The 124,633-nt window shown below is 50.0% G+C and overlaps 2 protein-coding genes and 1 non-coding gene across 6 annotated transcripts; 1 reads left to right on the top strand and 2 right to left on the bottom strand.

Moving 5' to 3' along the window:
* Positions 1 to 60,830: 60,830 nt before the first annotated feature.
* On the bottom strand, positions 60,831 to 60,903 carry TRNAF-GAA (transfer RNA phenylalanine (anticodon GAA)). The gene has a single exon. It is a non-coding gene; the product is annotated as a tRNA-Phe (tRNA).
* Positions 60,904 to 61,739: 836 nt separating this feature from the next.
* On the bottom strand, positions 61,740 to 96,593 carry LOC140904228 (uncharacterized). Of its 4 annotated transcripts, none has more exons than XM_073326661.2 (5): positions 96,395 to 96,593; positions 84,503 to 84,585; positions 81,789 to 81,915; positions 71,807 to 71,920; positions 61,740 to 71,399 (listed from the first exon to the last, which is right to left on the bottom strand). In XM_073326661.2, exons 1-5 carry the CDS (start codon positions 96,528 to 96,530, stop codon positions 70,147 to 70,149), a joined length of 1,713 nt encoding a protein of 570 aa, XP_073182762.1. In that variant the 5' UTR covers positions 96,531 to 96,593; the 3' UTR covers positions 61,740 to 70,146. The 4 variants fall into 4 exon arrangements, with proteins under 4 accessions (XP_073182762.1, XP_073182761.1, XP_073182763.2 ...); XM_073326660.2 differs by having other exon boundaries at positions 61,740 to 71,438; positions 96,395 to 96,586; XM_073326662.2 differs by lacking the exon at positions 84,503 to 84,585 and having other exon boundaries at positions 61,740 to 71,438; positions 96,395 to 96,473.
* On the top strand, positions 96,581 to 119,859 carry LOC140904222 (uncharacterized). Its single transcript, XM_073326651.2, has 6 exons — positions 96,581 to 96,930; positions 98,419 to 98,590; positions 99,234 to 99,360; positions 112,254 to 112,367; positions 112,739 to 118,362; positions 119,283 to 119,859. The coding sequence occupies exons 2-5, from the start codon at positions 98,510 to 98,512 to the stop codon at positions 114,193 to 114,195; spliced, it is 1,779 nt and encodes a 592-aa protein (XP_073182752.1). The 5' UTR covers positions 96,581 to 96,930; positions 98,419 to 98,509; the 3' UTR covers positions 114,196 to 118,362; positions 119,283 to 119,859.
* Positions 119,860 to 124,633: the final 4,774 nt, after the last annotated feature.

The following is a 124,633-nucleotide window of genomic DNA, read 5'->3' on the forward strand; positions in this document are numbered from 1 at the left end:
TTGAGGACTGAGAGAGAATTCAGGGTCTCGTATGTGAGCGCGAGGTGGAGCCTCTCTGGAGTTTTCTCCTTTCCCACTGCTCATTGAGCGAGAAGACAGACGTCCCTGTGGAGAAGGGAAGAGCCCCAGAGAAGTTTGGTACCGAGGCAGCCTGATCCGCCCGGTGCTGGCCAAATTCTCGGCATGGAAAACAGGAGGTTAAGGTGCGACAATTTTCCCCCAGCTAGGCCTTTGTCCCTTCGAGTCCTTGGGGTTTGTCTTTTTTGGTTTCCCTTTTCCTGCTGCCCTCCCTCCACTGGTGAGGAGGGGGCTGCTCTGTCGCCCTCATGGTGGGAGGCCTCCCAAAGAGATGGGACAGGAAGCGTGCTCTGAGAGTGATCCTCACCGGTGACCTGAGCCATCCCTGGGCCATCTGGGGAACCCTCAGCCCACCGCCAGAGTCTCCACGCTGATTGGCTGAGCAGGGGGTGTCGTGGCAGGGAGGAGACTCAGTACTTTGTTGTTCTCTTTTAAGTCCCAGGAAATAAGCCAGAACCAATCATCTGCTTGGTGAATTGTTCTCCCTCTCGCTGCTGATTGTCTCTGAGCCGTTCCTGGTTCTCGCTGGTGTTCTCGTGCTTCTGAAACACTTGCTGAAGAATCAGTGTGAATGGTTGTTAGTCTGTAGCTCATTGCAGGTCCCTTTATTCTGATCATTCAGTGTGGGAAACTCCAGACTGATGGTTCGTTTGAAAGTCAGGACACCCAGGTCCTGTTCCCAACTCTATCCCGACAGGTTGTGTGAGGGAAGAGAAGGCCCTTCACCTTTCTCAGCCTTTGTTTCTCCTTCTGTCAGTTGGGGAGAACAATCCTTTCGCACCTGCCTCCCGGTGTGGGGAGGCTGGGGAGCTGTGGGGACCTATTTGAGAGTGTCACTCGGAGCAGTGTATCGCAGGAGGTGTCCCATCGGGTTGAGTCATTCCAGAGGATGATGTCGTGCAGCAGAAGCCCGTTTTCCCAACCTGGCGTGACACAGCTTTGCATGGGAACCGAATCAAGGGCGCACACAGGTCCAGAAGCCGGCGATTTCTCCTTTGGCCGCTAGATGGCGCTGCAGACTCCCACTTCCCCCTTCTCCTGGTCAGCGCAATGGGGGTTAGTCTCCCCAAAAAGAACGCCCGTCTTGCTTTGAACGTTCCTTGATGTGCACCCTGTGGACTGTCGGGATACGTGTCCAAAAGTTGCAGGGGTGGTTTCATGGTCTCCACAACGACAATCTTTCTTCCTTTTTAGACGTGACGACCTTTTTGGTCAAGATCCTTGATTATTCAGGGACTTATCCCGGAAGACCCAAAGTATTTGGGACACAAGACTTGTCTTGAAGGGTGCACAGTGCAAAGTGTTTTTGGCCATAGCAGGTGACTTGTCGCAAGAATAACATCCATCCCCCTTCCAAACAAGCTCCAAATGAGCTGTTACCAGAATTGCACTTTACCTTGGGGCACGCCCATTTGTTAGGGTTACTCTTCTGGTGGGGGGAGATTCTGCAATTCTGTCAATGTGCTGCTTTTGTCACTTGTGTTTTCCTATGGATCGCTATTCCTTCCTTCTGCAAGTTCCCTCCCAATGGAGCTACCCTGCAGGACCTCGGTTCCCCAGGGCTGGGGTCTTCCAGCCCCCAAATGTGATGAACGTGAACAGACACACAGGCACACACATGAACATAGCATGTCAGAGAGGACTGGGTCATCAGCACTCGCAAGCTGACCCCTGGTGTGTCCCGGGACTCAGTGGGCTGGATCGAACAGCAATTTAAAGCTGGTCTCCTCATACGTCCTTGGACTCAGCGGGCTGGGCTGAGTGACACCTTAATCTGCCACCCTCCTTTGTCCCCAGGTTCAGCACCTCCCTATCCCCGCCTTCACCCCACAACCATTCTGCTAGTAACCCACTTGCTGAGCAAACCCCCGAGGATTTTTGGGGCTGCAGGGATCTTTAGCTTGGGTACAAGGAGCGTTGCTGCAGAGTGAATGGAGAAGCCAAAAACACCCATGGAGGTGGGGTGGGGGCTAGCAAACTATAACTGATCACAGGAGGCAGGGTCAGGAGGCTATTCCTAGAGAGAGACAGAGGCACAGAAAGAGACAGATGGATCTCAGCACTCCTTGAAGCTGGATTCGATCAGGGATCCCAGGTGGCCTTGGTAGCTGAGGGACCGGAGCGCTGGAGCCAGGCAGAGCCCCCAGCACAATCAGTCGGGAAAAGCGAATGAGGACTTGTAGCACCTTAGAGACTAACCAATTTATCTCAGCATAAGCTTTCATGGGCTAAAGCCCAGTTTATCAGATGCATGCAGGGGAAAATACAGCAGGAAGATATAGATATACATGCTATTTTATATAAATGTTTGTTTAATAAGTTTGCTCTTGTGACTTCGCAGGAGTTACTAACTCCGCATACGTGAGTAAAGTAGTTGAAGCCTTCGGCCGAGGTCGAGCTGACCTGCGAGGAAGGCTGGAGAAGCAGCTGCCAAACCAGGCGGGGCCGCCCGTTATCCCTGGAGCTAAGGGAGAAAGGCAAAAAGAAGAACTCATCGTCCTCAGGAGGCGTCTGGCACCCGCAACGGCCTGTCCACTCAGCAGTAGAACTGCCCGGTCGGGAAGAGCAGAGACCCCGACTCAGATGAGGGGGTCGGACTTTGGAGGCGGGCGAGGGCGGTGTTACCAACCGTCGAGGGTACACACGCTTGCAGTGTCTGAGGGGCGGGGTCCCTCTCCGGAGGCACCCAGCTCGGGCTGTATTTCGGTGGCCTAATACAGGACGCTGGTAGAAACTGGACTCAGAGTTGAGAAGTTCGTGGGATCCTAGAGTCGAATCTAACACCGAAATTGGTGAGAGACCGGCTAACTCATTTTTCCTTTGACAGTCGTGTTGTCTGTGTTTGTATGTGTGAGCTGTTTTGTGTCTCGTCTTGTGTGCATCGTGATATGTGTGTGTGTGACGGGTTGTGTGTGTGTGTGACGTCTTGTGTGTCGTGTTGTGTGTGTGTTGTGTGTCGTCTAGAGTGTTGTGTGGATTGCGTGTGTGGTGGTATGTTTGTGGTGACATATGAAGTGGTGTGTGTGTGTGTGACGTGTTTTGTGTAGTGTTGTGTGTGTGACGTGTTGTGTGTCGTGTTTCTTTGTGTCTATCTGTGTGTCATGTTGTGTGATGTGTTGAGTGTGTGTGTGGTGTTGTGGTTTTGGTGTTGTGTGTGACATTGTGTGTGTGTGTGTGTGTGTGTGTGTGAGATGTGATGTGTGTCATGTTGTGCGTGTTTGTGTCTGTCTGTGTGACATGTGTGTTTTATTGTGTGTGTGACATGGGTGTAGTGTTTTGTGTCTGTGCGACGTGCGGTGTGCTGTGTGTGTGACATGTTGTGTGTGTGTCTTTGTGGTCTGGTGTGAGTGTGATGTGTTGTGTGTGTGTAATGTAGGCCATTTTGTGTGTCATATTCAGTGTGTGTGTGGTGTTGTGCGTGTGCTGTCATGTTACATGTTTTCTGTGACATGGTGTGTGCAGTGTGTGTGTGTTGTGTTGTGTATCGTCTTGTGTTTGTTTGTGTGTGTGATGTATGTGTGTGTGACGCATTGTGTGATGTGTTGTATGTGTTGGGTGTCATCTAGAATGTTGTGTTGAGTGTATGTGATGTTTTGTGTGTCGTGTTGTGTGTGTGTCTGTATGGGTGTCTGTGATGTGTTGTTTATAAGGTTGTGTGCCTGTGTTGTGTTGTGTGCCGTTTTGTGTGTTGTGCTGTCTGTGTGACGTGGTGTGTGTCGTATCGTGCGTGTGTGAGACGTGTTTGTGAGTGTGACGTGCGACGTGCTGTGCGTGCGTGCGACGCGCAACGTGTTGTATGTCTGAAGTGCGATGTGCTGTGTGTATAACGTTCGATGCGACGTGTTGTGAGTGTCCATGCAATTATGTGATGTGCATCGTGCGACAGCTAACGTGTTGTGTGTGTGCGCGTGAGGTGTGATGTTTTGTGTGTGATGTGCACGTGTGTCATGTTGCGTATGTGACATGCAATGTGTTGTGTCTGTGCGTGCGACACACACGTCACACACAACACGTCTCATGACACCACAACCACACAACACACACTCAACATGACACACAACACGGCACACAAGTCAACACACACACACACAACACGACACACAACACATCACAGACACACAACAGGTCACACAACACTCTAGATGTCACACAACACACAACACGAAACACAACACATCACACACACACTGAACACAAGACTGCACGACACACAGCACACACACAAGACATCACACACACACAAACGTGTCTCACACACACACGTGGGCAAACGTGGCTGGTTGCTGTCAGGGTCTGCGTCTCCCTGCGGGTCCAGGGGCCTGGCTGCAGCTCCCGCCCCAGCCCTCCCCCCGGGGGCGTTGGCTGCTGCCCCTTCCCGTGTCCCGGCCCCTCCGGCCTGGGTGTGTGGCTGGTGGCTGGTCTGTGGAAACGCCTGTGGGATGCGGCTTCCTTCGAGTTCCCAGAGGGTTGGTTGGACTCAGGCACGAGTCTCCTTTCCCGTGCGAGAGATCCCGGCGTCACCTTTCCACCACGTCCTTGCCAAGGCTCCCTGCGCAGCTGAGCCGGGAGGGTTTTTTCACCTGTGTTTTTCTCCACCATCCTGCCTGCAGAGGGAGAGCTGCATTCGGGTCTCACTGTGGTGTGTTGGTCAAGGGGTCAGATTCTCACTCGGGGCGGGAGAGAGTGCGGAGAAGACCTTGGAAAGGTGAAGTCGGGGGCAGGACATTTTCAGGTGCCTGTTTTTGTGGGGGTTTGTTGAATGTTGCTTTTGCTGAAATGGAGAGAAAGGTTGTTGGCTTTTCGGCCTGAAGGCTTGTTCTGTCCAGCAGCCCAAACTGCCAGCCTTGTTTCACCTCTTTAATGTTGGACAGGGACAGGGTCACGTGAGCACCTTTGACTCTTTTGGAGCCCCTTGACTCGACTGAAATGACCACAAAAGTTCCCACCCCCTGTGTGAGTAGCATGTGGGAGTGAGCCTCTTTTTTCCTTTCTCCCCTCTCGGATGTCAGAAGCCCCCTAGACAGGTGCATGGCTCCTTCCCCTTCACATGGCATGATAGTGGGCACAGGCTGAGAGAAAACAACTATCCCAGGGCCAAGTGCAAAGTGGGGAAGGTGACTGGTGGGGTCGGACTCTCCTTTGCATTATTACAAACCCAGGGTTCCTGCATTTCCTCCAAAACAAAACCTGTTTTCTAAGTCGCTTCTCTGCTAAGGCTGCATCTACACTCCCCGTTGTGTCAGTAGAACGTATGTCGCTCAGGGGTGTGAAGAAGCCACCCCCCGAGTGAGACAAGTTACACCGACCTAAGTGCTGGTGTGGACAGTGCTCTGTCATTGATTTCCCTGCAGTAATAGGCTTCATCTCTCGCTCTGCAGAGCCAAGCCTCTCAAAGCCTTTCAAGGAATCCTCGGGTGCTTCAGGGGTGTCTGTGCTGAGGACAGCTGAATTAATGTGAACTGGCTGAGGCTTGGTTTTTCTCAGCTCAGGGCCCTGATTTATCTGGTGCTCTGGGTAGTTCCCCTGATCACACTTCCTCAGGCTCTTCCTTGAGAGGAGATTTATCATAGGAATTACGCAGAGAGGAATGATCATGGGGAAGTCAGTGATGAGCCTCCCAAATCTGCACCTTTGTCTTTCTTTAATGAGCAGATGGAAGATCAAAGCATTGTATTCAATCCTTGAAGTGTCCATCCCATTTCTGTGCACACTGGACTTGAAAAGTTGTCCTTCTTTGTCTGTACACCATATGTGTCCATTTTAAATCAAAAGATGCATAATGAGCCATGGGCTACTTCCCTATGACACAGAGGGTCACAAAAATGGTAGTGAAGAGGACAGATTACTAAGTAATCACAGTGGGTTTCAGCCCCGTAGGATCACCTGGAAGGATTTTTCCTTCCTTTAAAAATGGCAGAACTCAAACCCTATTCACAAGCTGCAGGGAACCTTACAATACATTCTTCCCACATGGTCCTCTTTGTAAAGCCAGTCCATCAGAGAATGCCTTAGCACAAGAAAATAACGCCAGGCAGTGGTAAGCACACAAACAAGACTTTATTTACGAGAGGGAAAAGGACTAGGCTAGGCTAGAGAAGGGGTGGATTAACAAAACTTGAATACTGGAAGTGCTCCAGTCTCCCAAACAATTACACCCAGGAGATCATGCTGATGTTCTCTCTCCCTTCTCTTGCAGGGACAGCGATGGATGGCTGCTGCTCTCTTGACATTGGACGTCAGGGAGGGACTCCATGATGGACACAGGAATAGGTGAGTAGACCTCACTAAAAACCCTCCCTATCCCTCTTTGTGTCGTCTCTGCCTGGATGTTAGACCCTATCTACGCGGATTCAATCCGCGCGTGGGAGTGTGCTTCCCAACCCAAACTAATATAGGAAATGGCTAAAGGTCACCAGCTTCTTTTCCCAAGTCCAAGATGGCCACCTGACAGATAACCCAAAAGGTACATGCCTTTCTTCCCTTCTTTTAGGAAAATTTGGCAGGGGCAAGCAGCATTTTACACACCCGGAGACTGGATTTGACCAATCAGGGGACGTTGCGGGGCAGGATGACCCATGCAGAAGGGGGTTGTATATCCCCTCTGAGAACTCCTCCCTGTGTCCTCTATCAATTGAAGTGGGCGTCAGCCCTGTAGGACCACCCCGAGAGGGGATTTGACCAAAGAAGGGAAATGCTGCAGTGGAGTGACCTGCCCGCAACAGGATCCCGTGGTCCCTCTAAAACGTCCCCACACCACCCTTTAGCAGTTGGCGAGGGTTTCACTCCCACCTTAGGCCCAACAGCACTTCAATGGTCACTGAATGAGGGTACTGTGGAAAAAAATAGTACAATTGTGCAATTAAAGACTGTGTCAAAATGCACATGCACAGTACTCAGACTCCCTGAATCCTGGCGTTTCCGAACTTTCCATTACTCAGTTTTGCAAACTTACTAATTGTTATTTTAATGCAGATTTTTATATATTTGTTGGGCGTCTAAAGATATAAAAATACAGACATCGATTCATATCATTGTCGTGCAAACATCCCCATTTCATTGTTTGTTTTTAAAGAAAAAAGTACAGGACTAGGTTCTGGCAATTTCTGTATTGAGCTGTAAAGAAAGATATTTTTAAGGGTTTTGAACTGTTGAAACAGAGGCCCAGAGATTGTCTCACACAGGGAGGAGTGGGTGATGCAGTGCACACTTTCCCAAGCCAGCAGAATTGCTGGACCCCAAGAGATTCCCCCTCTATTCCTGAGTCAACCTTTGCCAGAAGCAAGCAGACAGAAGGACAAAAGTAGCTCTCCATTTTAATAAAGGCTCTTGTAACTTCCTGGGTAAATTGTCCCTTCCATTCTTTAGCTGACTATTACTCAGGCTCTTTTCTTACTGGCGAACTTGAATTTTGATTTTTCTATGTCATGGCCAGTCTTTATCGTCTCTCTTGTAAACTTGAATGTGCCAATTCCTGAGAGGACATACTTTCTTGTTTTTTCCTGGTTCAGCAATCATAGCTCTGGGGATTGAGCTCCCATTTAAGGTACTTTTAATGATGATCCCCTGTCCTTTATTTCATCAGGATGTTCAAAGAGAGCAGCTCCCCTTCACTGAACGCCACTGCTCTGACTTTGGATTCCCTTGTAGAATGTGTGGGGCTGGGGTAGTTGTCTCAGCTGGATTCTTAATTCAGAGGAAAGACGCTCTCTCCTGTTCAATCAAGATCAGGAATGGCACATAGATTTGGGAGAAAAAGTACATTTTACTTTTACTTTATTTTCTTATTTCTCAAAAAGAACAGTACAACAAAGATAAAAACCCCATTGTGAATAATCAATATCGGTATTGGTGTATCTTGTCTGAAATGGGACAGCTGCTCTTCTACTCTCGGGATGGATGCCATATCAATAGATAAGATAAAAAGACAGGCCTAACTGAGAGACTGAACCCATATGAGGGCCAAATTCTGCTCCTCGGTTACATGAGTACGTCGCTCCCCGACTAGGGCCCAAATCTGTGTAAAGAAGAGTAAATTTGGTCCTGAGGGAGTATTGAACAACTTCCAAACTGTTTAAGAAGGGTGTTTGAGTCTAAACTATAAAGACATTTCCAAATATGGACCGCAGTTCAGGAAAGCAGCCTTATTCATCCGAGCATATGAATGATGTAAGAAAATTCTGAAAATGTGGATCTTAGATCATGGTCATAATTTAAAAAATTAATTGACACAGCTGGACACCATTCACATTTGAAACATAAAGTAGCTTAAAACTGTCCTAGCTTGAAGTGGTTTGAAACTGCTTCAGGAAATGTGGTCCTCTTACAAGTGTAGATGTGAGGTTGCATATATGGTAAAGCCATGTATACAGAATACATGCTGATTTTAATCCTACAAATTTCCTAAACACTATACAGAATATCTAATTGCTTATTTTTAAATCCTAATCAGAGAAAAATTAAAATGATTTGTGCAAATAATTGAATTCTAAGGATTGTGTAACAACAAACACTCTTATTTTCTAGATCTACTGAGAGCTAGCTCTGAGAGAACAAAACAGTATTTTCAGTGTTTATGGTTCTTTACTGAAGCAGGTCTATTCTTTATCTAAGAACAGGAAAACAAAAGAATTCACAATATTGTTATCCCTTTTGACCTGAGCAATTAGTGACTATTTTGGGTCTTGTGAGTTGTTTCCATTAGGGAGAGAAATGGATGATGGAGTCAGGTATTTTTTTGACACAATCCTGCTTATTTACAAAGAATGTACCCAAAGTTCTATTTCCCTAACGACAGCAGGAATAGTTTCTTGGCTCACAATTCCAAGCCTCTTTCTATCCAGCAGTCTACCCTAAAGCTCTCTCTCTCTCTCTCAACTTTTTCTGAGATCACACTACAAATACTTCTCTGGGGCTCCTTTGTGCTTCTGCGGTGTCACACTCCCTCTCTTCCTCCCCCCAACCCCGAACCCCATCCCCCTGCATTTGCATTCAGACCCAAGTGAAAGCCCCTTCCACTGTATGGCTCAACTCCTATTCCAGCTTTACTTGATGGTGACTTCTATTAAGTCAGCCATCTATTCCACAAAAGAGCTTGATTGTTTTACATTGATCCTGAACAAAGGACAGCTGGTATGCCCACCAGCTTCAATAAGGCTTCCCCTTTCCCCAGCATAACTACCTGTTTTCATGTTGTTTTTATAAATCTGTGTCTTGTACACGTCCGCAAAACCCACAGCATTCTTTTATTTTTACTAACCTGAAACAGGATATTGAATGCATAATTTCCGTTACACCAATGTAAATCTGTGGTAATTCATTAGAATTATTCCATCTTTATCCTGGTGGCAAAATATGTTAGCACGTCACTAGAGAAAACATGACACTTTTTGATAATTGTTATTGTTGCCAGCACCCAGTGGCGACAGGCAAAAGAACAGTAGGGGTTGGTTTGCTATCCGGTGTGCTACACCCAATAATCACAACAGGGTGGAGAAGCAGAAAAGTTTATTTGCAGCTGTAAAAAGGACCAGGGAGAATAGAATCTCAAATCCTGCACACAGAGCAGGAAGTTACACAGGCTTTTATACATAGAATCACAGAAACATAGAATATCAGGGTTGGAAGGGACCTCAGGAGGTCATCTAGTCCAAACCCCTGCTCAAAAGCAGGACCCATCCCCAATTAAATCATCACAGCCAGGGCTTTGTCAAGCCTGACCTTAAAAACTTCTAAGGAAGGAGATTCCACCACCTCCCTAGGCAACGCATTCCAGTGTTTCACCACCCTCCTAGTGAAAAAGTTTTTCCTAATATTCAACCTAAACCCCCACTGCAACTTGAGACCATTACTCCTTGTCCTGTCCTCTTCCACCACTGAGAATAGTCTAGAACCATCCTCTCTGGAACCACCTCTCAGGTAGTTGAAAGCATTTATCAAATCCCCCCTCATTCTTCTCTTCCGCAGACTAAACAATCCCAGTTCCCTCATCCTCTCCTCATAACTCATGTGTTCCAGAACCCTAATCATTTTTGTTGCCCTTCGCTGGACTCTTTCCAATTTATCCACATCCTTCTTGTAGTGTGGGGCCCAAAACTGGACACAGTACTCCAGATGAGGCCTCACCAATGTCGAATAGAGGGGGATGATCACATCCCTCGATCTGCTCGCTATGCCCCTACTTATACATCCCAAAATGCCATTGGCCTTCTTGGCAACAAGGGCACACTGCTGACTCATATCCAGCTTCTCGTCCACTGTCACCCCTAGGTCCTTTTCCGCAGAACTGCTGCCTAGCCATTTGGTCCATAGTCTGTAGCTGTGCATTGGGTTCTTCCGTCCTAAGTGCAGGACCCTGCACTTATCCTTATTGAACCTCATCAGATTTCTTTTGGCCCAATCCTCCAATTTCTCTAGGTCCCTCTGTATCCTATCCCTGCCCTCCAGTGTATCTACCACTCCTCCCAGTTTAGTATCATCCTTTCTTCAGCATACTTATCCAATAGCAAGCTGCCCTAAGTATCCATCTAGCCAGCCAATCCAGTTACCAGCTAGTTCCCTTGTTCTCTGTATCATTTGTTAAACTATACATAAAGCTGCTTTATTCAGCATTGTTCTTCCATATCTGCCCTGTTCGGCCTTGCTTAGTTTCAGGCAGTCTGACTCTGCAACATATTGTTGCAGATCCTCAGCATAACTGCTGCGAGTGCCTCCAGGCGGGAGGGGGGCCAAGGACACTTGGACCTAGTGCGAGGGGGCTTCATGGACACTCGTGGTCTTCCATCCCCTCGAGTTACCTAGTGGCCATGCCCCAGGGTCCCCAACACTAGTGAAACAAAACAGCAGGAACTGAGGGGTGGGGTGTGTATTTAGTGGCTTGGCAGCCCTGAGCCAATCCCCTGAGCCCCGAGGGTCGGCAGCGCTGGCAGGGCAAGGGCAGGGCTATCCTACCCTCGAGCCTCTATCTTCATCCAGTGCCCTGCCGGGGCAGCCCCGGAGAGGGGAGCTCAGTCTCAGGGGCACATTCACCCCTTTGCTGTGGGACCCTGTCGGTGCCGCTCATCGTGCTGGCTTCTGGGACACAAGTGCCCACCCTGCAGGGCTGAGCCCCCCCAGCAGCTGATTTCACAGAAAGACCCTAGCACCCCTCATCGCAAGCAGCTCTTCAGAGATCCCGCTCCCAGTCCAAACCCTGCCAGGGCTGAACCAGCAGAGCGGGTACCTCCGGGGGCAGGTCTCATCCCCAACCCAGGGTGAAGTGCCGGGGGCAATGGCAGATTAGCCACTGAGCCTGTGCCCAGGGGTTGCCAGGCAGGCAGGGCGAGGAAAGCCCCCACACTCTGATCCCACTCCCTGGCAGAAGCCGTGGGGGGAGGGCCGGAGAAGCCCCGAGTGCCCCCTTAGTCCGCCCCATGCTGCAGCCCCGGGACTGGAAAACCTCTTGCTGCCTGCCCCGGCCTCAGCTTCTCCAATATGGGGGAAGCGGGGGTGGGGGGAGGCCGTCTGGAACAGGGGCAGGGCCTGGGGAAGGGGCAGAAAGGGGTGGGGCCATGGGCAGGGAGGCAGAATGGGGGCAGGACCACAGTTGGAAGGGGTGGGGAAGTGCCCCGCACTTGTTCTGGCCCAGGGCCCCAGGAAACCTTAATCGGCCTCTGGCTGTGGGGTGGCCCATACAGGGCACTCAGTGCCCCCCTTCCCCGTTAAGGCAGGGCCCAGAGCAGACCCCAACGCTTTCAGCTCCCCTTAAAATCATAATGAGCTGCCTCTTTTGAGGCCCCAGGTTTGATCGTTGAGGCCATTGGGCCTGTTGTGGGGACCAGGCCCTGGAGGCTAACACTGACATTTAAAGCACTCACATCCTCATCCCCTATGGGATTTGGCCGACCCCCACCGTGCCTCAGTGTTCTGTTAAATGGGCGCAGAGAAGGCAGAGGCCACCTCCCCGCTCCATCAGAGAGCGGCTGCTCTGCACAGGCCCTGGCACCAGCCACTGGTCTCTGCTACTCCTGCAGCACATGGCTGGGGGAGGCACCCAAAGCCCTAGAGGGGGCCCCACAAAATCACCTCCTTATCCCAAAATTCTCTCACCAGGGCAGCAGGGTGCATTTACAAAGTAACTGTGATGCCCTTGGGGCCAGCACCTCAGACCAGGGGAGTCCAGGACATGGCCAGCCCCACTCTGCAGACTGGGGGCAGCTGGCCCCAAGCTCTCCTGGCTGGCTCCTGGTCCCAGCTAGACTCAGGAGCTGTCACTGGAGTTTCCAGAGCTTGGGTATCTCCAAGGCCAGGCTGACGGTGCCCCTGGGGGGCCGAGGAACCAGCAGCAGCTAGCCCAGCCAGGAGCAGTTGTGGGGAGGGCAGGGTGGCAGGGGGCAGAGATGCTGGCTTGGCCCAGCAATGGGATAAGGACATAGACCATCTGGCCGCGGAGGCCCCATAACCAACTCCTCTGGGACCAGGTCCTTCCCGTGCAGAGCCTGGGGCTGGGACATGTGTGGGGAGGGGGGAAAGGGGGAGAGAGAGGGCCTCTCAGCAAGGCAAGATTTGCCCTGCAGTTCTGGGGTTTGTCACCATACAGGGACATCCCTCGGTGGGTCCCTTGGCGACAGCCCCTGGTGGCTGCTCTTTGCCAGGCTCTCCTAGTGCTGCAGTCATTGCTCTATTGCCCTCGCCTCCCATTGGGTCTGGCTGGGGTTTCCTGCTGGTCCTGAGGGAGCAGAGAGGAGAGGAGGGACGGGCCAGGCCTCTCCTCCCCAAGGGTAGTGTGGGCAGAACAGCTGGTCATGGCCCCTACACCATGGCATGGCTAGCTGTGCCTCAAGCAACCAAGCCCCTTAGGCCTGTCAACACCACAGTTCGGCTGGCATACGTTGCCTTGCATTCACCTCGCTGTGCCCAGCTCTGCACTCAAATTTCTCTTTGGCCAATGTAATTGCTCCCTTACGGTGATGCCGTAAAACCACCTCTCCAGATGGCATTGGCCTACATCTACCCGAACCATCCTCCAGCAGCTGTCCCGCAATACCCCATTCCCTGCAACAGTGACGACAGTGCCCATGTTGTAAACTCCACGCAGCACCCCTCGCCCCATGAAGTGATTCCTGAACTGCAGGAAGCCTGGTCTGCTCCCCAGGGTTCCCTAAACCCAAAGCTCATGGTAACTTTACTCTCTGTGAGGCCGTTGTGACGTTGCACTCATATGCTTTATGAAAATATGCTTATGAACAGGAACATAACATGCCTGGAATATGCTTTATGCTAAATGCCCCATGTAACATATCATTAGAAAGCTTGTAATCTACTAAGTGTGTACTACTAGGGGCAGATCGGGGGCATCCCAGGTGCTGGGGGAGGAGGCCCGGGACCCCACTGGTGCTGGGGGAGGGGGCTGCAGTGCACAGCCTGGGAGTGGGACCCCTGCTGGTCCTGGGGGGTGGGCACAGTTCCCATTGGCCAGGAACCTCAGCCAATGGGAGCTGCGGGGGGCAGGGCCTGCAGGCACGGGCAGAGTGGTGTGGAGACCCCCCCCCTCCAACCCCTCTGCCACCTAGGAGCTGCAGGGCTATGCCGGTGGGAGCTGGGGAGCCCCCCATCCCGAATTAAGCCGCCCCGCATCCCTCAACCCCCTCCTGCATGAAAACCTCCTAAGCTTATTTTTACCAGCTTAGGTTAAAACTTCCCCAAGGTACAAACTATTTTACCCTTTTGCCCCTGAACTTCCACTGCCACCACCAACTTTATCTGGGTTCCTGAGAAAACGTAGTTTGGACACGTCTTTCCCCACCAAATCCTCCCAACGCTTGCACCCCACTTCCTGGGGAAGGTTTGGTAAAAATCCTCACCAATTTGCATAGGTGACCACAGACCCAAACCCTTGGATCTGAGAACAATGAAAAAGCATTCCGTTTTCTTACAAGAAGACTTTTAATAGAAGTAAAAAGGAATCACCTCTGTAAAATCAGGATGGTAGATATCTTACAGGGTAATTAGATTCAAACATAGAGAATCCCTCTACGCAAAACCTTAAGTCACAAAAAAGACACACAGACAGGAATAGTCCTTCTATTCAGCACAGCTATTTTCTCAGCCATTTAAAGAAATCATAATCTAACACCTACCTAGCTAGATTACTTACTAAGTTCTAAGACTCCATTCCTCTTCTGTCTCCGGCAAAAGCATCACACAGACAGACCCAGACCCTTTGTTTTTCTCCCTCCTCGCAGCTTTTGAAAGTATCTTGTCTCCTCATTGGTCATTTTCGTCAGGTGCCAGTGAGGTTACCTTTAGCTTCTTAACCCTTTACAGGTGAGAGGATTTTTTCTCTGGCCAGGAGGGATTTTAAAGGGGTTTACCCTTCCCTTTATATTTATGACAACTCGCGACTGCGCCATGCAGGAGGCCTGTGATGTGTAGGGGGCCAGATGAGATGATCTAAGAGTCTCTTCTGGCCTTCAAGTCTCCAAATCTCCGCAAAAGCGAGTGCGGCACATTGAGCATCCTCTGATGGTTCCACGTGTGGCCTGCGTGAACCCTTGCATGACCACTGAGTGTGTGGGGGTGACCCAGGGGGAGCAGCTCAAACACGCACAGGAGCCGGCTCGGGGCAGGACATGAGCCCTGCAGGGCAGGGGTGGGGGTGGCAGTGACATCACAAGGGCCTTTTGCAGCACTCAGCTGATTGGTGAAAGGCGGTTGGGAGGCGGTGACCTCACAGAGAGTCCACGACAACGGCCAGGGAGGACAGGCTGCAGGGCAGGGGGATCTCAGAGACCCCCGGGGCTTTGCTGCAGGGAGTCTCCTTCTTGAGGTGTCTCCTTGAGGACTGAGAGAGAATTCAGGGTCTCGTATGTGAGCGCGAGGTGGAGCCTCTCTGGAGTTTTCTCCTTTCCCACTGCTCACTGAGCGAGAAGACAGACGTCCCTGTGGAGAAGGGAAGAGCCCCAGAGAGGTTTGGTACCGAGGCAGCCTGATCCGCCCGGTGCTGGCCAAATTCTCGGCACGGAAAACAGGAGGTTAAGGTGGGACAATTTTTCCCCAGCTTGGCCTTTGTGCCTTCGAATCCTTGTGGTTTGTCTTTTTTGGTTTCCCTTTTCCTGCTTCCCTCCCTCCACTGGCGAGGAGGGGGCTGCTCTGTAGCCCTCATGGTGGGAGGCCTCCCAAAGAGATGGGACAGGAAGCGTGCTCTGAGAGTGATCCTCACCGGTGACCTGAGCCATCCCTGGGCCATCTGGGGAACCCTCAGCCCACCGCCAGAGTCTCCACGCTGATTGGCTGAGCAGGGGGTGTCGTGGCAGGGAGGAGACTCAGGACTTTGTTGTTCTCGTTTAAGGCCCAGCAAATAAGCCAGAACCAATCATCTGCTTGGTGAATTGTTCTCCTTCTCGCTGCTGATTGTCTCTGAGCCGTTCCTGGTTCTCGCTGGTGTTCTCCTGCTTCTAAAACACTTGCTGAAGAATCAGTGTGAATGGTTGTTGGTCTGTAGCTCATTGCAGGTCCCTTTATTCTGATCCTTCAGTGTGTGAAACTCCAGACTGATGGTTCATTTGAAAGTCAGGACACCCGGGTCCTGTTCCCAACTCTATCCCGACACGTTGTGTGATGGAAGACAAGGCCCTTCGCCTTTCTCAGCCTTTGTTTCTCCCTCTGTCAGTTGGGGAGAACAATCCTCTCACACCTGCCTCCTGTGGGAGGAGGTTGGGGAGCTGTGGGGACCTGTTTGAGAGCGTCACTCGGAGCAGTGTATCGCAGGAGGTGTCTCATCGGGTTGAGTCATTCCAGAGGATGATGTCGGGCAGCAGAACCCCGTTTTCCCAACCTGGCGTGACACAGCTTTGCATGTGAACCGAACCAAGGGCGCACACAGGTCCAGAAGCCGGCGATTTCTCCTTTGGCCGCTAGATGGTGCTGCAGGCTCCCACTTCCCCCTTCTCCTGGTCAGCGCAATGCGGGTTAGTCTCCCCAAAAAGAACGCCCGTCTCGCTTTGAACGTTCCTCGATGTGCACCCTGTGGGCTGTCGGGATACGTGTCCAGAAGTTGCAGGGCTTGTTTCATGGTCTACACAACGACAACCTTTCTTCCTTTTTGGACGTGACGACCTTTTTGGTCAAGATCCTTGATTATTCAGGGACTTATCCCGGAAGACCCAAAGTATTTGGGACATAAGACTTGTCTGGAAGGGCGCACAGGGCTAAAGTGTTTTTGGCCATAGCAGGTGCCTTGTCGCAAGAATGACGTCCATCCCCCTTCAAAACGTGTTGTGTGTGTGATGTGTTGTGTGTCATGTTATGTGTGTTTGTCTGTGTGACGTGTTGTGTGTCATGTTGTGTGTGTGTGTGAGACGTGTTGTGTGTCTTGTTGTGCAACGTGTTGAGTGTGTGTGTGTGTGTGTGTGTGTGGTGAGGTGTTTGTGGTGTCATGTGATGTGGTGTGTGTGACGTGGTGTTTGGGGGGGTGTGTGTGACATATTGTGTGTCATGTTGTGTGTGTCGTGTTGTGTGTGTGATGTGTTGTGTCGTGTTGTGTGTGTGCTTGTCCGATGTGCGACGTATTTTGTGTTTGATTCGCGATGTGCGATGCGCTGTGTGTGCGTGTGACGTGCGACATGTTGTGTGTCCGACATTCGACGTGTTGTGTGTGTGACATGCGACACGCGATGTGTTGTGTGTGCAGGTGTGACGTGCAACGTGCGATGTGCCATGTGCGAAGTGTTTGTGCAGCTTGAGGCATGCGATGTGTTGTTTGTGTCCATGCAACGTGTGACATGCGATGTGTTGTATGTGTAACGTGTTGTATGTCATGTTGTGTGTGTTGTGTTTCATGTTATGTTTGTCGTATTGTATGTGTTCTGTGTCATGTTGTGTGTGAGAGAAACGTTTTTGTATATGTGTGACATGTTGTGTGTGTTTGATGTGATTTGTATCTTGTTGTGTGTCTCGTTGTGTGTTTTTGTGTGTGTGATGTGTTTCTGTGTGTGTGTCGTGCAATGTGTTGTATGTATCCGTGCAACATGCGACGTATTGTGTGGGACATTAAGTATGTTTCTGTGTGTGTCATGGTGTGTGTCGTGTTCTGTTTGTCATGTTATGTTTGTGTGTGAGACGGGTTGTGTGTCGTGTTTTGTGTGTGTGTGTCATTTTGTGTGTGTGTGACATGTGTGTCATTTTGTGTGTCATCTAGAGTTGTGTAGATTGTGTGTGTGGTATTGTGTTTGTAGTGTGATATGACATGGTGTGTGTTTGTGAGATGTGTTTTGTGTAGTGTTCTGTGTGCGTGACAAGTTCTGTGTCGTGTGTGTTTGTGTCTGTCTGTGTGTCGTGTTGTCTGTCGTGTTGTGTGTATTTGTGTGTGTGTGACGTGTTGTGTGTGTCGTGTTATGTGTGTGTATGTGTGAGACGGGTTGTGTGTCTTGTGTGTGTGTGCATGAGACATTGTGTGTGTGATGTGTTGTGTGTGTGTTTGTGTTTGTGACAGGTTTTTGTGTGTGTCGTGCGGCGTGCAATGTGCGACATGTGTACATGAGTGTGTGTGACAATGTGCAACATGTTTTGTGGGACGTGTGATGTGTTTCTGTGTGTGTCGTGTTGTGTGTGTTTCTGTGTGAGTCGTTTTCTGTGTCATGTTGTGTGTGCCGTTATATGTGTGTGTGTGACGGGTTGTGTGTGTGTGTGTGATGTCTTGTGTGTGATGGTGTGTGTCGTCTAGAGTGTTGTGTGGATTGTGTGTGTGGTATTGTGTTTGTGGTGACATGTGACGTGGTGTGTGTGTGAGACGTGTTTTGTGTAGCGTGCGTGTGACATTGTGTGTCATGTTTGTGTCTGTCTGTGTGATGTGTTTTGTCATGTTGTGTGCCATGTTGAGTGTGTGTGTGGTGTTGTGTTTTTGGTGTCATGTGATGTGTTGTGCGTGACGTGGTGTGTGTCATGTGTGTGTTTGTGTCTGTCTGTGTGACATATTCTGTGTTGTTTGTGTGACATGTGTGTAGTGTTTTGTGTCTGTGTGACATGGCATGTGTCATGTTGTGTGCTGTGAGATGTGTTTTTGAGTGTGACGTGCGACGTGCTGTGCGTGCGTGCAACGGGCAGCGTGTTGTGTGTGTCCGTGCTATGTGCAATGTGCATCATGCGACATGCGACGTGTTGTGTATGTGCCTGTGACATGCGATGGTTTGTGTGTGATGTGCAACACGTGACATCTTGTGTGTGTTACGTGCGACGTGTTGTGTGTCCGTGCTACACGCAACGTGTTGTGCATGACATACGACGTGCTGTGTGTGCACGTGTGACACGCGTGGGACATGTGTGAAGTGCGACTTGCTGGGAGTGACGTGACATGCGACGTGTTGTGTGTGCCACGTTCGACGTTTTGTGTGTATGTGTGCAACGTGCAACGTGTTGTGTGTGTGAGACGTGTGACGTGAGCTGTGTGGTGTGCGTGACTGTGACGTGCGACATGCGACATGCTGTGTGTGCATGCGAATTGTGATGTGCAGTGTACGACATACGTCGTGCGGCGTGTTGTGTGCAACATGTGACCTTTGTGTGTGAGGTGCGACGTGTGACATGTTCTGTGTGTGTGTCTGTGTGGTGTGTTGTGTGATCTGTTGCCTGTCATCTTGTGTGTGTTGTGTGCCATTTTGTGTGTCGTATTAAGTGTGTGTGTGGTGTTGTGTCTGTGGTGTCATGTGACGTGTTTTGTGTGATGTGGTGTGTGTAGTGTTTTCTGTCTGTGAGACGGGTTGTGTGTCATGTTTTGTGTGTGTGTGAGACGTGTTTGTGTGTCTGACGTGCGACGTGCTGTGTGCGCGACGTGCAATATGTTCTGTGGGTGTGACGTGCGAGGAGTTGTGGGTGCGAGATTCGACATTTTGTGTGTGACGTACGACGTGCTGTGTGCCCAGGCCCGTCCCCTCAGTTGCAGTCTCAAGTCTTCAGTGTCCTTCTTGCTGGCAGTGTCGGTTGGGGGAGGAGAAAGGCCAAGCGTGGGCCCCGGGTTTGGGTTTGGTTTTTGCCCCCACAGCCCGTGTGCTTGGGAAGCCCCAGTCCAGGCATGTCTGCGGTGGGAATGGGGGCATTGCTCAATCTCCCAGCACGGTGCAGCAATTCCCTTGCTGTGGCCTCAGGCAGGGGAATCACTGAATGGGAGCTTCCTTGCTGGGCAACGGCTGTGGATGGGCTGTTTCACACCCCACCCGGGGGTTCCTGACTTTCCTTGCTGATATCTCCTAACCTTTCCCCGGATACATGGAAACCATGCCATGCAAGGTAACATCACAATTCAATTCAAGATGAGGAATATGGGGGTTACAGGGCACCTAGAGGAGTAGGATTTGATGTTTGCATTTTGCATAATGAAAGACAAGGGATAACCATGTATTAAATGGATTGATGTAGGATAGGATTTGACCATGTCTGCCCGCCACCCTTTCTGAGAGCAGGAAGGAACGGCCTCGTGGGCCATTGGTAAAGGAGCATCAGCCAGATTCTGAGGTCTGTGAAAAGGCCTCACAAATGTCCAGATGGTCAAGAAGACGTGAGAGACTTGGAAACAGCAGAAGACAATCAGAAAACATCCACCGTATCCGACGCTAAACATGTTAGCAGCATTGATGACCTCAGAGGCGAGGCAGGCACCCTGAATGCAAGACAAAGAAGATCTAAGGATGGGAAGCCAACAAAACCACCAAACAATAACAGCGGAAAACCCGGAGATTAATCCCACTTGAGGACTAACGATTACAGAATGACATTGCAAAATCCATAGACGAAAGTGGGAATTTACAAGTCTAAAGCTGGGGTGTTTTGCCATCAGACTCTGGGTTCAGTCCTGCAAAGCCTCAGAGCATGGGTTTGCGACCGACGGAGCTCAGCTCCTCGCTTGTGTTCAGTCTAACTGGCCGTTAGATTGACAAGAGCTACAGCAAACTGGTAACTGTAAGACCATCTGCAGGACGTGTGTGTGTGTGTGTGTGTGATTAAATGCGTATGCTAAGAGTTGTATTTTCAAGAAATGCAGCGTATTGCCTTTTCCCCTGAAAAGATCCCGTGTGCTTCTTCTAAGCATAAGACGCTCCCCCAAGGTGTAGAGTGTCACAAACACATCTCATGACTCTGCCCACAACAACTGGAACTAGGACATGAATGTGGAAGAAACAAGAAGAATTGTGTTAATGGTTTATTTACAGTAACTGGAAAGCAGGAAAGTAAAAGGAGCTGAGAAGGAGCTTTCATAACCACAGCGTAGGGCAAGGGGACCCAGAGATTTTGAGAACAGTTTTCATAATGGCACTAAAGTCACAGAAATGGCCAGGAAGTAACCCAGGGAATTAAGGAATTACCATCTCACTTGAAGAAAAGGAGTACTTGTGGCACTTTAGAGACTAGCAAATTTCTTTGAGCATAAGCTTTCGTGAGCTACAGCTCACTTCATTGGATGCATTCAGTGGAAAATACAGTGGGGAGATTTATATACAGAGAGATCACGAAACAATGGGTGTTACCATACACACAGTAACGAGAGTGATCACTTAAGGTGAGCTATTACCAGCAGGAGAATGGGGGGGGGGAGCCTTTTGTAGTAATAATCAAGGTGGGCCATTTCCAGCAGTTGACAAGAAAGTCTGAGGAACAGTGGGGGGTGGGGGTGGGGGGGAATAAACATGGGGAAATAGTTTTACTTTGTGAAATGACCCATCCACTCCCAGCCTCTATTCAAGCCTTATTTAATTGTATCCAGTTTGCAAATTAATTCCAATTCAGCAGTCTCTGGTTGGAGTCTGTTTTTGAAGTTTTTTAGTTAAAGAATTGCAACTTTTAGGTCTTTAATCGAGTTACCAAAGAGATGGAAGTGTTCTCCAACTGGTTTTTGACTGTTATAATTCTTGACAACTGATTTGCGTCCATTGATTCTTTTATGTAGAGACTGTCTGGTTTGGCCAATGTACCTGGCAGAGGGGCATTGCTGGCACATGATGGCATATATCACATTGGTGGATGTGCAGGTGAATGAGCCTCTGATAGTGTGGCTGATGTGATTAGGCCCTATGATGGTGTCCCCTGAATAGATCTGTGGACACAGTTGGCAACGGGCTTTGTTGGAAGGATAGGTTCCTGGGTTAGTGTTTTTGTTGTGTGGTGCGTGGTTGCTGGTGAGTATTTGCTTCAGGTTGGAGGGCTGTCTGTAAGCAAGGGCTGGCCTGCCTCCCAAGATCTGTGAGAGTGATGGGTCGTCATTCAGGATAGGTTGTAGATCCTTGATGATGCGTTGGAGAGGTTTTAGTTGGGGGCTGAAGGTGATGGTTAGTGGCGTTCTGTTCCTTTCCTTGTTGGGCCTGTCCTGGAGTAGGTGACTTCTGGGTACTCTTCTGGCTCTGTCAATCTGTTTCTTCACTTCAGCAGGTGGGTAGTGTAGTTGTCAGAACGCTTGATAGAGATCCTGTAGGTGTTTGTCTCTGTCTGAGGGGTTGGAGCAAATGCGGTTGTATCGCAGAGCTCGGCTATAGACGATGGATCGTGTGGTGAGCCTCCAGCTTTCATCCAGAGCACTCCACACGATCCGTTGTCTACAGCCGAGGTCTATGGTACAACCACATTTGCTCCAACCCCTCGGACAGAGACAAACACCTACAGAATCTCTATCAAGCGATCTTAAAACTACCTGCTGAAGGGAAGAATACCCAGAAGTCACCTACTCCAGCACAGGCCCAACAAAGAAAGGAACAGAACGCCACCAGCCATCAGCTTCAGCCCCCAACTAAAAGATCTCCAGGGAAGGATCAAGGATCTACAATCTATTCTGAAGGACGATCCCTCACTCTCACAGATCTTGGGAGACAGGCCAGTCCTCGCTGACAGATAGCCCCCCAACCTGAAGCAAATACTCACCAGCAACCACACAACAAAAACACTAACCCAGGAACCGATCCTTCCAACAAACCCATTGCCAACTCTGTCCACATATCTATTATGGAGATCTGGAGTGCTGTGTCCAGTTTTGGGCCCACACTACAAGAAGGAGGTGGAAAAATTGGAAAGAGTCTAGTGGAGGGCAACAAAAATGATGAGGGGACTGGAACACATGACTTATGAGAAGAGGCTGAGGGAACTGGGATTGTTTCGTCTGCAGAAGAGAAGAATGAGGGGGGATTTGATCGCTGCTTTCAACTACCTGAAAGGTGGATCCAAAGAGGATGGATCTAGACTGTTCTCAGTGGTAGCTGATGACAGAACAAGGAGTAATGGTCTCAAGTTGCAGTGGGGGAGATTTAGGTTGGATATTAGGAAAAACTTTTTCACTAGGAGGGTGGTGAAACACTGGAATGCGTTACCTAGGAGGTGGTGGAATCTCCTTCCTTAGAAGTTTTTAAGGTCTGGCTTGACAAAGCCCTGGCGGGGATGATTTAGTTGAGGATTGGTCCTGCTTTGAGCAGGGGAGTTGTTGGGGACACTGGGGCATGGCCAGTAGGTAAGTCGAGGGATGGAAGACCACGAGTGTCGATGAACGATGAAGCCCCCTCGCACTAGGCCTAGGTGTCCTTGCCCCCGCCCCCCTGCCTGGAGGCACTCGCAGCAGCTCTGCATACTAGGCCGAAGTGTCCTTGGCCCCCCCCGCCTGGAGGCACTCGCAGCAGTTATGCTGAGGATCTGCAACAATATGTTGCAGAGTCAGACTGCCTGAAACTAAACAAGGCCGAACAGGGCAGATATGGAAGAACAATGCTGAATAAAGCAGCTTTCTGTATAGGTTAACAAATGATACAGAGAACAAGGGAACTAGCTGGGAACTGGATTGGCTGGCTAGATGGATACTTAGGGCAGCTTGCTATTGGGTAAGTATGCTGAAGAAAGGATGTATAAAAGCCTGTGTAACTTCCTGCTCTGGGTGCAGGATTGGAGATTCTATTCTCCCTGGACCTTTCTGAAGCTTCAAATAAACTTTTCTGCTTCTCCATCCCGTTGTGATTATTGGGTGACGCACACCGGGTAATGAACCCCTCCCCCCTGCTGTTGTTTTGCCTCTCGGCACTGGGTGCTGGCAACACTGTCCAACATTAAAGAGGTGAAACAAGGCTGGCAGTTTGGGCTGCTGGACAGAACAAGCCTTCAGGCCGAAAAGCCAACAACCTTTCTCTCCATTTCAGCAAAAGCAACATTCAACAAACCCCCACAAAAACAGGCACCTGAAAAAGTCCTGCCCCCGACTTCACCTTTCCAAGGTCTTCTCCGCACTCTCTCCCGCCCCGAGTGAGAATCCGACCCCTTGACCAACACACCACAGTGAGACCCGAATGCAGCTCTCCCTCTGCAGGCAGGATGGTGGATTAAAACACAGGTGAGAAAACCCTCCCGGCTCAGCTGCGCATGGAGCCTTGGCAAGGACGTGGTGGAAAGGTGACGCCGGGATCTCTCGCACGGGAAAGGAGACTCGTGCCCGACCCCAACCAACCCTTTGGGAACTCGAAGGAAGCCGCATCCCACAGGCGTTTCCACAGACCAGCCACCAGCCACACACCCAGGCCGGAGGGGCCGGGACACGGGAAGGGGCAGCAGCCAACGCCCCCGGGGGGAGGGCTGGGGCGGGAGCTGCAGCCAGGCCCCTGGACCCGCAGGGAGACACAGACCCTGACAGCAACCAGCCACGTTTGCCCACGTGTGTGTGTGAGACACGTCTGTGTGTGTGTGATGTCTTGTGTGTGTGCTGTGTGTCGTGCAGAGTCTTGTGTTCAGTGTGTAGTGTGTGTGTAGTGTTGTGTGTTGTGTGGGGGTGGGGTGTGTGTGTGTGTGTGTGTGTGTGTCATGTTGTGTGTGTGTTGAGTTGTGTGCCGTTTTGTGTGTCATGTTGAGTGTGTGTTGTGTGGTTGTGGTGTCATGAGACGTGTTGTGTGTGATGTGGTGTGTGTCGCACACACAGACACAACACATTGTACGCCGCACACACAACACGTCACGTGTAGCACGTCTCACACACACGTCGCACGTCACACGCACAGCATGCTGCCTGTAGCACGCACACACACAAAGCATTGCACGTCGCACCCACACACACACAACGCGTCGCCTGTCGCACGATGCACATGGCACATAGCACGGACACACACAACACGTTGCGTGTCGCTCGCACAGCACCTTACACTCACAAACACAAAACACGACACACACCACATCACACAGACAGAAAAAACTACACACATGTCACACATACACAAACACACAACACGACACACAACACGTCACATACACAGCACAACACACAAAACGGCACACAACATAACACAGGCACACACCCTGACAGACAACACATCACAGACATTCACACAGACACACACACAACACAACACTAGACAACACACAACACACACAGAATGTGACACACAACACGTCACATACACACAACACGTCACACAACTCGTCTCACACACACAAACACACACAAGACGACACACACTTCACACAAAACATGACACCACACACACAACACCATACACACACTGAACACAATACAGAAAATGGCCACACACCACACCACAAAGACACACACACAGTATGTCACACACACACAACACTACACAAAACATGTCTCACACACCCACACCCACATACCACGTCACATGTCATCACAAACACACACAATCCATACAACACTCTAGATAACACACAACTCACAACCCATCACACAAACACACATAACATGACACACACAACATGACACAAACACACATGAAAACATTTCACACACACAACACGACACACAACCCATCTCACACACACACATAACACAACATGACACACACACAACACGACACACAGAAACAAATTGCATGTCCCTCACAACCTGTTGTACGTTGCATGGATACACACAACACATCGCATGCACACATGCATGCAAGTCGCACGACACACACACAGAAAGACGTCACACACAAACACACGTGACACACAACATGACACACACAAACACCTCTCTCACACACACACAAGAAGACACAAAACCCATCTCACACAGACACGCACAATATGACACACACAGCACAACATGTAACACACAAGTCACACATACAACAGATCGCACATTGCACATCGTACGGACACACACAACACATTTCACCCCGCACTCGCACAAACACTTTGCACATCACACGTCACATGTTGCACATCACACCTGCACACACAACGCATCGCGCATCGCACGTCACACACACAACGCGTCGAATGTCAGACACACAACACGTCGCACGCACACTCATCACGGCACACGTCGCACATTGCACGCCACACTTCGAACACACAACACGTCGCGTTTCGCACGTCACACACAAAAACGTTGCATGTCGCACACACAACATATTGCACGTCGCACATCGTACACACAACACGTCGCACATCGCACAAACACACAATGTGTCACAAACACAAAACATCACACACACAAACAGGTCTCACACATGCACAACATGAAACACAACACCTCACACATACACAACACAACACACAACACGTCACACAAACACAAACACACACAACATGACATACAGCATGTCACACACACATCCCCACACGCCACATGACACCACAAACACACCACACGTCACACACACACAAACACACAACACGACACATGACACATCACACAGATAGGCACAAACACATACAACATGACACACAACACGACACACCCAAGACTATGCAAAACACATCTTATACATACACACACACACACCCCATGTCACATGACACCTCAAACACACCACACGTCACACACACAAACACACAACATGACACACAACACGACACACCCAACACACATCTCACACACACACACACCATGTCACATGACACCAGAAACACAACATCACACACACACTCAACACGGCAAACAAGAAGACGCACATGTGAAGTGTGGGGTGCGATGTCTTCTGTTTGCGTGTGCGACATGCAACATGCAATGTGCAACGTGAGGCGTGTTGTGTGTGTGTGATGTGCAATGTTTTGTGTGTGTGATGTGCGACGCAGGACGTGTTGTGTGTGTGACGTGCGATGTGCTCCGGGTGGGGTCTGTGTGTGTTTCTGCACAAGCTGATTGCGATGTCCCGGAGGCCAACAGCAAAGAGGGTTCGGCGTCCGCTTTCTTGCCCTGCCGTCAGTCTTCCACCGGGCTGGGGGGACAGCGGCTGGGGACCCCAGGAGCTGCTGAGAGACGCGGAGGATCCCTCGGGAGGGAGAAGACGACGGGAGAATCAGACTCTTCCAGCAACGAGCCACATTTGCCCAGTGCTGACGCTGTCAGGCCTCCGCATTTTGGGCCAGAAACCAACAGCCAAATCGAGCTGGAAAATTGAACCACTTGCAAATGGCCCTTCTAGCGTCTCACCAGACCGTCGGCGACCCTCTGGGGGTGAGCTGTGGGCTCCCGAGAGGTAGAATCCAGGGCCTGCCTCTTCGCTTCCCATGGCCAGGTATTTTCAGCCCCCAACAATGAGGGGAAGAACAGGGAGATGAAAAGCCAAAGAAAGTTTCAAGAGTTCTCCTTCCTGGCTGAGCTGGGGGCGCTGTCCAGGTCACGGATGGTCACTCTGGGGAGGGATGTGGGTCTGGTCCACTTTGCAGGCGTTTGATCTGGGGAAGGATGTGGGTCTCAGATATCTGGAGGATTGGCCCAGAGCCCAGTCTTGTGGGGGCACAGCTGGTGGTCCTCATCCGCGTCTGTCTGCCTCTCTTCTGCCAGAGAAGGCAAGCCAGGCCAGTACGAACAATGATGCTGTCAATAAAATGGAATCAAGTTGTGGATGTTTTTTCTCTGAAAAAATATTTTCAGACTTTTCAGTCGGCCCCTGGTAGTTCCGATGAGAAATGTGAAGGATGAGATCTTGGAACAGTTCCCTCTTCGTGGGAGCAACAGCTGGCTGGGTTTTGGCTGCTCAGGCTTTTGTTCCCTGGTTTTACCCACTGTGGTTCCTTTGCATGGATTTCATGTACCTGTGTGTAAGTTTTTGCCCCAAGGCACACAGCTGTACAGGTTTTATCTACAATCTTTACAAGTTGAAGTTGCAGATGGAGGGGGCTCCCAGCAATGGCAGCCTTAAGGGGGTGGGTGGCTAGAAGCTGGGGGACTGGATCGGGACCCCCCAACACTGACTGGTCTCTCTGCCCTGCAGTTTTAGTCCCCCCAGATTAGCCTGATGATTACAGCAAAAGTTTTGTTTCTCCTGCTGTTAACAGCCCACCTTCATCGATTGGTCTCGTTAAGAGTTGCTATGGCAACCCCCATTTTCTCGTCTTCTCTGTATCGCTATATCTATATCTTCTTGCTGTATTTTCCCCTGCATGCATCTGATGAAGTGGGCTTTAGCCCATGAAAGCTTATGCTTAGATAAATTGGTTCGTCTCTAAGGTGCCACAAGTCCTCCTCATTCGCTTTTCCTGACTGATTGTGCTGGGGGCTCTGCCTGGCTCCAGCGCTCCGGTCCCTCAGCGACCAAGGCCACCTGGGAACCCTGATCGATTCCGGCTTCAAGGAGTGCTGAGATCCATCTGTCTCTTTCTGTGCCTCTGTCTCTCTCTAGGAATAGCCTCCTGACCCTGCCTCCTGTGATCAGTTATAGTTTGCTAGCCCCCCACCCCACCTCCATGGGTGTTTTTGGCTTCTCCATTCACTCTGCAGCAACGCTCCTTGTACCCAAGCTAAAGATCCCTGCAGCCCCAAAAATCCTCGGGGGGTTGCTCAGCAAGTGGGTTACTAGCAGAGTGGTTGTGGGGTGAAGGCGGGGATAGGGATGTGCTGAACCTGGGGGCAGAGGAGGGTGGCAGATGAAGGTGTTGCTCAGCCCAGCCCGCTGAGTCCAAGGACATATGAGGGGACCAGCTTTAAATTGCTGTTCAATCCAGCCCACTGAGTCCCGGGACACACTAGGGGTCAGCTTGCGAGTGCTGATGACCCAGTCCTCTCTGACATGCTAACTTCATGTGTGTGTGCCTGTGTGTCTGTTCATGTTCATCACATTTGGGGGCTGGAAGACCCCAGCCCTGGGGAACCGAGGTCCTGCACGGTAGCTCCATTGGGAGGGAACTTGCAGAAGGAAGGAGTAGCGCTACATGGGGAAACACAAGTGACAAAAGCAGCACATTGACAGAATTGCAGAATCTCCCCCCACCAGAAGAGGAATCCTAACAAATGGGCGTACCCCAAGGTAAAGGGCAATTCTGGTAACAGCTCATTTGGGGCTTGTTTGGAAGGGGGATGGACGTCATTCTTGCGACAAGGCACCTGCTATGGCCAAAAACAATTTAGCCCTGTGTGCCCTTCCAGACAAGTCTTATGTCCCATATACTTTGGGTCTTCCGGGATAGGTCCCCGAATAATCAAGGATCTTGACCAAAAAGGTTGTCACGTCCAAAAAGGAAGATACACTGCTCTGAGTGACACTCTCAAACAGGTCCCCACAGCTCCCCAGCCTCCGGGAGGCAGGTGTGAGAAGATTGTTCTCCCCAACTGACAGAGGGAGAAACAAAGGCTGAGAAAGGCGAAGGGCCTTGTCTTCCATCACATAATCTGTCGGGATAGAGTTGGGAACAGGACCCGGGTGTCCTGACTTTCAAACGAACCATCAGTCTGGAGTTTCACACACTGAATGATCAAAATAAAGAGACCTGCAATGAGCTACAGACCAACAACCATTCACACTGATTCTTCAGCAAGTGTTTTAGAAGCAGGAGAACACCAGCGAGAACCAGGAACGGCTCAGAGACAATCAGCAGCGAGAAGGAGAACAATTCACCAAGCAGATGATTGGTTCTGGCTTATTTGCTGGGCCTTAAAGGAGAACAACAAAGTCCTGAGTCTCCTCCCTGCCACGAGACCCCCTGCTCAGTCAATCAGCGTGGAGACTCTGGCGGTGGCCTGAGGGTTCCCCAGATGGCCCAGGGATGGCTCAGGTCACCGGTGAGGATCACTCTCAGAGCACGCTTCCTGTCCCATCTCTTTGGGAGGCCTCCCACCATGAGGGCTACAGAGCAGCCCCCTCCTTGCCAGTGGAGGGAGGGAAGCAGGAAAAGGGAAACCAAAAAAGACAAACCCCAAGGACTCGAAGGGACAAAGGCCTAGCTGGGGGAAAATTGTCCCACCTTAACCTCCTGTTTTCCGTGCCCAGAATTTGGCCAGCACCGGGCGGATCAGGCTGCCTCGGTACCAGACTTCTCTGGGGCTCTTCCCTTCTCCACAGGGACGTCTGTCTTCTCGCTCAATGAGCAGTGGGAAAGGAGAAAACTCCAGAGAGGCTCCACCTCGCGCTCACATACGAGACCCTGAATTCTCTCTCAGTCCTCAAGGAGACACCTCAAGAAGGAGACTCCCTGCAGCAAAGCCCCGGGGGTCTCTGAGATCCCCCTGCCCTGCAGCCTGTCCTCCCTGGCCGTTGTCGTGGACTCTCTGTGAGGTCACCGCCTCCCAACCTCCTTTCACCAATCAGCTGAGTGCTGCAAAAGGCCCTTGTGATGTCACTGCCACCCCCACCCCTGCCCTGCAGGGCTCATGTCCTGCCCCGAGCCGGCTCCTGTGCGTGTTTGAGCTGCTCCCCCTGGGTCACCCCCACACACTCAGTGGTTGTGCAAGGGTTCACGCAGGCCACACGTGGAACCATCAGAGGATGCTCAATGTGCCGCACTCGGTTTTGCAGAGGTTTGGAGACTTGAAGGCCAGAAGAGACTCTTAGATCATCTCATCTGGCCCGCTACACATCACAGGCCTCCTGCATGGCGCAGTAGCGAGTTTTGGACCAAAGCAGACTCCAGAAAGCATCTCATCAAGGGATGGAAGAAGCACCACTTCCCTTGGGAGTCTGGAGGAAATTCATGCTGTGGGGGGCAGGGAATTGACCCCAAGGCCACACTTGTGAGTCTGTATCATAACACACATGAATAACAGCACTGCGCGAAGTATGTACACGTCACCTTAACTCTGATGTTTCCTAACGTTTAAAGGCCTGGTCTCCAGGGTTTTCTTTGTGCTTACAGATCGATTTTGGGGAGAGATGCAATCATTTAGCTCAGAGTGGGAGCCATGTTAGTCTGTATCAGCAAAAAAAACCCAACCAAACAAACAAAAAAACAAAACAAGGAGTAGTTCTGGCACCTTAGAGACTAACAAATGTATTTGGGCACATTTGATGGTGTGGCTGATGTGATTAGGTCCGAGGATGGTGTCCCTAGACTAGATATGTGCAGTGGGTTTGTTGCAAGGATAGGTTCCTGGGTTAGTGTTTTTGTTGTCTGGTTGCTGGTGAGTATTTGCTTCAGGTTGGGGGGCTGTCTGTAAGTGGGGACTGGCCTGTGAGATTGAGGGATCGTCCTTAAGAATAGATTGTAGATCCTCGATTCTGCCCTGGAGATCTTTTAGCTGGGGGCTGAAGCTGATGGCTGGTGGCGTTCTGTTCCTTTCTTTGTTGGGCCTGTCCTGGAGTAGGTGACTTCTGAGTATTCTTCCTTTCAGCAGGTGGGGATTGTAGTTTGAAGAATGCTGTCATAAATATAAAGGGAAGGGTAAACCCCTTTAAAATCCCTCCTGGCCAGAGGAAAAATCCTCTCACCTGTAAAGGGTTAAGAAGCTAAAGGTAACCTCGCTGGCACCTGACCAAAATGACCAATGAGGAGACAAGATACTTTCAAAAGCTGGGGGGAGGGAGAAAAACAAAGGGTCTGTGTCTGTCTGTATGCTGCTTTTGCCGGGGATAGAACAGGAATGGAGTCTTAGAACTTTTAGTAAGTAATCTCGCTAGGTATGTGTTAGATTATGATTTCTTTAAATGGCTGAGAAAGGAACTGTGCTGAATGGAATGACTATTCCTGTCTGTGTGTCCTTTTTGTAACTTAAGGTTTTGCCTAGAGGGATTCTCTATGTTTTGAATCTAATTACCCTGTAAGGTATCTACCATCCTGATTTTACAGAGGGGATTTCTTTACTTCTATTAAAAGTCTTCTTGTAAGAAAACTGAATGCTTTTTCATCATTCTCAGATCCAAGGGTTTGGGTCTGTGGTCACCTATGCAAATTGGTGAGGATTTTTACCAAACCTTTCCCAGGAAGTGGGGTGCAAGGGTTGGCAGGATTTTGGGGGGAAAGACGTGTCCAAACTACGTTTCCCAGTAAACCCAGTTAGAGTTTGGTGGTGGCAGTGGAGATCCAGGGACAAAGGATAAAATGTATTTGTACCTTGGGGAAGTTTTAACCTAAGTTGGTGAAAGTAAGCTTAGGAGGTTTTCATGCAGGTCCCCACATCTGTACCCTAGAGTTCAGAGTGGGGGAGGAACCTTGACAAATGCTTGATAGAGATCCTGTCGGTGTTTGTCTCTGTCTGAGGGATTGGAGCAAATGCGGTTGTATCTTAGAATTTGGCTGTAGACAACGGATCGTGTGATGTGGTCTGTATGAAAGCTGGAGGCATGTAGGTAAGTATAGCGGTCCAGGATAGGGTGGTGTTTATGTGACCATTGCTTATTAGCACTGTAGTGTCTAGGAAGTGGGTGTCCTGGGTGGCCTCTCCTTCTGCCCCTCCACCCCCACCAACATGATACAGTTCTGCGGTGACCTGGAATGCGACTTTCCACGTCTCCGACGGAAGCAATATTTCCAACACACCTCTGAACAACACACTAATCCACAGAGACCTTCCGACCAACATGACAAAAAGAAGGATTCTGCCTGAAGGTCGAAACAGCAGACTGGACTTAAACTTGAGTGCTTCAGCCGACAAGCACGGGCTGAAGTGGTCGAAAAGCAGCATCACTTGGCCCATAACCTCAGCTGTGCAGAACACAACACCGTCCACAGCCTCAGGAACAACTCTGACATCAGAATCAAAAAGGCTGACAAAGGAGGTGCTGTCGTCATCCTGAATAGGTTGGAATATGAACAAGAGGCTGCTCGGCAGCTCTCCAACTCCACATTCTCCAGCCCATTCCCCTCTGATCCCACTCAGGGTGACCAAGAGAAACTGCATCATCTGCTCAAGAAACTCCCTGAAAAAGCACAAGAACAAATCTGCACAGACCCACCCCTAGAACCCCGACCAGGGGTCTTCTATCTGCTACCCAAGATCCATAAACCTGGAAATCCTGGACGCCCCGTCATCTCAGGTATATCTGGCTAGGGATGCTGGTCGCGCAGGGCCTGAGGAGAGAGTCGACACAGCCAGATACTCCTGCTGTCTGGATGCCCATACCTGAAAGGATTTCATCGCAGTCTCTCACGAGGGGGTTCAGGCTCCAGTGCTCTGCTCTGTTTTCCCAGCCCTGTGCAGGGGGTTGTTTCCAGTTTCAGAAATGGGGCAATGTTCACACACTCCCAATGGGTCTTTGCATGAATCAGGCCCTAAGCCAGGGGCAGGCAAACTTTGGCCTGATGCCGGATCGGGTTTCAGAAATTGTACAGAGGGACAGTTAGGGGAGGCTGGGCCTCCTCAAAGAGCAAGACATGGCCCGGCCCCCGCCCCCATCTGACCCCCGCTTCTCGCCTCCGGATGGCCGCCCCGGGCCTCCGGCCCCATCCAACCCTTCTGTTCTCTGAGGGGCTCCAGATCCCCCTCCCCTAACAGCCCCCCACCACTCCATCCAACCCCCCCTCCTTCCTGTCTGCCACCCGGACCTTTGCCCCATCCAACCAGCCCTTCTCCCTGACCGCCCCGGGACCTCCTGCTGCCATTCAACCCCCTGTTCCCCGCCCTCTCACCACCCCGACCCCATCCACCCCCCAGCCCCTGACCCCCCCCGAACTCCCCTGCCCTCTACCCCACCCCTCCCTTGCTCCCTGCCCCCTGACCGCGCAGCCTGGAGCCCCAGGACCAGCTGCCGGGCCGCACTGCAGAGAGCCCCGGGGTCGGCCAGGCTCGTTGCCCCGCTGCCCAGAGCATGGGCCGGCGGCGCTGGGAGCGGAGGCTGCGGGGGGGGAACGGCAGGGACGCGGCCGGGGGCTCTCCAGAACGGCTCAGAGCCCCCGGCCCCTCTTCTGCCCCCCCCCCGCTCCCCACATGTCACAGCGACCCCACCCAGCTGAGACACCCCACCCCACAGACCCCTCCCCTCCCTACAGCCCCCCATAGCCATGCTGTGTCCCCCTGGGAGCTGCCATGGTGCTGCCCCTCCCAACCCAACCCAACAGCCGCAGCCATGCCATTGACCCAAGTCCCCAATCCAGGTCCCCTATAGCCTCTCCCTCCCCCACATCCCTCCCAGACCCAGTCCCCATCCCTACAACCCAATTGCCACCTGTCCACAAGCCCCCTTTCCTCCTCCCACAGCACCAATCCATCCCCTACCCTCCCACAGCTCCCACCACACAGACCCCTCCACCTCCCAGCTGGGCCCCCTCCCCGCCCCCCTCCACCCCACCCACCCCGTCAGACACCCGCCCCCGCTGGTGCACCAGGGTTTCCCCAAGACCCACCAACAGCTGTGAATGGTGTGGGGGAGAAGGTGTTGGCGTTTGGTTGTGTATTGGGATTATGTGTACGTGTCGAGGCTTGTGGGGGCTTTGTGCTGGGGGAGAAACTGAGCCCTGATTCGGGGCCAGGGCTTCTCTGACTCGGGGTCCTATGAAGGGAGCCAGCCTGTCAGGCCGTGGCACAGGAGCCAGCAAACAGGGCTGTAAACAGGGGAGTCTGAGGGGGAGTTTGTCTTGTGGTGCTTGTTTGGGGTTTGTTGTTCCTGTGGGGGGTGGGATTTGGGTGTTTCCCAGGTGAACAGGATTTAGGTGGGAAGGCGATGACAGACACAGAGGCAGCGGTGGGAGTGACTCATGTCGTGGAAGACACAATGGAGATGACTGGCTGTGGAAGCTGCCGCATGTCCATGATCCTGGAGGGGGGACCTGGTAAGAGTTTTGTCTGCATGAAATGCCGTCTGCTCGAGCTGATGGAGGAGAAGATCTGAGGTTTGGAGATGCAGGTGGAAAGTCTGGTTGAGTTTAGAAAGGGGTTTGAGCAGATGATGGAGCAAAGACATGAGGTATCTGAAGGGAAAAGCTCTGACTTGCAGATGGAAGCAGGACTGAGGAATTCTGAGGGGAGACTGCTGGGTGAGGAAAGTGGTCAGTGAAAGCATGTGACTAAAAAAAAACCAGGCAGAGGAAAAGACGGGCTAGTGAAGGAGAAATAGAGTTCAGGAATAGTTTTTGAGAGTTGGAAAATGAAGAAGGGGCTCAACAGGTAGTCACTGAAGGTGGAGGGGCAAGGAGGAAGAGAAGAGTGGCTAGTCCTATAGGAAAAGGGGAAGAGTCAATGGAGACTACACCAAATATGAGCCGCAGGAGGATACAGGATGGGTTGAAGAGGATTACAAGGGAGAATAGGAATGGAAAGAACTTGCAGCCAGAGGGAACAGGGGATAGACTGGAGAATAGCATTGTCACCAGGGAAAGGCAGGGCTACGTGATCGGGGACTCTTTACTGAGAAGACTAGACAGGCCTGTAACCAGAGCTGATCCAGAGAATAGAAGGGTGTGCTGTCTTCCAGGTGCTAAGATACGGGATGTAGATCTGAGGTTGAAAAGGATCCTAAAGGGAACGGGAAAGAATCCCCTAATTATCCTTCATGTGGGAACAAATGATACAGCTAGATTCTCGCTGGAAAGGATTAAGGGAGACTGTGCTTGGCTGGGGAAGACGCTAAAGAAAATTGAGGCTCAGGTGATCTGTGGTGGGATTTTGCCTATTCCTGGAGAAGGTCAACAAAGGCGTGACAAGATTATGACTATCAACAGATGGCTCAGGCAGTGGTGCTAGAAGGACAGCTTTGGGATGAATGGCCACTGGGAGGCATTCCTGGACAGAGGACAGTTCTCTCGGGATGGACTTCATCTGAGTAGGGAAGGAAACAGACTTCTAGGATGGAGGCTGGCACAACTGATTAAGGGAGCTTTAATCTAGGAATCTGGGGGAGATGATTGGTTGGGGAATGTCCAGGTAATCTCCATGCCGGATTTTAGCCTTGAGAGGGAAGAAAAGAAAGTAAGAAAGGATACAGCCGTGGGTAGGGGAATGGCTATAAGGAGGAAGGGCAGTGTGGACACCAGTCTAGTAGGTTCTGCTGGCTGTGGAATGACCGTGCCTCATTGGGTAAAGAACGTGAGCGAGGCCAAACAGCAAAAATGAAGATGTTTGTACACCAATGCGAGGAGCCTTGGTAACAAAATGGAGGAATTAGAGGTACTGGTGCAGGAAGTGAAACCAGATATTCTCGGGATAACAGAAACAGGGGGGAATAGTCGTCATGACTGGACTACGGGTGTTGAAGGGTATGTGCTGTTTAGGAAAGACCGAAATAAAGGTCAAGGTGGTGGAGTAGGATTGTCTATCAATGAGGAGGTCGAATGTAAAGAAATCAGCGATGGAATGGAGAAGACAGAGTCCGTCTGGGCAAAAATGACATTGGGGAAGCAAACGACTCGAGCCTGCCCTGGGATAGTGCTTGGAGTCTGCTAGAGACCGCCGGGATCTCATGTGGATATGGATCGAGCCCTCTTTAATGTTTTTAATGAAGTAAATACTCATGGAAACTGCGTGATCATGGGAGACGTCGCACGCGCGCACAACACGACACACAACCCGTCACACACACACAAATCACACACAACACATCACACACTGAACAAAACACTCAAGACAACACACACACAACCACGTCTCACACACACACGACACACAACGTCTCACACACAGAGACACGTCTCTCACACACGCCGACACACACACGCAAGGCACACGACGGCTCTCACACACGTCCACACACAAACACACGACACATAATGTCGCACACATGCCGACACACACACACACGCCGACACACAATACTGACACACATGAAACCGACAAACACACGACACAGACAACGACTGACACACACACACAAGACACACGACGTCTCACACACACACACACATGACGTCTCACACACACACACAACTTCTCTCACATAGGCCCACACATGACACGCCCACACAACACACACCCACACACGCCCACACAACGCACGCAGAACACACGCCCACACACACGACACATGCACAACACACAACACACCACACAACACGCCCCCCACACACAAAACACAACACAACATACGCCCACGCCGAAAGACACACACCACACACAACTCACACCCACGCCCACACACCCACACACCCACACCCACCCGCCGACTCACGACGACTCACACACAGCGAGACGGCAAACACACTGACACACATGACGTCTCACACGCCCACGACACTGACACGTCACACGACACACAAGACGGCAGAGGACACGACACCGAAATCACACCCCGGAGACGACCCCCCGCGGGGGCGAGAGCGGAGCGGGGACAGTCGGGGGAACTCGGTCTATGGGCGGCGCGTGGGGCCGGTGTGGGTGGGAGGGAAGAGGGCGGCAGGGCCGAGGGCGAGATTCCCAGCCCCCATCGAGCGCTGTGGAGCGAGGGCTCCGGCTCGGCTCTCGCAGCGGCTCTGGCGAGGAATGGTGCCGGAGCTCTCGCCGGAGGGGAACGCGGCAGGAGGGGCCTGAGCCGCTTGGGCCTCTTTCCAAGGAGGCAGAACCAGGCCTCCGCTCTCTGCCCGCTGCAGACCCGGCTGCCAGGTCGGCGCTTCCAGTTCCTCGTCCGCACTCGCCGTCTTCTCGTGTGTTCGCCAACTCGCTCTCTCCCCTCTGCTCTCCTGGTGCCGTCTCCCTTGGTAGGACACAGGTAGGTGTGCATTCCCACAGGTGAGGTCTCGGGAGCCATGGAGAAGTCGGAGCGGAGGAAAATCATGCAGGGCAGTAGAAAGGCTGCTGAAAGTACCTGAAGAGACAAAGGGAATGAGAAGGGGGGAGTCCAGACTAAGACAGGAGTCTAGTCTGTAAAGAGAAACAACGGGAAGTCTAAGCTACAGAAACTCTTCAAGTTGCCAAAAGACCTTTAGGATGGGAAATGACTTCTTGAATCCAGTCTCTTTAAGATCTTAGGCTTAGTATGTGTGTGTATTTGTATTTGCTTAGCAATCTGCCTTCTTCTGTTTGCTATTCCTTATAATCACTGAAAATCTGCCTTTTCTAGTGAAACTATTTGTTGTTTATTATTATTATTATTAAACTCAGTTTGTGCAACGGGTGCTCCGGGAGGAAATGATTTGTGTGTTACTCCAAGGGGCCGCCCGGTGTCACTGTTGCTCCATAAGGGAAATGCTTTGTGCAATACCTGGTTTAGCCACCCACTGTCACTGTTGGTCCAGCAGGGAAATGATTTGTGCAATACCTGAATTGGCCACGCAGTGTCCCCATTGCTCCGTGAGGAAATGCTTTCTGCATTACTCCAAGTGGCCACTCGGTGTCCCTGTTGGTCCAGGAGGGAAATGATTTGTGCAATACCTGAATTGGCCACGCAGTGTCCCCATTGCTCCGTGAGGAAATGCTTTCTGCATTACTCCAAGTGGCCACCGAGTGTCACTGTTGGTCCAGGAGGGAAATGATTTGTGCATTACACTGACTGGCCACCCGGTGTCACTGTTGCTCCGTTAAGGAAATTAGTTGTGCATTACCCAGAGTGGCCACCGAGTGTCACTGTTGCTCCATTAGGGAAATGCTTTGTGCAATACCTGGATTAGCCACCCGGTGTCACTGTTGCTCTGTGAGGGAAATGGTTTGTACATTATCTGGATTGGCCACCTGGTGTCACTGTTTCTCCACGATGGAAATGGTTTGTGCAGTACCCTGAGGGGCCACCCAAGACAACACACAGAAAACACGACAGACAACACTGACACACACACACACAACACAACACCGACACACACAGAGAGAACACTCTCACACACACACAACACAGGACACCGAAAGACACAAACAACATGACACACAAATAAACTGACACACAAAACAGCACACAACAAGACACACAAAAATCACACACGACACCGACACATACACACACACACACACTTGATGACGCACAAAACAGCAGACAACGTGACAAAGAAATCACACACGACACCGACACACACAAACAATATGACACACAACACCTCACATGACACACAAAACGGCACACGTGACACACACACAACACGATGCACAAAACTTCGCACACAAAATATCACACACCAACACACAACACGACACACGATACCGACACACGACACACAAAACGGCACACAACACGAGACACAAAAATCTCACACAACACATGACACCGACACACACAACATGCACACAAAACGGCACACACCGTCACATGCACACAACACGGTATACAACATGGCACACACACACACTCAACACGGACCACAACACGCACACATAAACACATCTCACACACACAAAACAACACACAAGTCACACACACAACACGTCACACGACACACGCAACATGACACACACAACACGTCACACGGCAGAAGGTTTCATCGAGGAGGAGGATGTCCCGGGGTCCCCAGGCGATGCTCTGGGACTGCTCCCCAGGAAGCCAGGCAGGACTCTGGGGGAGTCTCCTCTCGGGGAGCAGCCTGTCTGCAGGACACACAGCTCCCCCGGCTCCACCTTCCTGGCTCTGACCTCGGAGCCTTCAGCCTCCTCTGCCCCTCCCTGCGCTTCCCACAGCCAGTCCGCCCAGGCGGGGTCCTGGGGGGGGCACAGGGTCCTGCCCCCCAACTCCGCAGTCAGACGGGACTCTCAGCCAGCCAGGAAAACAGAGGTTTATTAGACCACACGGACATGGTCTAACACAGAGCTTGTAGGTGCAGAGAACAGGACCCCTCAGCCGGGTCCATTTTGGGGGGCAGTGAGCCAGACAACCCCGTCTGCCCTTCACTCCATGTCTCCAGCCAGCCCCCAACTGAAACTCCCCCCAGCCCCTCCTCCTCTGGGCTTTGTCCCTGTCCCCGGCCAGGAGGGCACCCGATTCCTTTGTTCTCCAACCCTTTAGCTCTCACCTTGCAGGGGGGAAGGGCCCAGGGCATCAGGTGCCAGGAAAGAGGGTGTCGGCCATTCTCTGTGTCCAGACCCCTGCACACACCTGCCCTCCAGAGCTCTGCAATGATCATACACCCTTACCCCACCCCCTAGATCCTTAAGAACTGCATAGGGGAAACTGAGGCACCCCCACACAATTCAGAGGAAACATGAAGTCCTGCTTCATCACAGATTACTCCAGGAGGTGAGTTGCTTGCTATCCTACCATGTTTTTCTGTCTCTCTCCTCTAGTATGTTGGCCAACACACACATTCTGTCTCTGTCTCTCTCTCCTCGTGCCAACGATGACCAGGCCCCGGGTGCCTGGGCCCCAGTGCCCCGCCTGTGCTCCATCTCTTCCTGTATCTGCCTCACCCCTTCTCCCAGCCCACACTGCCCACCGCTGCCTGGATGATTTCCCCCTCTCCTCCACTGCACCCCCCTCTGTGGGGTCCCTGCCACTCACCGTCTGCCTCCTCTCCTCCACCCCCTCCCCCGCTTCCCCACGGGTCACTCTGGGGCCGGTTTTCTTCACCATCTTCGTGCATGATCTGGAGGACGGGATGGATTGCACCCTCAGCAAGTTCGCAGATGACACTAAGCTGGGGGGAGAGGGAGATACGCTGGAGGGTCGGGATAGGGTTCAGAGTGACCCAGACAAATTAGAGGATTGGGCCAAAAGAAATCTGATGAGGTTCAGCAAGGACAAGTGCTGAGCCCTGCACTGAGGAGAGAAGAATCCCATGCACTGCCCCAAGTGTGCCATGTCCCCGCCCCGAACCGACCCTCCCGGAGCATCCTCAATTCCATGAAACAGCTGTTCTGTGGTGGGCAGGAAGTGCTGGGAAGGAGCGTGGGGAGTTGCTCAGTGGGGGTGTGTCTCTCTGGGTGGGGTCTGTGTGTGTTTACGCACAAGCTGATTGTAATGTCACGGAGGCCAACAGCAAAGAGTGTTGGGCGTCAGCATTCTTGCCCTGCCGTCAGTCTGCCAACTGGCTTGGTTGTCAATGGCTGGTGACCCAAGGAGCTGCTGAGAGACGCGGACCATCCCTCTGTCCACAACTTCTTGAATCAGCTATTTTCCACAGGTGTTTGAGGAACAAAAGGATGAGTTTTTACAGAAGGTAATTCCCAGATTCTTTCCCTGCTCATTAGATCGCACACGACAGGTCGGTGCCTCCTTCTCCTGGGGACGGGTGGGGGCGGGTGTGGCAACAGGCAGGTCTCAGCGTTCCCTTTTGATTTGAAAGTGGCCATCTCTCAGGTCTCCTCCTGCTTCAGCCAGTCAGGTTCTTTGGAGGCAGATTTAGATGATTTTATCTTTCAGCAGACTAGTCGGGGGGAATTTCCAGGGATAGAACCAAAAGGGAAGATAACAAAACTCGTGTAGAATTTAGATTGAGATCTCCATCAATAGTCTTTCCCTTGGAGTGGCCCCTAATGCACTCCTTGCCTTCAAGTTGGGAATAGAAACCCTTTGTCTCCTGTCATGACTGCCAAAGAAATGTGTATTGAGAGAATATCGATCTCAGAATTTACACGATTGAAATGCACATGAATGAGCTCAAATAATGCAGAAGAAATGAATCTTAAGATATATTGAAAGTGATACAGCTCCACTCCCATCCCCTGGCTGTCATCTTGGTAGTTCTCTCAGAAAGAATCTCATGGCGATAGATCTCAAAACTCTCTACAAATTCTACTCTACCCGCTTGGGCTAGAGAAAAGAGATGTGTCGATCCCCCCCCTGCCCCACAATTCCTTTCCAGGAAAGGGGTTTCAATCAACTGTCGCCTACATTTGTCATGGGTCTCGCTGTGATTTCTTTGTCCTTGTTTTGGAGGCCTAACTTCTGACTGGATGTTGGAAATAATATGGGTCATTCTTCATTTCAAGTTGACTGATTCTTTCCCCCATGCTAATACATTCCAGATTTTCAAATAGTTGAGAAGAAGTCAACATATTTGCAGCTGCTAATTCATCCTTCCAGACCCTCAAACCCTCGAGATGACAATCTTTTCTTCCTTTTCCTGGCTTCTCTGGGAACAGAGCTTTCTTGGTTTGCAGCTTGGCCCGATCTGTTCCCAGAGTCCCAACATTGTGTGCACAAAGGAGTGGGGTTAAGAAGGAAACATTTTTGCAACTAGGCCCAGGCAAAGAACATAGAAACTGACCTTTTGCTCTTTCTATCCCTAGCCTCTGTTTGCCAGGTGCCAGGAATGAGCAACAGGAATGGATCGCTTGATGATTCCCTATTCATTCCTTCTGGGGCACTCAGCACTGGCTACTGTCAGAAGACAGCGTACTGGGCTCAATGGACCTTTGGTTTGACCCAGTCTGGGCGGTCTTGTGTTGCTTACCTTCTTGGTTGCAGCAACCAGTCCTGGCTATTAGAGGAGCAGATGGCTTCAAAAGACCACTCTCGTGGATCTGGGAATCCTGGGCAAACTAATTCCCTTCCTTTCGAGAAGGACAGAAAAACCCATTTCCTCCTTCTTTCTATTCCAGGCTTCGTTCCTTTTTCGAAAGACTCACCTCTCGGGAGCACAGAGAGATCCACGTGCACAAAGTGCTCGTCCAACCTGCAGCCATTGAGGCATGCTCTGGTCTCAGCCCCCAAGAACAGGCCTTGCCAGAGAAGCCCCAAGGAAGAAAATGCTCATGGACCATCATGAAAAGACTCTGTGTCTGTTGCCGATCCCACAACTCGATGGCAGAGAGCAGTGAGGAGAGAACAGCTTCCTCTCCAAGAAGGTGGACGCACTTGTCCCTGCAGAAGAAAGCAGCGGAGACCCAGGTGGAGGCAGAGGAGGTGAAGCTGCAGGAGATGACAGACAAAGTCAAAGCGGATCTTACAGGTGAGATGGTTCAATCCACATGGTTCGCGAGGAGCATGTGAGGAACACTCACACCAGTCACTCGACAAGCCTCGACATCAGGGCCATCTCATGGGACAGTGATGGGTACCTCCGGCTCTGGAATCCATATAGAGGGTGGCAGAGGTCCATGGCTGAGGTGGGGAGAGCTGACAATGTCAGGTCACCCCCCTCTGGGGGTCTGGCACGGTGGGGTGGGGACTACGAACATTGTTCCAGGCTGGAAGGAGAAGAGAGAGGCTGGATGTTGGAGGAAATCCTTTCTTTTCTCCTGGATTGGGTCCCTTTCCTCAAGAAAATGCTCCAGAGGTCTCAGCAGGTCACAGCTGGAAACCGTACCAGAGCTGAGTCATTCCTTCTTGGGGGGTTCAATGCAAAAGGAGGCCAGGTGCCCATCACTGACAGGAAAGGGGTGCAAGGGGAGCGGAAGAGTAGAGGACACCATTGAAAAGAAACTGGCCCCGAGGGAAGAGGAAGCCTCGTGTGGTTAAAGCCTCCAGCTAGGAGTCAGGAGAGCAGAGTTCTCTGCTGAGCTCTGCCAACAACCTTCAGTCTGACCCTGGGCAATTCGCTTCAGGGCTCTGGGCCCAACTTCCATCCTCTGTAAACCGGGGGGAAGACATGGAGAAGCAAAATGTTAAGAATGTTTCTTTCTGCTGCAGGGACGAAGAAGGAGCCGTCTGACACGAAGGGGAAGTGGGAAAAAGGAAGCCCAGAAGAGCAGGAAGAAGAGCGCACTCCCAGCCCCTCATTAACAAGCAGCTCCCATATGACGATGGTAATGGTGCTGTGTGGCCGTGCTCATGGAAAGCATCCCTTGCTGTGTGTAGGAATATCTCCCAGGGGCTGAAAAGAAACACTCGTCAAGGGTGATCAACTCCAGCCAGTCTTTATCTGGGTCGCTTGAACGAGGCCCGCTTTGACAAAGGGGTTTAGACACCTAAAGAAGTCCAGAGGTGCTTTGTGGGATTGGCAGAAGTGCCTGACTCAGGTGCCCAATTCTGATGCACTTTCCATGGCATACAGGCACGGCTGAAAATCAGACCAGGCCCATCCCTGCCCTGGTCGGGGGAACCCACATATCTCCTGGCTGTGGGGTTCTGGCCCATCTCGTGGTACCAGGACCGCTTCGAGACACAGAGAAAAGGAGTCTGCTCTAGAGCCTTAGCTAAGAGCCTCTTGGCTTTTCGCTCCTGTGGTCGAGGCTCCTGCACTAAGCTCCAGAGGTCCCAGGTTCCCTCCCGCCTGCCAACATCTGGGCTCTGTCCGAGTTACAAAAGCCTCTAGACACCTTTGTAACTCTTCCTCTTCAGGACAGAGCACCCTGCAGCGCATACAAAAGGCTGCAATTCTGGGAGCTTCTGACCCGCCGGGGGTCTGGAGTATGGAGGCGAGTGTGCCACTCCGCCGTGCTCGACTGCATCCTAGGATATCAGGGTTGGAAGGGACCTCAAGAGGTCATCTAGTCCACCCCGTTGCTCTAAGCAGGACCAAACCCCAATTTTTACCCTAGATCTCGAAATGGTCCCCTCAAGGATTGAACTCACAACCCCGGGTTTAGCGAATGCTCAAACCACTGAGCTACCCCTCAGCTGCTGGCAACCAGGACAGACGGTGCTAATCCAGCGCCATGCAGGCCAACTGCAGTAATCCCCAGGGGGTGTCCTGAGACCCCAGGGCAAAGGCCTCCAGCACCCCAGGCCCTGGGTTGAGGTGACCCTGGAACCAGGCCCCCTGGAGTAACATTGTGCCCAGTGAGTTCTCACCCCCAGGGCTCTGGCCCCAGAGGCCCAGGCTTTGGGCTTCTCTTCAGCCAGGCAAACTTGCTTCTTCAGTCTCAGTTACTTTCTGTCCTGACGGTGATTCCTGCCTGTTTTCTGGCAGCCCCACAGGCTGCTAGGTGGGGAAGGAAGAGGGTGTTTCCGTTTGGGCCCTATTCTCAGTCCCTTCCTCGCAGACACTGTGGGCTGTCAGAATTGCTGAGCCAATCTCCTCAGGCGCTCGGGGTGGGATGGGACATGGGGCAGGTTCTCCAGTGACCCCTCGGCGACACTCAAGGAGCAACTTGAATGGGCTTTGCAGGACATTGAGGCTTTCTCAGCAAAAGCGGGGTTTCCTGCGAGGAGGGGCTAGCGAGGGAGGAAACGGGGTGGCCCTTGGGGTCCTAGCACTGCCCGAGAGGCTCCCATCTCTTCTCAGGGGAGGGGGCCAGAGAGGGGACAAAAGGCTAAGGAAACCTTAGCACCTGGGGAGGCTTTTGAAGAAAAGGGCTCAGCCGGAGTCTCCAAGCTCCCTCGGCACTGCCAGCCTCCCCCGGGGACAGACTGTTCCAGGGCAGCTGCCCGAGGGAAATACTCAATCCCAACAGGCTTTGTCCCTGTTCTTTGCAGACCCCCAGGGAGCACCCTTCCTCAGCCCCGCTCCATGCCCTGCTGATGGCAGCCGTGAAGGGTCTGACAACACCCACCCTGCAGAGATTTAGAGCCGCAGAGGAAGAGCTGAGGGCCATCGTATCTCTCCACGGAGACAAGATGGAGAGAGTAAGAGACTCCTGCAATGGGGCAGGGGGATGCTGCGCAGAGAGGGGGATGGGAGAAGTTCCTCTCCTTGGAAACCATTCCTGGGACACTGGCATGGGATTGGAAGGTTGGCTCAGCCCCTTGCCATTCATCGCTTGGCCACGGGGATAGGCGACATTCAAGCCCTTCTCCAAAGACCGCCTGCACGTGGCGCGGAAGTGCAGACTTATTCCCTTCCCGGGCTTTGGCTTTCCTGGAAATTCTGAGACTAATCAATGAACAGAATCCTCAGCCTGAACTTCCTCCCCAACCTGCCTGTTCCTAGGGTTTCCTGCAGGTCATCCCTGTCTCTGCCCGAGTTCCTTCTTTCCAACAGGTCCCAGTGGGAAGATAACAAATGGCCCCTCAATCAGCAGATTGATTTCTGCAGGGCTCTAACTCCTGCTAGCAGAACAGGTCAACAGAATCCAGCCACCCGCCTTGGAGCTCCTGCTCCTTGTTTGAGAGAGGAAAGAGCAATGACCAATTCCTCACGGAAGAGTCCTAGGGGGTGGCTTGTCCCTTTAGGGTCTGTCTCCCTGTGTTGCAAACTCTGCAGCAGGAGCCTGAAAGCCTGGCCCTATGGACTTGGGCTCCCAGGGCTGGCACTGAGGGGCCAAAACAGCAATGCAGACTCTTCTGGGCTGGGGCTGGAACTTGATCTCTGAAGCCTGGGGAGGAGGGTGGCTTCAGAGCCTGGGCTCCAGCCCAAGTCACCTTGTCTGCACTGCTCTTCTAAGTGCCATAGCATGAACCCGAGGTTAGAGACCCGGCTTCAAGATTCGTCGCGGAAGATTTTAAAATCCCACAGTATGGAGATTCTCCTTAGGGCTGGGGCCGGGAGCTGGCTAGCCCCACCCAACTAGCCCTGCCTCCCATCTCTGCCATGGGCTCTGGGATACATCGGTAGAACCAGCTGGGTCTGGAGCAGTGCTTCTCAACCTGTGGCCCGGTCAGCACAGAGCTGCACCCCTTTGGGACATCCTCAGGGACAAACAGGTCGGATTGGATGTGCCCCACAATGGAACCTAGGTTGAGAACCACTGGTCTGAAGGAACGGATTGTGCAAGAAAGAGCTAAAAGGAAGTTGCAGAGATGGAGGAAAGGCTCCTGGAGGGAAGCCCTTGAGAGCGGGGCAGAGAGCCGTTTGCTACGGCAGGGAAGGCCCTGGGACATCAGGGGAGTTAGGACTGTGCCCACTCTAAGGTTTTGTGCGTGTTTTTGAGCTTGAAGGTGCTAACCCAGACCTCAGGAAGACTGGGGTTCCTGGACTTGTCAAAGCCTCTTAGGGAGCAGCCAAGATGGGCAACCGAGGTCAGAGGAGGCTTGCAGGGCTGCCAGGAGGGCTTCCCTGGGAGGAGGCCACTTATTGAGAAATCCATCCCTCAACTTTCTGGCATTCTTCCAGGTTGAAGATGTCGTGGGAGGGATCTTAATCTGGCTTGACAACAGCTGTGATCCCAGAGCCAGAAGAGCAGTGCTCAGGGCCATGGCCTTGCTGGCTCGCTCCCACCCCCAGGACGTGGTTCTAACCTGTGTGGCTCACACGCTCTCATCGCACAGGTAGGGAGCTGCTTTGTTATCTCCTCAGTCCAGTAGTTCTCTTCCTGCTCCTACTGACAGGCCACAGGCCGGGAGGGATCTGTGGGGCTCACACAGTTGGAGGGAGTTTCCTGCTGTGCAGAGAGCTGTCCACGCTTTCGAAGAGGAGATGGCCAGGCCCAGCCACTGAGGAGCCAACCCCTCCTCCTACACTCCCCGGGATGGAGACATGCCACTTTTCTGGAGAATTCCAGCATTGTCCTGATTTCTATGGGTCACCCCACTTCCTCTCAGATCCAGTACAGGGCCAATCGATGATTTGGGGGCTCATTCAACATCCCTGGCTCATGAGGTCTGGCTGCTCCTTACTGCAGGGGAGAAGGCAGAGACAGAAAAGACCCATGAGGCCCATCTGTCTATCCCCTGGAGACCAGTGCAGGATTCTAACCTGTCATCAGACCCCCCAGTTATTCCATGGCTGAGGAATTGGTGACAAAATGCACTCATCCTTATGGAGCTGTGGGGCAGAGGTCAATCTCTTAAGACAGACATTTCCAGCCCGTATTGATGCAAAAGAAAATCAAATCAAATCAACAAAAAAATCATCCCCACATGACCAGAGCCTAAATGCAGTGCAGCGAGCAGACAGCTAGCATTAATAGCTCTGAGAGGGGGGAGTGCCTCTTTCCACCTCAATAGATTGTTAACTTTCAGTCCTGCTGGTTATTGCTGATCACTTGGAAGGGTCAGCCTGCTGAGGGGTTTGTAACACAACCCCCATGTGCCTCGGGGCCATGAAACCCAACTGAACCCTAGCCAGAGGTCAAAAGTCCAGCTTTCCTTGGCATCTTCTGCAATGCAGTTCTGCACTGACCTGAGCGAAATTTGTGTCACACTGCAGAGCAAATTGAAGAGCAGCAGGAAAGAAATGGAACTTCTTACCCAATTCAGTTATCAGAGGAATACAGTGTTGGTTTTCAGATTTCTTTGAGTGTTTGATTTGTAAACCTTTCTGAATTTCAGAATCAGGTCTGAATTTCTTGGAACAGCCACAGTGCTTTCCAGGGGCTGTGCTCAGAAGTTACAGAAACTCGGCAGCATTGGCACAGAAGTTCAGTCAAGCTTCCGGAAGACCTTGCTTCCAGGCCATTTGCTCTTGAGTTGTCCAACCTAGTTCTCAGTGTCCTGGGGCTTGACCACCATGTCCGACCTTCCTCACCAAACTTGGAAGTCAAATGACTGGAAGTCTTTTGGATCCATCTGCAGTCTTCCTCTGCAGATGCCTGCGGGGACCAGCAGGACTTAGATCCGCAAGAGTGGAGGAGGGGGATTTCAGTCCTACTTTCCTTCCATCTCTGTCACATTGGGCTTTACAATCTCCTCTTCCAAGCTCTTGAATCTTCTCAGATCAGGGCATGTGCTGACTCACTCTCTGACCCTGTCCACCACACTGCAGTAGAATTGAGCTGCTAAGAGACACTTGGCCAAACGCTGGGTCTCCGTTATAGCCCCAAACAGCCAGAGGAACTCCAATGATGTCAGGAAAGTTTCTCAGGACTGACCCAAGTGTAACAGAGCAGAATTTTGCACAGTCTGCGGGTCACAGTTTGGTGGTCATTCTGTGGTCAGTACATGGTCACTGTCTTGGAAAGAGTGGGTTAGCTTTAGAAAGAAGAACCCATTAGGGGAAAGGAATAAATACAACTTTCTCTGAAGGGACTTGCCCTGCCTTAGCCTCCCTGCACCAGTGGCTGTCTCCTCTGGTATTCCAAGCCTCTCCTGGGGAGGGCAAGAGATGGCCAAGCAGGAAAGCTCTGACGTGTGTTTCTGAATTTGCAGATGTGCCATTGAGTTGTGGAAGGCCTTGGGTGAAGAACCACAGCTCACCAGGGAGGTGCTGCAGCAGCTGCTGGACAAGCTCCAGCAGAGACGCCGGGAGGAAAAGAGCAGCCATGTGTCTCTGGCTGTAAGTGAGATTTGAGATGTCACCTTGCGAACCCGCCACCACAGGGAAGATGGTGCATCTGTGTGTGTGTGCGAGTTTCACCTCTTCTTACCTTCAGGCCATGGCTCCACCACACATTGAAGCCGACCTAACTTGAATGGGCAGATAGCCGCCACAGCGATTCCATCCCTGGTGTGTGTCCGCACTTTGCTGCTCGTGTCGGCAGTGCCCGTCCTCACCAGAAGGGCTTGTCTTGATTGTAGGGTCAGGGTGGGGCATTGTGGGAAGGCTCCTGAAAGCCAGTTGAGGAAAGCGATGCGGTGTCTGCACAGACGCGGCATCGACCTGACTGCATCGACCTGGACTCTCTGCCACGTGTGGAGGTGGAGTGACGAATTTGGCACCGAGGGGCAGTTCTGATGATGGGAAGGAAATTCCATCCTTAGGGGGATGCAGAGTGAGTGGCCTTGCGTTGACCTCACTCTGGAGTGTAGACCAGGCCTTAGTGTGTCCTCGCCACTTCCAATCAAACCAAAGAGGGGTCAGTAAAGTTTCCCCCAGGTCAAAGTTACACATCTGAGGTGGTTTATCTGCTGGTACCCTGGCTCAGTTGTCTTCTGCTCCAGATGGCCCTTTAGTGAACAGGTGCAGTTCAGGTGTCTCTTGGAAGTCTCCAGGTTTCTGGCTCTGTCAACTGTGGCTAGAAATCTTCCCAACATGGCATCCTGAGAAGTCCAGTACTTTTGAGTGGGCCAGAAACACTGGGCCTAGGAGAACGGATCTCCTCAGGATGGTTTCAGCCCTTCCAGTCATGGCTGGAAAGCCAAAGCACACGCTCTGCACCAGAAAGAGAAATAATGGGGAATAACGTCATCCAGACTCTTCTCATCTTTCCATCCTGCTTCCGTTCCAGGAATGAGGGAAGGTTCAGGAGCCTCCAAATGTCCCCACCCCTCTCAGAAGCCAATACTCTTTTGTAATACGCTGGAGAGGAAAGGAGACATGACAAAGGGACAATAGCAAATGGCAATGGGGGCAGGTGGCAGATTGGGAGAGCTGGGTGAAATTCTTTCCCCCCTCCAGGCAATGAAGACCATTTATGAGCTCCTTTTCCTATGGGGATACCGAGAAGCCATCCTGCAAATGTATCCCCAGCTGCTCATTCTCTGCGTCAGGCAAGTGCAGTACGTGATGGATCTGCACTTGCCAGGGACCTACATGGCCAGGCAGACATCCAGCCCCGAGGAGGGATGCAGCTGCCTCAGTCTCCTAAGGTAATGACTGAAAGGAAAAGGAAGAACAGATTTGTTGGGCTAAACACATGGGGGCTGTTCACGGCCATCAGTTGTTCGGGTGTTGTCATTAGCCCAGGCTCAGATGGGAGCAGGTCTCTCTTGAGGGAAAAGGGTTGAGAGCCGTGCATTCTTGTGAGTCACACTCGCTCATCTGATGCCGTCCACAGCCCAGCTGCTTTCCTACACACTCAGGCAGCAGCCATGTTTGTGCATCCATCCATGTCTGCCACCCGCCAAAAGGTCAGTGCGTTCATCAGTGCCTGCTGAGCAAATCCGTGGGCCTCTCTCCCCGAACGCGGACAGAGCCACACCGGCAGCACATGGGGACAGGCACCGCAGGACGTCAGCCTCACAGGCAGACAGGAGGAAGAGGGACCAGTTCATCTGGTTCTGTGGGTACAGTTAGGGGCTTCCATCTGCACGGGAAAGAGAGAGCGCCAGAAGACACCTCAGGTGGCGTAAACTGATGGAGCTTTGCTCGATTCCACCAACAAAGGATCTGGACCCACATGCCCGCTTGAGTCCTGTTACCTGTCACAGTAAAGAATCAAGTATTCAACCATTGTGAGTGATGACACCAACCATCTGAAGAAGCTACAGTGTCCCTAACTGGTTCCAAAGTCAGTGAAACTGCAGTGTAGACAGGGTATCACACTGGATCGATCCTTGGGGAGGCTAGCTACTGCTGAGCATGCTGGGTGTCTCAGGACTTGTGCAGATTTGCCATGCTCGGGGCTGATCTCATTGCTTGACACTCTGTTTGTTTGTTTGTTTTTGTCTTTAGCACCTCAGTGGAGGCTGTGAAGACGCTTTTCTCCATGCCCGGCTACTGGAAGGAATTTGCCAGCATCCAGTTTCATCGGGGTTGGGACATGATAGCCTCCCGATATCACTACTCGCAGGGGGTTGGCCTGATTGCAAGGTAGGAGCTCAACGTTTCCTCTTCTTTGGGTCTCTCTTGGGAATGGGATTTCCGTGTGAAATAGTCCTCAGTTCCAGGCTGCCAGCTCAGCCCAGCAACTGGAGCTGAACGCTCTCTCCCCCTTGAGAATCAAAAGGGACTTTCTGTTCCATGTTCCAGAGCCATGATCGAGTTTGAGAACCCTCAGCTCCCTGCAGTTTTCAGAGAGGCAATCACCATCGTCCAGAGTGGAAAGGAGGAGGAGCAGAGAACTATCGCCCTGGCTTTCTGCACTGAGGTGAGATTCATGAGTTGACAGGCAGAAGCGGGCTTTCTGGAGAGCAGCTCAGGACAGTAAGCTCTAGGCTACATTGTCAGCAGCTTAGCAGCCCTACCGCCAGCTAGCTCCTCTCCGCACATGGATGGATGCGGGGCATGGCAAAGAGAGGGAGGGAGAGACAGGGTGAGATTGCTCCTGGCTGGATGTGCCCAGATGGGGTTATGGGACAAGAAGCCATGTTTCTCCAGTGCCCCAAGGCCATGCTTCTCTCCTCACCTTTTCCTGGGGTTCTGCATTTCTTCTGCCCCACGGCTCTCTCCATGGCACTCAATGAGGTCTGGAGATTCCCCTTTCCCTGGGGGCTTATTTGTGACTTGTGCATTAGTCTAAATTTGGGGAAGGAACCAACTGAAACAGCAGCAATTGGCTCCCTCCTCACCAGAGACTTTGCATAGGAGGAAGTGGCCTTTTGGGAAAGACGACTGTCCAGGGAACAGACCCCACAATAAGACCTCTGCTCCTCAACCCGATCTTCATTTGGCTCTTGCCAGTTTCTCCAGAGTCCTTCCATTGACACCATCCTGACAAGATCAGCCCTCCAGGCACAGCTCATGGACTGGACCAAAGATGCAAATTCCATCATACGGAGGCTCAGTCTGCGAGGCCTTGGCAGTATTGTGTTCCAGCCAGAAAAGGTGAGAGCCGGGGATTGCCCAGGGGACCCAGGAAGCCAATGTCCATCAAATAGCTCAGAAATGAGAGGGAGAGCCACACACAAGCCTTGTTGTTTAAAACACAGCCCTCAAATGGTGGAGGTGCTTTCGGAACAAATCAAGGCATGCCATGCTCCCTGCTCCCGTGAGCTGAGCCCTGATTGCAGATGGGATGCAATGGGGGAGGCGGGGTGAGCAAAGACAAAGGTGACAGTGAGCAACTGGCACAGAGTGACAGGAGAATGACTTTCTGCCCCGTTGGGGGGCTGTGCCCTCCGTGGTTTATCATCGGTGGCAGTGGTACATCATGTGCTCCAGGTTGTCACCTGGCATAGTAATGAGCTGCCTTCTTCATTCCGGCAGGTGCAATTCTTACGGGCCCAGCTGCCAGCAATCCTGGCCATGTTTTGTGACAGGGATGGAAGGCGTGTCATGGAGGCCATGCATAAAGCTGCAGACATCATCCACCTCCTCAACAGGGAGGGACTTGGCTCCATCTCCCAGGACATTGCTGTCAGCCTTCGCCCCTTCATTGATGACGTAAGGCTTGGAACCCGCAGAAGAAGCCCATTCCCCCGCTCCAGCTGTCTGTGATGCCCTTGTCTCTCTCTCCCCATCCCCTTCCTCCCGCCCCTCAGGCCTGCCATGGAGCCTCCAAGGAGTGCCCCCGCCATGGGTGGGGAATCTCCTGCTGAGCCACCTCCCTGTCAGAGCTCTTCTCTCCAAAGCTCAGCCTCAGTGCCATGCTCCCAGCCCCTGCTGCAGCCTGGCCTGGGGGAGAGGGGGCCTGGCACTGGGCAGATGACCAGCTGTCTGGAGAACACAGGCCCCCAAAGAGGTGGAGATTCTCAGCAGGAAAGAGGTGGGTCAGGAATGGCCCGGCTCTCAGGGACACCCAAGAGCAAAAGAAATGCTGTCTTTTGGAGCAGCCAGTCCCTGCCAGGCTCCAGCAGCTGCTTCTCCCCTTCCCCACACCAGTCTCCAGCAGCCTGCCTGCCCTCTCCCCTCATCTTCTCGGGTTCTAGGATTCTGTGCTCTCCAGACAGAAACTGCCTCTGGGACACCCTGGGCTGCACTGTCCCGCACAGGGTCTCAGGACCTGCACAAGATGTCCATGGCGCTGGCCTGGTGGCCTCCCTGCTCCCGCCAGCCCAGGTAGTTCACACAGGGGAACCGGAGCAGCGTGGGCATCACCACTCAGTGGCGTTCTGCTCTGATGCTGCCTGTCTTTAACCGGGGGTCCCCACCCCCTGTGTGTCATTGCCAGAAGAAGGGCAGTGTGCGCTCAGCTGCCATTGTACTGCTTGGCAACATGGTGAGCAGGGTGCAGGACCCCGACAAACCCTTCGTGCAGCAGGAAATCATCCACTGCTTGCTCCCCCTGCTGCTGCATCTTGAAGACCAGGAGGAGAGTGTGAAACTGGTAAGTGCCACGGTCATTATTGCCTGAAGAGCAAAGAGTCAGTATCTCCTGGGGCCCCCACTCCAGTCATCGCCAGAGCCCCTTGCCCAAGCAGAGTCTTCTCCTCCCTGCTTCACTCCATGCTGGAGCCAAGTGCCTCATCCATCCTCACAGCACACAGCACAATTGGGAAGAAAAGCCTTCTTCTGGGAAAGAGGTGGGGCATAGCATAGCGGGGCCAGGAGTACTGCTGCTGGCCCCGGCACGGCCCAGGGCCTGCGTCCCCCTGAAGTGCAGGGCCCCCCAAAGCACGGGGCCCTGGGCAACCACCCCAAACCATCCAAAGGACAGGACGGCTCTGGCTCTCTCCAGCCAACTCTCCCTTTCCTCTCCTCAGCACACTCCTGTGGAGAACAAATGACAGGAATCTCCACTGGCAGGAAAAGCAGGAGAACAAGGGACGGGGAAGGTTCCATGTCCCCCAGACTATCCCTCTCTCAGGGAGAACCCACTTGGTCTCCTCTTCTATTGCAGTCATGTAAACTGACCCTCTTCCGCTGCGCAGTGTTCCTCAGGTGGGCTCATTTGAAGACCCTCTCCCGCAGCTTGGCCTGGGATGGCTCCTCACAGCTCTTGAAGTGTGTCTGGATCTGCTTGGTAGGTGAATTCCTTGTGCCTTGAGAGTGGTGAATGGGGACTTGAGGAAGACCTTTCTAACTCCACACCCTGAGTACCCATCCGCTTCGGTCGGGCTGCAGGACTCCGTTCCAGGCTCTCTGCTGGCTCATTTCAGCAGGACTTACAATCCGTTCACATTGTTGACATTTTTCTCCACAATTCTCCGACCTTCAAACTTTTGTCTTTTCAAATGAAAGCTGAGGTTCTGGAGAACACAATAGGAACTTCAAAGGGGTGCTGCTCTGGTGTATGGGTTCATATTGGCAGTTGCCATGGCCTGGCTATATGCTTTGGCTTTCCTGGACTATTCACTGTGGGAAGAACATGTCATTTGTATATTGTGCATTTCTTCCTTCTTTCTTCCTAGATGCAGAACAACGAGAGCCACATCCCCAAATTCCTGTTCCAGGCCTTACAGTACCTGGAAAGCTCACAGACAACAATAAGACATTCAGCAGCCCGATTCATTGGTAAGCAGAGCAAATCCACTTGATCTTTTCTCAATGCTTCCTTCAGAGCCCTTTTCTGGACGGCTGCTCTGTTCCCTCCAACAGCACCAGAATCCTAAAATGGGGTGTGTGTGTGAGTGTGTGTGTGTGTGTATGTGTGTGTGAATTAACATGTATTCCAAGACGAAGGGAGCAACTTAGCTGAATCGACTGCACCAACTTCCCCCGCCCGCAACAATTCTTTGGCTGCGCCTAGGGGAAACCAGCAGGATGTGAATTCAGTCTCCTTTGGAAATCAGCCTCTCAGTAACTTCTGGGCATCTGATGCTTTCTCGAATATGCTTTGTGAACAGATGTAAGGAATGTCTGGAATTTCCCAAAGGTGTCTTGGGAGAATGGCTGCATCATGAGCAGTTTTCAGGAAAGGATCTGAAAAGCCATGAGAGCCATTGTATTCATTGTTTGTCTAGGAAATACTATCCACCATTACTGCGATTTGTTGTCTGAAACAGTGAATGAAGATGGCATCTCCCACCTGTATGAAGGTAAGGAAATACCTCTGTGTGTTTGGGCCTCTGTGGGAAGCACAGGGGTGCAGCACAGGGCCTGAACACAGCTTTGAATGTGTCCCTCTCAGTCTAAGGACAGCGTTGAAGGAAGAAGGATGGTCACGTGAGCTTTCATCGTGGTCCCACAATCTGTGCATGGGAGCAGGGGAATTCCATCCCGAGCTCCTAGTGTAGACGTAGCCTTAGAGCTGTGTGGGGAGACTGTCTTCATGAAGGTCAGAAAGTCTCTAAAGGAAGGCCTGACCGAATTGAAAAGGGCTGTTGGTATTAAGGATGATGATGATGATGACGATTCCCCTCTGTAGGGAAAGATTCATCACCTGCCCTCCCTGGAATGGAGTGATTGCAGGGCAGGGACCTTCACTCCGAGATTGGTTATCAGCTCCTAGGAAATCCCATGAGGGCACATGGGTAACACTTTTCCCTGTGAGCTCTTCAGGAATGAAGGCACAGGGCCACAAAGGATTTCAGGAGACGTTAGGAGCCTAAATCCCTTTGTGGATCTCGGCCTAAATGTTGTATGGTTTAATGTGGCTGCCGCTGTCACTTTCCTGTTCAATCCAAAGAAGAAGTGCCCCCAATCGTCTGTGTGTACGGGTGTGTGGAGGAGTGTCTGCCTGCAGAGGGGGAAGTTAGGCAAGAATGGGGTCTCCTCTCTGTCCAGGGCTATTTTGGGAGGAGCGGAGTTGTTGTTCTTGTGCCCTTAGACTCTTGGGGAGCTAACAGCAGGGGGCAATGGCCATCGGAAGTGGAGGTTTCCTAGGTACCAGTCACATCAGCATCACGGGGTTTTCAACCCATTTCCTCTTGGTTTCAGCTTTTCAGGAAGTGCCTTTGAAATCAGACAGGACCACATGGTACATCCTCAACAGATATTATAAATGGTTGCAGAAGCTTGGAAATCTCGTGTCGGGTTCTGCATTTGACTAGGGAACCGGGACCGACACAGACGAGCTCTTTGTCCTGCTATGGTAAATACAACAGATGCTTCTCAACTTTTTGGTGTCCCTGGCCTCTGTTTGCCAGAAGCTGGGAATGGGGGACAGGGTTCTGATCACTAGATGATTGCCTGTCCCTTCATTCCCTCTGGGGCACCTGGCATTGGGCACTGTCGGAAGAGAGGATACTGGGCTAGATGGACCTTTGCTGTGGCCTGAAGAGAAACTTATCTCGAGTTCTCACTCTTTTAAAAACTGGAGCCGAGAGGAGTGGGTCTGTGGATTAGCACTGTGATGGGAATCATTGGTGGGGGAAGGGGCTTTCTATCCTGGTCAGAAATTGGAGACCCCCAAACTTCTGCATCTCGGGCACACTTGTTGGGGTCCATGGCTGCACCTGAGAAATGGGCTGATCAATGGTGGGCATGCTGATCCATACCTAACTCAGGGTACAAACTGGTCTGTGCAAACAAAAAGGATGGAGAGGCCTCAGACTGCAATAATTCAGTGCGGATAAATCAGGCTTATCCACCCTGTATCCTGGCACAGCAGTGAAGGTGAGATTTGGAAAACTGTCAGAATCATAAACAAACCCCTTTTCATGCTGACAAACCAAAACAAAGTTGGGACACGCCCAGAGGGGGAACGGCACTCAGGGCATACATGTCGGATGCTCCTTGAGAACTGCTGCCTACCGCAAATGTCCCCTTTTTCTGTCTCCAAGCGGGTCCCCTTGGCTTCAAAGTGTTGACCTAGTGGACAGGCGACCATGGGGGCAGCACCACAAAACCCCATGTCCGAGCAGCAATGCCAAGGTCACAGGCTTAATCCTCCAGTCCAAGGCCAAAATCTTCAGCCGGGCCCTTGTCGTTCCCCTCCTGCCTCTGCCTGAGTTGCGAGGGAGAAACCCACGAGACGCGCAGGCTCCACCTTCCTTCCCTCCTGCTACTATGTAGACTGTGCCCAGCTCTTTGCCTATGGCATCCCCTGCCAGGGAAGCCTGGCCATGCGGCCCGAGCCTGAGCTGCAGCCACAGTCCCTCCTCCCGTGGCTGGCCGAGGGCAGAGCAATGCGGGCCAATGCCAGACTGAGCTGGAAGGCCCCTGCCAGCCAGACCGAGCTGACCGATATCCTGAGAGCCTCACTCGTGTGTCCTCAAAGCAGCTGCCTGCCTCTCTGGGCAGGAGAGGGGGACAAAGAAGCACCGATGCCTCAGGCCAGGGGATGAGGCACTTCCCTCCCATGGCAGCGCCCTTTGACTTCAGCCCAGCCAGCGAGGAGTGCTGGGGACCTTCCTAGCAGGATGGAGCCTCAGCAGGTCCCTGACCTCAGGGGCCAGGCTCTTGTTACTGTGCAGGCCCCTGCCAGGCTTGAAGATCCAGGAGAAAAACAAGGGGGGCGGTTGCTAGCAGAGAATGGTGTCACTCCCTCGACCGCTGACTTCCCGGCCCAGCGTGTTACGGCTGCAGAGCTGTGCGCGGATCCGTTACCTTGGAGAAACAGGCAGTAGCCGTTGCCAATTAGCTTCCCTTCAGCAGCTGAGATCGGGGTCCCCAGGGCGGTGCCCGCGGGCACAATGGTGCCTGCCGGGGCAGATGTGTGCACCCGCAGGACACCGCGCCGCCGAAATGCCGACAGCGAGCGCGGCCGCCAGAGAACCACCTGCCAAAATGCGCTGCCATTTCTCGGCGGCATTTCGGCGGCGGGGTGTCTGGTGCCCGCCTGGTATTCTGGGAATAGGAATATGCTGTTCCCACAGAAAGGTTGGGGACCACTGGTTTAGATGGTGGAGTGGAGGCCTGTAGCAGGCCAGGAGCGGATTTACCATGAAACACTCAGGTGCAGAATACCACTTTCTCCTCTGGCTGAGGAGCTGGAAACCAGGCACAGACGACTGGTGTCTGCCGAAATAGGTGGGGGGGGCACAATTTCAAGGTTCAGCCCCACCCCCTTACGATCAACAGCCGCTCCCAGGTGTGAACAATGCAGGGAGGGGAAGCAGCAAAGGCAGCCCCCCTCTACTTCCCCCTCCAGCAGCTGCTGTGCAGGGAGGGAGCCTGGCCGCACCGCATGATGTAGCAGGGATGCTAACCCAGGGGGGGCTCATGACCCCACATAGCGCCCTCTGCAAGTGTTGCCGCTGAAATTAGGGGAACTCGTGAGTTCAAGGCACAGCTGCACAGCCAGAAAAAAGCCCAGCACTACACGCCCAGGGTGAAGGGGTGTGCTAAAGCCTGGCATCGAGCCAGAAACCTTCAGATCATCCATCTCATGCACTCTCAGCTGAGCTACTTTGGAAACGACTGATCCAACCAGGAAGCCTTAATACACGTGCTGCAGCTCACGCTAGGAAGATGTAAATCTGGATGTCACAACACAGGAGACCAGCAGTGGACTTGGTCTGGAGGGGCAGGCTGGGGTTTCCTACATCACGTTCACTCAAGCCAACACCTGGCCCCTCCCAAGCTGTGACTGGCGCCCCCAGGTCAGCCAGAAAGAAGCAGCTGTTCTCACTGGAACAAGTCCACCCACGGCTCGCAGACAACTCCCAAGCCCACCACAGCACACCATCTTGGCCAGAAAGGAGCCCACTCAGACTAACCATTGCTTATTTTCCTTCCACCCAGAACCCTGCTTCTTCTCCTGGGCTCCAAGTAGCCATCCCTGGGAAGCCAAGAGCCAACTGCCCCTCCGTCCCAGGCTTTGGCAGAATGAATGGTGGCACTCTACTAACATCACCTAGACACACTAAGGTGCTTAGCTTCTGCCCTGCCTTCCTCAGCATGACTCTCCTCTTTTGCCCCATTCCTGCCTCACTTCCTCCTTTGGCAAGTCATGCAAAGGAGGCCAGCTGGAAGAGCCGGCCTCCATAGGTCAGCCTCCAAGGGCAGAGGAGGCCAAGCCACAAGGCTCCAAAAGGTGAGTGGCCTAGATGCTCTAGCTTTCCCCGACTGACGCCAAGGTGCTTTCTCAGCTCATTTCACCACCCTCTGTCCTGCAGGGGTCGGGGTTATCCCAGGGACAGGCCAGTGGCAGAAGGAGGAGTGCCTCACTGGACAGCTAGGGGAGTTGGGAAATGTAAACCATCATGTTTTGTCTGGTTTTGAATGGGGGGCCTTTTACATGTTAGGCAAACATGATGACCACTACACTACAGAAACTCTGACACTGAGCTCTGCCCCTCCCTTCAAATTCCATCCACTTGGCTGGCTCTCACCCTGGCACACTCCAATGGGGCGACCTGGAGAAAGTGGTGGCAGCCCTTTGGTAGGTCAGCTGGTAGAGCAAAGGACTGAAGCCAGAGCTCAGGAAGTCGTCTTTATGTCTCCCTTGTGACTCCAGCTTGAAGGAGAGCTTCTTTTTCTTCCCCTTGCTGGGAAAGAACAAGAGAAGAAAGAAAGCTCAGGTGGGCCAACTTGTGCACAAGCCCACACTGTCTTTTCCTACTGGGGAGCTTGAAATGAGGGACTCGTGGCCAGTAAAGGCACCGCTGCGCTTCCAGAAAACAGACCCCACCCCTGCACACCAAAGAGCATGCCAAAGCCTGGGATTGAATCAGGGAACTTCTAAATCTTCATTCTAACACTCTCCCCACTGAGCTTCTTCGGCACCAGCAGAGCACCTTTTTGGCCTCTTGCTTCTCTGTCCAGGACGTTTTTGTCAGCCACGGCACACAAAAAGGATGTCATTGTGAGCGACCCACAAAGTCAAGATGAATTTTTGCCTGCCTTGCTCAGCTTGACTTGCTTCCTCACCCCATTCCTGCCTTAGTTCATAGAATCATAGAATGTCAGGGTTGGAAGGGATCTCAGGAGGTCATCTAGTCCAACCCCCTGCTCAAAGCAGGACCAATCCCCAACTAAATCATCCCAGCCAGGGCTTTGTCAAGCCTGACCTTAAAAACCTCAAGGGAAGGAGATTAAACCACCTCCCTAGGTAATGCATTCCAGTGCTTCACCACCCTCCTAGTGAAAAAGTTTTTCCTAATATCCAACCTAAATCTCCCCCACTGCAACTTGAGACCATTACTCCTTGTTCTGTCATCTGCTACCACTGAGAACAGTCTAGATCCATCCTCTTTGGAACCCCCTTTCAGGTAGTTGAAAGCAGCTATCAAATCCCCCCCTCATTCTTCTCTTCTGCAGGCTAAACAATCCCAGTTCCCTCAGCCTCTCCTCATAAGTCATGTGTTCCAGTCCCCTCATCATTTTTGTTGCCAAAGTTCCTGGGTTACCTGGTGGCTGAAGGTGACTGGGGTGCAGCGGCATGGGGAGGAAGTTGGGCAGCTGAACCCCGGCAGCAAGAGTCCTGCTGTCACTTGCCGTCCCACCCTGTTGTCCCAGCTTCACCTACTGGCTGCCAGGGACTTGGTGCCCAGCAGCACAGCAGGAGGTGGACAGAGACACCTCTTTGCCTCCTCTCTCTGGGCTCCTAGCTCGTCTTGCTGGCTGACAGGGATTCTGGGGTGCAGGAGTGCAGGGAGCAGGAAGGGCGAACATCAGCAGCTGCCTCCCCTACATGCGGGAAAATCGGCTTGACCTGCTGGACCCACATACCAAGTCACCAGGCCTCCAGCTCGCCGCATTCGACTTAATGGATTGACCTGGTGGCCTGGCTGGGATTTCCCCCCCTAAAGTACCCTACATGGGTTCAGGGTCCTCTACAGTACAGACCACACAGGAAGGCTTAATGCTCGAGCTGCAGCACGTACTGGGCAGCCTTAAGGCTGGGCTCCCCGAGTCAGGAGAGAAGCAGAAGACTTGGCCCCTGGAAGAGCAGGCTGGGGCTTCCTATATCCCATTCACGCACAGCCAGCCCCCCGCCCCCACTCCCAAGCAATCAATGGTGGCCCCAAGTTGACCAGAAAGGAGCAGTGGTTCTCACTGGAACAAGTCCACTGATGTCTCGCAGGCAACTCCCAAGACTGCTATAGCACACCCTCTTGGCCAGAAAGGAGCCCACTCAGACTCACTATTGCTTCTTTTCCTTCCATCCACAAACCTGCTTCTTCTCCAAGAGGCAGGCACAAGGTTCTACCTCCCAGCAGCCAAGCACACCTCCATGGGTTCGGCCCTTGGAAGGGCAGGCGAGGGCTTCCTGGATCCCAGTTGCTCACAGCCAGCCCAACCCCCACCTCCAAAGCCATCAGTCACACCCCCGGTTAGGCCACTAAGGAGAAGTGGTTTTCACTGCCCCATGGGTGGCAGGGAGCCTCTCAAGCCCATCATCACACACACAGATTGGACAGAAAAGAGTGCTGGCCCAGGCTCACTCAGACTCAGCTTTGCTTGTCTCCCTTCCACCCAGAACCCCCCTTCTTCTCCTGGGCTGCAAGTAGCCATCCCTGGGAAGGCAAGAGGCAGGCACAGGATTCTACCTCCCAGCAGCCAACCGCACCGCCCCAGGCTTTGGCAGAACGAATCAAAGTCATCCTTACATCACCCTTGCGACTCCAGCTTGAAGGAGAGCTTCTTTTCTTCCCCTTCCCGAGAAAGAGCAAGAGAAGAAAGAAAGCTCAGGTGGGCCAACTGGGTGCAGAAGTCAATGCTGTCTTTTCCTGCGGCGGAGCCCAAAATGAGGGATTCGTGTTGGGGGAAGGCACCACTGTTTCCAGAAAACAGCCCACCCCTGCACAAAGAGGGATGAAAGAGCATGCCGAAGCCTGGGATTGAACCAGGGACCTCTAGATCTTCACTCTAACACTCTCCCAACTGAGCTACTTCAGCAACTGTGGGGGTTGCTTTTGGCCTGCCGCTTCTCACCTTGAAGCTTATTCTCAATAAAACATAGCTCCAACCAACAGTGGCCAATGCAAACGTGTCATCGCTTGCTATTTTAGCACTTGAAAATGTCACTGGCCAGTGTTTGGCTCTCTCTAACGCTGCACTTCAGTTCATGAGGGGAAAGGCGAGAAAAGTGATCTTTGAACTAAAGGCCTATGATTAACAGTCTAACGCTGTCTCTTACTCGAACACTATTTAAGACTGGTCCACCCTGTGGTGATGCCAGTTTGGTTTCTAGATGTTAGTACATTTCAGTTACTGCTAAAATTAAAAAGTTTCTATATGCTTAAAGGAAACTAATTTTTTATTTGTTTCTATATGGGATGAATAAATACAGATTTACAGATCCTAGCCTGCAAATGTATTGTCTTATATGATACAGAAAATCATGCATACAAATTGTGCATCAAAACCATGAAATGAGCTACAAATGCAATAAAAAACAAAGTATTCAATGGTTTAACATATCGAGTGGGTGTGGCGGGGGGCACCGAAGATGCTTCTCGCCTGGGGTGCCATTTGGTCTAGGGGAAGCCCTGTCAGGGAGAGCAGGAGTTAAGTTTCCCATGCCTATTTTCAGGCTGTAATCTGTGGGCACTCTGCTCTGTGGGAGGGATCCTGGTAGCCCAGACTCAGGGCTGGAACAGGCCCTTTATTTAGATGGTGGCTGCATGGTTTACAGCACTCTGATGTCTCAGACAATCTGTCTCTCCCAAAGCCTCAGATCTGCGTCCCCAGAAGGCTCCTGCACCGCCTCCTCTCCCTTCACATTCTGTAGAAAGGAGCAGCATCAAGGGTTAGGGATGAATCATAGGGCACTACGTGGGCAGCAGATGCTTCAGGAGTAAACCCAGCACCCAAAACAGAGGGGGGCAATATACTGCTTTTTCTCATTACTTAGCCACATGCTATAGCTCAGAGAGCTCTTTTAAATGTCTCCTCTCACACAACCTGGGAAAGGGGAAGGATTCTTAGGTTCTGGCTTGATTTGAATGAGGATCACTGGACCCTAGAACCATTCACTGCCCTTTCCTAGAGAATGGGGAACAGAGAGAAACAGAATGGGGCTGAGATAAATGCTTACTGGAATCAAGAATTGTTCCCCTAGAATACCAGCAGCATTGGGCAGCTGGAAATCTCACAAAAGGAGCTGAAGCCTTGGTGGTTCAGTAATAGATGTCCTAGGTACTGCATGGGAGGTTTAGGTTTGTTTTCTGGACAATAGCAGTCTGAGTTTTATTGCCTCCAAATTTCAGTAGAAAAATTCAGACCCAAACTGTGTGTGGTGCGGAGGTTGATTGCAATTTCTTTGGGTTTGATTTGGTTTGTTCTCTTATTCTCATTTTAAAAGCCCTTGAGCATTTTGATGGAAAAAATGTTTGTACAAGACCAAGGAAAAGTAAGAAAAGTTAAAAATCTGCATTGAAGGGAGGGGGTGCCTGTGTACCAGGGCAGGGGTGGAGATTTTTATGGGGAGGGGGTTAAGGGATAAATGAGAGGCTTCTGCTGGAACACAGGGGGATGTTTTGCAGTTTAATTTTCTAAAGGGAAATCTCTCCACTTTCCCTCTGCTGATGCCCAGCTCAGACCCCACTGACACCCCTGTGATGAATGAGAATTTTCTGAACATTTTGTATGCATATTGTGTATACCTGTTGCACGATTATCTAGGTCAGATGTCCAAAATTGTGGGGTGCATCCTGCCGGGGGAATGGAGTAACATTCAGGGGGATGCAACTGGGGCCCGGGTTTTTGAATGTTATAATTCTTGATTTCTGATTTGTGTCCATTTATTCTTTTAGGTACAGACTGTCCGGTTTGGCAGTCGGAGAACACTTCAATCTCCCTGGTCACTCAATTACAGGCATAAAAGTCGCAATGCTACAACAAAAAGCTTCAGAAACAGACTCCAATGAGAAACTGTTGAACTGGAATTAATTTGCAAACTGGACACCATTAACTTAGGCTTGAATAAAGACTGGGAGTGGATGGGTCATTACATTAAGTAAAACTATTTCCCCATGCTTATTCCCCTCTCCCCCACTGTTACTCACACCTTCTTGTCAACTGTTGGAAATGGCCCATCCTGACTATCACTACAAAAGGTTTTTTTTCTCCTGCTGATAATAGCTCACCTTACCTGATCACTCTTGTTAAAGTGGGTATGGCAACACCCATTTTTTCATGTTCTCTGTGTGTATATACATCTCTTCCTACTGTATTTTCCACTGCATGCATCCGATGAAGTGGGTTTTAGACCACGAAAGCTTATGCTCAAATAAATTTGTTAGTCTCTAAGGTGCCACAAGTCCTCCTCATTCTTTTTGCCGATACAGACTAACACAGCGACCACTCTGAATCCTGCCTAGCTGGATTTCCTGAGAACCACAGTTGTCCATGTTCTTCCCCTAGGTCCCTGTACAGGGGCAGTTGTCATTTCTGGCCTCATGAGTATAGCGGTGACTATGCCTACCTGCCACATGGGGGACTACGGTTTGATTTCCTGATGAGAAAGCTGTGATTTTGACATCAAGTGTATGCCTACAGTACAATTAAAAACCCACAGCAGGCCCAGGCCAACTGGCTCAGCTTGCCCGGCTTGGGGTCCAGGGGTCTCTTCAGGCTGGAGCCCGACCACTGGGATCCTCCCCATCACTAGGTTCAGTGGGCTATATGCTGAAGATGAGTTTATAATTGGGGAGTGTACACTGGGTGTTGCCACGGGACAGACACTTCCTAGCAGGAGATCCACCCAGTTAATGTGATATACTCTAAAAATACTGGATGACAGAAAGGCAGCCTGGGGCTCTGTATGTATCGTCTCGCAATGACTCCAGATTCAACATGCTCAGGTTAATAAAAAAGATTATTTTTTATTGCGAGCCTGGAAATAGCCTCCGGTGTGCAAGTCAGAGCTGGATTATTTCCAGCTCATGCACCCTTATCACTAATGAAGGAGTAAAGGAATGTACAAACCAATGAAGCCATAACATGTCATTTGCATCCCCAGCCCTTTTCCCTGTGACAGGATCTCAAGGACAGGCAGAAATGTTACTCAGGGTCAGGAGGAGAGAGGAAAGCACTTTCCCCCACGTATTTCCCCAGCCTGCTGTGCAAGGCAGCACAGGGGCTTTCGGGCATTTTCTGTCACTGATATTTTTCAGCTTGGTGTGGGAGGAAAGACTAAGGGTATGTCTACACTACAAAATTAGATCAATTTTATAAAGTCAATTTTTAGAATTCGGTTTTATACAGTCGATTGCGTATGTCCACACTAAGCGCATTAAGTCAGAGGAGTGCATCCTCACTACCATGGCTAGCAGCGACTTAAGGAGTGGTGCACTGTGGGTAGCTATCCCATAGTTCCCGCAGTCTCCGCTGCCCATTGGAATTCTGGGTTAAGCTCCCAATGCCTGATGGGGCAAAAACATTGTCGCGGGGGTTTTGGGTACTTGTCATCAGTCGCCCCTCCCTCTGTGAAAGCAATGGCAGACAAATATTTCACACTTTTTCCCTGGGTTACCGGTGCAGACGCCATGCCATGGCAAGCATGGAGTCTGCTCAGCTCACCATCACCGCTGCTGTTGTGGGCAAGTCTACTGTGGGGGCTGCTATGATCTAAGTAGCCAATGCAAACACTGACGTTTTGTTATCAAGGATAGTGACTGTGGGAAATGTGCAGGCCTTTTTAGATTTTAGGTGCATCATATTCCTGTCCTTTGTCACTGGTGAAGAAGTCTTGCAGTGGTATATTCCAATCCAGTCGGCACTGTAACTCCCCATAGCAGTTCTGTGGTTGACACATGTAACAGCTCCAGGGCTCTTGCTCTTTTGCCTTGGCCGAGGTACCTTGCCCTACCAGGACCTCCAAACATTCGACACAGAAGCACCTGCAACAGCTGGCATTGCTACACAGCAGCAGCTCTTGGGTGCCTTCGCAGCAGACGGTGCAGTAGGACTGCTAGCTGTCCTCATCCATTGTGTACAGCTCCACCGCTTCAACTCTGCTCTCCTGTGAGCTGGAGGCTTCTGCCTCAGGCTGCTCTCCCAGCCAGCAGCACCGCACGGTCGCCCCTACCCCAGCCTACCCCTTGCTCCCATGGCTCATGAAGCCTGGACAGTAGTAAGAAGCAGTTCAACTATAGGCTGAGCAAGTGCAGAAAGCTGGTAGAATGTGCCTTTGGATGTTTAAAAGTGCGCTGGCGCTGTTGGTCAGACCTCAGTGCAACCAACATTCCCATTGTTACTGCTGCTTGCTGTGTGCTCCATTATATCTGTGAGAGTAAGGGGGGAGACATTTATGGCAGGATGGGAGGTTGAGGCAAATCTCCTGGTGTCCAGTTTTGAACAGCCAGACACCAGGGCGATTAGAAGAGCACAGCAAGGTGCACTGTGCATCACAGAGGCTGTGAAAACCAGTTTCATGACTGGCCAGGCTTCGGTGTGACAGTTGTGTGTGTTTCTCCTTGATGCAAACCCACCCCCTTTGTTGATTTTAATTCCCTGTAAGCCAACCACCCTTCCCCCTTCAAAATAAAGTTACTATTGTTTTGAAACCATGCATTCTTTTTTTATTAATTAAAAAAAGAGATAATGGACAAGGTAGCCCAGGTGGGGTGGGGGAGGAGGGAAGGACAAGGCCACATTGCTTATGGTAGCCACACTAAAAATCAAACTGTTTGAATGACAGCTTTCTGTTGCTTAGGCCATCCTCTGGAGTGGAATGGCTGGGTGCCTGGAGCCCCGCCCCCGCCAAGTTCTTGGACATCTGGGTGAGGAGGCTATGGAACATGGGGGGGAAGGTAGGTGGTTATACAGTGGATGCAGTGGGGGGGGGGTTGTGCTCTTGTTGGCTTTCCTGCAGCTCCAACAGATGCTTCATCATCTCCCTTTGCTTCCCCAAGAGATGCTTCATCATGTCCGTTTGCTCCCCCTTTAGCCTCAGCATCGCATCCTGCCTCCGCTCTTAAAATCTTACTTAAATCTCACTTAAATCTTTCCTAGCCTCTGCCACTGAATGCCTCCATGCATTAAGCTGTGCCGTATCAGTGCAGGAGGACTGCATGAGCTTGGAAAACATGTCATCGCGAGTGCATTTTTTTCACCTTCTGATCTGCGATAACCTCAGGGACAGAAATGATAGGGGGAGTGTAGAAACATTCTATGCTCTATGATTCTAGGGGAACTGTATGGTAACCTGTTCTGCTGAGATCGCCAAGCTGACCAGACAGGAAATGAAATTCAAAAGTTCCCTGGGCTTTTCCTGTGTACCTGGCTAAGTGCATCGGAGTTCAAAGTGCTGTCCAGAGTGGTCACAATGGAGCACTCTAGGATAGCTCGCAGAGGCCAATACCGTCGATTTGTGTCCACACTACCCCAAATTCAACCCAACAAGGTCGATTTTACCGCTACTCGCCTTGGTGAGGAGGAGTACAGAATTTGATTTTAAGAGCCCTTTAGGTCGACGGAATGGGAGTGGTTGTGTGGATGCAGTCATTTTTAAATTGACCTATCACGACTAAATTCAACCTAACCCTGTAGTGTAGACCAGGCCTTAGACCTGCCAACTTTTTGAACCTGTGAATCTTAAGTGACCAAGTGATGAGTTAACAGGAATGCTGTTGCACAGGATTTGACTGGAGCTAGAAAACAAAAAGCCCTTAAAGTTGAACTCTTGGGTGAATAGAATGATCTGATTTATATTCAACCTTGGAAGGCAATAGATTGTTACATCAGTCAGAACAGCCTGGTTGGGTTGGTTGGTTGGTTTTATTGGTTGGTTGGTTGTTTTCCCTGAAAAATTGCAGAGGGTTCAGAGAAGAGCCATAGGAATGATTAAAGGCTTGAGCAGGGAGAGAAGTTTAAAAACAAACCCAGCCTTTCCTGCTCCTACTGGCTGTGGCTGGTGCGGACATTTTCCTTCTCTACTCCAGGGTCTCTCTTCTGCCAGATTCTCAGAAAGTCAGGCCGCCCTGCAGACTATGGCAGAGTAGTTTGGTAATAGGCTGCAGGACTCACCATGTAAGAGTGCAGCTGCTATAGCACCTTGACTGATCATGGGCCAAATCCTGCAGGCCTGGCAGCCCAGCATAACCGCCCACGAATGGCAATGGTAATTGAGCCTTTGTAATTAGCTGCTGGTACCTTAGGTCTCAGATATGAATTAAACTGGTGGCAAACACAGCTTTGAAGGATGTAAGTGAAAGAGCAAAGCTGGCCCTCTGGGGAACTGCTGCAGTCCCATAACAACAGCTGGAAGGGAGAAGAGAAAAAACTCCCTAAAGTGCTGGGAGCAGCACCGAGAATAGGAAGTTTGTCAGTGAGAGCAGTAGCAATAAATACGAAATGAAGGAGTGCTTTCTCCTCTGTGATGCCATGTTTGAATTGTGTTACTTTCTTATGAGATAAAGCTTTAAAATATCCTGGTCTAATTTCAGGATGGGTCTGTAACCATAATTGGTCTCTGTGGGAAGTGGGACTTTCAAAATTCCCAAGGAATTTAAGGGGTGGGGTTCATGGTTGGTCACCTGAGGGCGGTGCAGTAGAGTTCAAACCTATGACCAGAGAGGCAAGAACAGGGATTGTGGGACATCTCCCAGAGGCCAATTGCAGCTCTGTAATCGACCAGGGTGTTCACACTGGCATCGCGGCGCTGTAGCCCCAGGGCAGAAAGCTATAAGCCTCTCGTAGGGGTGGTTTTCATACAGCACTGCAACTGCGGAGTTTCTGCACAGCAAGTGGCTTGGCAGTGTGTACAACTCAGAAGTTACACTGCAGAAAGCTTCTTTACTGTGTAGAAACTTGCCAGTGAAGACAAGGCCATAGATGGCTTACATAAGAATGCAAGACTGGTCATACTGGGTCAGACCAAAGGTCCATCTAGCCCAGTGTGCTACCTGAGAGTGACCAGTGCCAGATGTGTCACAGGGAATAAACGGAAGAGGCTTGTTGACCTGCAAGGTGTGGATCTTTCACCCTTACCTTTAACTTCATTGTTGTCTATTCCTACTTATCCTGTCTACCACACCTCCCCCAAGGTCTCTGGGCAAATCAGGAGTGAACCACTCCTTTGATACAGATGTGTCCCAATTCAGCTGAATTGAGGCAGACTTTGGGCCAATGTCACTTTGGAAAAGGCCCGCTTCACCCAGCAGGTTTCTCAAAGTAACAGTTGCTGTGAACCGCATGTAGTGTGTATATGTGAACATCAAAGATACCACACATGAAAGAAACACAAGGCCAGTTCTGAGGGAGTTTCCAGAGCCAGTTCTGAGGGTTAAACATCTGTGCTCAAAAGGAAAAGGGGCCTCAGCACCTATTAAAATAGCTGGTTGCAAAAAAACAAAAAAAAAATTAAATTAAAAAAAACAAACCAAAAAAACAACCCGGAAAAGCTACCACCACACATCCATCACCATTTTAGATTTTGATATCTCCTGCCTAATGTGACATCTTTGCTTTGCAAGAAGGGACCTGGGGAACTCTCTGGCTGCTACCCTCTAACTCAGTAAAAGGTTACACATCTTGCCACAAATAATTTTCCTCTTAAAAGAAGATTTATTTTTAAATTTATCAAAATAAATTCCATTTTAAATAGAAATCATTACAGTCTACACTGGGTCTCTATTCTCATACATGCTATTTCTCTCACATATTCCCCCACTCTAATTCCTTTGGAGTGAGGTTTTAATTTCAGAATTAGCCACCATTTCCTATATAGTAGGAGGGTGCAGGGAGAGAACAAGAAGAAAACCTGAATCATAGAATATCAGGGTTAGAAGGGATCTCAGGTGGTCATCTAGTCCAACCCCCTGCTCAAAGCAGGACCAATCCACAATTAAATCATCCCAGCCAGGGCTTTGTCAAGTCTGAGCTTAAAAACCACAAAGGAAGGAGATTCTACCACCTCCCTAGGGAACGCATTCCAGTGTTTCACCACCCTCTTAGTGAAAAAGTTTTTCCTAATATCCAACCTAAACCTCCCCCACTGCAACTTGAGACCATTGCTCCTTGTTCTGTCATCTGCTACCACTGAGAACAGTCTAGAGCCATCCTCTTTGGAACCCCCTTTCAGGTAGTTGAAAGCAGCTATCAAATCCCCCCTCATTCTTCTCTTCTGCAGACTAAATAATCCCAGTTCCCTCAGCCTCTTCTCATAAGTCATGTGCTCCAGCCCCCTAATCATTTTTGTGGTCCTCCGCTGGACTCTTCCAACATTTCCACATCCTTCTTGTAGTGTGGGGCCCAAAACTGGACACAGTACTCCAGATGAGGCCCCACCAATGTCAAACAGAGGGGAATGATCACGTCCCTCCATCTGCTGGCAATGCCCTTAGTTATACAGCCCAAAATGCCATTGGCCTTCTTGGCAACAAGGGCGCATTTTTGACTCATATCCAGCTTCTGGTCCACTGTAACCCCTAGGTCCTTTTCTGCAGAACTGCTGCCTAGCCACTTGGTCCCGAGTCTGAAGCAGTGCAAGGGTTTCTTCCGTCCTAAGTGCAGGACTCTGCACTTGTCCTTGTTGAAGCTCATCATATTTCTTTTGGCCCAATCCTCTAATTTGTCTAGGTCCCTCTGTATCCTATCCCTACCCTCCAGTGTATCTACCACTCCCAGTTTAGTGTCATCTACGAACTTGCTGGGAGTGCAATCCATGCCATCCTCCAGATCATTAATGAAGATATTGAACAAACTGGCCCCAGGTTTTATCAGTATAATCGTGATGCTCAGGATTTGTTTAGACTAGGAAAAGCAATGGAGTTTAGGTCAGGTCAAGGGGAAAGCTAATGTCAACCACTGCATCTGGGCTGCATCTGCTCTACAACTATAATTGTCTTTTTACACCAAGATCACTCACTTGAGCAACCAACACCATGTACAGTCCTAGTGGATGTAAGGGACAGGTAGTTTTTGCCTCAGTGTAGCTTGTTGGGATCAAACCTCTCTCCCCCACCTGGAGCTGATGAACATTCCTGGCTGGAGGGACACACTCTCCTACGACTCAAAAGCAAAGGAGTTGATAGAAAAGATCACAGGACTGACCCCAAAAAAGGGTTAGCTGCAAAGGGCAGAAGCAGGCAACTCATCTGGGGGAACTGAGAGACCACGGTGAAGATGGTGCAAAGACCGCTATGTGGGAATTAGCAAATGTGATTTAAAAATAAAAAAAACCTTTGGCCAGCCCTAGTCAAGGCATTTATTACAGTTCCCTCTCATGTGGATTTTCTGATGTGTAACAAGCTTTGAATTATAACTAAAGCTTTTCCCGCACTCAGAGCACGTGTAGGGCGTCTCTCCTGTGTGGATTCTCTGATGTGAGATGAAGGCTGAACTATGAATGAAGCGTTTCCCACACTCAGAGCATCCATAAGGTTTCTCACCTGTGTGGATTCTCCTATGTTTGATAAGGTTTGAACTCTGATTGAAGCTCTTCCCACACTCAGAGCATGTGTAGTGTTTCTCTCCTGTGTGGATTCTACAATGTGTGATAAGGTGTGAGTGCTGATTAAAGCTTTTCCCACACTCAGAGCACGTGTAGGGCATCTCTCCTGTGTGGATTCGCTGATGTGTGATAAGGTGTGAGCTCCAATTGAAGCGCTTCCCACACACAGAGCATCCATAAGGTTTCTCACCTGTGTGGATTCTCCGATGTGTGATAAGGTCAGAGCTCTGATTGAAGCTTTTCCCGCACTCAGAGCACGTGTAGGGCATCTCTCCAGTGTGGATTCTCCTATGTTTGATAAGGTTTGAGCTCTGATTGAAGCTTTTCCCACACTCAGAGCATTTATAGTTTCTCTCTCCTGTGTGGATTCTACAATGTGTGATTAGGTGAGAGTGCTGATTAAAGCTTTTCCCACACTCAGAGCACGTGTAGGGTGTCTCTCCTGTGTGGATTCGCTGATGTGTGATAAGGTGTGAGCTCCGATTGAAGCGTTTCCCACACTCAGAGCATCCATAAGGTTTCTCACCCGTGTGGATTCTCTGATGTGTGATAAGGTCAGAGCTCTGATTGAAGCATTTCCCGCACTCAGAGCACACGTAGGGCGTCTCTCCAGTGTGGATTCTCCAATGTGTGATAAGGGCTAAGTGCTGATTGAAGCTTTTCCCGCACTCAGAGCATGTGTAGGGTCCCTCTCCTCTCTGGAATTTCTGATGTATGAAAAGGTCTGAGCTCCCATTGAAGCTTTTCCCACACTGATGGAATGAGTAGTGTGTCTCTTCAAAGCTGATTCTCTCGCATGTAATAAGGTCTGAGTGGCTCCTCAAGTTTTCCTTTGGCTTGTGCTGACTCTCACAAGCTTTTGCTTTTTCTGGGCGTGCACAACTCCCGGAATCATTCCCTTTGGATCTTCCTGATAACGTCCCATATGGTTCTACTTGCTCAGCATCTTCCTGCTGGGGTTTCTCCTCCTCATTCTCACTCACCATCCCATCACCTGATGGGAGACAGAGAGAATCCAGACATAGGTCACTCCCTGCGCCAGAGAGAAAGGAAATCTCAGAGAGAGGAATGGAAAAAGGGAGGAACAAATGAAAATACGTGCAGGAGAGCTCAAAGCTATCAGGAACTGATTTTCCCCAAACCTTTCCCCAGAGGAGAGGGGAAGGGATCAGTTTTGCTCCAGATCTCACCAGAACACTCAGGGAAAAGCGAGATCAGGGAAGGACCTGCTGCCAGTTGTCAGTCAGGGTAGGTGGGAAGCCATGAGTGACATCTGCCTAATAATTCCACATCTGCAGGGAACAATCCTAAACTTGAAGAGCTCACAAGGTCTTTGAAGGGCATCCCAAATGTTTCCTGTATTCATGGACAGTTTCTGAATTGGTTTAACCAATTCCCTACCTGTGCAGGCAGCTCTTGAGAGCACTTCTTTGTCAGAGCCCTGGAGGTCTGGGACCCATAGCTCTTCCTCTTGTTCCAGCTGCGAGATCACATCAGGTTTGGAACCTGGAAACCCTGCTCAAGGCAAAGAAAACAAGGGAGGTCAGTAGAATTTGTGGGATACTTGTCACAAGGAATATTCCATGGTTTTAAGCCCAGCTCATTTTTAAGCAGTAACATCCCAAGGCCAGCTTTCTTAGCTCAAAGTGGCAGGAGAGTTGTTGTTATTATAAATCAAAGGACCAACTAACACTGGGTCCCCATTGTGCTAGGCAAAGTACATACACAGAATATTAGATGGCCCATGCCCTGAAGAATTTACAATCTAAATAGACAAGACAGACATAGAATGGGGGAAAGGGTAGAACCCACTGTTAGAATGTACAGGTTTCAGAGTAGCAGCTGTGTTAGTCTGTATTTGCAAAAAGAAAAGGAGTGGCACCTTAGAGACTAACCAATTTATTTGAACATAAGCTTTCGTGAGCTACGGCTCACTTCATCGGATGCATAAAGTGGAAAATGCAATGAGGATGTTTTATACACACAGACCATGAAAAAATGGGTGTTTATAACTTCAAAAGGTTTTCTCTCCCCCCACCCCATTCTCCTCCTGGTAATAGCTTATCTAAAGTGATCACTCTCCTTACAATGTGTATGAAAATCAAGGTGGGCCATTTCCACCTACATGCCTCCAGCTTTCACCCAGACCACACCACACGGTCCATTGTCTACAGCCAAGCTCTACGATACAACCGCATTTGCTCCAACCCATCAGACAGAGACAAACACCTACAAGATCTTTATCAAGAAGTCTTACAACTACAATACCCACCTGCTGAAGTGAAGAAACAGACTGACAGAGCCAGAAGAGTACCCAGAAGTCACCTACTACAGGACAGGCCTAACAAAGAAAATAACAGAACGCCACTAGCCGTCACCTTCAGCCCCCAACTAAAACCTCTCCAAAGCATTATCAAGGATCTACAACCTATCCTGAAGGACGACCCATCACTCTCACAAATCTTGGGAGACACGCCAGTCCTTGCCTACAGACAGCCCCCCAACCTGAAGCAAATACTCACCAGCAACTACATACCACACAACAGAACCACTAACCCAGGAACCTATCCTTGCAACAAAGCCCGTTGCCAACTGTGCCCACATATCTATTCAGGGGACACCATCACAGGGCCTAATAACATCTATCACAGGCTCGTTCATCTGCACATCTACCAATGTGATCTATGCCATCATGTGCCAGCAATGCCCCTCTGCCATGTACATTGGGCAAACTGGACAGTCTCTACGTAAAAGAATAAATAAATCATATGTCAAGAATTATAACATTCATAAACCAGACGGAGAACACTTCAAACTCTCTGGCCACGTGATTACAGACACGAAAGTTGCGATATTACAACAGAAAAACTTCAGAACCAGAGTCTAGCGAGAGACTGCTGAATTGGAATTAATTTGCAAATTGGATACAATTAACTTAGGCTTGAATAGAGACTGGGAGTCATTATGCAAGGTAACCTATTTCCCCTTGCTTTTCCCTACCCCCCCCCCCCCACGGTTCCTCAGACATTCTTGTTAAACACTGATTTGTGCTGGAAATGGCCCACTTTGATTATCATACGCATTGTAAGGAGAGTGATCACTTTAGATAAGCTATTACCAGTGGGGGGGGGGGGAGAGAAAACCTTTTGAAGTGATAAACACCCATTTTTTCATGGTTTGTGTGTATAAAAACGTCTTTTGCACTTTCCACAGTATGCATCCGATGAAGTGAGCTGTATCTCATGAAAGCTTAGGCTCAAATAAGTTGGTTAGTCTCTAAGGTGCCACAAGTACTCCTTTTCTTTTTGTTAGAATGTAGATATTCAGGCCTGCCTGTAAAGCTTATACTTTAAGAAGTTAGGTGTATTTTTATCACTTAGCTAGTTATAAGGGTATAAAAACAAACAAAATCACAGTCCGCCTGTGTATGGGCCTTCTCTCACTAGCACAGTCTGACACCTTGTTCTTAGGCTAAGGCCTTTGGCTAAGCAGCAGGGGCAGCCATAAGGTGGGACGCGTACGGTAACATCGTCATATCCCAAAGCAGTTACACTGAAATAACGTGGTATTGGGCTGTTAGGAAGATGATCCTGTCCTGATAGTGCCCATCACCACCAGATAAAGAAACAGATCTTAAGATGGTTAAAGAAAACTTAGTTTGATAGCCTCCTGTCTGGCAAGAACTAAATGGTTCACAGAATCATAGAATATCAGGGTTGGAAGGGACCCCAGAAGGTCATCTAGTCCAACCCCCTGCTCAAAGCAGGACCAATCCCCAACTAAATCATCCCAGCCAGGGCTTTGTCAAGCCTGACCTTAAAAAGATCTAAGGAAGGAGATTCCACCATCTCCCTAGGTAACGCATTCCAGTCTTTCACCACCCTCCTCGTGAAAAAGTTTTTCCTAATATCCAACCTAAACCTCCTCCACTGCAACTGGAGACCATTACTCCTTGTACTGTCATCAGCTACCACTGAGAACAGTCTAGATCCATCCTCTTTGGAACCCCCTTTCAGTTAGTTGAAAGCAGCTATCAAACCCCCCTCATTCTTCTCTTCCGCAGACTAAACAATCCCAGTTCCCCTAGCCTCTCCTCATAAGTCGTGTGTTCTAGTCCCCTAATCATTTTTGTTGCCCTCTGCTGGACTCTCTCCAATTTTTCCACATCCTTCTTGTAGTGTGGGGCCCAAAACTGGACACCGTACTCCAGATGAGGCCTCACCAATGTCGAATAGAGGGGAACAATCACGTCCCTCGATCTGCTGGCAATGCCTGTAGTTATACATCCCAAAATGCCATTGGCCTTCTTGGCAACAAGGGCACACTGTTGACTCATATCCAGCTTCTCATCCACTGTAACCCCTAGGTCCTTTTCTGCAGAACTGCTGCCGAGCCATTCGGTCCCTAGTCTGTAGCAGCGAAAGGGTTTCTTCCGTCCTAAGTGCAGGACTCTGCACTTGTCCTTGTTCAAGCTCATCAGATTTCTTTTGGCCCAATCCTCTAATTTGTCTAGGGCCCTCTGTATCCTATCCCTACCCTCTAGCGTATCTTCCACTCCTCCCAGTTTAGTGTCATCTGCAAATTTGCTGAGAGTGCAATCCACACCATCCTCCAGATCATTTATGAAGATATTGAACAAAACTGGCCCCAGGACCGACCCTTGGGGCACTCCACTTGATACCGGCTGCCAAACAGACATGGAGCCATTGATCGCTACCTGTTGAGCCCGACAATCTAGCCAACTTTCTATCCACCTTATAGTCCATTCATCCAGCCCGCCCATACTTCTTGTATGGATTGTGCTGGTGAAACCCGCATTTCTGTATTGTTTTATCTTTACGACCCCCACTTTTTTATTTTTAATTTGTCTGGTTCTCTAATTGTTTCTGTCTGCTGTATAATTAATTTTGCTAGGTGTCAGTTAATTAGGGTAGTGGGATATAATTGGTTAGATAATTATGTTACCATATGTTAGGATTGGTTAGTTAAATTTCAATAAAATGATTGGTTAAGGTATAGCTGAGAATATTATTATATAAACTGGGGTCAAACAGGAAGTGGAGGGGAAACTGGAATCATGTTTGCTAAGGATGGGGGGGAACGGGACTGGGGAACAGGGACACAGGCAAGGGGGACACAGAGCTAGGAAGGAGGATGTGGGGTAAATGATCTGCGGTGTCACAGCTGGAAAGGAAACACCGGGGAACAGACTATATTGGAGTATAGAGAGAAGCCCGACTGGTGTGAAGAGCTTCGGAATATGCTTGCTTGGAAATGAACCCCAATAAACATTGCATTGTCTGTGCTTCAGATTTCTGGTCTTTTGCTGTTTCCTGTCTGTGTGACAAGAACCAGGAAAGAGAGAGAGTGAAGGGAAATCCCTCTAACAAAATTGACATGACGTGATAACCAAGAGGTAAGCTTTTAAGGAAGGTTTTAGTACACTTTGGAAACGATCAGGGATTCCCATGAGGACTGATGAGGGGGCGATGGTAAATACGCATTTAGATCCTTTGCTTGTTTTATATCTTTTCCCACACTATCATGGATCCATAGGATCTGTGCAATGCCCTGGATTTTAAACAGTCCTTGGGAGGCGCCCCTTGAGTGCGCTAGACCCCCAAGGGGTCCCACTCTTCCACAAGGATAGGCCATATAGCTTCAACACATGAGACTGAGCATCTGGCTTCAAGACTCCTATTTCAACCTGTGAGCTCTGCCAGCAGGTCCAACTGAATTACACTCCTCTTCAGAGACCGTTCCTCATTCATGCTTCAATGCACCTCAGCAAGTTTTTGCTGTGACACTGGGCAGACTGTTAAACGTAGCAGGGTTTATTAGTCAACTGAAACACAGCATTGGAAATTGTCCTTAGATGAGGACAGAGAAGCAAAGATGACAATATAGTCCAGACTGGCCAAGGCCCTTGTGCCATGCTGCTGTTGAAAACAGTTTGGTTTCCTTTCAATGTGCCTGTCCATTTGTCTTTGCTGCGGTAGAGCTCCCTGCATCTGCGAGCCCAGTTCTTCCTGCTCCCCAAAACACAACGAGTCCATGTATGCTTCACTCAGCCAAGCAGAGATCCTCCCGTGGACAGGTGACAATTATTCCCTTGCCTCTGTCGGGTATTCCACTGATGTAGGTTGGTCCCAGCCCATCCTTAATGAGCCATTCATATCACCCCATGACAGCTACGTGACAAAACGCCTCATGTCTCCTGCTCTGTCTAATCATAGCAATACTAATCACAGAGGGAAACTGAGGTGTGTATTGGCATCATACAAGTATTACCAAAATTCCCACCTCTATCACACACACACTGCTCACAGCCCTTGGAGAGAAACCAAAGCACAGGAACAGGATGTTAGTCCAGTGAACACAGTGGAGGATAAGTTGCAATCCTCAAACCCTGGTCAAAAAGGAGAGGCATGTGGGTCCCTACCCACAGAGAGGGGCTGGCTAGAGTCCTGATACCGGAGAGGGCATTCCTTGAGCAGAGCATGGAGGCAGGTCAAAGGCTTAGCTACCCCAGAACTGTGACATCGCAAAAGAACATTTTGGGGAATGAGGAAATCTAGTGACTCAGTTTAATGGGAGGGAGATGTGTATTGTAGAAAAGGCTAGAGAATTAAACACTAAAATTCAGGAGCAACAGCCTCTAATTTTTCTGAAAAAGGAGAATGTAAGAAACAAGAACTGGGCCACACAACCTCAGGGAGAGGTAGAGGCTCAGGGATCCAAGGAGCCTGGAGGGAAGACAGCTTGTGGCTACTGCAGATGGGGAGAGGAGGACAAGGCTCTCCCCAAATTCACTTCTGTTGATCCCGACCTGATTTTATGATCTATGACCCAGTCTAAGGTCTTGTGGGTAATTTAATACCTTTTATACCTCGCTAGAGGTAAAATGTCATTATCAGAATATTGCTTATTAGCTTGGAACATGCATGGAGGAGCAAGGAGGTGAACATAAATAAATGGGTTATTAAGCTTACTACAGTTAAGGGCCTGTTATATTAGGTTGAGGCTTTGTGGAAGTAGTTATATTAAAGTATGGGATTTACCTGAATAGGCCTAAGGAGAGAATCCCAGGTCAGATACTTTGCACCCACATTTTGAGAGACTAACGAGTAACCACAAACAGGTGCAATACACCACAGGATTCTGAAAGAAGGAAGTTTGGCATGGGCTTTATCAATTAGGTTGCTATGCAGTATCTCAGCAGTAGGACCACATTCATATATTGGAATTATTAATAAATAAGTGATTTAAATCATGAGTATTAATGCTCGATACTTAATGATGGACTTCCCAAAGGCCACATATGGGTTGGGGCAGCTATGGACATTATTGTAACCGCAGTAAAGGAGCAGATATGGTATATAGCTGTACTATTACCATTAAGAAGCGGATAAAATACCTCTCCTAGTAACCATTTTTTCATTTTGTCAGGTCCCAAAGACAGTGTAAACTGAACCAGGACCTCCCTTCTGATGGGCTCCCTTGCCCATCCATCTTTGTTTCCAATGGTGTCCATAACTTGCAAGTATGCAGAGTGCAAGATCTTCTTTACTATACTTATCTTAGTCTAACTGTTATGTGCATTGATCCTTGCCCACAATTTCAATTATAGCTGTCTGTATTAAATCAAGTTCTGTGTCTTTCACCAAATTTCAACTTCTCAATTAACTTTGAGTAGCCAGGTACAGGGGCAAGCTGTACCCCAATATGTAACCTTAGAGGTGTAAAAATTGTCACTCTGTGACACCATCAACAGTGTCCGTTTGTGCTGGGTAGTGGCCCTGCTATGGGAGGGAGGAATGCAGCAAGGACTCAGGATCGATGGCCAGGGTCGCCGTGCATAGAGATGGGGAGGTTATATGGGGAGGGGGGTAATGAGTGAGAGAGGGAGGTCAAGGGTTGCATTAAGGAGGTTGTCTAAGGGCTGCATTAAGGAGGCTGTGTTGGTGAGTATCTGAGTGTTTGTTGTGGGGACAGTTTGGCAGTTTGACCATGTGCTTGAGTGGTGGTTTGAAAAGTGTGAATAGGGAGTGCTTTGTTCCAGGCGAGCCTTGAGTGGGCCTGACTGTATAAAAGCCAGTCAGCAGCAAACAGCTGAGCAGCTAACAGAGGGAGTTTGCCTGGGAGTTTGCCCGGGGAGAGCCCACTGAGGCTTACATCTCACCGGCTTCTCTGAGTAGTTACTACAACTTCTGAGTGAACTCGTAGAAGAAAGAGAATATGGATGGGGGGCGTTCAGCTGTTGTGACCTGCACTGGATGTGCCATGTTTGTCTTTCTTCCACAGGACAGAAGCTACTTTATCTGTACAAAGTGCAAGCTGGTCTCCATTTCAAGGTCTGGAACAACAGGTATCGACCCTGCGTTGCATAAGAGAAACTGAAGATTTCCTGGACAGACGTCAGGATATGCTTCTACGGACACAATGTTCTGAAGATTCAGAGCAGGCTGTGCAGCGGGGACAGGAGGACGGTGAAGAAATTTGGCAGCATGTGACCTCCAGAAGAAGAAAGGGGAGCATCCATGTACCAGCAACGAAGATACAGGTAAGTAACCGTTTCCATGTTATCTCCACAGGTACTAATGCGGAGAGTGGACTAGATGATACATCTGAGGGAAGGGAACAGAAGGAGACTCCGCCGACTGGAAGGCATGAGATGCACTGTCCTAGGTTTGGGGGTTCCACGACCACCGCTCCCAAGAGAAGGAGGCGGGTGGTGGTGGTCGGCGACTCTCTCCTCAGGGGGACTGAGTCAGCTCCCAGACTACTGCACTGGGCAGCACAGCATGGGGAGGAGGTGGCCAGCCCTCTGTGAAGGAAGAAGTGGTTCGGGATTATTTAGAAAAACTGGACGTGCACAAGTCCATGGGGCCTGATGCGTTGCATCCAAGAGTGCTAAAGCAGTTGGCTGATGTGATTGCGAAGCCATTGTCCTTTATCTTTGAAAACTCATGGCGATCGGGGGAAGTCCTGGAAGACTGGAAAAAGGCTAATGTAGTGCCCATCTTTAAAAAAGGGAAGGAGGAGGATCCTGGGAACTACAGGCCGGTCAGCCTCACCTCAGTCCCCGGAAAAATCATGGAGCATGTCCTCAGGGAATCAATTCAGAAGCACTTAGACGAGAGGAAAGTGATCAGGAACAGTCAGCATGGATTCACCAAGGGAAAGTCATGCCTGACTAATCTAATTGCCTTATATGATGAGATAACTGGTTCTGTGGGTGAAGGGAAAGCAGTGGATGTCTTATTCCTCGACTTTAGCAAAGCTTTTGACACGGTCTCCCACAGTATTCTTGTCAGCAAGTTAAAGAAGTATGGGCTGGATGGATGCACTACAAGGTGGGTAGAAAGCTGGCTAGATGGTCGGGCTCAACGGGTAGTGATCAATGGCTCCATGTCTAGTTGGCAGCCGGTATCAAGGGTCGGTCCTGGGGCCGGTTTTGTTCAATATCTTCATAAATGATTTGGAGGATAGTGTGGATTGCACCCTCAGCAAGTTTGCAGATGACACTAAACTGGGAGGAGAGGTAGATACGCTGGAGGGTAGGGGTAGGATACAGAGGGCCCTAGACAAATTGGAGGATTGGGACAAAAGAAATCTGATGAGGTTCAACAAGGACAAGTGCAGAGTCCTGCACTTAGGACGGAAGAATCCAATGCACCGCTACAGACTAGGGACCAAATGGCTCTGCAGAAAAGGACCTAGGGGTGACAGTGGACGAGAAGCTGGATATGAGTCAACAGTGTGCCCTTGTTGGCAAGAAGGCCAATGGCATTTTGATATGTATAAGTGGGGGCATTGCCAGCCGATCGAGGGACGTGATCTTTCCCCTCTATTTGACATAGGTGAGGCCTCATCTGGAGTACTGTGTCCAGTTTTGGGCCCCATATTACAGGAAGGATGTGGAAAAATTGGAGAGAGTCCAGCAGAGGGCAACAAAAATGATTAGGGGACTGGAACACATGACTTATGAGGAGAGGCTGAGGGAACTGGGATTGTTTAGTCTGCAGAAGAGAAGAATGAGGGGGGATTTGATAGCTGCTTTCAACTACCTGAAAGGGGGTTCCAAAGAGGATGGCTCTAGACTGTTCTCAGTGGTAGCAGATGACAGAACAAGGAGTAATGGTCTCAAGTTGCAGTGGGGGAAGTTTAGGTTGGATATTAGGAAAAACTTTTTCATTAGGAGGGTGGTGAAACACTGGAATCTGTTAGCTAGGGAGGTGGTGGAATCTCCTTCCTTAGATATTTTTAAGGTTAGGCTTGACAAAGCCCTGGCTGGGATGATTTAGTTGGGGATTGGTCCTGCTTTGAGCAGGGGGTTGGACTAGAGGACCTCCTGAGGTCCCTTCCAACCCTGATATTCTATGATTCTAAGGAGTTAAAATAATAATATTTGGGGAAAATATGTATAATGAAGTGAAACTGAACGGAAATAAAACTGGAGTGCAGGCTCTAAAGCAACAAGGCCTGGGTAGGGATTCGAGGCTAAAGGTCTGGGATCCCCCACAGATTTAGATCCCCAAACCTCTTCTCCCTCCCACCGACCCACCCAGTCTACTTCCTGGGTGCCTTCCTCCACACTCCCCTCCCCTTCTTCCCATTACTCTCAGCTGGCACCACCTCCCAGCACTTTTGGAGCTTCTTGTGTTCCCTCCTCGTCTCTCACTGCCTCATCCCTCCCTACTACTTCTTAGCTCTAATCCTGCACACACCCTCCCCATGTCCTGGCACCCCAGAATTATCTACTCCCCCCCTTCTCCTCCCTTTCTACGACTCTGTTCTCCCTTCACCCATGGGCTCCTGAATGGCAACATTATATATTCTCCTATCAAAAAAGGAGCTCATCTGACAGTCACAGAAGCCATACATGAGTCATACACCTATTTATTCAATTTAGAATTCTACAGGTGGCATATTTTCCTCTTAAAATGAGGAAAAGGCATGAAAGCTCTTGTTATTAATGTACCCAATAAGGTTACATTTAATACAATTTTAAAATGACTGACTGCACCAAAAAGGCACATGTCCAAAAATTATTCTAGTGGATGGGAGATAAAGCAAAAAAAGGGGGGCAAGGAAACTTGTTAAAACTTGTATGACAAATAAAAGTATAAAGTTATTACTACTCAGGTTCTTTAGAGACCCCACAGCTTCTACTAACAGAGCGGGGGAGGGATAGCTCAGTGGTTTGAGCATTGGCCTGCTAAACCCAGGGTTATGATTTCAGTCCTTGAGGGGGCCATTTAGGGATCCGGGGCAAAAATTGGGGATTGGTCCTTCTTTGAGCAGGGGGTAGGACTAGATGACCTCCTGAGGTCCCTTCCAACCCCAATATTCTATGATTCTAAGGGACAGGACTCCGTACCCAGCAAGACCACCGTCTCGTAGTTCTTCTGCATGACATCCCTGTAGAGGGCTCTCTGAGCGGGGTCCAGCAGAGCCCACTCTTCTCTGGTGAAATACACAGCCACCTCCTCAAAAGACACTGGCCCCTGAAAGAGCAAGAGTCCAACACTCAGTGCCTGCTGCCACACTCACAGCTCCACTATTCACGGAACAGCAGCACCAGGTAAATGGAAGCTCCAGGATGCACATGTTAACAGAGTCCCACCCCACCTTGCTTAGAGCAACCAGAAGGCACCAGAGGGTAGAAAGAGAGAAACTCTGAGTCCCCCAGCTGACAGACGGAGGTAGGATCTTCACAGTTATCACATACCAATTTTCCACAATTCTGGCTAGTAGGTAAGGGAAGCTATCAGAAATCAATGACTAATCAATGAAAATAAAAAGGAAGTTTTTTAAAAGCACATTAAGTACAAAATTAATCTTAACAATGGTAGTGGTAAATTACTAGACGGAAATGGCAGAAGTATCAAAAATAATGCAAAAGAGGTAAAAGTGTTCAATAAATATATCTATTATGGATTTGGAGAAAAAGAGATGATGTACTCATTTCATAAGATATTGACGATGACACTCTTTCCTTTTCAACGAGAACATTAAACAGCAGCTATTAAAGTTAGACATGTTTAAATCAGCATGTCCATTTAACTTCTATCCAAGAGTTTTAAAAGACCTGGTAGAGGAGCCTGATGGACTGTTAATGTTGATTTTAATTAGGACTTGGAACACTGGCAAAATTCCAGAAGACTGGAATAAAGCTAATGCTGTGCCAATATTTAATAAGCGTAAAAGAGATGACCCAGCTAATTACAAGAGTGTCAGTCTGACATCAATACTGGGCAAGAGAATGGAGCAGCTGATACTGGATTTCATTAATAAAGTAGTAAAGGAGGGTAACATAATTAGTACCCATTAACAAAGGTTTAGAGAAAATAGATCCTACCAAACTAACTGGATATCCCTATTGGATGAGATCAAAAGTTTGGTTGCAACTAAATTGTTGATGTAATATACCTAGACTTCTGTAAGGTGTATGACTTGGTTCAGCACAATATTTTGACTAAAAAACTAGAAAGATACAAAATAAACATGGCATACATTAAAAAGATTAAAAATGCTGATTGTAAATGGGGAACCACTGTCGAGTGGATTTATTTCTAGCGGGTTCCTGCAAAGATTGGTTCTTGACCCTGTGCTATTTAACATTCTTATCAATGACCTAGAAGAGAATATAAAATCATCACTGATAAAGTTTGCAGTTGCCACAAAGATTAAGGGTGGTGGTAACTAATGAAGTGTCAGTAGATTCAGGCTCCATCACTGGCAGTCTGGGAAGTTTTCCCAGCCCTGGCTGGAGGGTTATTTCCTGTTCCACAAAGAGGGGAAGTTCCATTCCCAACTCCAGTGCCTTGAAATTAGGCCCTATCTGACATTACATCCCATATTCAGCGAAGTGGTATGATTATAATATGATTAGGACATAATTATGATGCATTTTGTGCAAGATGAGTCATGTATGATGTCATTGAAAAGTTATGATTTGCTGAATATGATTATCCTATTTGTGTGCATGGATCACGTTTGTATCTGAAGTTATGGATATTGACTATGTAGCTGTATTTCAAATGTGCTTACTCTGGGTAACACCCACAACTAGCCTTTCAGGTACAACAATGAAGAAGCCAGACAGTGCTGATGGCTCATCAGCAAAGACAATGGACCGTGGAAGAGCTTAGCCTTCCTGTGAATGTTTCAGCCAGCCTATAAGTCATGGCTACTATGACTCGGCAGGGCATGTGTACAGACCACATGACACTGAACTCCATTTTGGTACCTGTATTTTTCCACAAACTGGACTCAGTTTGGAATAAAGGGCTCCCGCCGTATAGAAAAGCTATATAAGGTGGAGTGTGACATCATCTCTTGGCCTCATTCCCCACACTAGAGAACTCCTAGAAACACCGGAGGAACAAAGACTGAACTGGGGGAAGCGCTGGTTTCAGGGTAAAGGGATTTCTAGCTTGTGTATCGAAACTTGGTGGACTGTTTGTACGATCAGTCAGGGTGAGAAACTGCTAATTCAAATTCTATCCATCTAGTATGTTAGCAAATAACCAAAAACTCAAACTAAGCCTAAGTAATCTTCTTTGATTTGTTTGCTATCACTTAGAACCTATCTTTCTGTCATTAATAAACTTGTTTTATGCTTTATCCCTGTGCACTATAAGATGGTATAATTCTGAATTTATATAACAGCAGGTGTGCAAGGTTGGGGAGCTGGGAAATTGGCTGTTGTCTTCTATCTGTCCTCGAGTGGCTTAGGTAAAGCACTCTGGTAGCTTAGTTGGATGTATGGCACCACCTACTGTTGGGTGATAAGAGGGCCTGGAGAGGCTGGCTGAATCTCCAGCAAAGCAATGCGAGAAGGGCCAGCCCAGCTTGAGTTAGAGGGCACAGCGGTTCCCAAAAGCCCCCAGATTGCACCCCAGGGGTGACAACCCATCACATCCTAGATTACACAAGTCTTAGCAGGTTTGTCACATCCTGTCCCCTCCCTTTCTCCACCCTAGATATTTCCTGCCTCCCATCAGCTCTAGCAGCTCCAACCCTCCTATGCATTTACTGGTCCTCTCCCTCCAAGCAGAACCCATCACCAGCTCCCTGATAATCCCTTACCTGAGCCAGCTCCATTGCAGCCACTTCCTTCTCCCTGGGTGGATGGGATAAACTGGAGCAAAACCTGGACATTATTTTGTAGCCTGCCAGGGCGAGAAGGGCAATGTGAGAGAATTCAGATGTGGCTCTTTTCCATTCAACAAGCCGATTCCCCCTAGAATTTTCCCCTGCTAAAGGACATTTTAGGTTCTGCCACACTGTGAAGCACAGAGTGACCTTATTCCAGTACAGGCCTAGCCCTCTCCCACCAGGATGAAACTCTCCCAGTAACAGAGTCTCTCCATTACATTTATAAAGTTTGTGGATGATACCAAGCTGTGAGAGCTTGCAAGTGCTTTGGAGGATAGGATTAAAATTCAAAATGATCTGGACAAATTGGAGAAATGGTCTGAAGTAAATAGGATGAAATTCAATAAGGACAAATGCAAAGTACTCCACTTAGGAAGGAACAATCAGTTGCACACACACAAAATGGGAAATGACTGCCTAGGAAGGAGTACTGCAGAAAGGGATCTGGGGGTCATGGTGCATCACAAGCTAAATAGGAGTCAACAGTGTAATGCTGTTGCAAAAAAAGCAAACATCATTCTGGCATGTATTAGCAGGAGTATTGTAAGCAAGACACGAGAAGTAATTCATCCATTCTACTCCACGTTGATTAGGCCTCAGCTGGAGTACTATGTCCAGTTCTGGGCACCACATTTCAGGAAAGATGTGGACAAATTGGAGAAAGTCCAGAGAACAACAACAAAAATGATTACAGATCTAGAAAACATGACCTATGAGAGAAGATTGAAAAAATTGGGTTTGTTTAGTCTGGAGAAGAGAACACAGAGAGGACACGATCACAGTTTTCAAGTACATAATAGGTTGTTTCAAGGAGGGAGAAAATTTGTTCTTCTTAACCTCTGAGGATAGGATAAGAAGCAACGAGCTTAAACTGCAGCAAGGGCGGTTTAGGCTGGACATCAGGAAAACTTCCTAACTGTCAGAGTGGTTAAGCATTGGAATAAATTGCATAGGGAAGTTATGGAATCTTTCTCATTGGGGATTTTTAAGAGCAGACTGAACAAAACACCTTTCAGGGATGGTCTAGATAATACTTAGTTTTCTGCCTTGAGTACAGGGGACTGGACTAGATGACCTCTCAGGGTCCCTTCCAATTCTATGAACCAAAGGGCAGAGAAGAGGAGAATAAAAGGAGTCACTTTGGGGGATTCTCCCCGTCATTGTCCTAAGAAAACTGTTTCAGGTTTACCCTTGTTTGCTGACAGTCAGCTCTTTCGCTGTTCCACCTGGTACCCCGAGAGAGGAAGAAAGTGCCCTGAGGTCTCAGCCAGAGGGTTGAGCTCTGACACACTAGAAAGATAAACCCCCATAGCACCCCAGGGGGAGGGGGCAACTGGACTCAGAAAGGTGCACCCCAGAAGGCCTGAGGCCCAGAAGTTTGGCACCAGTTTGATGGACTCGATAGTCTCTCAATCGGGCCTACCAGCAGCGTGGCACATGGAGTAGATACAAGGTGGCCTGGGGAGCAGGAAGCAGGCAGCATCCCAGACAGCACACAGAGAAGGAAAATGGAGAGGGGACGGGAGGCTCTGCAGTTGTCCTGAAGGCTCTGCAGAGAACTCAGCAGTTGTCCTGAAGGCCATTGGTAGAAAGTAGTCCTCTCCCTGGTCTACAGGGGTCAGACAGTGACACAGAGATCCCTTGGCAAAGGGTCACTTGGTCTTTGCCAGCAGCTCTCACCTGAGACCTGACAAACCCATCACAGCAAACGCATCCCTTGGAGGATGATTGTGTGAGGTGTCTACAGAGAGCTCATAACTGGTCAAGATCATAATGACTGAGAGATCAATGTATGAGTCATATGTAAGGAAGAAAGCATTTATACTGAAAATCTACTTTACAGACTTGGAATAGAAAATCAACCACGAAAGGTAACGGGCCCCGGGATTGGCCCATCCGCCAAAGAGGGAGTCGTCACTCCTGACTAGTCAGCTGGCAAGGTAACGCAAGGCTCATGTGACCAGCCCTGCTCCATCCCAAACCATCAACGGAAAACCATCGGGGCACCACCAAACAACTGAAATTGTGGTTGGGGGGGAGCTTAAGGTAACACAAATGTAATCATCCAAAATATGAATAGTTTAAAGGTACATGTTACACATGTATGGGGTGGAGGAACAGGCCAGAGTGTATAGGGGAGGGGGCCTGTTTGGAGAAGGGACAGACTGGGAAGAGCTAGGGCTGGACCAGGGACAGGAGGCCCAGCTGGAAGTAGCAGTGAGGGGGCCCAGCTCATTGTGTACCTCAGGCTACATCACCAAGGTGGCATGTGCCATACCCTACACTGCTGCCTGTAATACATGTGTGCAGCAGCCTAGGACAGGAGACAGCTACTGGCTTCTACAGAGCTAAGAGAGGGCTGGAGGAGATGGACAAGAAGGGGAGGCGGAACAGGAAATTGTGGTAGGAGGAGGAGAGAGAGACATTTGAAAGCATGACCATTATTCCCATTCCACTGTAACAAAAAGTACAGGAGAGGGGAGCAGCATTTCAGAATCACCCATTAAAAATCCCTCCCTTTGATATCCTCTGACCAACATGGCTACAACAACTCTTTTCCCTTTGTACCCCTCCCCCTCTGAACTCCCCCCCAGCTGAGACTGTCCCACGTGATGGGAAAACAAGGGTTCAGTCCTGGAACTGGATTGGGTCTTGCCAGCACTAACGGGTGTAAAAGCCTTTATGCGTTAATGACAGCAGCAGCTCTAGGACTCGGAGACATAGTACAAAATAATAGACTCACCAGAAATCTGAAACGGCCACTTCATAACTCATAGAATCTTATTTATCTATTGACGTATGGGAATAACCAATAAGAAAAACAACCCAGTGAAGTTGATACCGTGTGGGAAAGGGCTCACCTGACTTTACAAATTGGTATAATCTAATCTGGAACTTTACACAGAAAAATGCCCTAGTCGTAGCCTTATGGCTATTTGCCTGGTGTCACAACAGGGCAGAATTAAGGTGGGGTGCCTTAGCTCTGAATTTCCATCCCCTAGTATATTGCAATTGCTATTAAGTGGGTTTGGCAAAATTCATTTTCTCTATTTATTTTTTTTAATTTCAGTTGATGATATCAATATTTATTTTTAAGCCCTTTTTCAATGTCATCAGACAACAATTATGTAATTACAGTAAATGTTGAGATTCAAAAAAAAACAAATCTTTATAACTGTTCAAACACAAATAGTTAGTGTCACATGCAAAACATACAGTGTAAATATCCTTAAATCAAACTCTGCTTTCTCCAGAAGGTTAGATGGAGGCTACCAGGGTTGAACATGGCCCTACAGAGCGTGGGGAGAAAACTCCCTCTCAGCCTCTCCTCTCTCTCACCTCCCAGAGTCAGTGACTCTGATAAATCGTTCCCTGAAATCTATAGAGCCCAAGTATGTGAGCCAGTGATTAACACAGGTGCCTTGGGGGCTGCAGCACCACCCCCTGCCTGGGTGAGGGGGATGAAGAACTGTAGTAGAAACGGATTAGGCTGGGAGTGGGCACAGCTGATGTGGGACTGGGAACAAAGTTGACCAAGAGGCCAGAACTCATGGGGGGGGGGGGGGTTGGGACTAGAAGTCAACAGGACTGGGCAGAGGCACTTCTGTGTATTTTCCCCATTTACAATCCTTCCATGTATTTAATTTAGAAACTTTTCATTCACAATTAAACACATTGGAGATAAGCTGTATTGATGCATTTTCACTTACAGTGGCACAGTTTTAAATGGATGCTTATTCAGATGCATATGCAACACAAATCAGTCAATAATTGGTGTGCTTTCATTAATTAACTTGACCATGTGCTGTGCATCGCTTTTAAAAAAGAGATGGTGTGAAGGAGTGTCAAAATTTCAGGCATTAAGAAATGGAAATTAGGTGTCAGTTCACTTCTCATGCGTTTATCTCATAATTTTAATTTCAGTTTTGAATCAATGTTAATACCATGTTGTTTTAATAGCATTAGAGTCTATTTGTATAATTGTTTGCAACATTTCATTGGATATTGTGAACCTGCAGTCTTAACCTTTTATTTTGAGATTACTAAATACAATCCAGCGCACCACGCCTGAAAGTCTGCCAGGCCTGGCCGGTGACATCCTCCCTAGAGAGTAAAAACTTGACGAGCCCTTTCACCCTAAAAAGCGCTTTTGGCTCTTTGACATTGTTTTACCCATCCCATCAGAAAATGCTATAGGTAACCAGGTACTTACAGCATACCTTCACTAGGTATCGTTCTACCAGCTATGTGCCAAAATTCAAATGGTTCTGTTTCTTTCATTCAGATTTACAATTATTATATCCCATTTAAAAACTGGAACTGAAATAACCAAAGCAAGTTAAGAAGAGAGTGACATCGGACACAGGCGGGGGTAAAACAATAAAGGGAAAGAACTAACTTTTTATGCAAAAAGGAACATCCCAAACTATCAGAGCCTCAGATCCCTGTCCAACTGAATCCACCCCAGCCAGGCATATAAAGCTGGGCTCCTGAAAAATCATCAGTCCCATCTGGCAGTGAATGCTGCTTGTTCCAGATGGAGGTACGGCATGTGAATCTGGTCTACTGACATGCTGCTTTGGTACGGAAGGCACCACGGCCACAGGGAGCAGAGACATGGACTCCTACAAAACAAAATCCCAGCTACACCTCCAACATCCCCTCCCCCACCTCCGCATGGCCATTCTCAACCTACTGCGAACAGCTCCTTCCAGCCTTCAGCACTATAAATAAATAAAACACAGTGTTACAAAAGGTAGCTCCTGCCAGAGAAACCTGACCTCCTTCTGTGAGAAGGTAACTAATTTTTTGGACAAAGGAAATGCAGTAGCTCTTATCTATCTGGACGTCAGTAAGGCATTTGATACAGTTCCACGTGGGAAACTGAATGAGGAGTGCCTGTGGTACCTTAGAAACTAACAAATTTATTTGGGCACAAGCTTTCGTGGTCTAAAACCCACTTCATCGGATGCATGCAGTGGAAAATACAGTCGGAAGATAGATATATAGATAGATAGATATAGATAGATATATCTATAGATATACACACACACAGAGAACATGAAAAAAATGGTTGTTGCCATACCCACTATAACAAGAGTGATCAGTTAAGGTGAGCTATTCTCAGCAGGAGAAAAAAAAAACAAACCTTTTGTGGTGATAATCAGGATGGCCCATTTCCAGCAGTTAAATTGGAGAAGATGGGGATTAATATGAGAACTGAAAGGTCGATAAGGAATTTGTTACAGGAGAGACTACAAGGGGCCATACTTAACGGTGAGTTGTCAGGCTGGAGGGAGGTTACTAGTGGAGTTCCTCAGAGATCAGTCTTGGGACCAATCTTATTCAACGTTTTTATTAGTGACCGTGGCACAAAGAGTGGGAGTGTGACACAAAGCTGGGAGGGACTGCCAATATGGAGGAGGACCGGAATATCATCCAAGAAGATCTGCATGACCTTGAAAGATGGAGTAATAGAAATTGGATGAAAATTAATAGTACAAAATTATGCACTTAGGGACTAACGACAAGAATTTTTGCAATAAGCTGGTGACTTATCAGTTGGAAGTGACAGAGGAGGAGAAAGACCTGGGTGTATTGGTTGAGCACAGGATAATTATGAGCTGCCAATGTGATGTGGCCGTGAAATAGGTTAATGCAGTCCTAGAATGCATCAGCTGAGGTATTTCCAGTAGATACAGGGAAGGGTTAGTACTATTATACAAAGCCCTGATGAGACCTCATCTGAAATACTGTGGGCCATTCTGGTCTCCCATGTTTAAGAAGGAGGAATTCAAAGTGGAACAGGTGCAGAGAAAGGCTACTAGGATGATCTGAGGAATGGAAAATCTGCCTTACGAGAGGAGACTCAAAGAGCTCGGCTTGTTTAGCCAAACCAAAAGAAGTCTGAGGGGAGATATGATTGCTCTCTATAAATACATCAGAAGGATAAATACCAGGGAAGGAGAGGAGTTATTTAGGTTAAGCACCAATGGTGGCACTAGAAAAAATGGATACTGGCCATCAATAAGTTTAGGCTTGAAATTAGGCAAAGGTTTCTAACCATCACAGTGAAGTTGTGGAACCAAGGGAAGCAGTGGGGGCAAAAAACCTAACTGGCTTCAAGACTGAGCTCGATACCTTTCTAGAGGGATTACTAGGATGGGACTGCCTACAATGGCATGTAGTCAATCTGCAACTGCTAGCAGCAAGTATCTCCGAAGGACAGTGATGGGACACTAGATGGGCAGGGCTCTGAGTTACTACAGAGAATTCTCTCCCAGCTGTCTGGCTGCTGGGTCTTGCCCATATGCTCAGGGTCTAACTGACTGCCATATTTCGAGATGGGAAGGAATTTTGCCCAGGCTCAGAATGGCAGAGACCCTGGGGTGGGTTTTTTGCCTTCCTCTGCAGCATGGAGCATGGCATGGGTCATTTGCAGGTTTAAACTAATGTAAATGGTGGGCTTTTTGTAACTTGAAGTCTTTAAATAATGATTTGAGGACTTCATTAACTCAGCCCAAAGTTAGGGGGTCTATTACAGGAGTGGGTGAATGAGGTTCTGTGGCCTGTGATGTGCAGGTCAGACTAGATGATCATTATAGTCCCTTCTGACAGTTAAAGTCTGTGAGTCTATAAACTGTGCCTTGCGTTGCAGACACTGACGGTGATCAGGGTCCCATCGTGCTGTGCATGGCAGAGAACATGACTGAGATCAGCACCCCCATTGTGCTGGGGCTCTGCACAGACAGAGAGGGACAGTCCTTGCCCCAAAGAGATCACAATCCAAACAGACAATGGGTAGGAGGAAAACAGAGAGGGGCTGTGACTTTCCCAAGGTCACCAAGCAGGTCAGTGACAGAGCCAGGAATAGACCCCGGTAACCCCAGAGACCTGTCACCCGCAGTTTGGAAAGTTCCCCAGACCCCATTGTATTAGGCTGCAGGAAGAGGTGGTTTGTGCATGGATGCACGGGCTGTCCTGGCGGGGTAGCTCGGCTGCAGTCCCTGCACACAGCTGGGGGGTGTGTCCTGGGTCAGGAGAAGTCAGTGTCCAGTCCTGGGGGGCTGTGCTCCTGGCTCATACCTCCAGCACTCACGGCTGCCCCTCCATTACCAGCTGCACTGTTCAGCCAGCCCCAAGCCTAAGTGAGGTCACTGTTCCCGCCCCATCCCAAACCTTCGAACTGGGACATGGTGCTCCAGTGCCAGAGTGCACTAGTGTAAGTTCTGTCTACACTACGGGTTTGCACCAATGCCTAAAACACCAGTGTGGCAGAGACCTTCAGTACCCACAACAGCAGTACGGTGGCACTAGAACTGGGATCCAACGGACAGCCTGGGTGACCTCGGAAATGTCTACGTTTCTCCTCCCAACTTTAGTTTATTTACCCTGCTGCCCACTCCCTGGGGTCTCCTCTCTCTCTCTAGAGCTGCTCACCCCTAAAATCTGTGTGGGTGTTTGGGACATTCTATACCTTGGGGGAGCGTACTGTAACCCCCGTATTCTTCATTTTTATATAATCGTAATCGAACATATAAAGCATGCCTTGTAAGGTACCAGGGGAAAGGTGATGATCTGCTGAAAGTCATTTCTCTACCCATATATGTGTATCAGTAATGCATATGAAGTTATGAGAATTGTGTTGTATGGTGGTCACTAAAGGTACGCTGTAAATTGGGGAATCAGCCAGATATTAGCTCCCCAGAGGCAACGGCAAGTAAAGTAACCAACGCCCGGGCTGGGTATCAAAGAACCCATCAACAGCCATTGTCCAGCAAGGGAGCTACAATACAATGACTCACCTGCATGAGGCCATACTAGGGGAATTGCTCAACCTTGCTTGGAAAGGCTCAGCAATGCCCCACAGACATGCCTGGACTTGTGTTCTACAAGCACATGGACTTAGGGTATAAGACAGACAGAATAGACACTTACTGGGCTCTTCTCCTGCCCCACCTATGCTGCAAGCAACCAAGACCCCGAGAAGAAGAAAAGACTCCAACACAGGAGACTGGTCCAAGTTTAAGGAACAAACCTGTATATTAAGGACTACAATATCCAGTGGGGTGAAAAAAAATGCTTAATCCAGTTGCTGCCCAGTCTAATAGGACTGAGAGTTTAGACTGTGTGCTTATATTTTTTCTTTTGGTAACCACTCCGACTTGTTATGCTTTGACATATAATCACTTAAAATCTGACTTTACAGTTAATAAATCTATTTGTTTATTCTATCTGAATCATAGAATCATAGAATATCAGGGTTGGAAGGGACCCCAGAAGGTCATCTAGTCCAACCCCCTGCTCAAAGCAGGGCCAATTCCCAGTTAAATCATCCCAGCCAGGGCTTTGTCAAGCCTGACCTTAAAAACCTCTAAGGAAGGAGATTCTACCACCTCCCTAGGGAACGCATTCCAGTGTTTCACCACCCTCTTAGTGAAAAAGTTTTTCCTAATATCCAATCTAAACCTCCCCCACTGCAACTTGAGACCATTACTCCTCGTTCTGTCATCTGCTACCATTGAGAACAGTCTAGAGCCATCCTCTTTGGAACCCCCTTTCAGGTAGTTGAAAGCAGCTATCAAATCCCCCCTCATTCTTCTCTTCTGCAGGCTAAACAATCCCAGCTCCCTCAGCCTCTCCTCATAACTCATGTGTTCCAGTCCCCTAATCATTTTTGTTGCCCTTCGCTGGACTCTCTCCAATTTATCCACATCCTTCTTGAAGTGTGGGGCCCAAAACTGGACACAGTACTCCAGATGAGGCCTCACCGGTGTCGAATAGAGGGGAACGATCACATCCCTCGATCTGCTGGCAATTCCCCTACTTATACACCCCAAAATGCCATTGGCCTTCTTGGCAACAAGGGCACACTGTTGACTCATATCCAGCTTCTCGTCCACTTTCTGCAGAACTGCTGCCGAGCCATTCGGTCCCTAGTCTGCTTTGAGCAGGGGGTCCTGCTTTGAGCAGGGGGTTGGACTAGATGACCTCCTGAGGTCCCTTCCAACCCTGATATTCTATGATTCTATGGTAGGTACAAAATCACTACATACAGGAAAAAAAAAACCACCACAATGTCATGTCAGGCAATTCAGAAAAACAAAAAAAAAAACGCTATACTCCACAGCATAAAATGACACAATAGATAGCAAGAAGAAGAAAGAAGAAAGCAACACAATGCAAACTAACACACCCTAGGACAAAAGTACACAATGGAAAAGAGCTCAACTCAAACCAACAAAACAGAGGCACCAAACAAGTTGAGGCAAAACAATGCACCATAAAACTATGCAACACAGCATGGTGCGTTCACAGTTCCAAATGGCAACATGGAAAACAGCTCAGTGTAGAACACGACACAGCACAAAAGAGAATTATTTCAATGTAGGCATGGAAGGGATCTTGAGAGGTCATCTACTGAAGCCTCCTGTGATGAGGCAGGACCAAGTATTCCTAGACATTCCCAGACTGGTGTACCTCTAACCTGGTCTTCAAAACCTGCAATGAAGGAAATTCCACAATCTCCCTTGGAAGCCAATGCAATGCAAACACTCAGGCCAAAACAACGCTGTACACACACATACGCTGGGCTTGCGGTTAAGGAGAGAGGCAAGAATTGAAACAATCTGTGTTCCATTCCCAGTTTTGTCCCAAATTCTCCATGCAAACTTGAGCAAATTACTTCAGCTCTTTGAGCTTCAGTTTGCCCATCTATAAAATGGAGAGTAGGCGCCCACCATTTACCGATTTAGCCTTTGAGCTTTTTGTGGCAAGGACTCTCTGTCACTGTGGGCATGTCTACACTGCAGTTAGACACCTGCAACTGGCCCGTGCCCATTGACTTGGGCTCACACGGCTCAGGCTGTGGTGCTGTTTAATTGTGGTATAGATGTTCCGGCTTGGGCTGCAGCCCAAGGTCTGGTACCCACCCACCTCGCAGGGTCCTACAGCCTGGCTCCAGCCGGGCCCAGACATCTACACTGTAATTAAACAGCCCCTTCGTCTGAGCCCTGCGAGCCTGAGTCAGCTGACATGGGCCAGCTGTGTGTTTTTAATGGCAGTGTAGACATACCCTTGGTGTCTGTTCAGCCCCTGTCACAATGGGGACCCTGATCTTGGTCAGTGTCTGTGCAGAGTGCTACACAGCAGGGGGCCTGATGTCAGTTGGGGGCTCTGCAATTCCCGGCATTACAATATCCCTGATTTAGTCTGGGGTCCCTGCAGCATCTGGCAAAATGTGGGGGCAGGATCTCTGTGGCAAGGACTCTCAGTGGAGTGCCAGGCCCAACAGGGACACAGATCTCAGTTGAGGTCTCTGAAGTGCTCAGCACAATGGAGGCAGCAATCTGGGCAGCAGTCGTGCGCTGCCTGGCACAAGGGGAGGCCATGATCTCAGTCCAGGTCTCAGTTTTACCTGGCACAATGTGGGGCCTGATGTCAGTTGGGGTGTCCACAGCACCTGTCACAACAGTGGGGTCTGACCTCTGTTGGGGTCTCTGCAGCACCTGGCAGAACAGGGACCCAGATCTCAGTTGGGGTCTCTGCAGCTCCAGGAAGAACAAGGTCCCTGATTTTGTTTGCCATCTCTGCAGCACCTGGCACAATGGGAGCCTGATTTCACTTGGTGTCTTTGCAGGGCCTGGCACAACAGGGGCCCAGAGTTCAGTCATGGTCACTGTAGCCCCTGGCACAACAAGGTCCCTGCTCTCTGAGCGGGTCTGTGCAGTTCCTAGCATAACCAGTGCCCCAAATTTGGTTAGGGTTTGTGCAGTGCCTGGCACACTGGGGCACATAATATCAGTCAAGGCCTGAGCCACGCTCAGTACGATAAGAGCTCTGATCTCAGTCAGGCACCTGGAGAGAAAAGCGGGAAGATTTTCAAGACTTTGATATCAGTATTTCAGAACCTAGGAGAAAATGGGGCACAAAGGAAATATTTGCCAATATAAGAGAGAAGCACCAACATCTGGGGAGATTTTATGTCAACAGTTCAAGAGAAAGGAGGGGAAACTTGAGGGGATTATACAGCGATATTCAACCAACAACAGAGTGGGATGGATTCTTCTTGCCCCACACTCACATGGCCGGCAGGGAGCCCTGGGTGATGTGGCTTTCACAGGGGAAAGGAGTGGGGCTGGAGTCAGACGGTCACTGGCTGTGGGGTCTGGCAATGTGACTAGCCGGCGGTGTCTTGGGGGGGTCGGGGGGCTGCTGGGTTGGGCAGGGTGGGGGCGGGGAAGTAGCGGGGGCTGGGAAACCGAGGACTGGGCCGTCTCCATGGGGGGGGCCCTTGCTCCTCCCTCCCCTTCCTGGGCCCCCCCAGCCCAGCCCCTGTCCCGGGGCTCTGCCCCCCTCTGCCCGTTTCAGAAATCACTCCGGGGAACGATTCCCCCCTAAACCGGGACAAGTCACTGCAGGTAAAGTGGGGGGGACACCCCCCCCCAGGCGGAGATTTGAACTGGCCACGGGCGAAGTGGGGAGGAAACGGGGTCCGGGGGGGGGGGCAGAGCCCGTCTCAGGGAGGTGGGGGAAGGGGGGGGTCACCCGGGCTGCTGCCGGGAGAGAAAGGGGGCAGGGCGGGAGCGGGGGGGGCGGTAAATCCGAGGGGATCTCAGCCCCCCCCTTTCCCTCCCCGCCCCTCGGGGGGCCCCGGCTCTTCCCCCCCCCCCGGCCATGTCCGGGCTGCGCCGACATTTTCCCCCCGCCCCTTTCCCCAGGTCTCCCCCCGCCCGGCCCCACGCAGGGACCCCGGGGGGGCTGGTCCCCCCCCCCGGACACTGGGGCAGCGTCACCGGCCGGCCCCGGGGCTCGCTCCGGTACCTGGAGGCTGCAGCTCCGCAGCGGGGCGGGCGGAGCCCGGGGCGGCTCCGGCGGGAGCGGGGCCCGGGGGGTGGATGAAGGTCTCCCCGGCACAGACCCTGCGGCGCAGCCGCGGGCGAGCGCTATCTCTGCGCATGCCCGACTCTTCCCCCCCCCCTCCCCGATCTGCGCATGCCCAGAGCCGGGAGACACAAAACGCTCCTGCGGGCCAGGGAGAGGCTCTAACGGCCAAGCACGAGCCGGCCGTGTTCTCAGCCCCGTTCGCACTCCCCGCCCCGCGCCCAACGTCACTTCCGGGAGCGGTGGGTGCCGGGAGGAAGGAGGCAGGAGTCGGGGAGAACAAAGAGCCGAGGGCGCCGGGGCCCGCGGGGGCAGCTCCTGGGAGCCCGGGCGCTGCTGCTCCCCTGGGAGCCGGGGGCCGAGCGGCCGCTGCCGCTTCCCCAGCGGGCTCGGGGCGGGGGGCCCGGCCGGGGGCGCCTCCTCCGGCGAGAGACCCCCGGGCGCTGCTGGCGGCGGCGGCTGAGCGGAGACTGCAGGTGAGAGAGACCCTGGGGCCGGGCGGGTCCCGGGCTCGGCGCAGCCCCCGCCCCGGGTGTCCGGGGGCCCGGAGCTGCTAAGGCCGGAAGGGAGCCTTCTCCCAGCCAGCCTGGCCGCTGCCCCGGCCCTCTGCTGTGCCCCTTCCCCGCCCGTGCAGAGCGGGGCCAGCCCCGGGAGAGAGAGCGAGAGCCCCCAAGAATGGGATGGTGGCCGCGGCTCCCCTCCAGGGCGGTAGGGCGCTAGGGAAGAGGGTGCCAGGACAGATTTTCAGATCTCGGACCCACTGTCAAGGTTCCTCCCCCACTCTGAACTCTAGGGTACAGATGTGGGGACCCGCATGAAAGACCCCGGAAGCTTATTCTTACCAGCTTAGGTTAAAAACTTCCCCAAGGGACAAATTTTGCCTTGTCCTTGGACATTATGCTGCCACCACCAAAGTTTTTAAACAAAGAGCGGGGAAAAAGACCACTTGGAGACGTCTTTCCCCAAAATATCCCCCCAAATATCTTTCCTGCAGAGGGCTTGATAATAATCATCACCAATTGGTACAGGTGAACGCAGACCCAAACCCTTGGATCTTAAGAACAATGAAAAATCAATCAGGTTCTTAAAAGAAGAATTTTACTTAAAGAAAAGGTAAAATAGTCACCTCTGTAAAATCAGGATGGAAAATACTTTACAGTGTATTCAGATTCAAAACACTAGAGGATCCCTCTGTGGGCAAAACTTTAAAATTACAGAAAACAGGAATAAACCTTCCTCTTAACACAGGGAAAATTCAAATAAAACAAAAGATAAACGAATCCTCCTTGCCTGGCTTACCTATACTGGTTGCAATATTGGAGACTTGGATTAGGATGGGTTGGAGGAGAAGGATTTCTGTCTGGCCTCTCTCAGTCCCAAGAGAGAACCAACACCTAAACAAAGAGCACAAACAAAAGCCTTCCCCCCAGCCAAGATTTGAAAGTACCTTGTCCCCTTATTGGTCCTTTGGGTCAGGTGCCAGCCAGGTTTGCTCAGCTTCTTAACCTTTACAGGTAACAGGATGTTGCCTCTGGCCAGGAGGGATTTTATAGCATTGTATACAGAAAGATGTTCACCCTTCTGTTCATATTTATGACACCCACCCGGGCACACTCACCGCAGCAACCCTGCACAGGGTCACCTTCCTGTGAACAAGGTGAGGAGCAGAGAGAGGAAAAACCAGCCCCTGACTCTCCCTGTTCCCCCTGCTGCAGGAGTGTCCTCCATGGGGACTCTGTCAGGGGGAATTCCCCCTGCCCCCCCCCCCCCAAAAGGGGCTCCTTTGGTTCTGGTCTTTTCCAGTGTTTAATTCATACTCTGTTGCTGGGAGGGTTTGAAAATGTCTTGGTGGGTTTAGTCCTGGTTGGGAGGAGGGAGGGTGGAGGACAGGGGCAAGGTCTGTTCTGCAATATGGGGACTGAGCATGTTCCTAGCATGGCAGAATCTACGATCTCTGTCTGCAGGGAAAGAGCCTGGAGGAATTCTGATGTGAAATGAAGTAAAGCCAGTTCTGAAATCTCCACAACTGCCCTTCTCGCCCTGCCAGACTGCAGAATGACGCCCACGTCTCGCTCCAGCTCATCCTGTCCTCCCATGGGACAGGAAAGAGAAATGGCTGCTGTAGAGCCAGCTCAGGTAGGGGTTATTGGGGGGGGGGGTGTCCTGGTGGGTTCCTGCTGGAGGGAGAGGGGCAGTAAATACTGAATGGGTGGCAACTTCTGGGGAATGAGGTCTGCAGGGGGCAGGGACTACCCTGGGTGAAGAAAGGGAGGGGGACAGAGTGTGACAAACCTTTTGGGATTTGTTTAACCTGGGCCTAGATTCTAGGAACAAACGCTTGGGTGTTGGAGGAGAAAATTCTCTAATTTGTGAAACAGGAAATAGAGAAACCAACCCCCTGGGAAGGGCTGGGAAAACTGACCAGACTTCCACTGCTGAACCCTCAACCTGCAAGCCAGAGGCTGGTGTGACATGGAAAGGGGGCACCCACCAGGGAGGTGTAGGGAAGATGCCCCAGCCACTCACATCCAGCTGCTGGCAGTGAGGAGGGTTTTAGGATTCCTACCATGGGGCTGTATCAGCCTCTGGCTCGTAGGTGTGTGGCTCTCTCTTTGTGCTCTCACCGTGATGCGTCATGGCTGTTCTCAGCAGTATGGTGATAGGACTCTGCTGACTGTCTCTCTCTCAGAGCTTCCATTTGATTGGCTCCCCTCCCCCATGAATCGTGGGGCTGTGACTGGGGCAGCAGGTCCTGAGTGTTGGACTCTTGCTCTTTCAGGGGCCGGTGACCTTCGAGGAGGTGGCTGTGTATTTCACCAGGGAAGAGTGGGCTCTGCTGGACCCCGCTCAGAGAGCCCTCTACAGTGACGTCATGCAGGAGAACTATGAGAATGTGACCTCGCTTGGTAAGAATTCCCATCTCCTCCATTCTTAGAAGGGGAAATGAAAAGTTAAGGTTCATGCCACCTCTGCCCTGTTTCAACATCATCCCAACATAGAATCATAGAACTGAAAGAGACTTCAACAGGCCATCTAGTCCAGTCCCCTGCACTCAAGGCAAGACTAAGTATTATCTAGACCATCCGTGAGAGGTGTTTGACCATCCTGCTCTTAAAAATCCCCGATGCCGGAGATTCCACAACCTCCCTAGGCAATTTATTCCAGTGCTTAACCACCCTGACAGGAAGTTTTTCCTAATGTCCAACCTAAACCACCCTTGCTGCAAATTGCTTCTTGTCCTATCCTCAGAGGTTAAGAAGAACAATTTTTTGCCTTCCTCCTTGTACCACCCTTTTATGTATTTGAAAACTGTGATCATGTCCCCTCTCAGTCTTCTCTTCTGCAGACTAAACAACCCCAATTTTTTCAATCTTCCCTCATAGGTCATGTTTTCTAGACCTTTCATCATTTTTGTTTTTCTTCTCTGGATTTTCTCCAAGTTGTCCACATCTTTCCTGAAAGGTGGTGCCCAGAAGTGGACACAGTACTCCAGCTGAGGCCTAATCCGTGCGGAGTAGAGTGGATGAATTACTTCTCGTGTCTTGCTTACAGTACTCCTGCTAATACATCCCAGAATGTTTCCTTTTTTTTTTTGCAACAGCGTTACACTGTTGACTCATATTTAGCTTGTGATCCACTATAACCCCCAGATCCCTTTCCGCAGTACTCCTTCCTAGGCAGTCATTTCCCATTTTGTATGTGTGCAACTGATTGTTCCTTCCTAAGTGGAGTACTTTGCATTTGTCCTTATTGAATTTCATCCTATTTACTTCAGATCATTTCTCCAGTTTGTCCAGATCATTTTAATTCTATCCTCCAAAGCACTTGGAACCCCTCCCCGTTTGGTATCGTCCGCAAACTTTATAAGTGTACTCTCTATGCCATTATCTAAATCGTTGATGAAGATATTGAACAGAACTGGACCCAGAACTGATCCTTGCGGAACCCCATTCGTTATGCCGTTCCAGCAGGACACTGAACCACTGATAACTACTCTCTGGGAATGATTTTCCAACCAGTTATGCACCCACCTTATAGTAGCTCCATGCCAGTGACACACACACCAGTGCTCTGCCCTCCCCTGTTACAGAACGCTCTGGGAACAGAGCAGTACAGCAGAAAGTCTAACAGCTTCTCTTAGCTAAGATAATAGTCGGGTTCATCTCTATCCTAGCAAACAGACGCTTCCTACCCCTGGCCTGCACTCCCGCACTGAACTTCCTGCACGCAAGCCATCTGAGACTTGCACAGTGTTACCACCCCTTTGCCCTCAACCTGACTTTTCCTTTTGAGTCACTGCCTTCACTTACCCCTCACTAAGCCTCACAGATGACTAGACCATATGCTATCACAGTGCTGACAATCCCTATGACACAAGCACACCCTTGGGCACCTTTACTGACAAAGCCTACAACACTCAGCACGGAAATGAGGCAGAATTGGTCCCCCAAGTTTCACACGCACCTCTCTTCAGAGCACAGCCACAGCTCTGCCCAGCTGTTCCAACCAATCCCTCCTTCATCCAATGACAGCTACAGCTGACCCCGTGCACACAGCTGGAGGGCATGCAGAGAAATGTTGGGATTCCCATCTGTGAACACAACACAAACACTGACAGGTTCTCTTAGTCTTTCCTCATATCGATTATAGGTTCATAGATTTTAAGGCTGATGTGATATTAGGTCATTTACTCTGATGTCCTTTATAACACATACCATAGAATTTCCTCCCGTGACTGCCGCATTGAGCTGAATACCTGAATTCCTGTGGCCATTTGTTAAGCTTTGCTCCGCCCACACAGAACCATTCTCAGCTGCAGGGCTAAGGGTTGGGGGCAAAGTTAAGGTTGCATTGGAGGGGTGGCGTTTACATTAACTTTTCTTTTCCTGGTTTGCAGAGATTTAAGTTTAGTAACCGTCCATACGGTGCAAGGCAGGAGGCAGCACTGGGCAACCTTAACTCTGCAGTAATGTAGCTTATGAGCATTTAGTTTCCTTTTTTTTTAAAATGGACACTTTTGCCACTATAGCTGTGTCTATAATTGAGCTTTTGCCAGCAGAGCTATGTTGGATGGTGTACAAGTGTGCGTGCACTTTTTCACAGCCTTAAGCAACAGAGCTGGACTGGCAAAGCTTTTAAGAGCAAACCAGGTCAGAGTCGGCACATGGATTTTAGAGCCCTGGAAAATATGCCTCTCAACCCAGAAATGTTCGTATCAGAGGGCAAAACTTTCAAGAGGAACTCCTACAGGATGCAAGAAAAATGCACAGCACACATTGTCTGAAAGGTATCAGTGGTGGGGTCTCACTCAAACTCATGGGTGGAGCTCAGGTTCTCTTGAGCCAATGAATTAGACAAATTAGAGGATTGGGCCAAAAGAAATCTGATGAGGTTCAATAAGGATAAGTGCAGGGTCCTGCACTTAGGATGGAAGAATCCAATGCACCGCTACAGACTAGGGACCGAATGGCTAGGCAGCAGTTCTGCGGAAAAGGACCTAGGGGTGACAGTGGACAAGAAGCTGGATATGAGTCAGCAGTGTGCCCTTGTTGCCAAGAAGGCCAATGGCATTTTGGACTGTATATGTAGGGGCATAGCGAGCAGATCGAGGGACGTGATCGTTCCCCTCTATTCGACATTGGTGAGGCCTCATCTGGAGTAGTGTGTCCAGTTTTGGGCCCCAGACTACAAGAAGGATGTGGATAAATTGGAGAGAGTCCAGCAGAGGGCAACAAAAATGATTAGGGGTCTAGAACACATGACTTATGAGGAGAGGCTGAGGGAGCTGGGATTGTTTAGTCTGCAGAAGAGAAGAACGAGGGGGGATTTGATAGCTGCTTTCAACTACCTGAAAGGGGGTTCCAAAGAGGATGGCTCTAGACTGTTCTCCATGGTAGCAGATGACAGAACGAGGAGGAATGGTCTCAAGTTGCAGTGGGGGAGGTTTAGATTGGATATTAGGAAAAACTTTTTCACTAAGAGGGTGGTGAAACACTGGAATGCGTTACCTAGGGAGGTGGTAGAATCTCCTTCCTTAGAGGTTTTTAAGGTCAGGCTTGACAAAGCCCTGGCTGGAATGATTTAACTGGGAATTGGTCCTGCTTCAAGCACGGGGTTGGACTAGATGACCTTTTGGGGTCCCTTCCAACCCTGATATTCTATGATTCTATGAATTACAGTGAGGGTAGATTGCTGGAAACCCTCTGACTGTTAACAAGAGCCTTAGGCCTGGTCTACACTGCAGAGTTAAGTCAACATAACGCAGCTTACGTTGACCTAACTCTGTAAGCATCTACACTGAAAGGTAGTTGCCACCAGTGTTACTTGCCCATTACGCTGAGTTAATAACTCCACCTCCACGAGAGGCGTAGCGCTTATGTCTATGTAGTTCGGTGGACGCAGTGTCCGTGTAGACGCCGCGTTGCTTACGTCGGCGGCTGCTGCTGCTTTTAGAAACTCCCACAATGCCCCACATTGGCAGTTAAATTGGTGCAAATGCTCCTGGTGAGAATACACACCACTGACACAAGGAGTGTAGTGTGCACATGTAAAACCGATTCAGTTACTGTGGTGGCTGTATGTTGACTTAGTTCTGTAGGGTAGACTTGCCCTTAGTCTTGCTGCATTTCATGGGCCTTTCAGGCTCTCTGAGTCTACCCTTTTCCTCGTGCCAATCTGAAATTCTAACCTCTACAGTTATTAGCTTTTTCTATACCTCTTCCCCAAGGAGGCACTGGGTGCCATGTTCCAGAAAAGATAAATGCAAAGGGACTGAGATCACGTGGTGGATAATTACAACCATAGTTTCAGCCCCAGGTTTGTCCATTAGCCCTGCTCGGCACCCCTATAATAAGCAGCAAATTTCAAAAGATTCTTAGTAAGCAAGGGGAAGTTAGACCTATTCAGATAGCTGATCTTTATACAGAATGTAATGTTGAACTTTAGCTATGGTAGAACTGGTGGTCTGCTATAACAACTTCCCAAATGCATGAAGTGTGTGACAGTTGGGGGGGGCTCATTGGATAGGAGACAGTGGGAGGTTCCTTCCTTGGGAGAAGGTGATGTGGGCTAGTACATGAAAATTACTGGGACAGGAATATGGGTCTGTAGAGGCCCGGAGGGGTGGTGGTTCTGTGCCACCACCGGGCAGCCTTGACAGAGCTGCTGGCAATGCACAGCCTGGAGACCAGTCACTGCAGGAAGTGCCGCCCACACGAGAGATGACTGGCAGCTCTTCCCGTGACCTCTGATCCAGGTGTCCTGTTTAAACCTGGAAATACTGGGAAGCCCTCTGTGCAGCAAGGCAGATCCCTGACCTATTACTGAGAGAGACCACACCTTGTTTCTGGTCCCTGCCTTGTCACATTCCTCTGTGGTTCCTGGTGTTTTGAGCCAGATCCTGGCATCTAATTTTGGCTTGACCATGTAGGCCTGACCACTTACGGTTCTCACACTGGACCTCACTTTTCATGCCCCGGGTCCTGTTAGCAGTAGACACGCTCCAACCTCTGAGCTTTCCAAATGTCTCCCTGGACTTTCCAGCCCCTTGGACACTCCTCATGTTGACAGATTCGTTGCTCCCGAAGAAGCACTGCATCGCAGCTTACCAGTTACCCCTCAGATCACGACGCCATTTAACTCATGGCACTCAGACGTATTTCTAATGAAAATAAGTGAACATTTATTTAACCAAGGATAGAGATTCAAGTGGTAGCAAGTAGAAGTCTTGGGAACAAATGGTTTCACATGAAGTAAAATCATAACATGCTTTCTAGAACCTAGACTTACCTACCTAACTAGATCCTTTCATGTTATAGAGCAAAACCCATGAAAGTTCCTCCAGCATTTTACAGCCAGGTTTGGCTGTGATCTTTCTTTCATGAGACAAGTCATGCTGTCAGTTTGTTTCCATGGCAGAAGATGCAAGTTGTATCTCTGCACCCACAAATGTCCCCCCACATACCATTGTCTTCACTCGAAACAGGATCCTGCTCTTTATTTTTTCCCTGTAAATTTTCTTCACTGAAGATTTCACAATCTATTCAATTAGCATTTCGCTGAGTGTACAAACAGGCCCCCATTGTGAGACGTACAATGCCCAGTATGCACATCACCAGACAGAGAGAGAAAGGTCTGTTACCTCCTGGTTGAAAGGAACCTGTTTCAGTCTTTGTGAACATAATTTCCAGTATATATTCATAACTTCCTAAATGTTCTCCTTACACAGAAAGGGGGAAGGACTAGAGATCACCACAGGAGACGGCAGCAGTAAATCTAAGGTGATCTCAGCCCCTCCTTCCCTTTCTCTCCCCACTCCTCAGGGGTCACCTGCTCGTCTCCTCTCCCTGTAATTTCCTGGCTGCGCAGACATTTTTCCATCTGCCCCTTTTCCCAGGTCTTCCTCCTCTCTTCCCAGCCCGGTCTCATTTCTCACCCTGCCTGACAGCCTCCCGCCCAGCCACATGCAGGGCTGGTCCCCTCCCGCCCCGGATCCCCCAGTGGTGCCCCAGGGCAGAGCCTGCCCGGGCTGGGGGGTGTTGGGCTCCTGCTGGGACAGCAGCTCCGAGCCTCCCCGGGCACGGACCCCCAGGGAACAGATCCCGGCGCTGCGAGATGCCGGGTTCTCTCCCCCCCCCGCCCCGACACTGGCGTAGAGTCACTGCCCAGCCCCGCGCCCGGGGCTCGCTCCGGTATCTGGAGGCTGCAGCTCCGCAGCGGGGCGGGCGGAGCCTGGGGCGGCCCCAGGGTGGTTCTGGCAGGAGCAGGGCCCAGGGGTTAATGAAGGTCTCCCTGGCACAGACCCTTCTGTTCAGGCCGGCCCCACAGCACCAGGGAGCAGCAGCAGTGTGGCACTTGCCCAGCACCTGATCACACTCTGCCCCGCCCTTTCTCCAGGTCTCCTTCCTCCCCTCCCTCCTTTTCCTCGCAGCCCTGTGTCACTTTTCCCCTCTGCCTGGCAGCCTCCCGCCCAGCCACACGCAGGGACCCCATGGGAAACAGCAAAAGAGCTGACTGTCGGCAAACAAGGGTAAATAAAGGAATGAAATAAAAGAAATGGGTGGGGGGGAAACTGTGGACAGATCCCATCAGGTTATGGGCCCCTCTTATGCTGGGGGCTGTGGGAGAGTCTCAGTCGCCTTCAGAGTTGACTGGGTCTCCAGCGCAAGTTTCAGCCTGCTCCCCCTTTGAGCTCTAGGGATCCCACCCTCCCTCAGTGAAGGCCAGAGCCCCGAATGCTGCCAGCCCTCTCTTTGGGGCTGGAGATGCTCCATAGACTGTTCCCTTCCCAGGGTGGCCCCCCTCTGACTAGAGTAGGTCTCTCCTGTTAACTCCTGCTCCAGTCCTGGCCTGGTTTGCACATGTGGAGGGGCTGGGCCAGTCCAGACTAAAGCGGCAGTTTAACCCCTTCTGTGCCAGTGTGTGGTTTATATAGCCCTTCACAGGCAGCTAGGCCCTAGGAGCCCCATGCCTGATGTGGTGGGGTGACCCACCAGCATCATTGCCTTTCAGGGTGCTGCTCCCTCCTGCTCCCACTCCCTCCTCTCCCTGTTTACTGCCACCACAATGCCTGTCACCTTCATTTCCTGAGGGGTGACCCCAGAGGGTATGTTTTGTTATCCCCCACCGCAGGATCCATTGTGCACCCTCTGTCACTCACCTGTGTCTCAGGAGATAAGGCGGGTCATGAGGTGTGGGTGATGCTATGATGGAGATCCATCATCACTGAAGGAGTGGCAGCCTTGACCCTCCTTGAAGGTTGCCGGGATGCTGATGTACACTGGAGGAGAATGAGGGCTTGACTGAGTCCATGGACCATATGGCCCACACGGTGCCACCGTAAAACCTGCTCTGCATTCCTGCAAATTGCTGCTGGTGGCTTTGCACCCATAAGTCTCTGTAACGCTGTCTTCAGTAACCCGAGAGCAGGAGCACCAGCCTCAGGCAGACTGGTAAGAAGGACGACACAAACCCCAAATTGGTTGTGAGGTCGATATGTAGATTTCACCAACCAAGTATCAAGTGTAAACGCTTCATGCACTGTAGCAGCATGTAACATGGAATCACGGACAGTCCCCTTGGATCATCCCATAGATCTCACCACGCAGGTGAGCTCACCTTTGTGACAGATGGTCCCTTCCACCAGGGGTTCTCACCCTTTTTCTGAGGATCCCCCAACATACTATAAAAACTCCACGGCCCACATGGGCCACAATAACTAGTTTTCTGCATATAAAAGCCAGGGCTGGCATTTGGGGGTAGCAAGCAGGGCAACTGCCTGGGGTCCCATACCACTGGGGTCCCATACCACTGGGGCCTCCACAAAGCTAAATGGCTTAGGCTTTGGCTTTCGCCCCATGCGCTGGAACTTCAGCTTTCTGCCCTGGCCTCGGCAAGTCTAATGCTGGCTTTGCTTGGCAGCCCCCCCGAAACCTGCTTGCGGGCCCCCAGGGGGCTCCGGGCCCCGGTTGAGAACCACTGCCTTACACCACGAATCACAGCAATGTTCAGGTTACTGCCTGTCCCAAAGGACCAATCACTTAGGTCAATTCAATCTTAGATCTCCCAACAAAGACAAAACTTGTAGCCAGTCCTGTAATAGCCTATATTAAGATTAATTTAAAAGGAAATGAGAGTTGTTCACAAAGTTAAAGCCTTAATCATATCGATGCAGACAAGTTACAGTCTTAAATTTCAAAAGGTAATAGAAGCTTCTATAATAAGTAAGCTCTACATATTCTTTAGGACTAACCCTGGCTAAGCGGCTGGGGATCTCTAGCTTGTGCCTAGAAACTTTGCCCCCCAGAGTCCAAGCAGCATTCAGATAATCTGTTCCTTCCGTATGGGGTTTTTTAGTCCCCTTCCTGCCATGTGCTCTGAGCTGCAAACTCAGCTAATAGGAAGTCAAGAGCACAACAACAGTCTTTTGCCTTCTTTAACATCCCATAATAGTCTATCTGGTGTTGATGGACCTTTCCTGCCTGGCAGGGTGTCATGCATTCCATTGACAATCAGCACTTCACACAGGTAAAGTCTCTCTCCTGTCTGGTGATTTACAGAGCCACAGAGGCTCACGATGCAACTAGTCAGATATTAACCCAGGCAGCAACTCACAAGCATTCAATAACGTCTAAACACATTCTTACCATTCTAATACCTGTTTTAACAATACTAACACAGGTGAGCCAGACTGATTCCAGCTCTGCATTTGTCCATGTTCAATTAAGACATGGGGGCTTTTGCAAGAGCTAACATCCCATCTGCCAGTGTCACAGGCAGGATGAGCAGGGATGGTGTCTCTAGCCTCTGTTTGCCAGAAGCTGGGAATGGGTGACAGGGAATGGATCACTTGATGATGACCTGTTCTGTTCATTCCCTCTGAAGCACCTGGCATTGGCCACTGAGCTAGGTGGACCTTTGGTCTGACGCAGTGGGCCGTTCTTATGTTCACAGTATCTATCAGAAGTATCTACTCATTTGGACTCACTGGGGAGCCACAGAAAGAAACAAGGTGTGTTGAGGCAAGAAGGCCCAGTCTCAGAGCCCCCAGGGTCATGCTTGCCAAAAGCTAAAACTAGGCCCAGCCCATGAAAGGGGGCACTCCCAGGAGAGACTCTATAAAGGCTGGAGCATTAAACAACTTTATAAACCTGAGACAGCTGTCTTGGGCACGACAGGGAGAATCGCCCCAAAGTGACTTCTTTGATTCTGCTCTTCTCTGGCCTTTGGTTCATAGAATCACAGAACTGGAAGGGACCTTGAGAGGTCATCTAGTCCAGTCCCCTGAACTCAAGGCAGGACTAAGTATTATCTAGACCAGTGGTTCCCAAACTTTAACAGCCTGTGAACCCCTTTCACTAAATTGTGAAATCTTGTGAACCCCCTCCTAAAAATGAATATTTCCAGGGATTTAAGTTTAAATTTCCTCAGTATGATGGATGCGCTTGCTTTGCTCTGCATAGCTCCTGGAAGTCCAGAACCACTGGAGAAAGATAAAGTCTCAGGTCTGGTTCGGCATCAAGTCTGTTTCTGTATTTGGTTTTCAGATGTGCGTACGAGGAAAACGCTTTCTCATAAAAGTATGTTGTTGAAAATGGTAACAAAAGTGCAGCAAGTTTTTCTGCCAGAAGGGGGTACTCTTTTCTTAAACTCAGCCAAAGGTTGATCAATGATAGATTTCTGAAACTCCTTTTCCAGTTCGTAATCACAGGAGATCATTTGCGGATGATACTAAACTGGGAGGAGTGGTAGATACGCTGGAGGGCAGGGATAGGATACAGAGGGACCTAGACCAATTGGAGGATTGGGCCAAAAGAAATCTGATGAGGTTCAATAAGGATAAGTGCAGGGTCCTGCACTTAGGACGGAAGAACACAATGCACAGCTACAGACTAGGGACCGAATGGCTAGGCAGCAGTTCTGCAGAAAAGGACCTAGGGGTGACAGTGGATGAGAAGCTGGATATGAGTCAGCAGTGTGCCCTTGTTGCCAAGAAGGCCAATGGCATTTTGGGATGTATAAGTAGGGGCATAGCGAGCAGATTGAGGGACGTGATCGTCCCCCTCTACTCGACATTGGTGAGGCCTCATCTGGAGTACTGTGTCCAGTTTTGGGCCCCACACTACAAGAAGGATGTGGATAAATTGGAGAGAGTCCAGCGAAGGGCAACAAAAATGATTAGCAAAAAGAAAAGGAGTACTTGTGGCACCTTAGAGACTCACCAATTTATTTGAGCATGAGCTTTCGTGAGCTACAGCTCACTTCACAAAAGCTCATGCTCAAATAAATTGGTGAGTCTCTAAGGTGCCACAAGTACTCCTTTTCTTTTTGCGAATACAGACTAACATGGCTGTTACTCTGAAAAATGTTTAGAGGTCTGGAACACATGACTTATGAGGAGAGGCTGAGGGAACTGGGATTGTTTAGTCTGCAGAAGAGAAGAATGAGGGGGGATTTAATAGCTGCTTTCAACTACCTGAGAGGTGGTTCCAGAGAGGATGGTTCTAGACTATTCTCAGTGGTAGAAGAGGACAGGACAAGGAGTAATGGTCTCAATTTGCAGTGGAGGAGGTTTAGGTTGGATATTAGGAAAAACTTTTGCACTAGGAGGGTGGGGAAACACTGGAATGCGTTACCTAGGGAGATGGTAGAATCTCCTTCCTTAGAAGTTTTTAAGGTCAGGCTTGACAAAGCCCTGGCTGGGATGATTTAGTTGGGGTTTGGTCCTGCTTTGAGCAGGGGGTTGGACTAGATGACCTCCTGAGGTCCCTTCCAACCCTGATATTCTATGATTCTATGAGATTGTTAGGGGTCTTATTCCTTCACTCACTTCCTTCCCTGGTCCTTCTCGCATGAACAGAGAGCAAGAATACCCAAAGTCCAAAGGTGCAGACAATTAGATATTTATTGGGGAGAACTTCCAGCGAGCATGATTCCAGTTTCCTTCCTTAGTGTCCCCCTTCCCAGCTCTGACACCACAGAGCCTTATTTGTGTCCCTGTTCCCATTCCTGCCCTTAGCCAAACATGATTCCAGTTTCCCCACCCCCATTCCCTGCTCCCATTCCCCCCCTTACTTCCTGATTGACTACAGACTATATAGTAAAATCTGAATTTTACAAAAGTTTTACAAAAGACCCCCCCTCAGTCAGCTCAAACTCAGCTGTTTCTCCTCAAAAAGTCTGTCTTCAGTCTCGTGAAAGAGGTTAAATCACTACCTGCCCCTTTCAGCATAGGGCAAAGCTTCAAAAGCTGGAGAACTGCATAACTAACCTTGAGATTTCATCACCCCATAGTGACACCATCTTGCACAGGGAACCCATCCCTCAGCCCTCCCCAGTATCATTTGGCCCATCTCAGCATCATAGTCTGTGAAGTATTCATGCTTTCAAGGGCTGTCTCAAATATAGAGATAACAGTCATAACTAGGGCTACTGTTTGCTGGCAATGAAAACATAGTAATTGACAAACATGAGCAATATATAATCCTTTACAGCATGAAAATTCATTGGGGGGAGACGGCAGGAGCCAGCTGTGTGTGGGAGGTGGGGCCCAGACACTGGGCATAGAGAGCCTAGAGCCAGCTGTGTGCTGGGGAGACAGGGCACGAACCACCTGTGTGCAGGGAGATGAGCAGGGGAGAGGTGCTGTGGACACAACTGAGAGGAGGTGCGAGTGCCATCTGCTCCGCAGTATGATGAGGGAGCCCGGCATCCCACTGCCAAGTGCCCTCCTTGCTCAGAGGAAGCTCCAGTGGTTTAGCTGAGCCCAGATTTGTATGAGGAGGGAAGAAATTGGCAGCAAGTCTCAATAGCAGCCAGCCCCCAGCCTCTGCCCTCTGCCCCGGGGGGGAGTCAGGTGTCTCCAGCCAGAAATCGGGAGGGGGGCAGCACACGGTGTCCCTTGCCCACACATCACCTCTGCCCTGCACTGTGGGGATGAGTCAGGTGTCTCTGGGCAGAAATCTGGGGGGTTGTGATCTTGCATGCCACACCTACCCTCTGTTCAGCAATTCCGGATATGAACGGTGATTCCAGAAATGAAGAGTGTCAAGGTTCCTTCCCCACTCTGAACTCTAGGGTACAGATGTGGGGACCTGCATGAAAACCTCCTAAGGTTACTTTTACCAGCTTAGGTTAAAACTTTCCCAAGGTACAAACTATTTTACCCTTTGCCCTTGGACTTTCGCTGCCACCACCAAATGTCTAACCGGGTTTATTATTGGGAAAGAGCCGTTTGGAAACGTCTTTCCCCCCAAAATCCTCACCAAAACCTTGCACCCCCCTTCCTGGGGAAGGTATGATAAAAATCATCACCAATTTGCATAGGTGGCCACAGACCCAAACCCTTGGATCTTAAGGACAATGAAAAAGCATTCAGTTTCTGAAAAGAAGAATTTTAATAGGAGTAAAAAGAATCACCTCTGTAAAATCAGGATGGTAAATACCTTACAGGGTAATCAGATTCAAAACATAGAGAATCCCTCTAGGCAAAACCTTAGTTACAAAAAGACACAAAGACCAGAATATCCATTCCTTTCAGCACAGCTTATTTCCTCAGCCATTTAAAGAAATCATAATCTAAAGCATATCTAGCTAGATTACTTGCTAAATTCTAAGACTCCATTCCTGTTCTGTCCCTGGCAAAAAGCATCACGCAGACAGACAGAGAGGCTTTGTGTCTCCCTCCCCCCAGCTTTTGAAAGTATCTTGTCTCCTCATTGGTCATTTTGGTCAGGTGCCAGCGAGGTTATCCTAGCTTCTTAACCCTTTACAGGTGAAAGGATTTTTTCCTCTGGCCAGGAGGGATTTTAAAGGTGTTTACCCTTCCATTTATATTTATGACAATGAGTAATGTCAGGAAAAAAAGTGCAGTAATAGCGGTAATTTCTAGAAAACACTGGCCCTAGTCATAACATTAAATACGATAGTCTCAAGATATAAGCTGTGTTCATCAGATCTGGCACTCTGCCTTCACATAGTTCACTCGGCTGGTGGGTTCTACCCCTTCCCCCATTCTGTGTCTGCCTTGTCTATTGAGACTGTAAATTCTTCAGGGCATGGGCCATCTAATATTCTGGGTTTGTATGGTGCCTTCCACAACGGGCTGTTAGTTGGTCTTTAGGCACTAAGGTAATGAATATGATTTATAATAATAATAACTCTCCTGACACTTTGAGCCAAGGAAGCTGGCCTTGGGATGTTACTAATTAAAAATGAGCTGGGCTTAAAGTCATGGAATATTCCGTGTGACAAGTATCCCACAAATTCCACTGACCTCCCTTGTTTTCTTTGCCTTGAGCAGGGTTTCCAGTTTCCAAACCTGATGTGATCTTGCAGCTGGAACGAGGGGAAGACCCGTGGTTCCCAGACCCCCATGGCTCTGAGAAAGAAGTGCTCCCAAGAGTTGCCTGCACAAGTAAGAAATTGGTTAAACAAACTCAAAAACTGTCCATGAATACAGGAAACATTTGGGATATCCTACAAAAACCTTGTGAGCTCTCCAAGTTGAGGATTGTTCCCTGCAGATGTAGGATCATTAGGCGGATGTCACTCATGGCTTCCCAGCTACCCTGACTGACAACTGGCAGCAGGTGCCTCCCCAATCTCGCTTTCCCATGAGAGTTCTGGTGAGATGTGGACCCAGAACTGATCCCTTACTCTCTCTCCTCTGGGGAAGGGTTTGGGGAAAATCAGCTCCTGATAGGTTTGATCTCTCCCACACATATTTTGGTTTGTTCATCCCTTTTTCCATTCTTCTCTCTGAGATTTCCTTTCTCTCTGGCGCAGGAAGTGATCTATTTGTGGATTCTCTCTGTCTCCCATCAGGAGTTGGGCTGGCGAGTGAGAACGAGGAGAAACCCCAGCAGGAAGATTCTGAGGAAGTAGAATCCCATGGGACGTTATCAGGAAGATCCAAAGGGAATGATTCCGGGAGTTGTGCACTCCCAGAAGAAGAAAAAGCCTGTGAGAGTCAGCAAAGGCCAGAGGAAAACTTCAGTAGCCACTCAGATCTTGTTACATGTGAGAGAATCAACTTGGAAGAGACATGCTACATATGCCATGAGTGCGGGAAAATCTTCAATCAGAGCTTTGCCCTTACCTCACATCAGAGAATCCACACTGGACAGACGTCCTACACATGCTCTGAGTGCGGGAAAAGCTTTAGTTGGCACTCACACCTTAGCATACATTGTAGAATCCACACACGAGAGAAACCCTACACGTGCGCTGAGTGCGGGAAAAGCTTCAATCAGAGCTCAAACCTTATCACACATCAGAGAATCCACACTGGAGAGATGCCCTACACGTGCTCTGAGTGCGGGAAATGCTTCAGTCGGAGGTCTGCCCTTATCACACATCGGAGAATCCACACAGGAGAGACGCCATACACATGCTCTGAGTGTGGGAAAAGCTTCAGTTATAGCTCAAGGCTTATCATACATCAGCGAATCCACAGCGGAGAGACGCCCTACACATGCTCTGAGTGTGGGAAAAGCTTCAGTCAGAGCTCAAGACTTCTCACGCATCAGAGAATCCACACTAGAGAGATGCCCTACACATGCTCTGAGTGCGGGAAAAGCTTCAGTTATAGCTCAAGGCTTATCATACATCAGAGAATCCACAGCGGAGAGACGCCCTACACATGCTCTGAGTGTGGGAAAAGCTTCAGTCAGAGCTCTCGGCTTATCACGCATCAGAGAATCCACAGTGGAGAGAGGCCCTACACATGCTCTGAGTGCGGGAAAAGCTTCAATCAGAGATCACACCTTATCACACATCAGAGAATCCACACAGGAGAGACACCCTACATGTGCTCTGAGTGCGGGAAAACCTTTAGTTGGCACTCGCACCTTAGCGTGCATCGTAGAATCCACACCGGAGAGAAACCCTACACGTGCTCTGAGTGTGGGAAACACTTCAGTTATAGCTCAGCTCTTACCACCCATCAGAGAATCCACAGTGGAGAGACGCCCTACACATGCTCTGAGTGTGGGAAAAGCTTCAGTTATAGCTCAGCCCTTACCACACATCAGCGAATCCACAGTGGAGAGAGGCCCTACACATGCTCTGACTGTGGGAAATGCTTTAATCGGAGCTCAAACCTTATCAGACATAGGACGATCCACACAGACGAGAAACCTTATGGATGCTCTGAGTGTGGGAAACGTTTCAGTTGGAGCTCCAGCCTTATTAAACATCAGAAAATCCACATGGGAGAGAACTGTAATAAATGCCTTGATTAGGGCTGGCTAAATATATATATATATATATTTAAATGACATTTGCTAATTCCCACATAGTGATCTTTGCACCATCTTCACTGTGGTCTCTCAGCTCCCCAAGATGAGTTGCCTGCTTCTGCCTTTTGCAGCCAACCCTTCGTTGGGGTCAGTCCTGTGATCTTTTCTATCAAATTCTTACCTTTTGAGTCGCAGGAGTGTGTGTCCCTCCTGCCAGGAATGTTCTTGAGCACCAGGTGGGAGAGAGAGGTTTGATCCCAACAAGCTACACTGAGGCAAAAACTACCTGTGCCTTACATCCACTAGGACTGTACATGGCATTGGCTGCTCAAGTTAGTGATCTTGGTGTAAAAAGACAATTACAGTTGTAGAGCCAATGCAGCCCATGTGCAGTGGTTGCATTAGCTTTCCCCTTGACCTGACCTAAACGCCATCACTTTTCCTAGTCTAAACAAACCCTGAATATCATGGTTATACTGTTCCCCCATTTCAAAGCAATTGTTAGTCATCAAGTTTCCCCTTCAGAAACAAATTGTTTCATTTGCAGTTGCTCGGATGTTGCTTCAGGTTGTGCTGGAGAGCAGATTTTTTTACTACCATTTTCCTCACTTAAAATATATTGAACTATAACAAAGATCAGGAACAGGGCAGGGATAGGGGAAAATGTCATTTCACCCTCTGTAACAACAGAAGAACATAAGACCAGTCATACTGGGTGAGACCAAAGATCCATCCAGCCCAGTATCCTGTGTGCCAACAGTGACCCATGCCAGGTGCCCCAGAGGGAGTGAACCGAACAGGTAATGATCAAGTGATCTCTCTCCTGCCATCTATTTCCACCCTTTGACAAACAGAGGCTAGGGACACCATTCCTTACCCATCCTGGCTAATAGCCATTAATGGACTTAACCTCCATGAATTTATCCAGTTCTCTTTTCAACCCTGTTATCATCCTAGACTTCACAACCTCCTCAGGCAAGGAGTTCCACAGGTTGACTGTGCGCTGTGTGAAGAACTTCCTTTTGTTTGTTTTAAACCTGCTGCCCATTAATTTCATTCGGTGGCTCCTCGTTGTTTTATTATGGGAAAAAGTAAATAACTTTTCCTTATTCACTTTCTCCACACCACTCATGATTTTATAGACCTCTATCATATCCCCCCTTCGTCTCCTCTTTTCCAAGCTGAAAAGTCCTAGTCTCTTTAATCTCTCCTCATATGAGACCTGTTCCAACCCCCTAATCATTTTATTTGCCCTTCTCTGAACCTTTTCTAATGCCAGTATATCTTTTTTGAGATGAGGAGACCACATCTGTACACAGTATTCAAGATGTGGGCCTACCATGGATTTGTGTAAGGGCAATAAGATATTCTCCATCTTATTCTCTATCCCTTTTAAAATGATTCCTAAGATTCTGTTCACTTTTTTGATAGGGTAAATCAAAGGGATTCCCTTATTCCACGTCACCATCCCAATCCCCTTGTTGTTCAGTTAGTTAAGTCAATATTTTTTTCTAAAGGTCTGGGAATAGGATTCACTAGTAAATGACTTGTAAATAAGCAAAGTACACATACATTCGCTCCCAAAGCAGTTGTGGCCCAGGCCCTGCAGCAGGTTGCTCCTGAAGATATCTCTTTCCTAATCAGGTGCATGTTGCCTATTATTTGTGAAATGCAGTCCCTAGCTAGGTAGAGATGGGGAAAATGGAAGTGACATTGCTGTTCAGCTCACCCCTGGGAGATGCTGCAAATGTGTAGAAAATGAAATCCGTGTTGAATGTGATAGAGCTGCAGAAAGATACCTATTTCTAATAGATTCCTGACTTTTGGTGTCTTACAGGGATTTTAAGACACACCTGAATTTAGTCCCTAATTTAAATCTGCACCACCAGATTAAAGAAATAAAAGTGCATATTTGGGGGAGTTATACCTCACTATCGCTACTGATATGTTGTGTGGTTGGTGAAGAATTCTATGCCAGAGAAGTGTAAAATTGCTTGAAGGAAGGTCAACGATTTGACAAGAACTCAGGTAGAAATGGCAGGTATGAGTGGTTGATTTTCACCACAGAGATGGATGCTCTAGTGACCTGTGGCCTAGGTAAACTATTTTTAGAACGCTGCTCCCTAGTTAAGTGGCATTGATCACACTCCTAAAGGATGCCATCATTAAATTGTGAACAACTATCTTTTACCATTTGGCTCCAAAGTTTCATGAAGCACAGAGAGAAATGATGATACTAAACTGGGAGGAGTGGTAGATACGCTGGAGGGGAGGGATAGGATACAGAAAGACCTAGACAAATTGGAGGATTGGGCCAAAAGAAGTCTGATGAGGTTCAATAAGGATAAGTGCAGGGTCCTGCACTTAGGACGGAAGAACCCAATGCACAGCTACAGACTAGGGACCGAATGGCTAGGCAGCAGTTCTGCGGAAAAGGACCTAGGGGTGACAGTGGACGAGAAGCTGGATATGAGTCAGCAGTGTGCCCTTGTTGCCAAGAAGGCCAATGGCATTTTGGGATGTATAAGTAGGGGCATAGCGAGCAGATCGAGGGACGTGATCGTTCCCCTCTATTCGACATTGGTGAGGCCTCATCTGGAGTACTGTGTCCAGTTTTGGGCCCCACACTTCAAGAAGGATGTGGATAAATTGGAGAGAGTCCAGCGAAGGGCAACAAAAATGATTAGGGGACTGGAACACATGAGTTATGAGGAGAGGCTGAGGGAGCTGGGATTGTTTAGCCTGCAGAAGAGAAGAATGAGGGGGGATTTGATAGCTGCTTTCAACTACCTGAAAGGGGGTTCCAAAGAGGATGGTTCTAGACTGTTCTCAATGGTAGCAGATGACAGAACGAGGAGTAATGGTCTCAAGTTGCAGTGGGGGAGGTTTAGATTGGATATTAGGAAAAACTTTTTCACTAAGAGGGTGGTGAAACACTGGAATGTGTTACCTAGGGAGGTGGTTGAATCTCCTTCCTTAGAGGTTTTTAAGGTCAGGCTTGACAAAGCCCAGGCTGGGATGATTTAACTGGGAATTGGTCCTGCTTTGAGCAGGGGGTTGGACTAGATGACCTTCTGGGATCCCTTCCAACCCTGATATTCTATGAAATAGCTGATTCCTTCAGAGCCATTCCATGCCTATGAGTCCCAATCTGGCTGCCTTGTTGGACAAGAAGCACTTCCATGCTGGGCAAATGATGGTAGCCAATGAGGGAATGTATCAGATTCCAAGTTCAGACTGTAGGATACATGAATGCTGAGTCCAGAGTCTGTGTTTTGGTCTCTTAGCCCTGGTCTACGCTACAGGGTTAGGTCAAATTTAGCCGGTTTAGATCGATTTTATAATGAATGCGTGTACATAAGCAAACCCGTTCCATCGACCTAAAGGGCTCTTAAAATCGACTTCTGTACTCCTCCCCGGTGAGGGGAGTAGCACTAAAATCAACCTTCCTGGGTTGAATTTGGAGTAGTTCAGAAACAAATTGATGTTATTGGCCTCCGGGAGCTATCCCAGAATGCTCCAATATGACCACTCTGGACAGCACTTTCAACTCCGATGCACTAGCCAGGTACACAGGAAAAGCCCCAGAAACTTTTGAATTTCATTTCCTGTTTGTTCAGAGTCGCAAGCTCAGCAGCACAGGTGACCATGCAGTCCCCCCAGAATCATAAATGAGCGCCAGCATGGAGTGAACGGGAGACACTGGATCGATTGCTGTATGGGAAGAAGAATCTGTGGAGGCAGAACTCCGATCAAAAAGAAGAAATGCAGATATACATGCCAAAATCGCACAGGGCATGATGGACAGAGGCTAAAACGGACACACAGCAGTGCCCCGTGAAAGTCAAGGAGCTCAGGCAAGCCTACCAAAAAACAAAGGAGGCAAACAGTCACTCTGGGTCAGAGCCCCAGACATGCTGCTTCTGTGATCAGCTGCATGGCATTCTAGGGGGGACCCTACCACTACCCCACCACTGTCCATGGACAGCTGCAAGCGGGGAGTCTCACACAACAGGGAGGAGGATTTTGTGGATGAGGGGGAGGAAGAGAATGAGCAGCAGGCACGTGGTGAATCCGTTCTTCCCAGCAGCCAGGACCTTTTCATCACCCTGGAGCCAATACCCTCCCAAGGTGGGATCCCCGACCCTGAAGCTGGAAAAGGCAGCTCTGGTGAGTGCACATTTGTAACTACAGTACAGGGTTTAAAAGCAATAGTGTTTAATGTCTGATTTGCCCTGAAGACTTGGGATGCATTCGTGGCCAGTACAACTACTGGAAAAGTCTGTTAACATGTCTGGGGATGGAGCAGGAATGCTCCAGGGACGTCTCCATGAAGCTCTCCTGGAGGTACTCTGAAAGCCTTTGCAGAAGGTTTCTGCCTTATTTCGTCCTCCATGGTAGGACACTTTAACACACAAAGACAGTAGCAAGTAGTCTGGAATCATTGCAGCACAAAGCATGGCAGCGAATGGTCCTGGGTTTTGGTCACATTCAAGCAACATTTGGTCTTTATCTTTCTGTGTTAGCCTCAGGAGAGTGATATCATTCATGGTCACCTGGTTGAAATAGGGGAATTTTTGTAAGGGAACAATAAAAGGACCCCATTCATGCTGGGCTGTTTGCACTTGGCTAAAAGGGATCATCCCAGAGAATAGCCACGCGGTGGGGGGAAGGGTGAAGGGATCATCTCAAATAGCCATGTGGAGGGGTGGGGGGAGGTCTGTGCTGCACATCTACCTGAAAACCGCAGCCCCACCTTTTAAATGGCAAACCAAACCGGCATTGCATGCTATGGGAAAGGAGGACGCTGCAGTTTGAAAATATTCCCACACATTATGAAAGTGTTAGAAGCCAAACCCGCGTACCCTTTGGCTTACCATGACTGCCTGGAAACCGAATTCTGTTGCCCAGCCATGTGTGATGTGTCACCATACCGGCAGGCATTCAATATAAAAGGCAAAAAGCGACCTTGTACCTAAAGCACATGTGCTGTCTGCTGTGAATTGCTTGATTCACTGTGAAAGAGTCTCTCTTTTGTTCTCAGAAATGTATCTTCTTAAATTTTACTCTCCCTTTTTATCCCCCTGCAGGTGCAAATGTTTCTATGCTCCCCCAACATATCCGTCCCTGAGGTTATCGCAGATTAGAAGGCAAAAATAAAACCACATTCATGTTGACATGTTTTCCAAGCTCATGCAGTCCTCCCGCACTGATAGGGCACAGCTGAATACATGGAGGCATTCAGTGGCAGAGTCAAGGAAAGTATTATGTGAGCGCAATGAGAAGAGGCAGGATGCAATGCTGAGGCTAATGGGGGAGCAAACAGAGATGCTCAGGTGTCTGGTGGAGCTTCAGGAACGCCAAAAGAGCACAGACTGCCGCTGCATACACTGTACAACCGCCTGCCCTCCTCCCCAAGTTCCATATCCTCCTCACCCAGACACCCAAGAATGTGGGTGGGGGGAGGCTCCAGGCACTCAGCCACTCCACTCCACAGGATTGCCCAAGCAACAGAAGGCTGTCATTCAAACAGTTTTGATTTGTAGTGTGGCTACAATAAGCAATGTGCCCTTGTCCTTCCCTCCTCCCCTACCCCACCCGGGCTACCTTATCAGTTATCTCCCTTTTTTTTAATTAATAAAGGAAGAGTGCATGGTTTCAAAACAAGAGTGACTATTTCCGTTGCCAGCTGTGATTGAAATGGGGAGGGTGGTTGGCTTACAGGGGATTAAAATCAACAAAGAGGGCGGGTTTGCATCAAGGAGAAACACACACAACTGTCACACAGTAGCCTGGCCAGTCATGAAACTGGTTTTCAAATCCTCTCTGATGCGCAGCGTGCCTACCTGTGCTCTTCTAATTGCCCTAGTGTGGCTGTTCAAAATTGGCAGCCAGAAGATTTGCCTCAACCTCCCATCCCGCCATAAACATCTCCCCCTTATTCTCAGAGATATTATGAGGCACACAGCAAGCAGTAATAACAATGGGAATATTGGTAGCGCTGAGGTCTAACCTAGTCAGCAAACAGCGCCAGTGAGCTTTTAAATGTCCAAAGGCACATTCTACCATCATTCTGCACATGCTCAGCCTATAGTTGAACTGCTCCTTACTACTGTCCAGGCTGCCTGTGTATGGCTTCATGAGCCATGGGAGCAAGGGGTAGGCTGGGTCTCCAAGGATAACTTAGCATTTCAACATCCCTAACAGTAATTTTCTGGTCTGGGAACTAAGTCCCTTCTTGCAGCTGCTCAAACAGCCCAGAGTTCCTAAAGATGCGAGCGTCATGCACCTTTCCCGGCCATCCCATGTTGATCTTGGTGAAATGTCCCTTGTGATCCACCAGTGCTTGCATCACCATTGAGAAGTACCCCTTGCGGTTTATGTAGTGGTTGGCAAGGTGGTCTGGTGCCAAGATAGGAATATGCGTTCCGTCTGTCGCCCCACCACAGTTAGGGAAACCCATTGCAGCAAAGTTATCCATTATGACCTGCACAGATTGCATTGGCTACTTGAATCACAGAAGTCCCCACAGTAGATTTGCCCACTCCAAATTGATTCCTGACTGTCAGGCGTTGCAACCTTCTACAGGGCTATAGCCACTCTCTTCTCAACTGCCAGGACAGCTCTCATCTTGATATTCCTGCACTTCAGGGTGGGGGGAAGCAACTCACAGAGTTCCAGGGAAGTGGCCTTACACATGCAAAAATTTTGCAGCCACTGGGGATCATCCCATACCTGCAAGACTATGAGGTCCCACCAGTCTGTGCTTGTTTGCTGGGCCCAGAATCAGCGTTCCACTGTATCAACCAGCCCCACTGCTGCCATGATGTCCCAATTGCACACCCCATGCTTTCAGGAATGTCTGTGTCCATGTCCTCCTCACAATCATCCTCATGCTTCTGTCTCAGCCAGGTTCTGCACATACTGCAGAATAATGCACGAGGTATTTACAATGCTCGCAACAGCAGTGGTGAGCTTAGCAGGCTCCATGCTTGCCGTGCTATGAAGTCTGCATGGGCAACCCGGGAAAAAAGGCACAATGTGATTGTCTGCAGTTGCTTTCACAGAGAGAAGGAAGACTGGCGACATGTACCCAAAACCACCCGCGACAATATTTTTGCCCCATCAGGCATTGGGAGCTTAACCTAGAATTGCAATGGGCAGCGGAGACTGAGGGAACTGTGGGATAGTTTCCCACAGTGCACCGCTCCGTGCATCGATGCTAGCCATGATAGTGAGGATGCACTCCTCCAACTTAATGCGCTTAGTGGGGACATACACAATTCACTGTATAAAATCGGTTTCTAAAAATCAACTTCTATAAAATCAACCTAATTTCATAGTGTAGACATACCCTTAGTTTTGCTCTTGAGTTTCATGCATGAGTATCACTTCTCTGCCTCCTGCTTCTTTGAAAGATTAGAAAGTGTGAAAATAGAGCACAGGTGATATTTCTCATCATGCAATCTGCCCACGTAGTGTGATGACCCAGAGAGAAATGAACTCACAGAAATGGAAGGCTCCTAGGTTATTGTAGAATGTGACTTCACACAAAGCTCAGTGGGTGGAAATGGGAATTAAGAGAAAACTGCCTATAGGTTTATATTTTGTAATCTTTGAATAAGTTGTGTGACAGGGTCAGGCCAGATGGCTATAGGAGAGGAATTTTTTTTTTGAAGCAAAAAGGATGTTTTTATTTGCATAACACACTTACAAAGTAAAAACAACAGCATATGCAATGTATAACACAGCAGCAAATCAAAATTATTTTCTCATTAGCTTCAGGGGAGGGAAGTGTTCAAGCTTGCCCAGGCCCAGAGCGGGGGGCTTCCTCGACTCTCATAGTGTTCCATCCTTCCAAGTTACCTGGTGGCCCAGAGCGAGGGGGCTTCATCGACTCTCAAGGTCTGCCATCCTCTCAAGTTACCTGGCGCCATGCTCAGTGTCACCAACAATTCACTCCTCTGAAAGCACCCAACAAGAGGGGCAGGCTGTGGGGTGGACAACCCGGGGGGGGAGGCACGTGCATCCGCGTGTGAAAGGACCCCTCTAAGATGGTGGTGTCTGTAGCAGCAAAGGCTGGGGCTGGGGTCCCTTACTCTCTGCCCCAATCAAAGGGTCAAACAAAGGGAACCAGATGGGGACACCGAGCAGAGAACCTCGGACAGCGCCCACCGCTCTTCAAAAGCATCAAAGGAGTCGGTGGACACCGCCCAGAGGACCTCCGCCCGGATATGTGAACGGACCAAGGATCAGAAAATGGCCCCACAGTCAAAGGAAACTCCATCGGCCAACCTCTTCTCGTTGGTTTTACAGATGGCCGTTTTAGCCAGGGCCAGGAGGAGGTTAACTAGGAGATCTCGCGACTTTGTGAGGCCACGGATGGGGAGTGCATAATAAAAAGGTGAGGGAAAAAATGCAACCAAAAACGTAATAGAAGATTTGTGAGGAGCCAAAACAGGGGCTGCAGCCTGGTGCACTCCAAATATACATGCTGCAGGGTTTCCTTCACACCGCAAAAAGGACAAGTATCTGGGATGGGGGTGAACCGCACCAAGTACGTGCCCATGCTCACAGCTCCGTGAAGGAGCTGCCAACTGATGTCCCTGATGGGCCTCGGAACCAAGGTGGAATATAGGCTGGCCCACTGGGGCTGCTCACCCTCCAAAGGTGGCAAAAGGTCTCGCCACTTTGTGTCGGAGCAGGACACTAGGGTGAGGGTGTGGGGGGAGTGGACCACGAGCGTGTATAGATGTTTCCTTGGCGCGGTTTGGAAGCATACCGGCTGCAGTTCATGCGGCCGGCGCACAGTAAAGGGGTGAGGGGGTTGATTGAGTCTATGGGGCAGGGGTCCAATTAAGAGGTCCGGCGGGCCTGGGGTAGAGGGTGGGCGGGGCGTGCCCTCAAACAGGACCCTGTTGAGGCAAGCTCGAGCAGCGGGCGGCAAAGCAGCCTTCACCTCCTGAAGTACGCGTCGGGAGGTACGAGGTCTGGAGAGCCCCATGCGCCGAGCGAGCATCAGGGGATCCAGCCAGTCTCCCTGGTCGTAGTCCAGGAGGTCTCTGATTCTCGTGACTTCTGCCAGGATCAAGCTCTGGTGCACCGAGTGGGACTCCGCCACCTGCACACGGAGCTGGGGGTTGTGTAGCAGGGGCTCCGCGAGGAGATCAGCCCCCTCGGTGGCCGCCACGGACCTGGTCATTAAAAACAGTTTCCAAGTCCGGAGGAGGTCCTGGTAGAAGACAAGCAGCCCGGAAAGGTCTTGCGGAAGACCTCCCGGATGGAGATGAAAGAGCTGCCGGTCATATCGGAGCCCTCGGACGCGGCGCAGGAAGGCGTACACCAGTATACTCCATGCCGAACTGCCTGCACCATAGAGGAACTTCTGTAGGGCCTGGAGGTGGAAGACGCAGACCTGAGTGTGCAGACATTTCAGGCCCTGTCCTCCTTCCTTCAGGGGTAGATGAAGAACCCCTGAAGGGGCCCAGTGCGTTCCTGACCAAAAGAACCCCAGAATCGATGTCCGGAGGTTGGTCAGGAAACCCAGGGCTGGGACCAGGGTGTTGAGCCGGTACCAGAGCATGGACAGGACTAGTTGATTAAGCACCAATGCTCTCTCTCGGAGGGAGAGACATCGGAGTAGTCCTGTCCATTTCTGGAGCTGCTCTATCACCCCGCCCTCTAAATTTTCCCAGTTCTCCGGCAGAGAGGGATGTGTGGCAGAAAGGTAAATGCCGAGGCAGAGCAGCGGACCCGCGCTCCACCGGATGGTCTGAAGCGTGGGTGGGAGGGAGCTCGCCTGCCGCCAGTCTCCTACTGCCAAGCCAGAGCTCTTGACCCAGTTGACTCGGGTGGAGGAGGCTGCCGAATAGATGGCCTGGCAAGCCTCCACCCGTGCCAAGTCACCCCGGTCCTGGATCACGAGGAGCGTATACTGACAGCACCAGCTGCAGCTCCGGCTCCTGCAGCACCAACCCTGTCAACCTCCTGCGGAGGAGACAGAGGAAGGACTCGATCGCCAGAGCATACAGCTGGCCCAAGAGGGGGCACCCCTACCGTACTCCTCGCCTGAAGCTGACCAGTTCGGTCAGAGTCCAGTTGAGCTTAACCAGACACTCTGCGGAAGCGTACAACACCCGGAGAAAACCCACAAACTGGGGTCCGAAGCCAAACGCCTGCAGAGTGCTCAGGAGGTACCCGTGGTCCACCCTATTGAATGCCTTCTCCTGATCTAGGGACAGGAGGGTGAACAACAGACCGTCTCTACGCCCAAGTTCCAAAAGGTCCCAAACCAGAAATAGGTTATCAAAGATACTGCGGTCCAGGATGGTGTAAGTCTGGTCTGGGTGGATCACGTCCGCCAGCACAGACCCTAGCCACAGCGAGATTGCTTTCGCTACGATTTTGTAGTCCGTGCTGAGGAGCGAGATGGGACGCCAAT

This window comes from Lepidochelys kempii, chromosome 28 (genome assembly GCF_965140285.1).
Source record: "Lepidochelys kempii isolate rLepKem1 chromosome 28, rLepKem1.hap1, whole genome shotgun sequence".
NCBI classification, from domain to species: Eukaryota; Metazoa; Chordata; order Testudines; family Cheloniidae; genus Lepidochelys; species Lepidochelys kempii.

What these genes read in the sequence shown, in the direction of transcription:
- LOC140904228 (XM_073326660.2), bottom strand. Translation starts at nt 96,530, where the DNA reads ATGCGCAGAGATAGCGCTCGCCCGCGGCTGCGCCGCAGGGTCTGTGCC. An exon ending in CGAGACGGTGGTCTTGCTGG is followed by an intron (nt 71,921 to 81,788) that starts GTACGGAGTCCT and finishes TGCCTTGAGCAG; the next exon opens with GGTTTCCAGGTTCCAAACCT. An exon ending in CTCAAGAGCTGCCTGCACAG is followed by an intron (nt 71,439 to 71,806) that starts GTAGGGAATTGG and finishes TCTCTGGCGCAG; the next exon opens with GGAGTGACCTATGTCTGGAT.
- LOC140904222 (XM_073326651.2), top strand. Translation starts at nt 98,510, where the DNA reads ATGACGCCCACGTCTCGCTCCAGCTCATCCTGTCCTCCCATGGGACAG. An exon ending in TGAGAATGTGACCTCGCTTG is followed by an intron (nt 99,361 to 112,253) that starts GTAAGAATTCCC and finishes TGCCTTGAGCAG; the next exon opens with GGTTTCCAGTTTCCAAACCT. An exon ending in CCCAAGAGTTGCCTGCACAA is followed by an intron (nt 112,368 to 112,738) that starts GTAAGAAATTGG and finishes TCTCTGGCGCAG; the next exon opens with GAAGTGATCTATTTGTGGAT.